The 117,951-nt window shown below is 33.9% G+C and overlaps 13 protein-coding genes and 2 long non-coding RNA genes across 25 annotated transcripts; 6 read left to right on the forward strand and 9 right to left on the reverse strand.

The window, feature by feature from the left end:
* Positions 1-284: 284 nt before the first annotated feature.
* On the reverse strand, positions 285-4,913 carry LOC119073184. The gene is made up of 3 exons (XM_037178491.1): positions 4,809-4,913; positions 600-971; positions 285-431 (listed from the first exon to the last, which is right to left on the reverse strand). The coding sequence occupies exons 1-3, from the start codon at positions 4,869-4,871 to the stop codon at positions 285-287; spliced, it is 582 nt and encodes a 193-aa protein (XP_037034386.1). The 5' UTR covers positions 4,872-4,913.
* A 1,127-nt stretch (positions 4,914-6,040) lies between these two features.
* Positions 6,041-7,324, reverse strand: LOC119073595 (zinc finger protein 573-like). The gene is made up of 5 exons (XM_037179169.1): positions 6,746-7,324; positions 6,474-6,675; positions 6,297-6,415; positions 6,116-6,232; positions 6,041-6,056 (listed from the first exon to the last, which is right to left on the reverse strand). Exons 1-4 carry the CDS (start codon positions 7,205-7,207, stop codon positions 6,116-6,118), a joined length of 900 nt encoding a protein of 299 aa, XP_037035064.1. The 5' UTR covers positions 7,208-7,324; the 3' UTR covers positions 6,041-6,056.
* Positions 7,325-8,700: 1,376 nt separating this feature from the next.
* On the reverse strand, positions 8,701-10,095 carry LOC119073579 (carbohydrate sulfotransferase 1-like). The gene has a single exon (XM_037179148.1). The coding sequence runs from the start codon at positions 9,999-10,001 to the stop codon at positions 8,994-8,996; it is 1,008 nt and encodes a 335-aa protein (XP_037035043.1). The 5' UTR covers positions 10,002-10,095; the 3' UTR covers positions 8,701-8,993.
* Positions 10,096-11,160: 1,065 nt separating this feature from the next.
* Positions 11,161-17,841, reverse strand: LOC119073545 (CCA tRNA nucleotidyltransferase 1, mitochondrial-like). Of its 3 annotated transcripts, none has more exons than XM_037179099.1 (5): positions 17,605-17,841; positions 12,399-12,803; positions 12,141-12,334; positions 11,648-11,870; positions 11,161-11,578 (listed from the first exon to the last, which is right to left on the reverse strand). In XM_037179099.1, the coding sequence occupies exons 1-5, from the start codon at positions 17,739-17,741 to the stop codon at positions 11,311-11,313; spliced, it is 1,227 nt and encodes a 408-aa protein (XP_037034994.1). In that variant the 5' UTR covers positions 17,742-17,841; the 3' UTR covers positions 11,161-11,310. The 3 variants fall into 3 exon arrangements, with proteins under 3 accessions (XP_037034994.1, XP_037034993.1, XP_037034992.1); XM_037179098.1 differs by lacking the exon at positions 17,605-17,841 and adding an exon at positions 12,860-13,117; XM_037179097.1 differs by lacking the exons at positions 11,161-11,578; positions 11,648-11,870; positions 12,141-12,334; positions 12,399-12,803 and adding exons at positions 15,922-16,368; positions 16,438-16,660; positions 16,889-17,082; positions 17,147-17,548 and having other exon boundaries at positions 17,605-17,823.
* Positions 17,842-18,468: 627 nt separating this feature from the next.
* On the reverse strand, positions 18,469-20,298 carry LOC119073687. The gene is made up of 3 exons (XR_005087067.1): positions 20,211-20,298; positions 18,671-19,046; positions 18,469-18,607 (listed from the first exon to the last, which is right to left on the reverse strand). It is a non-coding gene; the product is annotated as an uncharacterized LOC119073687 (long non-coding RNA).
* A 1,179-nt stretch (positions 20,299-21,477) lies between these two features.
* On the forward strand, positions 21,478-23,984 carry LOC119073493 (uncharacterized aarF domain-containing protein kinase 5). The gene is made up of 8 exons (XM_037179000.1): positions 21,478-21,619; positions 21,834-22,130; positions 22,191-22,340; positions 22,401-22,709; positions 22,843-22,950; positions 23,011-23,347; positions 23,417-23,594; positions 23,672-23,984. The coding sequence occupies exons 1-8, from the start codon at positions 21,608-21,610 to the stop codon at positions 23,943-23,945; spliced, it is 1,665 nt and encodes a 554-aa protein (XP_037034895.1). The 5' UTR covers positions 21,478-21,607; the 3' UTR covers positions 23,946-23,984.
* Positions 23,967-26,012, reverse strand: LOC119073533 (translation initiation factor eIF-2B subunit gamma). The gene is made up of 8 exons (XM_037179074.1): positions 25,745-26,012; positions 25,487-25,634; positions 25,255-25,424; positions 25,005-25,195; positions 24,799-24,939; positions 24,531-24,707; positions 24,234-24,460; positions 23,967-24,174 (listed from the first exon to the last, which is right to left on the reverse strand). The coding sequence occupies exons 1-8, from the start codon at positions 25,899-25,901 to the stop codon at positions 24,015-24,017; spliced, it is 1,371 nt and encodes a 456-aa protein (XP_037034969.1). The 5' UTR covers positions 25,902-26,012; the 3' UTR covers positions 23,967-24,014.
* A 481-nt stretch (positions 26,013-26,493) lies between these two features.
* LOC119073669 (probable small nuclear ribonucleoprotein Sm D1) lies at positions 26,494-27,313 on the forward strand. The gene is made up of 2 exons (XM_037179274.1): positions 26,494-26,668; positions 26,755-27,313. Exons 1-2 carry the CDS (start codon positions 26,655-26,657, stop codon positions 27,155-27,157), a joined length of 417 nt encoding a protein of 138 aa, XP_037035169.1. The 5' UTR covers positions 26,494-26,654; the 3' UTR covers positions 27,158-27,313.
* A 601-nt stretch (positions 27,314-27,914) lies between these two features.
* Positions 27,915-28,525, reverse strand: LOC119073681. The gene is made up of 2 exons (XR_005087062.1): positions 28,306-28,525; positions 27,915-28,248 (listed from the first exon to the last, which is right to left on the reverse strand). It is a non-coding gene; the product is annotated as an uncharacterized LOC119073681 (long non-coding RNA).
* A 1,213-nt stretch (positions 28,526-29,738) lies between these two features.
* Positions 29,739-37,194, reverse strand: LOC119073608 (cleavage and polyadenylation specificity factor subunit 5). Of its 2 annotated transcripts, XM_037179183.1 has the most exons (8): positions 37,035-37,194; positions 36,805-36,960; positions 36,640-36,741; positions 36,349-36,511; positions 34,509-34,674; positions 31,481-31,595; positions 30,170-30,271; positions 29,739-29,986 (listed from the first exon to the last, which is right to left on the reverse strand). In XM_037179183.1, exons 2-7 carry the CDS (start codon positions 36,951-36,953, stop codon positions 30,172-30,174), a joined length of 795 nt encoding a protein of 264 aa, XP_037035078.1. In that variant the 5' UTR covers positions 36,954-36,960; positions 37,035-37,194; the 3' UTR covers positions 29,739-29,986; positions 30,170-30,171. The 2 variants fall into 2 exon arrangements, with proteins under 2 accessions (XP_037035078.1, XP_037035079.1); XM_037179184.1 differs by lacking the exon at positions 30,170-30,271 and having other exon boundaries at positions 29,741-29,986; positions 37,035-37,192.
* Positions 37,195-38,319: 1,125 nt separating this feature from the next.
* LOC119073453 lies at positions 38,320-41,289 on the forward strand. Its single transcript, XM_037178949.1, has 3 exons — positions 38,320-38,762; positions 38,818-38,967; positions 39,067-41,289. Exons 1-3 carry the CDS (start codon positions 38,439-38,441, stop codon positions 41,200-41,202), a joined length of 2,610 nt encoding a protein of 869 aa, XP_037034844.1. The 5' UTR covers positions 38,320-38,438; the 3' UTR covers positions 41,203-41,289.
* A 685-nt stretch (positions 41,290-41,974) lies between these two features.
* On the reverse strand, positions 41,975-46,029 carry LOC119073459 (carnitine O-palmitoyltransferase 1, liver isoform-like). Of its 7 annotated transcripts, none has more exons than XM_037178957.1 (7): positions 45,812-46,029; positions 44,793-45,072; positions 44,562-44,740; positions 43,530-44,458; positions 43,383-43,468; positions 43,094-43,229; positions 41,975-43,028 (listed from the first exon to the last, which is right to left on the reverse strand). In XM_037178957.1, exons 2-7 carry the CDS (start codon positions 45,068-45,070, stop codon positions 42,318-42,320), a joined length of 2,319 nt encoding a protein of 772 aa, XP_037034852.1. In that variant the 5' UTR covers positions 45,071-45,072; positions 45,812-46,029; the 3' UTR covers positions 41,975-42,317. The 7 variants fall into 7 exon arrangements, with proteins under 7 accessions (XP_037034852.1, XP_037034855.1, XP_037034856.1 ...); XM_037178960.1 differs by having other exon boundaries at positions 45,915-46,027; XM_037178961.1 differs by lacking the exon at positions 45,812-46,029 and adding an exon at positions 45,463-45,786.
* Positions 46,030-47,003: 974 nt separating this feature from the next.
* On the forward strand, positions 47,004-111,479 carry LOC119073651 (neurocalcin homolog). The gene is made up of 5 exons (XM_037179250.1): positions 47,004-47,123; positions 107,384-107,722; positions 108,133-108,251; positions 108,312-108,500; positions 108,657-111,479. The coding sequence occupies exons 2-5, from the start codon at positions 107,653-107,655 to the stop codon at positions 108,849-108,851; spliced, it is 573 nt and encodes a 190-aa protein (XP_037035145.1). The 5' UTR covers positions 47,004-47,123; positions 107,384-107,652; the 3' UTR covers positions 108,852-111,479.
* On the forward strand, positions 47,153-106,454 carry LOC119073654 (neuronal calcium sensor 2). 2 transcript variants are annotated; one of them, XM_037179255.1, is made up of 5 exons: positions 47,153-47,815; positions 78,555-78,669; positions 90,828-90,971; positions 98,201-98,329; positions 100,408-106,454. In XM_037179255.1, the coding sequence occupies exons 2-5, from the start codon at positions 78,559-78,561 to the stop codon at positions 100,582-100,584; spliced, it is 561 nt and encodes a 186-aa protein (XP_037035150.1). In that variant the 5' UTR covers positions 47,153-47,815; positions 78,555-78,558; the 3' UTR covers positions 100,585-106,454. The 2 variants fall into 2 exon arrangements, with proteins under 2 accessions (XP_037035150.1, XP_037035149.1); XM_037179254.1 differs by lacking the exon at positions 47,153-47,815 and adding an exon at positions 55,884-56,525.
* On the forward strand, positions 68,739-70,656 carry LOC119073185 (piggyBac transposable element-derived protein 3-like). The gene is made up of 2 exons (XM_037178492.1): positions 68,739-68,758; positions 68,820-70,656. The coding sequence occupies exons 1-2, from the start codon at positions 68,739-68,741 to the stop codon at positions 70,654-70,656; spliced, it is 1,857 nt and encodes a 618-aa protein (XP_037034387.1).
* Positions 111,480-117,951: the final 6,472 nt, after the last annotated feature.

Here is a 117,951-nt window from a genome sequence, read left to right on the forward strand (position 1 = left end):
TCGTCGAAACGATTTAGAACAATATGAAGTAACAGATTTGATAATTGCTCTTGTGGTATATTTTCCGCTTTTGAATAGTTATTTGCTTTGCTACCGCTAAAAATCACCTATTAACAACAGACCAATAAAGTACTATGAGAAAATGTAGTGGTCTGTACTGAACTGAAAAGTTAAACAAAAATCTACCTCTATGACAAAAATCCAGAATTTCAATTTTATTAACATTTGTTAACCATTGGAAAAAGCTTAGACAATGGAAGCAACGTATGACTATAACTAATGATTTAATCACAACAAATTGTCTCAGAAATGAATGCGACATCGTCATCATCACTTTCAGATGATATATCTATTACATTGATGACATTACTATGAATGTCTGCCTTATTGACCATATCATTATTATGAGGTTGTGTTTCAACTTTTACTGGCTTAGAATAGACGTCTTGTATAAATTGTGAGTAATTAACTAGTCTATTCCCCACTGTTCTGAGGAAATCAACAATTTCATTTCCTTCAACGACTTCAGTACAATCGTTTTTCGTCTCACACTCGCTCAAATTTTTTTCCAGCTTCACATTTTCCCAACCAAATTTTACATAACACTCAGCATGATCTGTTGAAGTTGATTCCATTTCGTATTCCTGTTTACCGTCAATGGTATGCTCCAATAATTTTGAAGGATTTGAACGAGAATTTCCATCAATAAAACCGCCCAACGATGCCAAATTAATTTGATGAATTTTCAAATTTTCAACCAGCACCAGTGGTTGGTTTTGTAGTATCTCCTGAGAGTCTTCCGGTCTCCAATTTGATAATATGATGTTCGATGGATCAATCCATTGTTGGTAAACACTGTGCTTGTCTATGTGATTGCTCAGGTCGTGAAAAGTTGGTAAAGTGCCTTTGCAAACATAGCATTCGTAGCTACGAAAGGGAGCTCGATCACCATCTAAGTGGCACTTATAGATCTGTAAATTGGAAAGCCGACTGTAGGTCACTCAACATTACTTTAAAAAAATGAAATTTATGAGTGTCGTATCATATCATAACTAAAATAGATCGAAATCTTCCGTTTTTTGTTTCATCAACAGTCACTCTTAATTCCGATACTCCGTTAATCTTTTAAATTTACTTAAAACAGATGAACTACGCGATTTTGTTCGAATAAAATATCGATTCACAATAACCTGCACGGAAGAGTACTGTGATAAATAAAATTGCGTTGCATAGAAAGATGTGCGAGCAGCAAGGTATGTCATTGAACTTAGCTCTCAATGATTTAGAATTTATGAATATTTTCAATAAAAAATACCTTGTGCAACGATCTGACTAAATGTAAAGTTGTATCAGTTCTCTGATACAATTCCCAACTATGAGACAAATTAAACTTTACCTTACCTTGCACGGAAAATCCAAATATACGTGTGAGAGCTATAAGTGGACTTAGCACCCCCATTTTTTGGCATATAGCTGTGAAATGCATATTGCGAAGACTGTAGTTAAAATAGCTGTGTTATTTATATTATAGCTGTGAGACGCATTTCAAATCTATCACGAGAAATAAAATTTTTTTTTCATAATCTTTCATGAATTTTGCGGTCACCCATCCAAGTACTAACCGCGCCGAATGATGCTTAACCTGAGAATCCGACCGTCACCTATGCTGCTGATGTGCTAACTTTGCTTGTGCTTCAACACGTTTTTATTTCGAAGCGTTGGTACGGCAATATAAATTCTACAGCTATATAATGTGGCACACAGCCTTATTCAAGTCTGTATTTTTTATATTTTACTTTTGTGAGTTGTCACTACAAGGATTGTTTTAGGTTCTGAAAGAAAGTGAATTGTAACCACGCGAATCGCTAATTCGTTTTATTTTCTGTGAAATGAAGAGTTTGATTTTTACGACTTTGCTAATTAATTAATTCGTTTCTAACGCAGTAAAATTTCTGATATTTTCATTCGTCTGTGTTTGTACGGATTACTATAACCTGATGATCAAGCTTCATTACAATCAGCCAAGATATTTTAGAACAGTTTTTGTTTATATATTAACAATGAGTCTGACCAAGAGTCAGTACGAATCATAACTTGAATTCATGGTCCCATACATTTTCTGATATGCAGCACACAGCTATATTTTTCATACGTCAAATATGCGTTACACAGCTATGATATAGAGTACACAGCCACAATATGTAGATCCTAGCTATAAAATGTATCCACGGTGCATAATGTAGCTCTGTAATCCATAATATAGTTGTGTAACTTATATTGCACGTAAATAACCAACATTACCAGAATATGCGTTTAGTAACTATAATTTTATAAATCATGCAGCTATATTATAAAAACTACAGCTATATTATAAGTTACACAGCCTTTATCGAAATTCCCGGATTTTCCGTGGAGACTAAAAGGTTAAAGTACACAGTGTAACAGATGTAACAGACACTGCTTCGACACTTTCATCGACCAACGAAATCAGAGTTACGATGATTATTCGTTTTGTAAATTAAATGGTTTTTAGATTGTTATTAAAAATAGATTAAGGTTCGTCATAGTTATGTGAAAAATGAGCATGTTGCGTTGCCATTTGTACAATAAAGTTCTAACTCAACGGTTTAATATAGTTAGTAGCCCATCTAATGGACACAAATAAGTTTTTCCTCATTTTTATCACTGGATTATTCAGTTCCGTCACATTTATTAGTTCAAATGTTCGTTGAATTTGTTCACTTGATTTTTTTAAAGAATCACTGTTCCCAAAATTTCTGAAGTTAAACAGAATGAAAATCAGTAAAATATTTCAGAGATTCTACGACATCCTCCCTAAACCATTTATCTGCAAGGTACTCGATTCACACATTGTGCTCAGCTATACCTGCACAACCAAGGAAATAAATCGAACGTATCACTATAATTCAAGGGAAATTGTTTTCCACAAAGGCGTTGAAATTACCAATTATTATGTAATTAATATTAACCCGCACCGCATACGATCAGAATTATAGTAACTTTAAATTTGAATCTCTTCCAAGTAGATCGAGATTCGAATCTCACGGAAGGTTGGATCGGCTTTTCAAAAATTGATGGAACTCGAACAAGATATGTGTGATTTTTGCAGAGGAAATTCATCAAGGGATTCATCAATTTTAGCAAAAGTTTTGAACAGAGATGGTCGACGAAAATTTGGAAATATGTTTGACCCCTGCCCGCTATCGGTATAAGTTTTTCTTTGTTTTTCAATCTAAAATATTTTCGAAATTCGATGTTTTGTTCAAAGTATATAAACATACTGAAGGTAATGCAAATGCTCAGCGGATCACAAATTTTACGGAACCCAAGTTTCCAGGTTCCGGCGTTTTCATGTTGGCAGAAATGTGTTGGTCTCCATACAATATTTTGTGTTGAGTACGTTGAGTATAAAGATACAACCTAACAAAGTGAATTTAACTAGTGGCCAACATTGTAAAAATTATATTCACCCGAAAGTAGGGTTCCGTGAGTTTTTGTAGATTTGCATTACCTTCAGTATGTTTATATACTTTGGTTTTGTGCGGTAACAGTACATTACATATCGATGGGATAAATGATGGAATAGTGTGAAATTTACATGACTAGGGAAAAAAAAGATGAAAAGTAGAGTTTTCGTGTAAATTTTGATCCGAGGCGAAGCCGAGGTCAATAAACACACGAAAGCAAGACTTTTCATTTTTATCCCGAGTTATGTAATGGATTTTACATGCTGAGGGCATCGAAAGAAGTGCTTGAAACATGAAAAGCACGATTTTCGACGCATGTAGCATGTAAATGATATTTCTTGTATACAGATTCGAGTCTTTGGTCCCATGAACCTTTGAAAGACGACAAGAATGCTTACTTTTCGATTGTATTATTTCATTTTATCTAGAAGTATTTTAACTTCATTTCTTTGAGGATGCTTATTGATTTCCAAGACCGCATTAGTCAGAAGCTATTATTTTTGAAGTCATTACCGATAACAGAGATGACAGCCGTTGGTAACCTGCTATTAGATTTCGCTGCTTTTACGGAAAAGCTTGTTTACAGTCTGTTAGCAAATGAAGCTAACATATCAACGCTAGGTAAAATAACAAAAATGATGATCCTCCAGGCAGTGACGATGACCACTGAATATTAATCATTCAAAAAGCTATTTCCGTCATTTGTTCCATTGAACAGGAGTATTTTACTCATAGCGGGAGGCAACATTTCGGAGCCATCAACACACCTTATTTTGTTAAGTACAATAAAGGCTTATATGATAAAATACTACAAATTACTCCAATAGGAACGCAGATACGAGAAGGACGCCGTCATTGACTATAGCAAAATGCCTGAAGTTGTTCCGGCTGGTGAGTATCTTGTTGATATTATCGGCTTTACCATGGTACATGGAAAGAAAAACAATTTCATTTTGACACAATGTGGCTCTAATGTGATCTCTAAGTCGAAACGCAAAGGGTAAAACAAAGATAACTTTTCAGTGTTTTGTTGTATAAAGAAACGTTTCCAAACAATTGAAAAAATCTGTGTAATTATTTAGAGGAAAGAACAGCCCCTATACAATGATCACTTCACGTGGTACCGACAATTTTAGATAGGGGTTGATTCATATTAGGTGCGAGATACAAGCTAAACGTCTTCACATGGAAATTATTTTAGATTAAGTTTGATCCTTTTTGTCTGTTATTTTTCTTCGTAACAAACGTTTGAAAGCCTCAATTTCGATAATATTTTAGCTATTGATCATAGAAAGGTACGAAACAAGAACATTTGCTCACCTTTTGGATGTTGTTAGAATTGCACACCTGCTGATGCCTCATCAATGCTTTTCGGGTAAACATAACATAACAAATATCACAAGCTATCGTTCCTATTCTATGTACCGTCATTAGGGAAGGGATTTCGGTATAAACGGTTTCGGTAATCCCGGTAATACCGGGATACCGAATACCGGTTTTAGAATTTTGAATACCGGTTTTTACTAAAGTTTAAAATTATTTGAAAATTGTAGTATTTTACATCAAAAACTTTGGGAATAAATAAAGGAAATAGTAAAATTTCAAGAAATTTTAGAATGTTTGGAATAAATCGGCATCAAATTGGAACTTAAACCTTATTTAGTCTTTGCAGTTACATAAAAGGCTCGGGTTAAAACTTAAAACTGACTGACCTTCTAAATCCCAACGACTGAGGAGTGAGATAAATCTCCTAATGACTTATGAATTTTTTCTTTAAACCCTTGATTTCCACGTTAGAGTTAGAGTAGCACAAATTAAATTATTTTAAACAATACAAACACTTGTAGAAACACAATGCAGAAAATTCAGCGTCATTTTCGAAATATCTCTTCTGAATTACTACTCCAATTCCAAAGAATTCCAGTCCATATGATATGAGTGAAAATCGAGAAAAATCCTTGGTTTAAAATCGACTGAATTTTGGCGATCCACTAAAAGTACATTGTCAAAATTTTCAGGTGACAACAATTTCGAAATTTCCAATTTTTTAGATGAGCCCGATAGATGCAGGAGATACCAGTATGAAGTAACTTCAGTGAATTTGTACAAGATAAACATAAATAAATGAAAAAGAATAGTCGTCACCTAGGGAAGTTATGAATTTTTGTGGACTCATTCTGTTCTGATCTATGAACCATTGCACGACCCTAAACTTGGCATATTTTCGGTAGCGGTACTTCAAAACAGCAATGCAAATTCAGCCAAGAAAAAGTTTTTGACAAATTAATGTGGTGAATGAAAAAGCTAAGATCCTGCTTCGAGAGGTCCTCTGGGTCTTCAAAATGCGCCTCCTCGTGTGCCTAGTATGGTTGTGATCACAACATTTATGTGATCTTATGTCTTTTTGAATCACATAATTAAGTCTTAGTGGGTATATAGTGAAATTTTATGAAGAAAGTAAGATTATATGAAATACCGAAATTACCGGTATTACATGGTCCGGTATTACCGAAAGCCGGTTTCGTCAAAACGTTCCGGTTTTCCTTTCCCTAACCGTCATGTGCTGTTCTGTAAGAAGAAACCAGTGAAAATGACTGTGAAAATATTTGTCGAATTGATTGTTCTACTTAGTTTAGAAGGAAGCGAACAGTAACTTTGCAGAGTCCGCATTGATAGCCACGAGCTTCAATATTTTTCCTTTTTAAAGATAAGTTTGATGGGCTGGTTTGGTTTCTTTTTACGATCTGTAAGCGAAGGTCAATATCTTCTGGTTGTTCAGCAATGCTTTATATTACGATAATAATTTACCTTTTTGATGTTGTTAGAATGGAACACTTTCTGATGCCAAATCAAAGAATTTCGTGTAAACATAACTTTACAAATATCACAAGATATCGTGCCGAATGTATGTACTGTCATGTGCCGTTCTGGAAGATGAAACCCATGAAAAAGACTGCGGAATAAATATTGTATTGTTTCTTCTACTTAAGTTACAATACAGCGCAAATTTAGCTTTGCAGAGTCGACATTGATTAACGCGACCTTCAATTATTTTTCCTAGAAGTGAAAAGTCAGTTTGCTCATCTACCACATTTCCATGAATTTTCCTGTGGTTCTCTTGACATTGATGAAATGAACGATCAAGTGGTACCTTTAGCTTTGTCAATGTGCGAGCATGGGAAGTTTGCTAAGAATAAATTTGAAATAGGAATATCTAAAAAGATTGTTCGAATTAGTATTTCTTCCACTTTACTAACGGATTTATTCTTATTAACAACGGCAACAGTGCCAGTAAAGTGTGTAGCCGAATGTTGGATTAGATCGATCTTTGTTGTAAATCCTTTTCCACAAACGCCGCAGTAAAAACTTTTCAATTTCAATTCTTCGGATACATGTGTCTGTCGGGCTACATCACTTCCAGCAGTTCCTCCATAATTCACATCGCAAACTTCTAATGAGCTGTTCTCATTAATAAAGTTGAAATTGTTTTTTTCTTTTGCCTCGTAGACGACAAGACATTCTTGCTGTTGGTGTTGTAGATGATATTTTAGCGCAGCTAAATGTTTGAATTCTCTTTTGCATGCATAGCCCTGCATGTAAGAACCGATATTTTCGCGACATTGTCTGGAAAATGTGAGATGTCCCTCGAAAATAATGAACCTCGTGAATACTCCGGAACACACCGGACAATGGTAATGGAGTTTTGACACACAATCCATTATCGGATCGAGATTCTTTTACTGCATTTCGGATTAAAATATAAGAAAAAATTATTTATCGTTCGTTTTCCTAAACTTCGCAATCAGCCGTCGCAGACTACAGAGACTTTTTATTTAAGCAATCATAAACTACTCGTTGAAATTTGAGTCGCAGACGAAAACGAATGTGTCTTTTCTAAGAGAATCAAAATGTGTTAGATTCTTTGCAACTCATTTTTTTATTACTCTTTGCACAGGAAATGGGAATCAAATTTCAGCCAAAGCTTGCTTAAGCTGATTTTCGGCTGGTTCACGGATGCAAACAAAACTGGTTATGATTATATTTACGGATTTAACGGTTTTGTTTGTATGAGTGAATCAACTGGAGGAAATTTCCGCTGAAATTTGATTGCCCTTTCATGTAGCCTTACTTTTGTCACGTTATATCTTTTTCCAAGAGAGGAATCCCAGTTTCATTCCAATTTCATCGGGATTCTTTTAGGACTCAGGGGAGAATTTTGCAATTGATCTATTAAAAGAGAGGATTAACTCAGTTCCGCTACATATTTTATTTTTGTTGCTGTACGGCACTGTTTAAATTTCCATTTATCACAATGTATAGGTAGTCACGCATACATCTCTACGAAAATAGCTCGGGCTGAAGCCCTCGGATACTTTTACTCATCTGGATACGAGATATCAAATTATTTCACTGGTATAGTAATGTACTATTACATGACTAGGGATAAAACGATGAAAAGTTGAGTTTTCGTGTGAATTTTGTTGATGCAAAGCGAAGCCGAGGTCAATAAACACACGAAAACGAGACTTTTCATTTTTATCCCGAGTTATGTGGATTTTACATGCTGAGAGCGTCGAAAGTAGTGCTTGAAACATGAAAAGTACGGTTTTCGACTCATATAGCATGTAATATATATTACTCACTTGTCACGAAGAAGTCGAGGCTTGCCGAGACTGTTAGTGACAAGTGTGTACTCTATTTTATCACATAAGCGAAAACGAGGCAACAACATAGACCTGAAGTGTAATTTTTGAATTATTCTTCTAGTTGAGTAATTTTGACATTACGTAATTGCTTGGAAATTGTTATTTTGCCACGAGGGATTGCGTTTGGCTCGGGCAAACCTCCTTCTCGGCAAAATAAAAATCTGTAAACAATTACGTAATGTGCTATTACTAAGTCTTTACTATTACTAAGTGCTCCAACCTGATAGGCGTAGACTAGGCCTATCAGGTTGGAGCACTTAAAAATACGATAAGCGATATCTGTTGGAAAATGTTTTCTACAGTTGCAATTTTACACTTACGACAACGCACATCAAGTATGAGTTGTTATTATAAATAGAATACTGGAGCTGGACAGTGTATTATACAAATTTTAACACTGCAAACTAATTTGGAAAAAGGCAGCTATTTTGTTTGGAAACATTTTTCATACAAAATAACATATCTTGGCAGCTCTCACTACGATCACTCATGCTTGCAATGCGTTCCTTAAGACCATTTCTTACACACAAAATTATTTATTACAGAAAAGTAAAATACGACCCAATTAACCATTTACAAAGCCAAGCAAGTAATTAATCACTTTTTGGCAGTTTGCCTGTGAATTCACTCTAATCTCCATTGTAATAGTGGATTAAAATCAGTTACATTGTTCAAATCCTTCTCTTCCATTTTCTTATAGCCATACAATTCCATTGTTTTGGTACAACCTGTTTGAATGTCGTCAATTTCCCTATACGTAAGATTGTGCATCCAACGAAATGGTGTTGACGATGAATTCCTAAATGTTAATAATATTACCAATATCCTGTTTTGTATGCGATTCCAAAAACGTTTTGACCATCTCATCAAATGGTAGTCCATAAAATTTCAATATTTCTTCCGTTACTTTAAATGGATCCAATGACAATTCTTCGTAACGAACAACCTTGAATCGTAGCGGATATTTTATTTGAAAACTTTTGGCTGAGTAGTAATCCAACATCATGTCGTTACAGACAGTAGATGGATTTTCACAATCCGTTTCACCGTGACACCATTTACACCTTTTTCGCGATAGCATCAAACCTCTTGGGTCACGAACTAGAAAAACGATACGGACATTTAGACTCGGATCCTCCAACAGCTGTTCAGTCAAAGCCAGTCTTAGTCGCAGTACTTTCATACTTTGGAGCGGAAATAATTTGCAAAATGACGACAGAAAACTGGCATTCGAGCAATAACGTGGATCGTCTGGATGAGTGTGGATTTGCGTTTTGTTCGGATGGCCCGGATGCAAATAACAATATTTCCATAGCCGAGCATTGTAATTATAAACGAATTTGTGCTTTGCGCCAAAATTCACATATTCGCTTAAGTTCGAATAGTTACAATGCAGCAGCTGTTGTAGTTGATATATAGCTCGTTCATCATCTGGTGGGCCACGAACTACCCTAATACCATAATTAACCAGTGGTTCAAAATGGTGATAATTCCCCGGCATTGAATTAAGAATCTCGCCCAGGAATGTGGAACCCGATCTCCATGTAGTGACTATAACACTCCGAAATGGACTCCCATCCTTTTCTGGTGTGAGACTGTTTAAATTTTCGAATTCATTTTCACCTTCTAGTGATTGCATTTCTTTAGCAATTAGTTCTCGTTGATCTTGTAAAATGTTTGCAGTTATCACGGAACTGTTGTTAATGGTAGATATCTCTTTATCAGCTGTGATTTGTGCACCAGCACCTAGGTACCCATTTACTACGGTTAGCGTGATAATTTGAATGAATGCAAAATTTATCGTCATTTTATTTATTATATTCTCAATTCACACTCGTAACCTCTTAACACACTTTTCGGTTGTTTATTTAACGCTTGTTAAAACAAAACTATTTCGTCTGATTAAGTTTTGTAGGCAGTGTGGGGAAAGATCTCAGAATCTCACATATATATGATGGTTGTTTGTGTTAGCTATGTTGAAAAAGTCTGTAGATAAAGTGCATATAATCATTAAACAGAATTGATGATAGACAAAAAAAAAAATCAACAACTATAAGCTTTCAAAATTAAACTATAGTTGTATACAACGGCAGTAACTCCACTGACGCATTCATTATACTTTGCATTTTGTTACATACATTTATTTGTAGAAGTTTTCATTCTAATAGCGAGTATTGATTATAATAGTTGTTTATGCAATCGAGTGATAAATGTTCTTAAGCATTAAACGGCATGTGTGGTTTATTTCAATGAATATTAGTTATGCACATGACAAGCGTTCAAAAGTTTGGAAGGCCAGTTTTCGTGCGAAGTTTGTTAATCCGAGGCGAAGCCGAGCCTACAGAACTCAAAAGCGTATAATGTGAACTAACTCCTAAGATTGTTTGAAAATGAAGCATAGAACTTAATGCGATTTCTTCAGCCTCCAAGGATGTTTCATGCTGGGAAACATGCTTTGTCGTGTATGAATGCAACAATTGTAGTATATAACGTATTTCACAATAATATCAACGAAACGATTAGATCAGAATTGATGTTTAAACTGATGGAGTAAAGAACTTTTCTGAAACTTTCTGTCCGGTGATATGTTTGTAGCCTGAAAAAGATTTGCTTAACAACTACATTGCACTCGTACCCAATATGAAATTTTAAATCTTTTTAACTAGATGAATAAAATACTATTTCTTCTTCCATGAAATCAAAGAGTCAAAAGGTCATGAGTCATAAAGTCGTTATCTCTATGATTTCTTTCTTTACAATTTCTATACGTGAATCAGTCGACAGTTTAACTTTCAACATATACGCGTTGGGCATGTAAATGCCGTATTAAATGCGCACATTTGAAAAATTTACACTAGCGAAAGTATCACCATCATAAGTATTATAAGTCTTGCAAGACCGAAAAAAACCAGTGTCACGGCAACGTATTGTGTGATGTCCAGAATGATAGATGAAAAGTTTGTTTCTAGTGTTGATTGTAATTTTTTATTCTAAATTACAATGTCGGTAAATTTGCTTGGTGTTACGAGAAACTTTGTTATAATATTCGATTCACCACGTCTGTGACACGTTCTGAAGTCTTTGTTTTATTTGCGAAGATGCATATTTCATTTGTTTCAATTAAAAGATGGCTCCTTCATCCCATCTACATTGTCACTGTGTTCGGAGCTAGAATCGTGCATTCCATCTGTGGTTTCAATGTCTATTCTCCTAATTGGACGCTTTCGCCATTGCAAAACGACTGGATCGAGAGTACAAGATGGCATCATAAGCATATCTTCGAATAATGACTTTTTGTTGTGATATTTGAGCAGTTCAAGAACATATTCTCGACATATTTGCTTGTTCTTTCCAGATGGTAGTAGACACATTTGTCTGTAGTACCTGGAAAATTGTGAAGACGAACAGCGAATTAATAAGAAATCAGCAAAATCTATGCAGTACAGTACTCACATTAAATGGTCGATGTGTCGAGTAGTTGCTTTATGCTTAACTAGAAATATGGCTAGATCCCGTTCATATACTGATAGTCGCAGTAGTTCATGTACTCGCGCAACATCGTCTTGGGTCTCCAGAAATGCACACAGATATGAAATAGGGAGCAGTGGATGCTTTGCAAAGTTGGAATGCTTGGCAATTCGTCTAAACTCAGTAAGATTAGGATTTTCTGGTAAACCTAATAGAAACAATACTTCGGCTAAGCATTCCTGTTTCAAAATTTTCCAACAAGCAAAATTGATAAATTCGATGTTCAATGGCGAGTTGTCATAATATCGAGTAAAGATAATAAGTTTTCGAAGAAAATTAAAGAAAGAAAATGACTTAAATCCTCCTCGGAAGATCGATTTTAGCTTTGTGAAAATAGGACATCTTACCACTTCGACACACATTTCGTTACTCTATCACGACATTTCGTTTGAATCGAACATTTGGAGTATTATCTTACCCAGAAAAGTGCCACCTCCACATGCAAGAAATGGTTCGGCACATTCGTATCTCTTTGGATGCAATAAAATGGTTTTTAACTCATTCCAAATGACTTCTACCTTCATGCTTGCTAATCCACTCATGTTGGCCATTATTGATGTGAATGTTCTGTCGTCATGACTTCTTCCAGATCCCGTGATTGATCCAAATAGTCTGTAGCAACATCATCTGATTAGTACGTTTCAATGTTCGATCGATTCAAATTTCAATGTTTTACTTAAAGTATTTGAAAATCATAAAGTAATCGTTTTTGATTACCGCATCCGGATCTGGGGTCATCATTCGAACCCGACAATTTATAATATCCTCGCAGGCATTAAAGTAGTTGTAAATCCTACCAGTGATGAAATCGATGGAAATGAAATCAACTGTGAAAATACGTTTGTACGAATTGATCACCCAAAACGCTTTAATGGTTTCAAGGCCTTTCGGTTGAGGAGACTCATCAGCAACAGGCCAGATCGTAGTAATTTTGTATGAATAAAAATCCGGTGTAACGGTTGCTACCTTTTCGTCAATCGAATATGGGATATTGTTCTCACTATACAGCCTTCTCATTTCAAATATTGAAGCTGACGTAACTAATTCCATTTTCGTTGGCATTTTATTCATGAATATGTCACTGAAATATTATTCTCTGATAATTGGAAAAAATTATTAGGCAAACTATGCTGTTACCGCGCTGTTTCTCCAGCCAGTCGAATTTCGTGGCGATCAGAGAAAATTTCAAGCAATTTTCTGAGACTTTCGCCATAATGTTTCGTCAAGTCTTTGAGTATTTCTTTAACGTGTTCAGGTGTATGTGGAGGATCAATATTCATAATAATCGATGGAGAAACAAAAAACTTTGAGAAATAAAATCCAAATTAGAGATCTGGCTCACAACTAACCCAACTAACTCAACGACATTAATTTCACTTATTGTCTTTACAAATTGAACAAAGAATTGTAGGAATTATTTTTGTTTTACTGAGGACAGCAGATTATTTAATACCCGCAAGGTAAGTTATGTTGGAGGAAAGAGATAGAAAATTGTCTCTGATTTTTTAAAGTACGCCAACTGGTTATTGCCAAATAAAACGACAAAAATAAGCACTCAAGCCTCCAGCTGTGGTGAACGTTAGCAAAGCACTGAACCAAGCACTAGAACAGATTTTTTTAACGGAAATTTAGCTTCTCTAATATGATCTGCCACAAAATAAACAAAATTTTTTGAATCGCCTCAAGCATAAATTTAATGAGAGTCTCTAAAGTGGCACAAATTTAAAATTTTTAGGTCACTTTAAAACGTAGACAAGTAGGTCATTTCAAACAGATTTATAGAAATCCGCACAAATAACACTAGGCAGAGGTCATGTACATGGATGGTGACATAGTGCGTTGGATAGGTCTAGGAGCACTGAATATGGAACACACCTCCGTTCGTCCCAGTGACGTCTGTATGGAGAGGTAACCAACTCAGATATATGACAATGAAAGTGCGCCGATCCGGTCGGCCGTTGGTGTGGTAAGGTAATAAACAATTAGATGAAACATTTATTTGTCGAAACAAAATACTGTGAACAACTAGAGCATGTGTGTCCAAAATATAGTACACTGGCAACTCTGATCTTTTTTTATGACAACATAATAGGGTTGCATACGCAGGCCCCTCTTGGAAAATCGGTTCTACTGCTTGGTTGCAGATGCTATGACGTTAGAAATGATAATCTCATTACATTACATTGCCATGTAAACAGCCTTCACCGGGCGTTCATTCGAAGCTCATGGACAACGCTTGCTAGACTATGGTTTTTAATGCCTTGGGCATAGACTTCGGAACTTTGCTCGTAATTTAGGCCTTCAGCATGAAAAGTTGTATACGCATCTATTGTGGACGGTTTATTTTAGGCACTTTCGCTTGTCGTTCTCACTTCAATCGGGCTACAACTCGCGAAATTGCCTAAAATATACCGTCCACCAGAGATATGTAAATAACAATTGATCACCTTTCTATTCTATTCTGATTTCTATTCTATTTATCATTCAAGATAATGATGTCGTGGAAATTGTATCTAAGAAATCCGTTTACTCGTGAACGTTGGAAATGCGATAATCTTCAAATAAACCCATTTTCGTTCAGCGAATGTTAGGGATTTTTTATGAAAAGGAAGCAAGACGAGAAAGAATGAAAAGAATAATCACTCCCTGCGATATGAGCAAACCCAATTGGTTCAAATGGTTCACGATATCTAAATAGTAAATTGAATTTTTACCGGTTACTTTTTCAACCGTTTGTGAAACGAATTATCTCACCCATAGGACTACGAATAACACCCATCGTACACGCGCGCTTACTTGACATGAAAATATAGAATCAGCTGATTCATCCTTTCATCAATTTTTCTTTGTTTTGTAAACAATTTATTCTTTTCTATACACCGTATACAGACCCAACTTTGTTACTTAAATAGAGCACCAACCATGAGTATCTTGGTAAGCTTAGAAGAGGCTTTTTGGTCACTGTGTTTTTCCTATAGGTTTAATGAGCAAATGATATTCATCTTTTCTGTAGTTGAAAAATGTTTGCAATGCAGCTCTCTGCGAACTGCTTCGATATTTGTGTAATCTAACAAAATTATCGCATCCATACTACATGCCGCACTCGAATCAAATTATTTATTAACTCCTTGTTTAATTTGTCAGTTCAGGACAGCTCTCTAGCAACCTCGAGAGCTGTCTTGGTCAATTGCGATTTCACGCCTTACGCTGATCAAAGTGGGTGATAGAAAGGACTGGATTCTTCAATTTCCAATGAGCAGCATAAAGGAACTTTCTACTTTCGTGGATATGCGTCCCGTTCAGCTAATACATAACGTGGGGTCAGCGTCATATTCGATGCATTTAACGAATTCCAAACAGTTAGTAGTATCAATAGTTTCGTGAGGTCTCTAAGTATCGCAGTACGAAAATCGTTTGACTATTCGTACAGTTTGTACAGGCTGTCAGAAGAGTCTCCGGGTTATGATGAGGTTCGAATCTATGTACTCTGTTGTTTGAAAGTGAAATTCAATAGTGAATGCAAAAAATATTCATTAGTGAATTTGAAAATGCACATAAGTGTCCTTAAAAACGTATTCATCACCGTGCACACTGCTATTAGCATTAATACTGAATTAACAAGCGTAACAAGCTTTTAGATATAAGAGTTATACTCCTTAGATTGGCTGTATTGTATGTTTTAACACATTCAGCAAGTCTTTTATCTTTAAAAAATAAAGCATTGAACCTACTGCGATTTCTTCAGCCTTCAAGGATTATCTATGGTCATGCTAGGAACGGTGCTATTTCAAGAATTTTCTATGGTAACCGTGCTTTGCCGTGTATGAATGTAGCATTTGCATGTATAACGTATTTCACAATAATAATAAGAAAACGATTATGTTTAGTCACTTAGTTTTGAAAAATCTTTATACCAGGCAGCTATATATGTCTTGACAAGGATTGAGCCTCTGACTAATACGTCTTAATAACAAAGTAGATATTTAAACTAAAGGAGTAAAGGCAACGCACTGTCAGTGCTTTAAGGACTTTTCTACAATTATCTTTGGCGGCCTGATCACGGTATGCCGTATCAAATGCACACATTTGAAAAATTTATTAGCGAAAGTATCACCATCATAAGGACCATAGGTCTTGCAACAAAAGATATTGTCAAGGGAACGTACTGTAATGGCCAGAATGATAAATGAGTACGTTTGTTCGTTGTTGATTGTAATTTTTAATTCTAAATTACGATGTCGGTAAAATTTGCTTTGTGGTGCTTTGTGGTACGAGAAACTTTGTTACAATATTCGATTCACCACTTCTATGATATGTTCTGTTCTTTTCACGTAAGTCTTTGTTTCTTTTTCGACGATTTCATAGCAGTCCATTTGTGTCGAATAAAAGGTGGTTCCTTCATCCCATCTGCATTGTTACTGTGTTCGGAGCTAGAATCGTGCATTCCATCTGTGGCTTCAATGTCTATTCTCTTAAGTTGTTTCTTTTGCCATTGCAAAACGGCTGGATCGAGAGTACAAGATGGCATCATTAGCATATCTTCGAATAATGATTTTTTGTTGTGATATTTGAGCAGTTCAAGAACATATTCTCGACATATTTGCTTGTTCTTTCCAGATGGTAGTAGACACATTTGTCTGTAGTACCTGGAAAATTGTGAAGACGAACAGCGAATTAATTAGAAATCAGCAAAATCTATGCAGTACAGTACTCACATTAAATTGTCGATAGGTCGAGTAGCTGCTTTGTGCTTAACTAGAAATATGGCTAAATCCCGTTCATATACTGAGAGTCGCAGTCGTTCATGTACTCGCATAACATCGTCTCGGGTCTCCAGAAATGCACACAGATATGACATAGGGAGCAGGGGATGCTTTGCAAAGTTGGAATTCTTTGCAATTTGTCCAAACTCAGTAAGATTAAGATTTTCTGGTAAGCCTAAAAGAAACAATACTTCGGCTAAGCATTCCTATTTTACAAAAATTCCAACAAAGCAAAATTGATAAATTCGATGGTCAATGGTGAGTTGTCATAATTTCGAGTGAGGATAGTAAGTTTTCGAAGAAAATTAAAGAAGGAAAATGACTTGAATCCACCTCGGAAGATCCATTTTAGCTTTGTGATAATCGGACATTTCGTTTGAATCAATTTGGAGCATTCTCTTACCCAGAAACGCGCCACCTCCACATTCGAGAAATGGTTCGACACATTCGTATCTCGTTGGATGCAATAAAATGGTTTTTAACTCATTCCAAATCACTTCTCCCTTTATGCTTGCTAATGCACTCATGTTGGCCATTATTGATGTCAATGTTTTGTCGTCATGACTTCTTCCAGATCCCGTGATTGATCCAAATAGTCTGCAGCAACATCATCTGATTAGTACGTTTCAATGTTCGATTGATTCAAATTTCAATTTTTTACTTAAAGTATTTGAAAATGCTAAAATAATCGTTTTTGATTAACGCATCCGGATCTACGGTCATCATTCGAACCCGACAATTTATAATATCCTCACAGGCGTTGAAGTTGTCGTAAATCCTACCAGTGAAATCGATGGAGATGGAATCAACTGTGAAAATACGTTGGTATGAATTGATCACCCAAAATGCTCTTTTGGTTCTAAGGTCTTTCAGTTTGGACGACTTTTCAGCAACAGGCCAGATCGTAGTAATTTTGTATGAATGATACAGCATTGCAACGGTTGCTACCTTTTCGTCAACCGAAATTGGAATTTTTCTCTTAAGAAACAGTCGTCTCATTTGATGTATTGAAGCTGACGTAATTAATTCCATTTTCGTTGGCATTTTATTCATGAATATGTCACTGAAATATTATCCTCTGATAATTGTAAAAAATTACTAGGTAAACTATGCTTTTACCGCGCTGTTTCCCCAGCCAGTCGAATTTCGTAGTTATGACAAGAGAAAATTTCAATCAATTCGTTAAGGCCTCTGCCATAATTTGTCTTCAACGATTTGATTATTACATTAACATGTTCAGTCGCATCAATATTCATGATTATCGATGAGGAAAAAAAAACTTTAACAAATAAAATCCAAAAATATCTGGCTCACAACCACTTTGACGACAGTGATTTCACTTAGTGGCAGATTGAACAAAGAATTTTTGGAATTAAAAACTTTGACTGTGTGAACTGTGAATTATTTAATACCCGCAAGGTTTGCAAGGTTTGAAATCAAATCAAATTTATGAGCCGTTAAGAGTGTTCGCGTTTGAGAAAGTCCATTATTTCTGATCAGCATGTTAACTCTGGAAAATCGTTTTATTAGATCGCTAAGCTCGTTAAAGGCTGTAATTTCTATATTGTAAAACACTTTGCAACATCTATTTCTAGATAATTTCCAATAGTGCAATTGATCTCTTGATGCAAATACTCTCAAAGATGTTACGTTACACAAGTTGAAACAACGAAGTAAAGTATTCAAATGTTTACATAGTTTAATATCAATTAAGTGCTCAAACAAATTTATTTAAAAGAGAAAAAGCAATTTCATTAAAATTTCATATTTGTCTCTTCTGCCGTTTTCTTTCTTTTCATCACCGGCCTCATCCTCCTTCTTTGCGTCTTCCATCTCCTCGACAGCTTCATCAGCATCATTTACATTTAATCCTGGGCACGATTGCATGTGTGCTGAGAAACTTCTTTGGTTGTTTAAGAAATTTAAGAAAATTTATAGAAACTTCGAGAAATTCAAGAAAATAATTTATTGAAAATAGGCCCTGGCCCATATAGTGATATTTCTCGCATTTATGCGGCGGAAATTTACCACTTCTGGATACACCTCACTTTTCGGTTCGTCAACGTCCTCCAAAGTCAAATCACTGGGCATCTACCATCCGTGGAATTTCGTGTTTCGGGCTCTTTAAATAAAACAACAATTTTAATTTATATAACAAAAAACTAGAATTAAGATACACTCTTACTTTGGCTCTAGTTCTTTTAGCAACAGCGAGAGACTCAACAGATGGTGTCCCATCTGATTTTAAAATTTACAAGATTAGTCTTAGAATCGTTTGGTTGGTCCTGCTCTCGAGCTGATTCGGTGCTGTTGCTGAGTTTGAAAATAGCTTGCAGCAAATTATTTCTTTCTTCTGCGTGGGCCTTTTCCATTGCCACTTTTTCTTTTTTTTGTGGTTTCGAGATCCGATTGCTTATTTTTTTTACAATGGATACAAGTTTTCCGACGACGGCAACCGTGTTATGGCCAGTCCTTGATGCCTGGCCAATAATTGCCGATGCAATCGAATTAAAGATGCCGTTGGATTCTATTTCCCGCATAAGCCAATCCCATTGTTTATCCTTAAACAAAAAACAACAACAAAATCAGGCACTGCAAATTACTTCGTCGTTTGTGGGCAGGAAAAAGCTACTTTCCTACGGATTATAAAATACAAAGCACTCTGACAAGATGTTAAGTTGAAACACTGAAGTAAAAGTTACAAGGTAGGTCGATAGAAATGGATGAATTTTTAGCTGTAGAAACAATCTGAAAATCTGTTTTTTCTCATCTAAGTTGAGAATTTTAGGCTGTTCTTTGAGTGAGTCGGTATCACATAAAAAAATAGAATTCTGGTAAACTCTAGGATGAACTTGACATAAGTCAATCTATTTAGCGTATGTCTAGTTTCTTTCTATATTTTTAAATGTAAAAGTTTCTAATTGACTGTCGGCTACAATGTATGAAGGCGAAAACATTATTCCTAATTTAATTACCCGTGAAATTTAGTACTTCTGTAATATTTCATTGATGTTCAAATTGATAATAAAAATGTTCAAAACATGTATGTTATATCGTATCGTATGCATGATATAAATTGAGTTAAGCAAACTCAAAGCTCCACAGGTTCTCAATTGACCATCGTTCCTACAGCATTTGGGACAAAGTTTCAAGTAGCTGTCAGTACTGATTCGAAAATGGTCTGGCAATACTGTCAAACAGCTGTGAAACTTTAGAGCAGAGGCAAAAAGGTGGAAAAAGGTCAAGAGAACCACTCAAATATAATTAAATTACCGCGAATTATCGACGATAATTTTGGTGAATTATGGTGAATACACAAGTAGATACAAGTTTCGAATTATCGCGTCTGGTTTTTTTGTTGACGACCTTGTAGGATGGGTCGATTTGGGCCCATACTAATAAATTGCATGTAAAACACTTGTTTCACTTCGAAGTAGTTGAATCACTGGCAAGCCTTTTTTTCTTCATCAAAAATAGCAGAGCACCTTTTATTAGTTGAAACGGTAAACTCATTTTTTGCGGAATGCAGAATGTGCATTAACTATTGTCGAAATCCTCTAAAAATTATTATCAATTATCGAAAATAGGTAATACAAAACGAGCAACACAACGACGTTGCAAGAAATAAGAAATTCATCAAACGAAGAACAGAAAAAATTGACCGCCATAGATAGTATTTCTTCTTCTGTTGTGTGTGTTTTTTTTAAAGATTATTTCTAACTCACCATGTTAATGCGACGAACTAGCAGTTGAAACTAAAATTAAATTATAAGTCTTAATCAACGATTGATATCTCTAAATGAGTAAAGTGCGACTGTTACGCTTCAAATGATGAAGACAGTGATAAAATTATTAGCTAAGAGTATCTCGGTACAGTGTAAAACTTATCGTGATAGGGTTAAAGTCGTTAAAGTTTCTAGTACCTGTTTTTTTATCAAATATGTTCGCACACATTGCAGTGTAGTGTAGAGCAGTGTAAAATCAATTTCTTAGCTAGAAACATTGGTTCTTCAGTATCTTTAATTCGAATGAGAACATTGCAGTCGGACTTCCAAGTGGGAGGGTGTATTGTATTATACTTAACAGGCACACGATATTGGCTTAATGAGAAAATAATAACAAATTATGCTTGCATAAAACGTTCAGTTTATCCCACTTGAAGCTCGTTCGAACTGGTGGGTTCTTAGAGAGACTTTCAGAAAGTTTTTAGAATTCTTAACATGTTTTGGACAGATTTCCATTCTTTGTTAGGGTCACCATTTTGTAATAACCAAGTTTCTACCATTTAAAAAATGTCTTTGAACATGGTTATCCACGCCATTAGTCGTATAAATTTATCCGTCAGAGAGAGCTTTTTTCTCCTTTGCTGCGATCTGTCAGTTTTTCTATTTTGCGATTTAGTATGGAAATGAAAACTAAAATTGAGATATCTTTGCTGTTTTAAGTGGTTTTTCATATTTTTTTGGACCAAAATGTTTTAAAGTGTGTTTGGAATCGATTGACATTAACAAAATAATAAAATAGAAAAAAATATTTTAACACAATCTGTTAATGTCAATCGATTCCAAACACACTTTAAAACATTTTGGTCCAAAAAAATATGAAAAACCACTTAAAACAGCAAAGATACCTCAATTTTAGTTTTCATTTATTGTCAAAATAAGAATTCAGAAAGATATAAGATATGTTAAGTTCATAGTGAGAAAAAATTGGGAGAACGAGAATTGGCACACGCAAAGGTTCGGCTGAATCAAGAATTTGAATACTTTGGGCTACTTATAGGTTTTTATCAATAATGTCAAATACAACATTGCTTGATTCATCATCGATAATCATTATGTCTGCTTTAAAGGGCAAATATAGTTGGTTCACGATATCGTTCTCCAAATTGAATTTTTGGCGGTTAGTTTTTCAACATGTTGTAAAACGAATTATCTCACACAGAGGACTACGAATATCACTCATCGTACACGCGCGCATTTTTGACATAAAAATATAGAATCAGCTGATTCCTCATTTAATCATTTTTTTTCTTTGTTTTGTAAACAATTTATTCTCGGTATACACCGTATATACCCAATTTTATTAAGCACTTTTTACCCACTAAAATAGAGCACCAACCATGAATATTATGGTAAGCTTAGAAGATGCTTTCGGATCACGGTGTTTTTGCTATAGGTTTAATAAGCCAATGATATTAATCTTTTCTGTAGTTGAAAAATGTTTGCAATGCAGCTCTCTGCGAACTGCCTCTGTATTTGAGTAATCTTAAAATAATCCATAATCGCTTCCACACTACATGCTGCTTCAATCTAATTAAATTATTAATTTCTTGTTTTATTTGCCAGTTGCGATTTCACGTCTTACGCCAATCAAAGAGTGTGATAGAAAGGACTAGAAGTAATGCGCTGTATTCTTCAATTTCCAATGAACAGCATAAAGGAGCTTACTACTTTCGTAAATATGCGATCCGTTTAGCTTATACATCACTTGGCGTCGGCGTCACATACGATGCGTTTAACGCATTTCAAACAATTAGTAGTATCAATCGCTTCGTGAGGTCTCTAAATATCGCAGTAAGAAATTCGTTTGACTATTCGTACAATCTGTACGGGCTGTCAGAAGAGTCTCCGGGCTACGATGAGGTTCGAGTCTATATACTCTGTTGTTTGAAAGTGAAACTATAACAATGTCTCGTTTTCAAGATTATCAAAGTCATCCACTTAAGATGCGCAAATCGAATATTGGAAGGTTGTATGAAAAATGGTGGACTTTATATCAAAATTGGACAAGGTGTATCGGCAATCAATCACATATTACCAAAGGAATACACCAATACATTGAAGAAGTTAGAGGTTCGATAATTTTCGTCTTGAACACAAATCATAAATTACAATAATCCAATTCAATAACAGAATCAGTGCCTTGAACGCAAGCCAGATGAAGTGAAACAACTGTTTATGGCTGACTTTGGTCAACTACCCGAGGAAGTGTTCTCCGAGTTTGATTACAAACCTATAGCTGCTGCTAGTCTTGCCCAAGTTTTCAAAGCAAAAACAAAAGACGGACAAGATGTTGCAGTGAAAGTTCAGTACATCGATTTAAAGAAACGTTTTTCTGGTGACTGCGGTACAATTATGTTTCTACTCACTTTGGCGAAGAAAGTGCACAAAAATTTTGATTTTACTTGGACACTGAAGGAGCTTCGGACTGATCTAGAGCAAGTACGTAGATGAACTCTTCCACTTGTAGCGATTGACTCATGAGTTCCTACGAATTCCTCACTCAATGAAATATGTTCTCTTCTCAATGAACGATAGTCAAAAGGCTTTGAATAACATTTCTTTCAATCCATAGGAGCTCGATTTTATAAATGAAGGAAAAAATGCCGAACGATGTTCTAGAGACCTGCAACACTTGGATTACCTTTATGTACCGAAAGTTTTATGGGAATACACCAATTCGGTAATTCTGTTTGATCTACATTACTATGCGCAATTGGTAACCATTGAAACTATTTTACAGCGAATTCTGACAGCCGAATGGATTGACGGCTACAAAATAACGGACATTGAGTCCATACGTAGTGACAGATTTCCGATTAAAGAAGTCGACAAAAAACTGTTCAACATTTTCGCGGAACAAATTTTTAACTCTGGCTTTGTGCACGCGGACCCCCACCCAGGAAATGTATTTTTGCGCAAAAATAAAAAGGGAAAACTGCAAATTGTACTGCTGGATCATGGATTGTATGAACATATGCCACAGAAACTTCGTCGGTCCTTGTGTCAATTTTGGGAAGCAATCGTATTGAAGGATAGAGTTAAGATGCAAAAGTATGCCAATGAACTTAATGTGCAAGGTAAACCGAGATTATTTGCTTTTCTGGGATCGTCTGAACGAAATGCCTTTTCTGTTTTCGAATGTAAAGATTATGAAAAATTGGCTGAAATTCTATTGCAACGTCCAGTAGAATTCAATACCAGACAAGTTTCAACTGCATTGACTGACAAAGAACTTGCTTATCTACAAGAAATGGCTAAGAAGCAATTCGACATAGTTCTGAAAACGTTGAGACAAATGCCGAAAAATATGCTATTCGTGGTGAGGTAAGTCGAAAGTGTTTTTTTTTTCTTCAATCCTTACGTGTCAGATGGGATCGATTCACGATGTTTGCTAATTCCAGGAACCTAAACACCGTACGTGCAATAGCTCGAAATCATGGTGATCCGCTGGACCGGCCGAAACATATGGCTCGATACGCTCAATATTGCTTGTACAAACACGACAGAGGATTATTTTCATACTTCAAATGGATCTTACGGCGATTTCAATTCGAATTTCATTTGTTTCGAAGCAGCATGCAATTTTGGTTCATCGAATGTTACTTGAAGCTGTTCAATCGCGATAAGTCGAACGAAATTCTTAATATGATGAATGCTGGACTGGATGATGCGTAAAATAAAGGAACAGCACGGGTGTTTTTTTGTCAACGAAACCATTTTTCATTCAATGAAACTACAATATTCTTATTCAATTTCCATGAATCCATCGGCATTGGTCAAATGAACTCTTTCGCTTTTCGTATCCGTTGCTACGATATAGTTGGGCCCGATAAGGCACGACTTCAAAATCGATCCGGACTTAATGACAACATTGTCACACACAATACAACTTTCGAGGACGACCCTGAAATCACGAAAATGGAAGTAAGCTCGAGGAATGAAAGTGAGTCAATCTGAACTGACCTCTCCTCAATGACGACTCCGTTCATCAAAACACTGTCCGATATTCGAACTTTTTCAATTATTTGACAATTGCGTCCTAGAACCGAATTCTTCAATGAAGTCTTCTCCGCAATTACCGTACCATCACCGACAGCACATTCGACAATTTGTGTTGATTTAATGGTAGCGTTCGGTGAAATTAACGATAGACCTTTACCATCGAACAGTTGAGTCCATATTTTGATAATCTTTAAAGAAATGAAAATTTCAGCTCAAGTGGTTCGTCGTTTAGCGTTATGCGGCGTTGTCATTACAGACCTTTTGGTTGATTGCATAGTAATTCTGTGTAGTGTTCACCCGTGTACCGAACATATCGGATGGTAGTTTAGATGCAAAACATCTAATCGTATCACCATTGTATGCACGTTTGCTTGGTGTATCGGTATACAGAGTAGTGTTGTCGACTTTTTCTTCTAGTTCAGATCGTGTAAAACACTGTAAGGTGAAATGAACACAAAATGAGTAAAAATGCAAAGTTAACCAGGGGCGAATCGGGGAGGATTTGTTGCCATCCATCTCCACTTACATTAAAAATTTCATCCACCTTCATGTTGGCGTTAATAACCGATGTCAGTTTGTCATGTTCTCCGAGAACACTTGCACGTGAACTTTGCTTTTTCACAATGTACGGTAAGAGTTCACCTTTGAGCGTTGAAAATCCGTCAGTCTGTAAAGCAATTAGTGTTTTGTAATCTGGTACATCATACAGCTCATACCATTTTCGTTCTATACCTGAATCAGAAAGTCAACAACCCACTTCTTCAATATGTAAACATGAGCGTCACACAGCCGAGTATGGATACAAACTTGTTCCTTATTACGTAACAAATGTCCAGACAAAGACAGAGTCTCCTCGTAGTCACTAGTCGATGACAAGAGTAACAGTCTTCCGGACGGTTCATGTATTCCGATGAGGTCGCGTTCTGGCAAATTCAAATTGATCGTACGTGACGAAGTGATTGTAAATAGAGAACTTAAGTACCTGGAATCAGTTTCGTTTTCGGACCAGGCACGACAACGTCTCCTTCTAATCCACCCTTTACCATCAATGCAGTCACTGATGCATTATGATTTCGAAACAAATCAAATAGGTTGAATAGATTGCAATTGGTTATGGTGTCGCACGATACAACCAACAGATCGTGTTTTAGCCTGAAATCGTTGAGATATCATCTTGATTATCTTCTCGCATTCTGCTGAGTATGATCACTTACTTGTCCCGAATGTGTTTCAACGAATCGGCCGTTCCAAAATCTTGATCCGATGGAATCGTTTGAAAATCTAATTTGATGTTAAGTGGAATCTTATCCAAAGCCTGTTGGATTTCGTGCTTTTGACCTTCTTGCACAATTACGATTGCATCTGAAATTTTTTGGATTTTTTTTATAAGAAGAATTTAGCTAAAGAATTGCTTCGTTCGTAGTTTTTCACTTAGTTTGCAGTGGAAGTGGATTAAATTTGAGATCTAGTACCTCCAAATCCGTGTCTTGATAACATTTGCAGAGGATAAAATATCATTGGATATGGTCCTACGGGAAGCAAACACTTCGGCCGTCCGCCAGCAATTTCGGTCATTCTACTCCCGCGGCCACCAGCCAAAACGATAGCTTGTAATTCGACGTAGACCATTTTAAAAATTTAACAAAATTTCTAATTTTAAAATCAATTTGCATCAGCACACACAACTGTTTTGGTAAATGTCAACACACCGTACACTCTACTCCACGGTGGTCAAGTGTCAAAATTGTCAAAAAGAAATGTTAGGAGCAATCGGTAAAGTAAGGTTTGTGCGGTGTGAGTTTTTTGAAAACAACTAGGGTTTTACTGCTGACAGATTTGACCGTAATTCTTGAATTTCAACAGTCGTTGAAAATGATGAATTGGGAATGGTAACTGTTTCGAATAGGAATAAATTTCCGAAATATTACCGATTTCAATAGAAATGTCTTTAGTTAACTTCATGCATGCGAAAACTATAGAGTGTTATGATGAAAGAGAAGAAGATATTTTGACAAGTACCCCAAGGCAAGTTAAAATAAACTGGTCTTCTGTCCTCTCGCTCTTAACGTACCACGTTGATAGAGAAGCAAATACTTTGACAAGTACCCCAAGGCAAGTTATAATAACTAGTCTTCGGTTTTCTCGCTCTGATCATAACAGTCTATTGTGCGGTTGCTCCGGTTGCTCTACTTTGCCGTTTGTGGCGGTTCATATCGTTCGTTTTGTGACATCTTGTATAATGCGCGTTCTTTCATTATTATTTGCCAATGAATGTTTTGCCGGATTATAAACAAAATTATTGAATCAATTGTGTATTAAGTGAGGATCCAAAGAGTGAACTATTATTTTTAAAATTGCGTTCATCTTCGTTCGGTTGCAAATATGAAACTTGTAAGGTACAGTGCATCCAATAGTCTGCATTAAACAAACAAAACTCGCAATCGTTTAGACGTTACCTAACCTAAAAACGTTTAACTTCCAGATTTCTTATGAAATTGAGCCATGAAACGGTCACAATTGAATTGAAAAATGGTACACAAGTACACGGTACAATAACCGGTGTCGATGTTGCCATGAATACGCATCTGAAAGCCGTTAAAATGACCATCAAGAATCGGGATCCAGTGCAGCTGGAAAGTTTGAGCATTCGTGGTAACAATATTCGGTACTACATTCTGCCCGACAGTTTACCATTGGAAACACTGCTGATCGATGACACACCAAAGTCAAAAGCTAAAAAGAAAGATGCAGCTCGTGCCGGTGCACAGAGAGGTGGACGAGGTCGCGGAACGAGGGGCGGACGTGGTGGTCCACGCGGAAGAGGAGGAAGAGGCGGAATGGGTGGTATGGGCAGCGGACGAGGACATGGTGGACCGAGACGTTAAGAAATTCTTATTCCAACACTTGAAAGTTCTTTACAGACTTTAATGGATATGTGAAAGTGAAGTTGAATTATATTTTGAATCAAAATGCTAATTTTTCATGATTCAGAAGTGTATTCGTATAAAAATACAGCAAACAAGAAAAAAAATTGGTAAAAAATATTGAAAGTCTTTGATTTCATTGCAATCGTCTGCTAAGTCGAAGATATTTTAGTTATTGGATTGAACAGAAATCGCCTTAAATGTTAACAAAATGCTAGAATAGTAGAAATAGTAGAAATTGGTTCGGTAATGTGACTCTCATTTGGATGTATTTGATCGAACGTCTGATTTGAAAAGCTTGTGCCGAACGGAATATTACATTTTCTATACCTTCCATCAATGTTTCCAAATACAAATTTTGTTAGAATCTTCAAAGTTTGTTCTGTTTATCGAAACAGATAAGACGTTTTTCAAATTTCGAGAAGAAGTTACTTCAAGTTTAAATTGGAGAAGAAAATCCCAACCTTTGGTTTTATGAACGACTCTTTACAATAAACAAAATATCTTTAATCCAAAATCAAATTGAATTCCTTGAGAAATAAATTTAGAGGCCAGCAAAGCTGCTCACAGAACCTTAAAAATTTTTACAACTAATGGTGGCTTAAGACAAGACAGAATCAGTGTGCCATCATTTAACACAAAGTCCACAAACGACCAAATCAAACTTTCTTCTATTTCTTTCTCTTTCGACGACGACAACTCAACAAACACCACATTCTCTGACTCATATGTATTTCATCTAATGACATCCTTCCACACAATTTTCGACATTCATAATACGTTGTAATCTACGCTCCATAGATCATCACATACACACCATATATTAAGAAGCATGCAAACACAAGGCTGGCAGTCAAGGCGAATGACTTGGAGTTTTCCTTGTGTAAATCGGCTAGCAGATCCTTGTTGGTGCTCAAAAGTTTTTTGATTTCGTTGATTTCGGTTTCCATTATTTTACGCTTATCGTCCATAAGATTTGGAGACTTCAAACTGGTCTCCAGTAGTTCGATTCTCAGCATGAGTTGTTCAATGGTATCATTCGCATTTGAAATCTGAGTTGAAGTTCGGTGGTAAATTCGGTTTTATTGAGAAAAATGGTGAAACTTTACTTGTTCTTGAATGGGACAATTCTTCTTGGAAAACATTTTCTTTTCTAATTGAACTGAATTGGTGCTTGGAATGTTTTATTGTCGAAATGTTGCCAGAAGTAATTGGTTTTCATACAATACACATTACAGTCACTTTTTGTTTTGTTGAAAGTAAGATGTTTACGTTGCGAGTTGAGAGAGCAGGTAGTGTACGTCAAGATTTTTGTTTTGTCTTCTTCTTCTTCTTCTTCTAACATTTTAAGAAATTATGAGCGCACATACAGTTAACCTGTTACGGACGGCTATAGTCTGTACCTATCAATTACATGCTCTGCCTAATACGGTCGGTCGTCTTGTATAATAAGAAAATAGATCAAAAATGAAGTAATAGAGTTAATGCTGGTATGCTCGCTGTCTGTTTTGCTTTGAAACAAAATCCAAAAAACATCACTCATTATGCACTTCAACGAAACTCTCAAAACTCGTTTGTTCGATCATCAGTGGTGGATACATGGTGGATGACTTTTGCAGAGAAAAGCTAATCAGTTTTACCATTTCTCTGTACGAAATTAAAAACACAGAACACTGTTGACTTGCCATTGTCTTTATCAGTGCCGCTTTTAGCTTCAGTTTTGTAAAGGTACTGAATGAACCAGTTCATTTGGATAGTGGATTTGCTGAACATAGAATTCTTAGTATTATGCAAAACATTCTCTTTTAAGTCAATAAAAAATCCACTAGGAGAGCCCAAGACTAGTAACTTCAATAACTATCAAAGTTTTAATGATTTAAATGTAGTGCTCGGAATCAGAGCACTGCCCTACGGCTTGTTTGATTTTAGCAATAAACACGATTGAAGCGAGCAGTTCGCTGGTCATCTTGAAATTTTGAGTTGTTGACGGGCTCTACGCGGCCTCTACCGGTGGTTTGACCATATTATATACATCCGTATACGTACCTTTTTTCGCTCTTCACTTTTCTTATTACTTTTTCGTCTTCTTCTTCATCTATCACAGATTTTTCAAAACTATGAACATTCCATACAGTTTGGTGTAATGTTTCGAAATGATGGGAACAGACACATAGAATAAGTAATCTGTGGTAAATTGCCACTAGTACTGCATGAGAAATTGTACGAATTAGGGAATAGTGATAAGGTACACAGACTGAAAATCAGGAAATCAGTTCGAAGTTCTTTTGTCAGTTGATGCAAATTATCACTCGCTCCGCTCACGTCTTTATTTTTTCTTCGTTTTGTTTAGCACGTTTTCACGTTTCAACTTTAGTTTATATCTTCAGAAACTAAGAAACTCATTGAACTAAATCGGACCTAACTTTTCATTCGTGTAAGAGCATTTAGTTTTTTTTTTTAAATCTCCGACCATAGACCGCTGAAAGAGCTACTCCGGCGCTGCCATAACGACAGTTTGTGTATTCGAATAAAAAATCTCACAACCTCTACAGTATTCTCATTTTATTTTTATTGATACTGAGGCTCACATTTAACTTAAACCTTAACTGTATTGAGAAGAAACTACCTTAATTAATGTACAATTTTCTTCTGTATTTTAAGATGATTTTAGCAATCGAAAAATCGTTCATCTCATTTCGTTTCTCATTTTTACGAACCATATTTTTTGTTGTCGTGAGAATTAAGTCCATTTTACGTCTGTGTCAATTTTACATGTACGTAAAATTAAATCTGGAAGAGAAAAGTAAACGAAAAACGTTTAGTGAGTTGCATTACAATTTATCCACTATCACTACACAAACAGTCACCACTACTACGATCTTCTACTCCAATTATAATTACAAATTACAGAAACGGACATCACTTTTCAATTCCACTTAAAAGACCCGACAGAAATGTTGGAGCGAAACATACCTTTAAAAATGCATCCAACAAAATCGTTTTTCTAATGAAACTGCGATATATTCACTCATCCGTGAATTACAGCTTCCATCGTCGTGATTATTGTTTAATGTTCTTATTGCAATGTGTTGCAGTATTTTGTAAAAACAATAGAGTGAAGAAGAGGATTTACCAACATTTATTTAGTTTTTACCATTAATCTTCAAATGGCTCCGCTTTTTTTAAATTACTTTTTATAAACGGTTAATCAAGTGAATAAAGATCTCTAGCTAGAGTTCGCTTATACATCAAACAGTTATAGTAAAACGAAGGGAGTGTACACAAATTACGAAGTTTCGCGTAAAGAAAAGAAGTGACATTTGTTGCGATTCACTTGCCGTTTACAGAAGGTTAAGAACAATTTAACAATTTGATTTTACCAAAATAAATTTTTGACTAGCAATCACAGACAACAATTTTTTTTACAAAATATTGTTATCTACGCAGAAGATAAAACGAAGTGGCAGATAAATTACAAATTTTCGAGACAATAAACGTAGAATATTCTGTTGCTTGTCAGTATATCAATCCGTTTCTCCAAGCTTCCTCAGAAAAACTCTCATTTTAAGCTTTCAAAATTAAATAATTTACTCGCAATAGATCATTTTCATGACCTTGTAAACGTCAGACACGATCCCAACTGTCAGACATGTCGAAAAATATCGAATGAATTGAACGAACGATTGTCATATAAAAATCAGTAAATTGAACGCAGTTAACGTCAACTGATTGAGGTTAAGGACTACTTGACGAAAAATTAAGTGGGGTTACGTTGACAAGTACCGTATAATGAAAATAATCTATTCTTCGGTTAGTTCTATCGGTTGAAATGTAAAGCGAATAACTATGAAGCGAACATACTCTACATACTAGTCTACGTAAGCAAATTTAGTAGGTCAAAAAATTATAGAACAAATGAAGAGTAAAGTTTGACAGACTGAAATAGAAGTTCAGACTGAAATAGAAGTTTTCCTAACCCGGATGAAAGACATTTTTTTAGCGAATATGAAATTTCCAGCAGTACACATTGGCTAAAACGTCCTTTCGCACACGTTAGGAAAAACATTTTCCGTAACTGGTAATGCAAACACGCGACAAAGTCGTGATATTACAGCACTAGTTAGGAAAAAACAATTTTGTTTAACTGAATGTCGTTTTTTTTTTTATTGAACTGTTGCATATTTACACTTCGAAAAGTAAAATGAAAAATGTTTTGTGCACAATTATATCATGAAAACTATTTTTTTCTACAAAATAATCATTCAATAACACTTGTAATCGTACCTGCACAAGGCTTGCGGTAATGAGGATATTATCGGTCCATATCCTTGGGAATTGTCAAACAGTTCAAATAGTGGCGCTGCTACGAGTTTGTAATTTTTTGGCACGGCAAACAGAGCTGCGAAAAAGAACGATGAAAGTTAGCAAATATAAGCGAAATGAATGCATTTTCCTCATGGTTTTTGCAGATATGACAAAAGTTTTATGAAAAAACAAATCTTGGTTTTTCAGACACTCACAAATCTCTCTGTTTGGACAATTTTTCATAAATTTTGTATTTTCAATAATTTTTTTAATTGTTTAAATTTCTTATTCAATAATTATTTGCTGACATTTATGAGTAAAGGTTTGGTTTTTTTACAGAAATTTTAAATTATTATTTAGCGAAGGGAATTAAATGTACAAGTAAAACTCATTAAATTTTGAGCCGAATTATTATCGATTGTTCTATTCATTTTATCGGAGTAATTTCGCGGCAAGAATTTTAGTTGAATTGATTTGAAGAACTGCTATCAGCTGAGCAATTCTTCTCTCAAATATTGTCAAACTTTTATATTAAAAATAGGTTTCACTAAAAAAACGTCTCGTCTGGCAGGAATGCAAACTGTATTAAAGAAATTCCATTCCATCCTATGGATGTTTCCAATAAATTTGTTTTTACTTTTGACACATTAACGCGTTTACTGTCTTTATGTGAACAAAAATTGTATGCAGCTGGTAACTCGGTAATATAAAATCTTTGAAGTACATGCGATGTGTATTGTCACACTTGATCTGTGGTCTCGTGTGACAGCTAAACATCTAGTGCCTCATAAAACAGTTATCACCCTGTTGTCTAAATAATTATTTCATTAAGGTTTAAGGCTTGAGGTTCAATTACAACAATCGATTAATTCTAACTCAAAAAAATGGTTTTTCCATCCTTAATTCCAATTACTAATTAACACGATTCGGTTTAAATTAAGAAGAGAAACTTATCATATCAAGTATAAAATGTTATACAACGGATTGTTCAAAAAAAAACATCAACAAAATTTGTAATAAAATTTGAAAAGAATAAAGATCGATTAAGTTAACAGAATCAAGATTCAATTAGGTAACATTTTTGCTTTAATTTTTTTTTTATTTAATTACACGAGAGTTTCTACGATCGCTCAATACACCCGAACAAGATTAGGTGAGAAACTAAATATTTTATATATTCCATTCAAACTAATCATAATTGTCCATTCATAATTTGAATGATGTGTTTAAGCATAAACTCTCTCTCTTTCAAATGCTGCAAAACCTTTATAAGTTGAACAGACCACCGGATTGTAAGTCGACTACACGACCAAATTTTGGACCTTTTTACATGAAATCGGACTAACTGAGAGTCAAGTAGATATTTCATGTGCGAAAAGCCCAACCTCGGCTATATAGCCGACTTACAATTCGATCCTTTCTGTGGTCAACTTGTAAAGGTGCTACTGATTAAGCTCAAACGGAATAATTTCTTCACATTGACAAAATGACAACAAAGTTTAAGATGGATCGCTAAGTGTCAAAACGCACTTCGCAAATATCTTTTGGCAGAAATGATCGCATGAGAAATCAGAATCGATTCACAATCCAGATTTGCGTGGCAGATAATATCTGAACAAATTATGAATAAGGGATTCATATGCATTTCAAATTGCTCAGATTGGACCATTCAATTATAGATCACTTCGCGAGCTATCAACATCTGGGCCACTTGGTACTTCTATGATAAAAATCCAACTTGACAAGAACACAAAGTTTTCGTCAAGCTAGAGAGAGAAAAAACAAGTGTCCGAGAATGTGACAGTTCCCCGAAGTGACCAATAGATCACAAGTACATTAGAGTGAGGAAATAGCATCAGCCTTCATGGAATTCAAAAGAAAATATTTAGATTCTCACTTAATTTAACATTCTCACCATGTAAACCATTTATATTTATGAGTTTGGTTTTAAAAATTCATTTGTTTGTAATTTTTAGTTTTTTCTTTCTTTTAATTGTTAAAATAATATTAAGATTCTGCATACAAATTCAATTGATTTTTTGACCTACACTCATATACTTTTTGGATGGCACTGAAAATGAAACTGGAAGACGATGGAATTCACTCGAATTAAGATTTTAATTTTTTACTTCAGCCAAGGAAATTGTTAGAGGGATTTCCGTCAAAGTAAGTCGAACAATGGAAAATATAAAAAATGAGAACAATCTGGGAAAATTTGTTTCATTTTCGTATTTGATTTCATTCAATTCATTGTCATAACAGCGATGGGCGATGGATTGGATTAATTGGTTCCAGTTTCTTTATCGTTAGACTTATAATTGCAAGTCAAAATAGTAATTTCTCTAATAGTTATAACGAATTTGTTCAAAACGAAATTGAATTTGTATAGATCAGAATCGGGGCTATTATAATCAATTAACTCCCATTACATATGTATTTACAGAAAGTGATGTCAATTGTATAGCATGTATAACGATCAAAATCACGCTCAATAGCAGCATTTATTTGGCGATTGCAATTTTTCTATCGAAACATTTTTTTCAATTTGTACCAATTTGTTTTGTACGAGTTTAAAGTTTTTCCTTAAAAAAAACTTTCGCTTCATCACTTAACATCACTTTGAGCATAATTGAGATTTCATCTTCACCAAATCTGTCAAATCAATATTAAAATTGGAAAAACCTTTAAAAAGACTATCAACAAAACACTACGATCTTGTGTGGACTTATGAGGACCGGATTTGGAGATTATGCACATGAAAATGAAGTGGATAGAGAAAAGTAGATCGATTTCATGTACATAACTTGAAATTGTGTCCTTATCGACCACTTGCAATCCGAGTATTCTAAGATGATCACATATAAAAGGTTCAACCATTTATCGATAAACAAATGTGAAAATTATCTCATCCATCTTACTAAACTTATTTGAAACAAAAAATTAATTTAAAAAGAAAAATTAAAAGTAAACGAAAAAAATTTACAATTTTCGGTTTGTTCATTCATACCCTTTTCGTGTAGCTGAACCAAAAACATTCGCTTGTGCTCCTTCGGTTTGGTGATGTGTGGTGGAATATACGGATACTGTGGTGGTTCGAAATTCGGACGCCACCAATTGCCAATTGTGTCCTCGACGATCCAATCTTGCTTGACTCCGTCTTGTCTACCTAAAGTCTGTAAGCCTCACTTAATATTAAGCAACTCGGGTTTTGGTTTAATTTTTTTTTTTTTGCGTGTCGTCTTTACTTTAGTTTTTTTGATTATTTTGTCTTTTCCTTGTTAATTCTAATTTTACTAAAATGGACAAAAAAAAATTTAGTTCGTTTACATTCAGATATTAGGTGTAAAACCCGCTGTTTCATATGAATCGATTGAACATGAAGAATTTTTATTTTTACAGATTGTCTTGCGGAAATCAAACAAAATTACAATTTTCTTTTAGCGTCAATTCAAAATCTTGTGTTATAATGTGGTTTTTACAAGCGACTTTGTGCTTACAGCATTTTCTTTAAAAATAATCTGAAGCTTACACACAGTGCAAATTATGCCAACACTACAATGGCGCAAATCATGTGGCCAGATGTAGTGGCTTATAAATTTACATAAAAATTTTCAAAATTCGAAATAAAATTCTCATTTTTTACAGTTCAAAAATATAAATGAAATTTCAACCTAGTCAGTCTCAAAATAACACTGAGTTTCAGTTTCACTGTCAATATCGATGTTTTCTTATAATACAATGAAGAGGTGAACCGCTTGATACAAGCATGTCGTCGATATTAGCATACATTTCAAAATGATTCAACTGCTGCTGTAGCGGAAAAAAGATTTCTTATTCGAAAGAACAGGTCTCTTAAATCATTATAATTTATATGTTAAATAGGAACCGCGATCAGCGTTACAAAGACACTTAGTGTAAAGTTAAGCTCCCTGATTGAATTCCGAGCAAATAGAGATTTAACAAGAATGGTTCTCCTTTCAAACAATATTTAGACCACTTATCAAATCCACATGGCTGAAACGGCTCCAGAGAAGCATAAAATGCATACTTGGTAGACCGAACTTGCGTTCATATAAGTTCTCATAAGTCTTTGGTTTGAAACCTATGCGATATTATCACACCACCCGATAGGGAAAGCATTTTTTTACAACTTTTATTATTAAGTTATCAAAAGACCATAACAAAGACCTGATGTCTATGCCTCCATGACGGAAAATCTAAATTGGTACCAATAAGGAATGAAATTTTTTTTTATTGAATGTTTCGTGCCAGACAATTCAATAATTTGACTTATCATGCATGACAGAACCTTTCAACAATTAAATTATATTTTCAATTGTTCTCTTAGTGTCGTACTAATGCATTCAGTTTGACACCGATTCGAATCGCTTATGAGTCATAAGTTATGACTGAAAGAATAAATGTAGACTAGGTCTAACCGCGTTCACTCTCTTTTAGTGCCACAAAGTCGTCTAACGAAAGCCTTCCATATTGGGTAGAGTGTAATAATGTCACATAGGTTTCAAAGGGTTTTCAGTGTATAGGATTACGAACCATCTTAAGAATGCAACTGAAACCACAAAATGTTGGACTCATAAGCGGTCTAAATGAATTTAGATTAATCTGAGCGGGAAAGAAACTTAATTACATCCGTTTTCTTCATCGTTTCACAGAGAATTATAAAATCGTAAACGTGTGGTCGCGAAATTCTCTAATCGATTGTTACAGACGACTGTGCCGTCGAATACGGAACATTAAAAATATCTCAAATCGACAAGGCAGATTTGTCGTGTAGGTTATACACACACGATAAATAGAGATCGACAAACCGGATAATTTGAACTCACCTCTGTCAATAGGCGTTTTAATCCTTCAACTTCGTCCTCTCCAGCGTTCAATTCTCCACCGGGTAGTTTAAAAAATGTTGTTCCAAGTTGCAGCAACAATACATGTGGCAATCCATGTTCATGTACCAAGAGTACACCTTCAACCGATCGTCTCATTCCAATTCTACAAGTGAATCAAATGTTAATTTTTGTGAAGATTGGAAGCCCACACTTGGACTTTGGGAACAACAACTTCGTTTCAACATGCGGACGATTGTGCTCTAAAAAAAAGACAAAGAGCGTCGTACTCACCGATCAAATTCATCTCTCATGCGTTGGAACCTGGCTGGCACAGACGGGTCTTTCTCGAATAATGGTTCCTTGGTACCGAAGGTGTAATTTGTCAATGGATACCTGATTAAGTTGAAGCAAACATTTAGTTCAGAGTATCACAACAGAGCGGAAAAATGCACTCACAAATTGATCGTCCGATTAATTGTAATTGACTGAGAGCTGCCTTTATTTAGCATGACGGATTTTTCGTGTTGTTTCATCATTTCATCATTATTTGATCGTGGCCAACCGGTACCGGTGGAAGCTTTGTTTTGTATTTGAGAGGTCGCCATTTTCTTACTACAGGGAAAAAAAATGTAAATTGCTTTAACAAAACATCGTTCACCAATGCATATTCACTGCATCTTACTTACTTCGGATATCGTTCTGACGATTAAGTAGCGTCGGTTGTTTACAGTTATGAAATAATTGAAATAATTGGTTTTTGTATTTTTACCGATAAAACTAACGCAATTCGAGACCTCCACAAAACAAACTATTTAGCGCAGAACTCGCAGAAAACTAATTAGAGTATGACGTTTGCGAAACGAATGAAAACGGATTTTAAACGTGTTCACTCCATTTATTGCGTTCACTTTGTTCTGTCAAAGACCGTTAATATGTCATAATGTAATTCACGTTAAGCGCTGAAATTCAAAATGTTACTGAGAACTGAGATAAACAAAATCAAAGTTCTGAAAGAATTAACGCAGTAAGTCCGCTGAAAGTTCAAAATTAAACGTGTCAAACACAAATCAAATGCAGCGTTGTATGTGTAATTCAGATATTCTCGGAGTGAACTGAAATTTATTTTTTAATTCATTTGTTCCTCTACCGTTCACGCAAAATTCGAATTTTGAAACGCACTTACGGCGTGAATGAAAGCAAGGTTCTGAAGGAACAGGTTAAGGCGAGTGGCATTAAAGTTGTTAAAAACACTCATTACATATTGTGTAAAAATTCAACTTGAAGAAAACAATTTCTATATTAAGTTGAGATCGTCATATATACAAGGCTGTATACCTTGGTAAACTTGGGGAGGACTTGGGAAAAGAATTCCTCTACTATGAAGTTGTCAAATTTAAGAATCCACCTAATACGAAAATGTATGAAACTGTCAAATTTTGTGTGTCACCCGCGTATCTGCACCTGCGTGACCTCTTCAGAATACAGCCTTGGTCCTTACGAAGGTGAAACACAAATCTTCACAATTTAGACATGCATATTGAAGAGTCAACTTGAAAACAATTTTTTTTTGTTAGGTTTTAATAATCATATAAAATTGTCCAAACCTAGTTGGCGCTACAGGTAAATTTTGATTCCACCGCCTTCGTGATCAACACGAATGTGTCATAACCGAGATCGTAACTTGTTCCTTCTGAACCTTGGAGGGGATCACGAAGTTAACCAAATTTCTCTGTGGCGCCGGCGCAAATTTTGGTATGATGAAAGCTAAAAAAAATGTTATCCAATGTAACTAACGTAAGAAAACGTTAGGATACCCACGATGTAAGTGCCATCACCCATCAGCCTCGTTATCAACTGAGAGGTATCTTAAAACTTGTTCTCTCCGAACCTTGATTGCAGTAGCGTTTTGATAATTACATTATAGCGCTACCTCGTCACATCTCTAGGCGATAATCGTTCGCTTTTTTGTGTGCTACTGTCAAAAAATTGTTTCCCTCTTTTCCGTTTTCTCGTTAGAACAAGATAACAAGGAATATTAATTGATTTTAGCTAAAATTTACCAATCAATTCGTAAAACTACTAAATAAATCATGTCATCAGATGTGTCATACAACGAAATACCTAGTGGCGACGAAAATTCTGAGAATAATCCCGGAAACTCTTCTCGAGAATCGCCAGATGACTCATCCCAAGAATATTCAGAGTCGTCAATATTAACATCCGACAAAGAATTCGGTCCTGAAACAACACGGCCGAATGAAGTTGATGATTTGGTTGAATTGCCGGTGGCATGGGTCCCTACGTTTAAGGAAAGAATTGGAAAACTGATAGGTCGCTTACTGAATGACTCCCAAAAGTTTTGTGTCAGCGGTAAAATGACTGCACCGCCGATAGTTAGCATTTCACTTCCAAAGGTTAGATATGAACATTAAGTTCGTGAAGATTGATGAAGGATAAAGTCATTTTTAGGTCAAGAAATTCATCTCGTTTCCACTGTACGAAGATATGTTAGCCTTCATAATTCCTGCTTTTGAGCAGTCAGCATTCGGCCGAGGTACAGAAACGATTGTGGACACAACTTTTCGAAATTCTTGGGAATTGAGTAGCACGGATTTCGAGGTAAATGCAAAAAATGGTCTTTTTGCGGAAAGCATAATGTACGCTGTGAATTCTGCACTTGTCACTAGGATTACAATTTTGTTCTAATTACAATTTCAGATAATGAACACGGGATGGAATTCATATTTAATCGATGTACTAATGCCGCTACTTCAACAAGATCTACGTCTCGAAGTTGGGTTTCGGTTGTCCTTGTACAAATTGTTGCTGTATAAAACTGGGTCATTCTTCAAGCCACATCGTGATAGTGAAAAAGATGCTGGGATGTTCGGCACGGTGGTGATTCAATTACCGTCAATTTACGAAGGCGGAAAGCTGATAGTTCGGCACAACCATAAAATGGAAGAAGTCGACAATAGTTCGGCCACGACTTCACAAAATGGATTCTGCATTTTCTACACGGCATTCTACTGCGACTGTGAGCATGAAGTTCGGCCGGTTACAGGAGGCGTTCGGGTTTGTCTGGTGTACAATCTTGTGCTAACTGGTGAAACACAGACGAAATCTTTTCCATCAGCTGCACGATTGGAGCGTGAAAGTCGGGAGGCTGATCTAGTGGATCTCCTTAGGAGTTCGTGGTCGACCGACAGGAAATTAGTTTATTGTTTAGCACACAAGTACAGTCAGAAGAGCTTGTCGCTACACAACTTAAAAAGTACCGACCGTTTACTTGGCCAATTTTTCTTAAAATACGCTGATTCATGTGGATTGAAAGTCATGATTGGTTTTTTAAAACGAAAAAAGTATCGATATGCCGAAGCTGTGCCTCGGAAGGTATCACCACGCCCTCGTCGTGAGCCTAATTACATGTACCAATATAACTTGGAAAATGGATACGAATACCTTAATTGGAATTATAACAGCTACGATGATGACCAGGATGACATTGCCACAATTTCAGATGTCGATTCAAATGATCCGACGGTAAATTTTTACGATGATTATAAACTCAAACATCTAAAATCGCTCGACCAAGAGCAGCACAGTAATCTCCCATCACTATACGTTGATTTTGAGGGGGAGGTCCTACCCGAAAACAGTTTTCAGGACATTAAAGCATTCCATGAGGATCAGAACGAGACCGGAAACGAGGGTGTTCAATGTTCGAAATTTTATCAATGTGCAGCAATTGTGGTTTTTCATCGCGATGATTTGGTGCCGGTCTTGGTGCAGGGCCACGCTAAGCTAGCTAAGATTGAAGAAACATTTCTAAAGGAATTCAATAAGCAGAAGGACAACCTCACTAACGAGAATATTAAAGAGAAGTGTTTAAAATGGAGTCACGCCACGATGGACACGTTTATTAATTCGTCTTATGGTGATAATGTGATGCAAAAATGGTCGGAAATGTTTGAAAATTTTCTGATGTTGGATAACATTGAACTGTTGCAGAAGTTCTTGAAGATTCAAAAGTTTGAAGAGGGTAATTTCTCGTATTTGTACAGAATTTGCCAGAAGCATGGTTGGAATGCGTTTTCTGCAGATATCAAAACAAGATTCGAGAAACTAAGAGCGGAACAGAGAATCATTACTTTGCAAAAAATTATCGATTACGAGGATACTGCAACGTCTGATGATACTGAACGGCAAACTATTATTCACAGCTTGATGAACGAAACATTAAAAAAATTCGAACACGAACTAAAACATCCACCTCGCGAACCATGGCATCGATATTCACCGAGACCCCTGAAAAAAGACCAAATAACGGAAAAAACACGAAAATTTTTAATTTCATTGTGGCCACTTGCAAACAGAATTAGTTTCCAGCCTCTTGTCGACTATGCAAAATCGAAATCGATGAATATCGCTGTGCCCGCGCTGATTTCCGTCGCAAAAAATGATGAAAATATTCGCAACGATCTCTGGTTAGACGTTGCGGACCATTTCAAATTGAAAATGGAGATTATTCTAAATGAACCGGTCGAGCCGACGTTTACGTGGAAACAAAATGTTAACCTACAATGTCGTTGCAAGGATTGTCAGTTTGTTGAAGAGTTTCTGCAACGGCCTTTCCAGCAGACTTTGGATTTTTTCGGAAAGAAGCCGATAAGGAATCATGTGCAACAAACGATTGTTGGGCTTGCAGACTTAAATATTTTTACCACTAATTCTGGTGTGTTACGCATAAAGAAACTAAGAAAAACTGGCGAGGTTCAGTCAGAGGAGCGAAACTTTGTGTCGTCCAATCTATCAAAAATTACTTCGCTGATGGCAGCTAAAGCAGCTAAATAAATCGAGACTTGTGCGTCTTTATCTGTTAAATTTTTATGTCTTTTTCCTAAAAAATTGTTAAATAAATTTAATTTTTCATTTTATTAATTATCTGAGTTTCGTTTATGAAATTTTTTGGAACAGGGAAGAAGTTCAAATGACCAAACTTTAGAGTTAATTGTATTCTTTAGAGCCCACATCCTCCCTCCTTCTCCAGGAGAAGGTCTCTTTAAATGTAAAAATGTGAAGTAATGTTTACAGCTAAAACCTAACACTAATTTGCAAAAAAAAGCATAAAACCATCGCACTTCAAGCAAAAGTGACAGCTGCCAAATAGAGGACTATTTTGTATAAAAAATGTTTCCAGCTTTTTTTACAGTGCCAAAATTTGTTTGATCCACTGTCCCGATTCAGTATTCTATTTAGAGTATTACTCACGCTTGAAGTGCGTTGATAAAACACATCGATCATGTGAAAGTCTTTACATGCTTGCTAAGCGGGGCGAAAAAGAAATGTAAACCCACGGGGCGAAAGCTATCGCTTTCGCCCCTTGAATTTGACATTTCTTACTTTCGCCCCGCTTAGCAAGCATGTAATAGTTATTTACGTGCCTGTTTTGGACGTTGATTTTAGGCAATTTCGCGAGTTGTAGCCCGAACGAAGTGAGGGCGACAAGCGAAAGTGCCTAAGATCAACCGTCCAAAACAGGTACGTATACAACTTTTCATGCCGAGAGCCTAAATTACGAGAAAATTTCTGTAATTTATGCCCAAGGCATGAAAAACTATATACGTCACTCGAAAAGTAACTTTCTGACTTCTCCCTTGTAACGTAATGTACTATTGTTGCTCTTTCCTTCGAATTGTTTGATGCTGTAACGGAACGTTGATTTAATGAAATTAATTCGTTGTAAAACCGAAAGGTTGAATCTTGATGATTGACTCGCATTGCTATGTTAAGTTTACTGAATTATTTTGATTATAATAAATTTCTTTGACTTTGACTTTGATAAAACACATTTATGCCACTCAGCATGAATATGCAGACTTTGGAAACTTTAGATGCCTCTGTGGCATAAAACTATTATAACGTAAGAAATGTTTGGATTTGATACCCTTGTTTTGGTCTTCGCTAGCTTATTTCCTCTTCTCTTTCGCTACATTTACATTATACTCCTCAAACAGCAATTTGATGTCACTCATAGCTTTCTCAACGCCATAGGTAAAACGTGCTGTATCTGTCACTTCGCTGCTTTTCACGCTCGAAATGTGAAAGCTAATATTGTTATCGCCAGAGATGAAGTATGCAACTCCATAGCCGTCTCTTGCAACGGGTCCGAAACCACCACCAGGACCAACCAGCTGAGGATATTTCTTGAGATCGATTCTAGCAGTTTGTCCGTGAGGCGTTTGGCTAGTCGACAATATCCACGGTTCCCCGATGACCTCATTTAGAAATGGTGACTCAATTTTCAAATATTTCGAAACCATGTACAGACAAAATAGATGTCGATCCACACCTCTGCCACACATCGCATCTGAATATGCAACACGATGTCGTTCGCAAGCAATTTTCAATAATCTCATGCGCTCGGCAGTGTTTGAATTTTTGTCTTCCATCGCCTTAACCCAAGCAACTGATTCCACCGAACAAGATCGAACGGTTTCTGTTCGGCCCTCGCGATAGAATCGAGTCATTGACGCTTCGTAGGTGAGTGAAAATTTTCCAGAATCACGGTAGTAAGCTAATTGGATAGCCATTTGGATGTAACCGTCCGGAGAAATACGACAAGTTTTGATGAAACCCTTTCCAAAGGCGTTATGAACTAAGTGTCGGTAGTCGACATCCTGCAGAAACAGTTCAGTTCAACATGAAACGTTACAGTTCATAATGTTTTACTAGATTCACTTACTGCTGCAAGCTTAAGTGCATCATTATAAGCACTGTCAATAGTTTTAACAAGTTCGTCAGTAAAATTCCACTGCAGTCTTGTAGGGGTAGGTGGGTTGATTCGCATTTCCCCAAGTAAATTTCCATTTGCATCGTAACTGTTATATCAAATTCTCTTTACATGCAATATTAGCAAAGCATCTTAGAGTAAAGAGCCCAAGAACAGAATGAATAAGTGGAGTGGAAGTGAATGTGCCGAAAAAACAAAATTCTGTTCGAGTGCTTGGTATTTTAAGATGAATTGCAATTACTCTTTAAGTTCGTCGAGATGCATTTCCTCCACCATATGTGCCACGACTGGCGCATCGGCCCACGTATGTTCTGCATTGAACGCATACTTTGAATGGAATTGGATTTAGTCATTAATTACGAAACATTTAACTACTAAATCAACTCACCATCCCATTGGTTCCAACTATCACTTGAAAGCTTTTGTCGAACCATCGATCATAAATATTTCCGTAAATGCTTTGATTGCCGTAGTACTGCATCTTTTCCGATCCGTGATCTTTTTCGTATTCATAAGGTTGATCGTGAAGCACAAGGAATACCGCTGCACTTTCAATCAGCTTAAGAGATACTTTGTTCGAACCTGATGCAAAATGTTTGTCTCGAGCTTTTGCCCAATTAGTTCGGTCCCATGCAGTTAATGACCCCAGATACTTTTCACCGTGTGACGCAACTTCCTTCCGGTTAAGAATGTAGTCGAGTTGATGTTGAATTTCGCGTGGATTGAACAAACGGTCGCCTTGCTGAATTATTACTTTATAATAGCAACCACTGTGTAAGACGACAATGTGTTTGATGTCTTCGTAATGTTCGATTTTGTCACATTCTATTCCAGGAACTCTAGCAGTGTTGTACATTCTTTTATATTGATTCGAACATAACGGAACAACGCCCTGTACCATAATTGGTTTCAACGTTTCCTTTTCAATTCGATCGCGAAATTGCAACATTTCGTGAACTAAACCTGCAGCTCTTGCTGCTTGCTTATGCGATGGAATTTGGAAAATGTCATAAGTGTGGTAATTACTGTTGATCATCAATGGTGATCGACCGCGAAGGTAGACATATTCTTCCCACCAATCAGATACGTAATTTGTTGTCCACCAACTTTTAAGTGTCAGGTACCGTTGCAGTTTTTTCCCAATACCATTCTGAAATTCCTTAGCTTCGTTCGTTATTCGCTGGTAATTCGCATCGTCACATAGAGGACGCATCGACTGTATGTAACGCTGGATTGTGCCTTTGAGATTTGGAACCGGTAAGGTTGGTAGTGTTGCTTGAAAACTGTATAGCGAAGGCCGGTTGAGCTTTATTAAAACTGAAAGGAAAAATTGTGCAAATGAAACTTGGACCTAGCCAGACAGTCGCAAGTTTTAACTGATCCTAGACAACAAGAAATTTGGAGAATTTCCTTCACCTACTTTTTAGCATTATTCCCCATATTTTTGTCGTTAAACTGACTCCTTTTCCTCTCGTTTCGAACATAAATCCATGGTAGCTTAAGAGAACTTTAAGGATGAATCTTAGGATGATGCACATACAGAGCCAAAAGATGAATCCAACAATGAAGCAGGCAGTAACATTCCAGCCAAACGAAGACCTTGAAAAATTTAATTTTCAAGAAGAATTTCCACTTTTAAATCAGCATTTACCCTGGAAGATATGAAACTACAAGTTTCACTAAGTCCAACGAAGTTTTCTCCGATGAGAAGTGAATTGCCATCACCAGTATGGAGATACCCCAAAACGTTTCGAGATGCGCTGGATAGACAGTGTTTCGCAGTTTACGCATTATTTTTGTCCTACGTTGTGTCCATGACCTTTTTCCGCATTCAAAATTAAGCTGCGAATTCTCGTAGTTATGATTTATCTCCGCATTGTGTTCCCTTATCAGCCTTGAATCCAAAGTGTCGTTGTGGGCTTTGGCCATGTCTGCACGTGATACAATAGTCTTAATACGCATTCATTGACAAAATTTTTGTTATCTTATCATAAGCACTATAGCAGTAGTAGAAGTTTATGAGATTTCTTCAGATTCGAAATAACAGTTGTTTGACATTGTTTGACGAAAAACCTGGCGAAAATAGTCTTTATCTATCTTTATGCGATGAAGATGGAAATAGTCGAATTTAATGTAGGTTGATATTACGAATTTTGAATTTGACTTTTTTCGATTTAGTATCAAATTCCACTCTACTTCATTAAAAAAAAATTAAAAAAAGGAAACCCCGAAACACTGCTGTGTAGAAAGACCATCAAGACAACGTAATCAATCCATTTCACCTTTTCTAATTTTTTAGTTTACTCACTTAATCAACTCACCTCGAAAGGTATAAAGTCTAAAGGTTTTATTGGAATATTTTATGTCTCTATGTCTTTATGAATAATTGGAAAATCTTTCTTCTGTGTTGCGTCGGTCACGGTTATGAGGAAACTGTAGACTGAATTCAGTAGAGATTTGTCTTTGATTTATCATAACTCGTTTCTATTAATTGCAAATTCTTATCATTTTTTTGTTCGTTGCGATATATGAGCTTTATCGGGATGGATTGATTGATTATACCAAAATATTTTGGTATTGCTACGTTTACACCATTCCTTTTCAATATTCGTTCTTATATTACATATGCACAATTCCAAGTGCAATATAAGGCTTGTATGACATTGTTACCGAATATTAGTAAGTTTCCGACACTACACAACGAACACTTTATATCTTTATGTGTGTACGAAATAAGACGTAGCTATTTATATTTCAATAACAATAAAATGACCTCATGGAGAATAAACGGATAAATGTGTACAATACACCCTTCTCTATGAACTTATCAATTGATTTCAGTTGTTTATATGACCGACGCGAAACTCCCAATGTGAATGAACGAATATCAATGACGCTGATCTAAATATGAAAACATTTAACCCCTCCACGTTTTAATTATTTTTTTGTGTTATTACATCGCTTTTATTGTTGCATTTAATAAAGCCTAAAAGGTCTTTCAACCTGATAAACACAAAGTACGATATTATTCATTTTGTGATTTCAATTTCAGCGAAAGACAGAGGAACTGAATCGATTTTACATACAAGAAATGAAAAATAATGTTACGTTAAGAAACATCCTTAAAATAATACTCATTTAAGAATCATCTTTCTTTTCGGCTTTCATATACCTAGAGTAAACAGGTTAAAAGCACCCAGCCAGTTATGAGCACAGAAAGAATGAGCATAAATGTACGCTTGAAATAACTGCACTTCAATCATGAGTGATCATAGTGGTAACCTGCAGAAAGTACTGGCTTTACAGTGTTTTACGTTTGTATGAAACAATGTCCAATTTCAGTACTCTATTTAGAGTACCTCTCATGCTTGAAGTGCGTTGTTGAATGAAATAAAACCAAGGGTAACTAAAATAAAAGGGGGCTTGTAACTGACCCTTTTACCCTATATTCTCAACATTTTCTCAATTTCACTTAAAACATTATTTATAATTCAAAGGGCCACAGCCTTAAAAGCGTTTTTAAAGAGACTTTTTAAAAATATTAGGAAAATGTAAAAACATATAATTTTCCATAAATTCCATAATAATAGTAAGCACACTCTGTTATAAGCTTCGATATCTTCGAGGTCATATTCCCATAGAACTGTTCTATTCTTCACATCCACAGATGTAATGCTAATAAGCATTTACTTTCCTTTACATTCACAAATTAATTATTTTGTTTCACAAAAAATTTGGCCTGGATCGATGAACTAAACATTTGAATTAAAGCTTTGGGAAACCGCTCAAACACAAATGCGGAACAATTGCTGAAGATGTCGCTATCGTCGCATACAATTGTCAGACGTCAAATTGCAAAAAATATGGAGTTCTAAAGTGTTTTTCTGTCCTAGTAATTGTGCGGCTTGATAAATTGCAAATATTAGCAAAAAACGGGATAAACAGTCAAAGCTTATACGAATAATTGGTGGAATAATAAAATGTATGTGCAGTAATCGCAAATTCGTTACACATTACATAAGTGTTCAATGTTTTATTCAAATTTTTCCTCAACCATAAATCATTCGATCAAATTTTTTTATTTTGATTTTTTTTTTATTCATCAAAAGTGCTTTAATTAAAATTATATTTAACTCGACTCGAGGAAACTGTTGTTACATTCAGTACCGAAAATAATTTGCTAGTTTTAATGTTAGTCAAACAATGGGCAAATGTTTGAATCGATTTGATGCCAAAATTTTCCTCTGTTTTAATTTTATTTTGCTAAACATTTCTGGCTAGGCTCAATATAATATATTGTGTATGAAGAGCTGTGCAAAAAGAAATGTAACAGGGCAAATTTCAATTTAAATTTTATTATCGATAAAAGAAATATAACTTTGTTATTATGTTTTACGATTAGCGTACTATATTAGAAAATTAGTTCGTAGGTTTAAATTTAGGTTCTAGTTTCAATATTATTAAACCATAGTTCGTAAGGTGTATCTACTGTATACCCTTAGTTTTAAGAAAGTAAACAAACGACATTGTTCAACTATGCGTGCAAATTGTGTATTGACGCGTAGTTTTTGTGCCATTAATTTTCTAAAAATGTTAAAACCTGCGTGTAAAAGGATTTCAGCATTACAAACAACGACCTATTTGGTTTTAATTCGCCTCATAATGGAAATTGGGGTAAGTTTATTAGCATCCGTTTTTTATTAAACTTTTTTTTTTGCTCTCTCATTTAATTATTTTAACTGTTTCCTATTTGTATGAAAATATGCTAATGCAGAAAAAAAGACTCTGTCAACATCTTCATTTGAATGCGAAAGGCTTATGTTTGTTTTTATCGTATACAATTCATCGGATTGGATTGTCGTTGAGTAATAAAATAATATCCGAATGTCGTCAATGGATTTTTGTGATTGGACCATGTTACTCATATTATGCTGATAGAATTGCGAAGATATAAACGAGACTTTTTCTTTGGTAGTGTGGATGAGTCCACAGGATCTTTTCTTATAAATGATTTTGATCTCTAAACGTTTCCGAATTGGTTTAACAATACTGTATTCACTGCTATTTTCGTCAAACAATTTATTTATCATCAAAATCTGTTTCTGTGAGTTATCAAATAATTTCTTGTCCCCACTACACGTTACCTACATTTTCGTATTGTTTTTCCGTTTACGTATCGTTTCCATTGAATGGCAATTTGTATTACGTTGTACCGTTTTTACCGTCATTACACAATTTTGTTTAGTGGTAAGGCTGGTTTGCATTTTTGTTGTTGTCAAGCTTTCGTTTATTAAGAGATAATGAGAATAAGAACTCAATATGAGATTCTGACTTTAACTAATTTTCGCTGACACATTTCACAGAAAGATATATTGATTCTTTGACATAGTTTTTGTTTGGATCATGCCCCAATCAGTTTGCTCACTTTCAAACTATATTTCAAGTCCTTGAAAAATTTATTACAAAATTGTCACCTTTCCGCTTTCGAATTTGGCCATAATGTTCCTAAAATACGTGCCGAATTGCCTCTTTGAATTGTTATTTAAATCTACTGTAACAAGACCATTCTAGCCCACCTGTAGCTACGGGCCTGGGTAATCTGTGGAGCGAGATTCCCCTGAAGCTACTCTCATTAATAATCCCAATTTGTCGATAAATTTCTTAGTTTCTAGGCCCATGCAGAGATTCAAATGCAATAGGAGTGAAAAAATAATTGTCTTTTTAGACGTATTATAATGATTGTGCTTTAACCTTTCTCGTTAATTGGCAACTGAACGTGATCTTTTGGGTTATTCTTTTATATAAGATGGAGCCAAGGTCAGATCCCATAAAACAGATCTCCACAGAATGATCAGACCTTTTACCGTCATCTCTATAGTTACCTGGTGGTTGCTACATACTTGGAAATCCTGCAGAAGAAAAGGCATGAGAAATCACTTTATTAACTTCATCAGAAAATTTGCAACTTTGGAAGCCGAAATTTGAATTATGACGGACGGCTCATTCCGTTTGTCCTCTTACTATACTATACTATACCCATATTTGATAGGTACCTCAATTCATAGACTTTACAGCCTTTTTATGAGGTTGGCAAATTGTTTCACAACATTCAACCCGTTGTGTGGGCCGATGACAGGGAAAATTTAAATCTGGCTCTCATTTAAATCAGCCAAATTAATTTGGTTAATTAGTTGCGTGCCTTCACCTATTTATCGCTCATGTCAACGAACCACTATGGTTTAAAAATTACAATTTAGACGAACAATTTTTTGTTTTCAAAACAGAGTGGCAATTTATTACAATGGATAAATTAAAGCCGCAGCAGTAATTAAGGGTGTTAGAGACCACACTATATGGAACAGAATTTTCTATTTAACCTATTTCTGTAGTGTAATAGCTACAACAATATTCTATTAAATTGTTCCCGAAATTTAGTTGTATGTCGTACTATTTACATCATACATCAAATTACTTAGGAAAATTTATGATTGATTACTCATGATCGAAATTAATTTATAAAATTGCTCTGTTAAACACAGAGCCCAATTATATGTGAATTTAATTTTCGCCGAATTCATTTAACTTTAACTAAATTTCCCAAATATTTTCCAACGGATGTAAACTTCACATTGCAGAATTCATATTTTAGTAATTTGATCGATTTTCTTTTACATGTTATAGCTCTCACAGCAAGCAATGAGCCTCGTGTATATTGTGTTAGGTATACGCGTATGCTCGAGTCATACACCCCATACAAGAAATGTTTGCTTTGGATGTGTACCATATCACGTACGACTTTCAAAACTTTCGAAACTCTTTACAAAACTTATCCATTCAATAACCGAAAAAAAAGAATTCGGCCGATTAGCGTCAAATTGTCGTACTTAGTTTAGCAATAAAATATTGTTACTTCTATAACCCCATCTTCACAATTGGTTCTTTAGCGGACAGGATACAGTAGTGAAAGCAAAACAAAATTTTAATCTAAATCTTATGAAATGGAAACATGTGCGATGTTAATCGATATGTTTCAATAACTTTTATACCTATTCATAGTTTGAGTTCTTAATTTTAATTACATGAAAACATCATAATGCCATGATCCTAGTTGAATATAGACAAATTACGTTAAATAAAGCTCAAAGGTCGGTAATTTAAAATGAAAATCATTAGAGATAAGAGTGAGAAAGTTAGGAAGTTGTGGTGTAATTATGATGAAGTCATTAGTTATTATTCATAAATTGATAAGTTATGTATTTCTGAGTTATATGTGATAAGTTAGAGCTTCCGTTCATGAGTCATACGGTAACAAGTTTTATTAGTTTCAATGTACAAATTCAAATGTAAAATTTAATAAGGAATTGTAACAGCAAAATGCTAAATTTGGTAGAAATTTCGACATCTTCTCTGTTTTGAACATTGAACTTAATTAAACTGAAACTGAGTTAATTTCTTGTGACTAACTGTAACTTCTTTTAAATAATTTTTTATTAGGTACATTTGGTTATATGATGATCAATAATCAAAGATACTCACAATCGATAATCAATTCCGATTCTTACAATCAATTCGAGTGTTTTTCTAATACCCAGAGGACTTATTGTATTGTGTTTAAATCAGTCAAATTAGAAGTAATTAACTTAAACCTCAACTAAACTTTATTTCAGTATTTGAACATATCTTTGCCGGTTAATGTTGTCTCTTGACGACTCCGTGTCCTAATTTTGCTCCAATAATATTGTACGATATTCAATATTGAACGATGCGTGATCACGCAAGGGAAAGACAATTTAACAATAAAGTTAAAAGCTTAGCCAAACGACCTACCCGAATTGGATTTTAATCCTTGTGAGACGTTGATTCATTTGCCGATGATGTGTCTATACAGAAGTTTCATTGTTATCAAAGTACAAATTTATTGGTTTTTCTTACATACCAATATGTCGAGAACGATGAAACTTTTGTATGGACGTATGAACACACCATAAGGAAAATTATGCTACAGTCGGGGAAATAAAGATTTCGGGATTTTAAGAGACATCAGCATTTCAAATGGCAATTGAGAGAATTAGAGAAATAATGATATCTCAAAAAAAAAACCGAAATCTTATTTCTCCGACATAAGGATTAATGCAGATTATCTTATGCTGTCGAATGGTGTCCTGTCAATGAACTTAATTTATCAAATGCGATTTATCAAATGATGTCTTTCAATATCTAAGTCTTACACTGAAAGTAGTAAGCTAAATTTTGATTTTAAACAAAACATTGGTCTTAAAACTCTTTCCGCGTTGTTGTGAATGGTTTTAGTTGTTCGATTTGACGGTATACAGTTCAGTGTGATAACATGTTTTAATCAACAAGGGAAAACATCATAAGTCCTTCAATCGAAGATATTCACAACAAGTTATCCAAATTTGTGCCCAAATCTGTGGGGCCTCTGAAAAATATAAATTGTTTAAACTCCTTATGAACTCTCACCCGATGTCAAAGTAGTTACACAACTGCGCAATTTTCTAATTCTAAGAGAAAACTTCGAAATTTATTATTTCTACATATCGTTCAGGGCTTACTATTGAGAATTTTATTTACTGAAATTACTGAAACGGTTTTCCTAAATTACCTGAATTTACCGAAGAAGATTCTAGGTGTTTCGATAAATTAACTCAAAGGGAATTTAAGACAATCAGCAAATTTTCTGTAATTTCAGTATAAACAGTTCTCAATAACAGGCCCTGGTATCGTTTCATAATACAGGATATACGTCGCGTTGCAAATATCAAGCAACAAATTCGTGTGTGAAACTAATAAATTGTAGCGAACGCCCAACTTTAACTAATCATAATCATGTTTCATTTTCAATTCATAAATCATTTCTTTATCTTTGAAAAGCTCTACCACTATAATGTTGTACAAATAACCAAATATTATATTCAATCTGCAGCATGAGACAAGTAAAAAAGGCTGCTCTCTGAAGAACGGTCAACTGAAACTCAAATTTCGATGTATTTACTTCTAGCTGCTATTTGTCGTATTATTGTACTCCATAAAAGAAAAACTATTAAATTATGAAAAATATTGCATTAGCGAGTCTGAGCGTATAACGTACAAAGAACTTTTTCCTTAAACATACTTTCTTACATAAACGTATGTTCATAAGTTATGCGAGAACAATTCAGTAATGTTATAAGGCTAAACTTTCTGTTATCTGAACTATATACCGCCTGATAAAACCGCATCCGAAACTCTCGTCTCTTGTTAAAAGAAACGTACCTAGTCATCGCTTTGGCAAATCGCAAAAGTTTTGGTGCTAGTTCTCGTTGTAATAACTGGAGTAAGAGGATATTTTAATTAAACTTACCACTTTTTGAGCAGAGCAGAAGAACATCGTACTCTTCAACTAATTTACAATCAAATTATGTTAGAGTTGTTTTTCATAGCGAGACTGCAAACGTACGAATCGATAAAGCAAAAACCTACCGTCGTCGTTTTGTGTACCGCTTTAATGTATCATGCATAACATTTTCATTCGGCCGAATATTAAGCTTTGCGGTTATTATTTTCGTTTTGATCAAAAGTGTCAGGTGCTGGCTCTCTATTATAATTATTATACATTACCTAAGTTTTTGCCAAAACTCACTGACGGAAAAGAATCAATTAAAAAAAAAAGTAGAAAGAAAGCAAATATTTTCAAAGGACACACATTAATCAAATTAGAACAATATTTTTTTTTATCGCGGAGCCCTAAATCTGTGCATGGTTTCATTTTTTTATGATTAAAATCGGAACTTTAATGTTGATTCATAACAGTATGGCGTGCGGAAAATTCGATTTTTATGTGTTTCGCTATAATTTGTTAGCCGTAAAAAAGCAGAAAATATTCACTTTTTGTGTGTAATACCTTGGTGTGTAGAGGTAATATCATTTAACGTTGTAAATTTTGCTATTGATTTTCACATTTCTGTTTTTTTTTCTCTTCATCTATACCTACATAACTTTTGTAAAACGAACTCGTGTACCCGGGTGGTAGGTAAAATTGAAAAAAAAAACTATAAAAAGTCTTACTCCACATTTCCATAATACCATTTTCATTGGTACGATACGTTCATAATGAACATATTTATTTGTGACACAAAAGCAATACAATAACATAAACAAGAGCCAACTGTGTAGGCAACTGTTGAGTCGAGTATGGCACGCACAACCAATTTTTCCCCTTTTCGATAGTGGTGGTTTAAATTTTAAATTTAACTCCTTCGTAATTTGTTCACGGCACGTTTAAGCACTTTGTCTACGGTCGATTTTTCTCTTCAGTACCATGTGATTCTTTGAATATGGAACAATTTCATTGTATTTGCATAAATAATGAAGGAAGTCAAATTCATTTGAGCACATCTTGAAATATGAAATAATAACGATCAGCACGTGCCTGTTGTACTTGCCCTTTGAGTGTGATTGCTGAACGGTAATAAAACAGTTGATCCAAGTGAAAACTCGGGCTCAATTATCTGAGCAAAAAATGGATATCGTTTGACATATTCTTTATGTACAAACAAAAGTTTCTGGAATCATTGTTGAAACATTATAAAACCAAATCGTTAACATAAGTAGTTCCTGCTTCCCATGCCATTCAATAATAGCAAACTTTATGTCTTGTCTTTCTACAACAAGTCGCTTTATGCCATTTCCGTGCTTAAGTCAATCAATCCTGACTAAATTACTTATTCAACCAGCAGCATATTTTATCCAAACCCTTTTCAGTACCTTCTTTTGCCATTACATCCACGTAATGTGACCTACACACTGATTAACTTGTTTTGATACTGCAGGTACATGATGAGCATACATAGTCGAAATAGTCTACATTTGAGTTGAGACATATAATGTGTTTTTGCTGTTCATTATGTCGGTTACAAACATTTTACGAAATAGATTGACTTTTCAATTCGGAACGTGAGTGTTTTTCGCTTAAACATTTCAGTTCCCATAAAAGCTTTCAACATTAACAATTATCGTATAGGACGTACGCATATTACTTCATAACCATGTTCATAACTCAATTAACAGTTTATAAACTGCAAGCGTACCATGAATCTGAACTTCTTTCTTCTTTTTTTAAGGTAAACCCTAGTATTCGTTTGAATACTATGTTATCATGTTACCACTATGGATCCATGGACCTATTATATGAGCTTAAGCTCAAATTTATGATTTTCTTTCACTTTCTATAACAGTAGCATCATATGTGAATCCGCTCAACGGTAGGCCGCATATAGTCTAAAATCGCGAACACAATGCATTGAATAGCGTGTGTATAAACATCATTAATTTTACATAAATATCGATTCTTTCATTCCTTTTAATTGTATTTCATTAAAAAAGCACACCTGGACAAACAGCTCTACGTTAAAAGTTTACAAGAATTTTTTTGGCATTCATTTGTGTGTATTGAATATAGATCTGTTTAACCAGTTGAATGGCAAGATTAAAATTATTTGAAATGATACAGCGATACAGCGGTTGGAAAAGTTTGATATGCAATGTTTACAATAGTTAACGTCTTAAGTCATCAAATCATCAAAGCTTTCAACTGACCTGTGCTACATTAGGTACTTGTATAAATAATGTGTGAAGTGAAGAATACAACCATGAGATCTTTTCCATATGTATCAAAGGATACATAACAAGATTTCTTCTATGACTATAATCCTCGTAAATATAAATTTCTTTGCATCATACTTGGTTTTTCTGTGTTAACCTCAAGCTAAAAAACGACAAAAGATGATTCAAGCGGTAGAAACAAAGCAAATGTAAGAATAAAAGTATCCTCATCGCGATGTGATTTATCCCTTTTTGTCGGCTGTTTCCTCGGGTCTTGTCTTAATTTGTTCCCGTTGGAATTGTCTAAAAAAAAATTGCGCTAATTCATTTGGCAATTTAATAATCTGATTCAGGCGGAGAAAAATAAAAAGTCACAATTACAATCCAATTCTCTTTATCCGTTCCACAAGCTTTACCAACGTTACGATATTTACGTATGAACATGAATCATACTCATACTATTGGATTGTAATTGTTGAAAGTGTGACTTGTTTACTTTTTCGAACTTTTGAAACGTTTTCTCGTCTCTGTTCTCTTTAATTTTATGTTCTCAAAATTTTCCAGTTTTCAGTCGAACTATTTGTTTTTACAATAATCATAGCTATCAAAACTGCCTACTGTCAAAATTTAAAAACTTTCCGCGATAGAAACACGATTCAATTAAAATCATCATCATCATCACCCACTACCCGAACAGACCCGACTACCATAATTTCTTGAAATGATTGAACCCCCACGGTGGAGCCAAACGTTTTCATAAATGTGGATTTTTTCGTCATGGACAAAGCTTTACAAGCAACACATTTAAATGTATATTTTCCATTCAAATGTGGCATTCATCATTTATTATAAAAACTGATGCTATACACGTATTCAATTGTTTTCATTAACCCTTTAATGCGTCCACATTTGTAATATGGGAAAGCTTTTTCTCCCCTCCACAAACTTTATTATGAAATTCAATTGTCTCCAGCTTGCCATTACTGTCCCGGACGCCAGCTTTCTTATATGTTTTTATGAATTGATCGCGCATAGCCAGTGCGCAACTACCCAAACCTACTTGAAAACATTGGATATGTATACGGTTTGTAATGTCTTCAACCGTGTGTATGATGCTTTAGCTACATGAGCGAAAAAAATATTCCTTCAGTCTTCGAGTAGATTTCTGAATGTATTGATCGCTGGTATATAATCAATGTCTTTTCGTTATTGAAATTGTTCACATTTTATGGGAAAAAAAAGTTAATTAAATTCAGTGTGCATTCAATTTCAATTTATAGTGGAATTCCGTCGAGAATTTATTTTCATTTTATTATAACAAATCAATTCAACAGCGGATTCATCTTCCAGTAATATCGGATTTAACGTTGAATTGGATATTCCTATATAGCTCCTCTCTCTGTGGATAAGTTAAAATATCAAACAAGCGCACGGTGGGAAAGTTTGAGGTGATCTGAATGATACTGTTATCATAGTATTGGTTCAAGTGTTTTGCAAATTGTGTATCTAAACGAAGGAAGAAAAAAAGAAAGAAAAGTGAAAAACCATTTCCGACATTTTGTTTGAGTGTGGTCCATCAATATAGGAGGAAAATCAATTTTTAATACAGAATTAAATTAGTGGCATCTAAATTACCGTCTGTTGTACACCGATATCGCAATATAGATTCTATATCAATTGGAAAAGTTTATCTTCGACTTTTTTGCCGATTTCTCCACCACATTTGTGTTCAGCTTTGGATAAAGAAAATAATAATTTCAAATTAACGGAAATATAAACAAAGGTAAATTCATTATATTTTCACTGCATCCATTCAAATTCATTTTTATTTTTACGTAAAAACTGAATTTCAAGTGCAATTAAAAGAAATTAATTACAGAACATAAAAATGGATGAATACTTTTGAACAACCTGTTGTGATAGAAATGAAAACCATAAACTCTACTATGTGTATTGTATATACAATATAAGATAGTAGGGGGAAAATACGTCATTAACGTTTACATTTCAAGTGTGAAATCACGAAAGTTTTGTTATAAGAGAATTCATAAAAAAAAATTGAAAAACCTTTTCCGTGTTCTACGTTCTACCCTTTTGATGTTGGTGAATTAAATGTTTTAAATTATTTCAAGGTAGAAAAAAATTCCAAAGCTCACAAATTGAATCAAAAGATGTCCATGTAGCGTACATTGGAGCAAGCACGTCTTGCATTTTCCATAAAATTGGATGGTTTTCTTTCTTTCTTTTTTTAATAGACAACGAATGCTATGGATTTCTCACATTTTCTTTGGAAATATTTTTTATCTCTCCACATATCCTATAAATTGGAGGGAGGGTGAAATCAAACAATGGTTTAAGGGTTGACAATAAGTTTTACCTTTCACAAACTTTGGAATCAAAATAAAAAATATTTTTTAAATTCACGGTCTACTAATTATAATCCTTGACATACATTAGTGTTGTTGTGCTGAAACCCGTCTTTAGGTCTCTTTACTCCTTTACGTTTTCGTTTAATAAATTAATTAGATGTATAGACTTAACAGCAGCTTTGAAATCAATTATGATTCATTCATTGAGTCCATATAAAAACCATTTCGAACTCAATAACAAATAGATCAAGTCCCTATATTACAGCTAATGTTTATTCATGCATTTCATATTGCCACAGCATACTACAAAATACTCTTGCATTCGAATACAAAACTATATATATCACAGCTTATAACCAAATCCAGGGTAGATAACAGACATCATATATGTTTCCGTTTTATCTATTAATCACTTCAAACTTCTATTGTTTTGACGAACATGGAGTCATGGCAAAATAGCAATAAGTTATTTATTGAACAACATTTGGAAGCTAAGCCAAATTGTGATTGTATTGTCAAATGCTCATCAAACACTAAGTCAAACCCTTTTCAATACACGCATTAGGGTATTAACTTTTACTACTGTTTTGGTGAGACATTAATTAAAGATTACGGAAAAGTACCCTCTTGATCCTCTACTTCAACATCCTGGGTTTTGCCTAAACGTTTTCTATGAATAACCTGAGTATATCCCATATTTTGTATGTACAAGTGTTCAATTATTATTGAAAATTTTAATTTTTTTTTACCAACAAAAAGTTAGCAAAATTTGGTTTAGCAACAAGTACTAAGATTTTATTACAACAGACGGAACGACCTGCCCTGGAATTAAGAGAAGGTTGAGGCTCAATCTAATTTTATTTTATTTTTTAACCAGCCACGGAGAATGTTGTGTTAGCTGATATCTGACTGCTTTTTTGTAGTACTTTCGACATTTTCTTTTTCTGAAATTCCATGCATCGAATCATTCCAATTGAAAGTTTAACCTCAAGAAACAATAAAAATTTTTGAGAACTACAACAATAAAATTTGTCGAGTTGGGCAAGTCAATTGTTGTTACCTATATTCATTTCGTTTTATCGACGAACATTAAAATGTTGCAAATTTACTGCCCATTTTAATGGTTGCAATAAGGTTTTATTAAGCTCCCAACTAATACGTTGATCAGGAAATACAGTTCGAATTTTAATAATGCATAAACTTGAGCATTTCAGATAACTTGACTGTATTCAATGTCTATGTGCAATTGAAGAAAAGTTTTGCAGTTATGTTGCACACATGACTAATACATTTAGAATTCAGTCATTCAATAACCAGTGGTATTATGTAATCTCTATCTACTGTCGCAGAAAAATAGCAAAAATAATAACAAATTGATCAAAGACAGACTGGAATTATATTATCTTTTGGAATGTATTCATATAGTTAGTAAGTAGCTTTCTGAGGTAATAATATGTGTCTGTGACCTTTATTATCATTAAACAGAATATGTTTTGATGCTATATGCTATATAAACGACTTGGATTTTTTAGAAATTGTTGGTATTTGTTGTAGAAGAAGCAATAATAGTACGGTAAATTGCATCACGTTTTCGATTTAAAAAAAATCCCAGCCAAGGGTAGAAGAAATTATTATTCTATACGGTTGCAGTTAACACACAACACTGCAGCCAAACAAGAATTTAAGTTTTTGGTTTTGTAGCTATAGTTAAACAGATCGAAATTTATCGCTAAACATGCAACAAATATGCATGCAGTATGGGAAGTAACCAGCTGTTGCTAAGCAAATACGGGACAGGTTTTATTTGCAGCTACCTATTGTCTAGTTTCTCGTCATCATTACAGGTTTGCATGTTCTTCCCTGGTGCCCTGGTGACATTTTCTGTTTTAATTTATTTTTTTGTTTTGTACATTTCACCGAAAAGGTAGTCATACCTTTTACAGACGGCACACATTTCAGGAGTATAATAATTGGGTCTAGTAAAACTAATGATCTAAGGATTTTCAGGAAATTGCTATATTTTACTTCATTTATGGTAACATGTAGGTAAAGGTATCTACATAAGATAAAAGTAGTGATAGGTGAGAGGTCGCCGCTTATTTTTGTGGTCATTGTCGATAAGATAATAAAAAGCAAAGATAATACACCAATAAACTACTTATACTTTGACTGAATCGATTCCACCTTTTCATTGTGAAAACACCCTAATCTAAGTAACATTTCACGACTTCATTTACAAAATATTCCAAACTTTTTCCTCAAATGAGACCTCAATCAAAAAAGTAAACAGAAAAAAGACTTCATCTCCGTGAATGAATAAACATCCCAATCAAATCAATAAAGGCGTCAAAAAAAAGTTTATCGTTAATTCTGCGAGACTCAATAGAATACATTAAACGAGTCAAGGAACAATGGCGTTGGCTAAATTATATTCAGATTTTTCCACAAAGAATATTGTTCTGAGAAAACATGCTGCGACTTATATTCTTATTTATATCCTTGGTAATGTTATGAAAAATCTTTACTTCTTGTTAAATAAAGTTTATTCACGTCTGACTCCTATTCAGCTCTGACGATTTTTTTTGTTATAAAAATTTCTATATTTTTTGAAGCATTAAAAGTGTGATTTATTCGATCAGATAAAATTTTACTTAAAAAAAAGAAATTGAAAATTATGTTGAGTTGTTTGTATTTTTCGCAAGTGTATGTGCTGGGGTTATTGCTGTTATCTTTCAACAAAATTCAATTACTATCCTTATAAAAGCTGCAAGCGTATAGCGTGTAAATGGAAAATCTATTACTTCTTCTGTTTAAACAATTATACCTGGTGTTTGTTAAGCCTGATGTCAGACTTCACTGTTAACTCTAATAGTCGTTGTCGACCACAGACGATAAACTGTTCATTATAAGACAATTTTGCATTTTCTACTATCCGGGACGGCTGACAAAAAACAGTCTAACAGATATTTTCCAACTTGGAAAATCTAACAGCATTATACCAACCATCCGAAAACCGATAAAGAATGATAAACCCAGTTGGCTCTGGGTCTGTGAAGCTATTTATCAATCATCGAACGCAACTTTCAATGGCGAGGTCTTACTTACGCCTTTGCGTCAAACACAAGACGTTTACGTCAAACAAATGAAGTAACAGGTTTATTTTGGTAAATCGTCATACGTTTCTCACACATTCAAACAAGTGTAACAATTGATATGAAAATATATAAAATGAACGTTCTGCACATCCTTACACAAGATAAATTGTAACGCCACTGTCGGAATAACAAACACGTACCCCATTAACAATGAATTCTGTTGAAATGTAAAATTATCATTACATTAACGTTTTATCGATCATTTTTTTGTGTATAATAATGGAGACTTTGGCATTCATTTCATCTATGACATATTACAAATATTTGAAGTCATCATAAAACAAATGAAATTTTTACTGCTACGCACATAAATATCGATTATAAAATATTCTTTTTTTTTACCCGACAATTCAGAAGCAATTTCCTTTTCTTCTATACATTGAAAAAGAAAAGCTTTACAAAATTGAATTGATGTTATATGGTATATGTGTATTGCATGAATGAAAATATTATTTTAGTTTATTTAGAGAATAAGAAGACGAACAAGACGATTGTGATATGCCTTCTGATATTTATTTATAGAAAATCGATTTATCAATAAAACCTGTTTTCATTTTAGGAAAATTAAAGAACATTTTCAAGCAAAACTTTTATTTCATCGATATTTGTACATGTATTTTTATAGCATTGTGTGTATAAATTCGACTTAGTATTATAGAGCACCCGTGCTCTCGGGCTTTCTTCTGTTTGTTTACATAAGTTTTATTTGATTTTTTTTCCTAGAGGCATTTTTTTAAACATAATGTTAGGTAAACATCTTATTAAGCAGTGAATAATTACATACTTAGCAAATTGAATCTCATTTTTGTTTGTGTTCATTAGTTTGGTGGTTTCTTTTTGTGTTTTTCACAGAAGTAAACACAAATACTCGTGACGCAATGGTAAGAAATTTTCTGGATGTTTTCTTCAGTTTTTTCATTTAATTTATTCGATTTTCGAGTTTTTTTTTTGCGATGAAAAGTTGTACAAGAAACTTTTGATATTATCAAAGTATAAGCGTAATTAACATTGGGACGTTAATTAATTTAATAAATTCATTAAAAAATTGTTTACCTTTCTTAATAATAGCATCTTTGTTTAGAAACCTAGCCGTCAACATAGTGTAGGCAACATTATAGGCTTTGATTGAATTGAGGAATTTGTCCTTTATAAATTACAAACGTATTTTCGTGCAACTATTACATCTGTTGCTTCACTTGTTCAAAGTATTACCTAGTGTTTGACACCAAATCTTCTACTTCATTCGCTTAAACATCCATTTCACTAAATAAGCCCACGTTAACTTGAAATCAAATCGCTTATTATTGTCATTACTGTCAATAACAGATGATTAGACTTTTTTAAAGGGTTAAGGACTGGCGACAAAAAATACCCATACGTAGAGTTTTGACGCCTTTCTACTATTCATCGCAAACCTATATTTTTCAGCTATTGATTTTTGGGGTATAACAAAACCAGTTTTACAGTGTTTAACATTAAACGGTATACATAAACTCTTGTTAATGTTTAAACGTTTATAATGAAAGTGATACGATTGATCGAACAACAATTTGAACGCAGAATTATTAAGGAAAGTAAAAAGTTTGAAATATCCAATTCGTTTCTATTTCTATCTTTGTTGAGTAAGAGAGCGTCTAGTCGTCACATAAGCTTTTCAAGTAATTCTTAGTGATTATTACATACAGTACGAGTACAGCACAGTAGCGTGTATCGACACGATTCTACTGTAGAAGTGTAGAATCAGAGTGCCAACCAAAATATCGATACCAAAGAAAGGTTTCCACTGTTTTGATGTAAGATTAGTAAAAAACTTAAAACAAAAAAAGAATTCAGTGACACTATACTCTTGAGGCGACAGTGGATGAATGATGACTAGTCTAACACTCCTAGTTTATTATGAATGTTGACACTTTTCATTTTAATCAAAAAGAAAAAAAGTTTATTTCATTCAAAAACCTAATCAATTCGAAATCTCACACAAACAATTTTCGTTACGCTTAGGGGCGTAGTTATGAATCTTCGAAGATTATGAAATAAATCAAATATTATTTTAACAAATCGATCGACAATTAATCATGAAACCCCTGTCTTTCCTATAAATGTTTTCGAGTAAGTACATCAAGCTGCTAGCGACGTTATGAAAGCACATTGATAATGTTACGAAAGAATGGGCAATTTTAAAAGCTCATTATTCACTTCAATGTTAACTAACAAATGGCACGAGTAGACTGAAAGCTGGAAATCAAATGCCGTGCTTTAGAATTCAATTGTTTTCATAAATAAATGTACCAACATTTCAAAAATGTATTATACAGAGAACATCTGCAAACGAGTGATGTTGAAAGCTGATGGAAAAGTGAAGAATGATAACGGACAGAATAATATGAACAATGAGAATAGATTTTTTTTTTGTTTCTCGCTATCGTATTTGTGCTGGTAAATTCCCTCAAGTGAAAACAACTCGGCACCAAAATAGTCACCGATGAATTTGTTTATTTTCAGCTTAAGCTTAGCCATGTCCTTGTGAGAAAAGTTGTATATTTCACACAGGAAATGATTTTAAAAACCGTGTCTAGCGTCATGATATTTTGAAACTAAATTTTAATTTTCACGTACCGCTGAGGTGAGACAAGGTATCGTGAATGTAAGAAATTTCATTACCTTGCTCATTTCCCTAGTTTTTATGTCTGTGTAAAAGTTGATATTTTCGGTTCACCCCGCGTCCTCAAGCGATATGTTATTTATAACTTATTGTTACATTTAAACTAGCTTACTTCGTATAGACTACAGCAGATATCCCCAAATTCTGTTTTGTTCAAAAGCTTACACTCCTGTACCTGTTTCACATTGTAATCCGGCTTCATCAAATGTTCATACGTTAAAAGTTCATGCATTATACACTCACATTTTGATTTGATTACGGTCACACAAAATGTCAGTCCACTAAATTATAAAAACGATATCGGATTCAGTTTTAACCTTCGTCCTACTCAAGTCTCTCCGACACATATATTGAATAAATAACGAAATTATCACTTCGTAAAAACTGTATGCAATCGATCGAACTGTTTGTGGTGGATTAAAGGTACATTAATATTCAGAAAATGTACAGTCAAAAATAATTATGAAGAATGTCAATGAAACCGATTTCGCAATGTAATTGAATATAAATGCGAGATACGCATTAATACATAATATGACTGTTACAGTGCGGTGGCACAATTTATTTTCACAAAAATACATTTAATTATTCAGCTCAGATTGAATTGAATGCAAACGCAAACACGAAAATATTTAAATTATCCAAATCGATGCAGACACAGGCGAGCCAATTTCTCTAAACCAATAAATTTTGAAAAAATGAATTTTCCACACGTTTCACATTATCGTTGAGCTAGTTGTGACGGTTGTGACTTTGCTTTCTATATCTTTTCTTTTTTGTTGACCAATGAACAATTTTCGGAGAAAAACGTCTCGTTTGCCCGTGGAGAAAATGTCAATTTGTTTGAAAGCACTTTGCTGGTTGTTTCTAAACACAGTCATTCCATACAAACTTTGTATTACAAAGGTTTACAATTGCAACTTTACGGAGACTGGAAAGTACTATTGACATCATTTTTCTTGGTTTGTTAAATTCAATTATTCAATTGTAATCAAATAGTTGTGTTGTTTCCACAAGCTCTTGTTCTTAAATTCAAAAACTTGCCAAAACAAAGTTCTGAGAATTTATCTTTTAGTACAAGACGTCATTGAAATTTATTAACTTTAAAACTTACTCGTTAATTTGACACCATGCAACGTGTTTGATCAAAGCAGATATAACATTAACTCACCCGATGGAGGCACAATCTCCTTGGCTGTTTATATATCAACATTAATCTCGCTTCGTTGAAGATTTTAATCTAAAAGCAAGTGACAGAATCACATTTAACATAAAATATCGGTAGTGGCCAAGTAGCACTCACATGCTTTCCTAATTAGGTGTAATTGATTTGACAGCGGGTACATCGATTCACTTTTACATGTTAATTGTTCAATATAAATTAATTCATTTATAATAAGAGTGCTAATTGATTGTTCGTTATGCACAGACTAAATTGCGACGTACAAACTTATTCCAATATTTGTGCATATTTTAAAGAATTACTGACGTAGTCTGGGTGTCTGGCAATAAAAAAAATTTAGATGTAAAAGTGCGTTAATATTTAAATTGTACAGACATGAAAGTAAACGTTAAAGGTGAACCATCAATACCAGCGACAAATAGTTATTTTTGGAACCGAATAACAACTGCTTTTTTGGGCACTGGAGGCCGTAAGAGAATACATATCGGATGCTTAAAAAAGTATTCTCACCGACTTACATACAGCGTTCGTCACAGCAACGCGAATAAAAGTTTCACGTTTCGCTAACTGAGTTAGGAAGGAAATATTTTTGAGCTTTTAGACTTTTAGATGATTATATTAGACATTAGACGTGTTTCTGTTCCGAATGTGTTGCTTATAACACTTTTTTTTCCGTCCATACTACGTAAGAAGAACGTCATTGCAATTACTATGAATCCACGGGGATTTCCAGTACCAGCGTCAGACCACGTAGAAATGAAATCTCTATACGGAGTTTCAGCACTTTGCTTGTATTACCATCGTCACCACAAAACAAACATCAAATTTCATCTTTCTTCGTAGCGCAATAATTAGCTGCTGTATGTATACGGAAACAGCACACAGAATATTCTCATTTTCAGTTATAATTCCCCATGCAACAACAGTTACATAAAAGCGTCTTACTGTTTGCTCTCTGAAGCTTAGGTAATTTATCTTATTCCTCATTTAAATCAGTTTAAACAAGCGAAAGACACGGATTCTTGTCGCGCGCATAAATGAGAAGAATGAATAATGGCAACCTCCTTCATTTACTGATTGCATCCACAAATATTGAAAGGTTGAACTGATAAAGTTGGGCTAATAATACTTTGGTATACCATTAACCTTTCTAAAAAAAGAAAACCACAAAATTAGGTATGCGTTGATGTCCTCATTTTCGATAAACGTTACCTCAATATATTTAGTAACAAAGCTCTATATCAGAATATTTCCTCGCTAAAGGTAAATACAAACGTACTTTCCGTGTCATTCATCGTTTTTTTAGATTTATATGCACCAAAAATTGATACTTCTAATCGCAATTATCCAGAAATAGATACTACTTCAATTTCTTTAATGCTCTTTTGGCATAACAGCTTAAGTATCGGAATGATGACCATTAGTTTACCAGCTGTAACAACTTTTCTACAATAAAAATAGAGAATCAATATTGGTTCAGCTTTTTTTTTACATAGGTTTTTGGCGTAATTTTTTTTCATATTCGACAACACACACGAACAAACTTTTATGTAATTTTGATTCGTCGAACAATAAATTTTTTTCTTGTATAAAATTGGACTGAATATATTCGGTTATTTAATTACGTATACTTGAGTGGATCGATGGATGACGATTTTTTTTTTGAACTGGCTTGGAATTATTTTGTTAGCATTGATGAGTCGTATGGAATGTATAAAATGTGAGTGAATCATATTTATGCGTAATATTTTCAACATAAAAGGAAATCAATGAAATATCTTGTTTGATCTTCCAACAATGTGGATCAAATGAGATTTTCATCTTAGATATATCAAAGAATATTGAATATTTCATCGAATATGCTCTCGCATCAGACATATTGTAACCATACGAGAAAACATTTTTGTGTATTACTCAGACTAGTTGAAAAGCTTCCACTTACTTTCATGTCCCAATCCATTTGCAACAGAAATGTTGGTCGACGAGCTGAAGTTTTGTATAACCGAAAACACATAGGACGAAAAAAATGTTGGAAGCCTGTGCACGACATGAATACGCCACAACCCCACATCTACTTAATCACTAGGGACACGATTCTTCTTCATGCCTGTATCCTTATATATATACAATGTCAGGGAAACAAGGATATTTTGAAGGTAAAGGAATACCGTATTGGGACTTCATGTCGTATTGATCTTCAATTTACACGAGATACAGCCGACAATAGTTGCTACCATATAAGACGAAATTAGGAATTATGTAAAGTAGATTAGATGCTAACTACATCTTCTTCCACAGCTGTATATACAACAGTCCAGATATTATTTTTGTTTTTGTTTTAGCAATGGTTGGAATCGGATTTCCCGATTTCGTTGTTGGTATTTTTGTCGAAAAGTTTTTCAACACTAATGTTAACTAACTGAGCGTAAATATTGTTAAAATGAATTAATTTACGAAGGTTGTGTAATCTCAGGGGTAATTCCCGCAGGATGCCACACAAAAATGTGAAATCGTTTTTCATTGTTTGTTCATAAAAGCTTTAAATAACATTAAAATATTTTTTCGCTTATGGTTGTGTGTGTAAATAGTGGTAAAAGTCCCTGTTCGTAGAGGTTATTAACATTGATATTTAAAAATACTAGGAGTTCTTTATCAGGAGATAAGACACGTCTCAGAAAGAATCTGATTTGTTTTCCGATAAGTGGAACACATCGCCTATTTCGAGTTTATTTTGTTCATTTAAGTACTTTTAACTCACTGAAGAGAAACGGGTCATGGGTGACCCATTTTGAAAATCGTATTATTTATTCAGTTTTTTTTATTAATTTATGACATAATATTCCTCGAATCATATAAATAATATTAAAATCTCAATTCTAGTGCAATCTGTGAATCCGTTTATAGTGTTTATAGTGTTGGGCTACTCAAGAGAGTAAGCTTGAGGGTCTATTCCAGTGAACTTACATCGCAGGTCGATCTGAACGTTTTACAGATACACTTTCCGATGGCACAACGTGTACAAATGATGCATATGACAAGCATTGAGCGGATCCATCGCTATATTTATGAAAATCTATCCACGCTGATCATGAGCTAGACCACTCGAATTGGGTGTAAAATGAAGTACTCGGTGGTAGAAAGATAGGTGACGATTTTTTTTTAAGTAGTTGAAGAAACAACATTTTATGTTGTTTTTATTTGTTTTATTATTGAGGGGGTTTATCGGTTCCTAGGATTAAAGCTTCTATCACTCCTCATCTTCCCAGTTCTAGAACTTCATGTTTTTGAAAGAATTGTGATGTTTTTTTGGGATCTCATCTGGACTTTTGAGATTACTAAGGTTTTTGTATATTGGTTCCTAATGTTTCATCATAAATTACTCCCTTCACTTTCCTATACATTCTTATTCATTCAATCATTCACGCGATTTCTTGGAACTTGCGTCACTCTAAAACTTACGCCAGTTATTTATATTTACAGTCTCTCTCTCATCATGTAAATCAATAGAAAACATATTGGAAGTTGCAACAAAACAAAATATTGTTTTGTTGGACATCTGCTGTCTGATTCCTCTCGACCGAAATAAAATATGTGTGAGCAACTCAGTCGTTTCAAGCAATTGTCGTGTTCTCAACATAGGAACGTTCAGGTGTATCTTTCTAAATTTTACCATGTCGGCACAGGGCGAAAGGTTGTTTTCTACCCCATTTCTTTTGGTATAACTACTACACGTTTATTTTAAATTCTAATAGTCATAATCCACGTGAAACCCGAACAGATGACCAAATCCGATATGACGGCCTAAACCATCTTCCGAAACACTCACAACGGCGTCTTCGTTGTAAATTTGGTTCGTGTGTTTATAAGACACAAGCGTATTGTGTAAAGTGTAATGTCCACTTGTGTGTCAATAAAAACCATGATTGCTTCTTCCTTTATCATCAGAAGAATTAAAAACAAACTTTGAGTTTCATTTTGTGTGTGCCTGATTGGCGCTGTGTTATAATAGTTATTTATGCAACCGAAAGTTTCGTCGTCACTGAGTTCAGATTTTTTTTTTTAGTAAAATGAACAGTGATAATTGTTGCCAGTGCGTTACAATACACCATGAGTACAACCCTAGTAAAAAATGCTTCTGTTCCTATAATAATATACCCACCCCTACAGCTTTATTTGCTCTCAGGTTTCTCTACAGAAAATATTTCATTTTCGATACTGTAAGCAGAGAGATAATTGATGTTCTACTAAAATATTGTTCTGATTTTGATGATTGCTTTCTATAATGGTTTGTCATAAATATAAATGAGTACCACTTATCGAATTTACTTTCAATCTCTCTTACAAGTTATGAGCGATCTGAAATCTGTATAGATCTATACGTGTTGCAACGAATGAAAGATGTCGGCTGAGATTGACTAAAATCTAGATAGTCTCTATCTCTATACATACATCTATGGCTACACTACCATTCTTCAAATTTAACCGTTACAATTTGAACATTGCTACTGTATTTGACTAGTCGATGTTATTCAATGTGTCTAGCAATAGCGTCATTATCTGGAAACAAGTGTACGTACGTATTCGATTGATTTTTTGTGTGAATTTTGTAAGATTCTACGAAGCTGCGATGCCAAGACGAGTGAAAAGGTTAAAATTTAGATATTATTGAATATAATTCGGGTCACCTCACCAACTTTGAAAATAACAGGGCCAACAAACCTCGAGTATCAACCGATGGAGTCTATGATGATTTCGTAAATTCGGACATCGAATTTAGCGACAATGATGCTGAGAGTGAATCCGAAGAAAGCAACGTGCAGTACAAACGTATACGAATTGGAAGTGAATTTCTTAGTGTCGACGATGAACAATTCATCGAAGGCAATTCTGACGATGATGAATTTCACGGATTCAGTTGTGATGACTTGATTGCAACGGACAATAATCTACCGCAAACTGGCGTTGAGCACGAATGGATATTCACTGAGAAAAAAAGTATAAAGTGGCGTGCTGGTAATGTAAATAAGAAGGACTTCAAATTTGAACATTCAGCTGACACTGAAGATGCGGAAGACGAAAACCTGTCACCTCTCGACTATTTTATGAGGTACATCCCTGAAGAAATGTTTGATGCATTTGTCACCTTCACAAACATTTATGCCGAACAACAGAAAACAAAGAAGTGGTACCCGACTAACAAACCAGAAATCAAGCAGTTCATTGGCCTCCAAATCTACATGGGTAACTTAAAGTTACCGCGCATCGAATTGTTCTACTCAAAAGATTTGGATTTGAAGATGTTTCGGGACACTATTCCCCTTTACCGATTTTATCTTCTAAGGACCAATCTCCATTTGATCGACGTCGAGAAAATTCCGAAAGACTGCACCGATAAATTTGTGAGAGTGCGGCCTCTGATGGATGCCGTTAGAAAACGATGCCTTGAACTGCCGGTGGAAGAATTCTTATCGGTGGACGAGCAGATGATACCGATGCGAGGCAGAGTCACTAAAGGGGTAAAGCAGTACGTGAAGAACAAGCCGAAAATAAAATGGGGCATAAAAAACTTGGTTCTTTGCGGGAAAAGTGGCTTAGCCTATGATTTCATCTGTTATCAAGGCTCAACGACCGAATTTGATCCAAAGATGCTGTCAACATTTGGATCTGGAGCAACTATGGTATTACACTTAGCCAATCGAATCGACAAGAGTGGCCACAAATTGTTTTTCGACAATTTTTTCTCAACATTCCAATTGTTCCAAGTGCTGGCACAAAAGGAAATATATGCTGCAGGTACAGTGAGACTTGATCGATTCGCCAAACCACCGTTCACTTCCGACGCTGAAATGAAGAAAAAAGGACGTGGATCATCCGAACAAAAAGTGAGCGCAGATGGATCGGTTGTATGTGTCAAATGGTTTGACAACAAATGTGTGGCTTTGGCTTCAAATTATGTTGGCATTGGGGTCACTGATAAGGCTCATCGTTTTGATAAAGGCTCGCAACAAAAGTTAGCAATCGAAAGACCACAGATAGTCCGCGAATACAATATCAACATGGGCGGAGTTGACTTGATGAACCAGATGATAAGCTATTATCGCATTTCTATTCGATCCAAAAAGTGGACGTTGCGTATGGTTACACATTTCATTGATTTTTCGATCGTTCAATGTTGGATCGAATATAAGATGGACTGCCAAAAGTTACAGATTCCGGCTCGGGAAATAATGGATTTGCTTGCGTTTCGGATGAAACTGGCAAACCAGCTATTAGACCCACATACGAACGCCAAGAGAACTACTCGCCTTACGCTTGACGAAATTCGTTCGAAACAGAATAACAATGGGAAGAGTCGGGAGAGTAAAACCGATCATTGCATTCGATATGATGGATTGAACCACTTGCCGAAACATTCTCAAACACGGCTGAGATGCAAATTGGAGTCATGCAACCTAAAGTCATTGGTGGTTTGCTCCAAATGTAATGTTCATCTTTGCTGCAACACAAACAACGACTGTTTCTTTGATTATCATACGAGCCCGTAGCTCATTTGTTAGTTGTGGTAAACTCAATGCGGACCGCTAAACTGTCAACTTATGAACTGAATCTGATTCCTAATTTTATCATTTATTTAGTTGTTGTTGCATGACTGAGTATCCGGTAGAATATTTTTAATTATTTCAGTAGACTAACAGAGTCTAGTCATGACGAAAACATTCTGTGATTTTGTACTTTTACGACCTAAGTTTTTCTGGAATAAAACAGATAAGCTTTTTGAATTACATTTAGTTTGTATTTTTTTTCACTTTGCAAGTCACCAGCTAAATCATACTGACCAGGTCCCAGGAATCAACATAAAACTAACTCAATAACCCCATTCTGAACGTTTCTCAAAAAATTTATTGAAAGTTCCTTGAAACGTCTGATTTCTGACGCTAGGAACAGTTTATCGCTGGTGTGTACCCAGGAACTAACCTAGAATTATTTCAATCATTCCGTCTCCTCAACATATAACCAAAAAACAGTGTGACATTTATCGAATTGTCTGAGTTCTGGAGATGGGAACAGTTTAGACTTGTCTGTTCCTAGGAACCAACCTAGAATAAGCTCAATCAACCCATTTCCTCAACATATAACCAAAAAATCCTTCGAAATTCCTCAAACTGCCTGAGTTCTAGAACTGGGAACTGTCTAGACTGGTATGTTCCTAGGAACCAACCTAGAATTACCTCAATCATCCCATTTCCTCAACATATAACCAAAAAATACTTCGAAATTCCTCAAACTGCCTGAGTTCTAGAACTGGGAACTGTCTAGACTGTTATGTTCCTAGGAACCAACCTAGAATTACTTCAATCATCCCATTTCCTCAACATATAACCAAAAAATACTTCGAAATTCCTCAAACTGCCTGAGTTCTAGAACTGGGAACTGTCTAGACTGGTATGTTCCTAGGAACCAACCTAGAATTACTTCAATCATCCCATTTCCTCAACATATAACCAAAAAATACTTCGAAATTCCTCGAACTGCCTGAGTTCTAGAACTAGGAATTGTCTAGACTGGTCTGTTCATAGGAACCAACCTAGAATTACCTCAATCATCCCATTTCCTCAACATATAACCAAAAAATACTTCGAAATTCCTCACACTGCCTGAGTTCTAGAACTGGGAACTGTTTAGACTGATCTATTCCTAGGAACCAACCTAGAATTACCTCAATCATCCCATTTCCTCAACATATAACCAAAAAAATCTTCAAAATTCCTCAGAATGCCTGAGTTCTAGAGCTGGGAACAAGATAGATTGAGACGTCAGGAACATGTGAACCATATTTCAGTAGAGTCTGAATCTTATAAATCAAGCGAAAAAAAACTGAAAAAAGAAGGCTCCAGAAAAACTTCAAGTTAATGGGTTAATCCAATGACATGTTCCTATTCCTGTTTTCACTTTTCGAATACTTACACTTAACTTAAGTATCTGTCTGCCTCTGCATAGAAAATCAAGGCAGATCATAAAATTAAATACATTTTCTCAGATCTCAAGGTATTAAATTGATTGATTTCTTCCGAGTCTGGAATGTATCACTAATTCAGTTAATTAGCCAAACGAAAGTAATTCAAGCGCCATAAATTGATCCACTTTATTCAAATCTTTGAAATATGAAAATATGCCTCACTTTCAGTAAATTTGCTTAAGCGAAATGCAAATATAGTTTTACCGAAAGTAAATAACACAACACAGTATTGCCAAAACGGTTTGAAAGTTTTCCTATTCAGAAAGAGACTCGACTATTTAAATCAAGTTGTAAAAAAAATTGTATATTTCTGTCTCACATCTTTTTGAGTATTTGAATATAAAACAAATTGGATTGTTAAAATGTGATGGAAATTTATTCATTCTAATTATACGTAAAACCTCGCATAAAACACACATATCCGTAAAATCCAGACGCTACAAAAATATTCTCAATTTCCATGAAACACGTTAGCTCATATACGTACATTATAGGCTGTGTTGTGCTTATATATATGTGCACGTGAATCGTTATATGTAGGTAAATATTGAAATGTTATATGTATATATATACCATGATTAATTTGATCTTGTACAAATTCAAAAATTATATTCGGTAAACTCCTTCTATTAATAATTCATAATACAGTGTTTGTATACCATCGCCAACAACAAATTACCTCCTTGTATTATCCGAAAATTAACATAAAGGTTATTCGATCCTATCAACTTTGTCTTCGGTTTGACGTATACACCAGTTTTTTCTCTTTGCTGAATCCATTAAAATTCACCAGAGAGCAATTTACTTTTACCACATATTACGGAAAAAAGGTCATCGCACTGGAGATTAGAAGAAGCAACATAATTTCGGAAAAATGTTGATTTCTGCACTGTGCATTTACCGAGTTAATGCTGACCTTTTATAAACACGGCTAGTCATTTGTAACTAACAACAAGATTTACTCGTTATTTGTAGCTCCTCAGAATTGCTTCAGATTCTACTGCGGTTCACTTGTTAAAAAAAGTAATAAAATGAATGAAATGAAGATATGGCGATACATTTGCTGTTTATAAGGGGCTAAAACGTGCCAGCATTGTAAAAATCAAGAAAAGGATGTAGATAAAATCCATTCATTAGCTGAGTCATTAAACTGCTCTAAGTTTTATTTGAACCATGGTGGTCACATAATAGAGTGGCTACCAATATAGTTTTAACACACACAAAATGGTCCCTGTACAGGGAGTAACTAAAATTGATATTATTAGAATTCGAGGCGAATTTACGACTTCAAAAAAATGTTTTTAAAGTTAATTCGTCTCAGAACGAATTCTTTTCCCAAAACAATGTGTGAAGCACCAGAATCATAATTAACCTAACTAGACATCTGACAAATTTCAAGATTCACATGGGACGACGAAAGAGTAAGGAACATAAACATTGTACATTATGTATCATGTATACTTTGACTATACAGCACGTTGTACCACATTTCGTACAGTTTTGTGTATACTTTTTTTTACGAAAATACATAAAAAAAACGTCTAATTATATGTAAACAGCTTTTAGTGGAAGCGCCTAGCTCAAACACAATAGTCCTGGCTAGTTGCTATTGCATAACATACATGAAAAAAGTAGGGCAAAAGGTTACTGAGAAGAGTTGATAAATGAAAATTCAATGAATGTTTTGAAGCAACATTTACTCTACGACATGTGTAGTGTATTATAGATATACATAATACCAATGGCTACGTTAGCATGCCGCCTAATTCATTCCGACTAAATCAAGGTAGCACCATATCGCACACCAGATAAAAGTTTGGCGTCATTTGACGGACAAATAAAAATGTTTTTTTTTTTTGGTCGAGGCTTAATGAAAGGGAAAATTTCTCCCAAGAAAATTAATTTAAACGAGAAAAGATGTAGTGAAGGCATTTTAATTAACGTAACGGAATGGGTTTGAAAGAAGTATGTAATATTGTTGTTAAAGATTAGTAAATTAGATACTTTTTTCCCCTTAATGGATTAAACATTATGGGTTCAGGATTATCATTTTATATTTTTGTATACCAGTCAGAGCCTGTTGTATGCTGTCAAATAAAATCCAAATCTATAATTTGGATGATATAAAAAAAATACGAATATTAAGGTGGTTCTATATGTTTGAATTATTGTGACTTTATACACAGAGTTATAATATCACAAAAGGTAGGCTAGCGCTGAATATTGATCCAATTTTTTTTTTAATAATGTATTTTTGAATGAGTCTCATGGGACAGATGTGTATTATGTGGAAAGGTCGGTATCTGTGTGTATTATATGTACATAAACAGGGTAGAACTCGATAGAAAATGTTATACGAGCAAACAAATCAAGCAATTTGGGAGAGTAGTACATGTGTATTAAACGTAATACAGTGGGAGAAAATATAGAAATCACATTTTCGACGATTATAATCCAATCGATGTTATTCGATCCACCACATCCATTTCCGATATCAATTTTAATATCCATACACATACGAAAATGTCTAACCTTTAGCAATGCATGTGAAATGAATAACGAGAACTGGATTGTAATTGTGATTTCTTGTGTTTCTCCGTCTGTATCAACCAAAGTTTGTTTTGTGCGAAAATTCATGAATCTTTTAAGCTATTCTCAGAATTCAGTTAATCGATTTTCAATTTCATCGAGACCATGGAAAAACCGTATTATATTCCACATAAGAAAGAATAATTCACAGCGGTTTGAAACAAATGTACTGGTAACTTTCATTTCGCAATGAGATTGCTAAATTACTATGGTAGAGAAATGAAACATTTCTCATCGCAAAACGTTTCTGTGCAGCACAAATCTCAAAACTAATTTAGAATTTTAATTGAATTAAATAAGGAGTAATATATCTTGCATGCAACGCAAAATTGAGGGGTTCCATTGTGTGAAATAAGCAAACAGCTACACAAATCTACACAATACAACATCTACTGCAGCAAAGCACCGTGTATTTCATTTCTTCTTCTTTTTTTTTGCTTTATTAATAAAAAGCAGGATATTTCAGTTCACTTTGCCATTTCGAATCGTTGTTGTAAAGTATCACAAAGGGTGGAATCATTTCGTTCAAAGAAATCAACAAAAATTAATGTTTTTAATGGATGTTAACAATGAAGTGAAACTTCTAACTTTTTGGCTTCGCAGAAACATCGAAGTTGTTTACAGGGTTTTGTCGAAATTTTACTGTTAAATGTTAAAAGCCATAGTAACCAACAAACAATAAAATATAAGAGTTTTTGAAGTGCACAGTTGGATACACAGGAAAATGATTTTCTGTGGTTGTTTATCTTAAACAACCTTTACACTCAACATTCACCACATTCAACTATTATCATTTGAAACTTTTGACACGTGGTCGATGTTTTAACTCGTATTTACAATACAATCATAAATGGTAGAAATCTCGTTCAAGTATGTCCATGGAATATTCGGTTCAATGGCGAAGAAAGAATTATCAAATTGTATTCCACCCCCTAGATGTATAAGTGTATTCAATAATTTTATTGTAACTTTGCGGTCAGCGTTGGCAGCAGCATTAATCTCAACTGTAATTAATTTTGTTGGTGAAAAACATCCAGTGCAATGCGTTAATGCAAAACAATACATTATCGCCTCAATAACTTTTCCTCTAATTCAGTAAAATAATGGTATTTTCAGAAGTATAATTTGTCTATTTTCACGTTATTATGAATGGTTTCATGTTGATAAATCAAATTATCACAGCCGCACAGGAACGGGAGTAGCCATTACTCAGACCATGTATGTATAAGCGTTTTCAATTATAAATTTGTTGTGTGAAAACCAATTCACACACACACGGTTCAGGGAAGCACTCCATTAAATTTAACACACACACACTCTGCTATAATGCAGTTCGAGGAAATGGTCAGTGTGCCGTGGATGTAGTGTTAGTTGTTGCATATAATGCTCTCCTGTAAATAGCAACACACACCATTTTCACCTTTTAATGACGAATTCAATTAATAGCCAAACCCTTTATTTTTACACAAAATTGTAAATACTCCAAGCAGAAAATGTGCATCGGTCATTCCATGAATATATACGATTATGCATCATCACTTAACAAACTGTAAGCACGAAGTGATGAAATTCTAATTTGTATACAAGTTTAACATAGCATACACGATCGCTTCATACAATTTTCAAGTGTGTTTTTGAATCAAGTATCTCTATCCTTAATAGTTTGTTGTCGACTCTTAATTTGAAAGTGTTATCTGGTGTTGATGGTATTTAGCCTTTTCAGTTACTGTCCATATGGCAACGCTTTTCAATAAATTATGTGTAAATCGTGCTCATAGAAATTAATACGATTGAAGATAAAGTATAGAAGCTACTATCACCAACGAAACGCTATAGCAGTACAAACTTCAACGTAACAACGTGTATATATAATCGGCAATACTCTTTCCAGAATTAATATTCCTTTTGCTTCAGATTTAAATGTAACTAATGCTACCGATCCGGTCCTGGGTGTATATATAGATTCAGAAGGAGGATTATATATTATTATTAATATTATTATAGCTACACAGCTATAGGTACGTATAGATCTGTGTGTTTATAAACATATTTAGGAATCCCTTCAATTCCCACTGATGCAATGCCATGGTAGAGTAACATTTTCACTAGGGATTTGCTACAAATATACCCTTTTTGTGGTGTATCCGTTTTAGATGTTATATTATTTGTTATGTATCTGTATAATCCGCTTGGTATGGGGCCGCACAAATTTTAGAATCTCAAATTTATATACAAGACAAAAGAGACAAAATTTATTAATTTCGTATTCGTTATGCTTAATCACACTTTTAAATAAATTTAATTTTATACGCAACTTGTTAAATACTTTTATTCGACTAAACTATTTCGCTAACAATATTCTAAAAGCTTTTTTAGATAGACACATTTCATTTAACACGAAACGAATGAGATTCTTGTAACTTTTATGGTTTTTCCCTCCAATATTGTATTTCGAATATTTTGTGCACAGCACGTTGATGTGTTATATATATTCTATATTTATAGACACAGATAACGTGTAGTTAGCACATAAAGAAATATTCTTCCTTTATTTTATCATTTCATTTTAATTAGCTGAAGTTTAATCAAATGGATCAAAAACATTTCGTTTTATGGTTGTCGCTTCCACAGCGTTTAAGTTACGTTTAACAGAAAAGAACACACTAATGAGTATTTTAATTATTCGCTTCTATTCAGACATAGTTTTCAAGCTACACAAACGAACTAACAAACCGTCTGAAAATCGTGTTAATAAACGTCTCAGAACACAGCTAGCTTGTTACTGTAAAACTTTGTCGTAGTAATGCGAATTCCAATTATGCAAAATACAGTTGATTGCCGTTTGATGCGATGCTTCATGCTCATTTGTTCAATTTCACTGAGTTTGCAATATATACGGATCGAAAAATGTATATATTTTGTGAAGTCAGAATCGATTTTATAATAAAGGGATTAGTGACACAAAAGTAGTGAAAATATTGATGAGATGAGATGGCTACGATAGCAAGGACTGTTGTGTAATGATTATGTAGGTCAAATGGTTTTGAGTGTAAGAGTATATCAAATTTAGAGGGAGGACTTAGAGTGCAACAGTACGGTAGATCACATAATAATTTGATGCATTCAATCAATGAAAATTTATTAGCTCTACACACAGTGTAGACATCAATGCCAATGAGATCGCAATTTATTTGAACATATAGAAAAGTTAATCGAGAATATGTGTAGTAAAGAAGACCTTTCTTTCCGTTGAGTAATCATCCTACAAAATGTAAACCTTTTCGACCCAATATTTTAAACGGTGCACACACCTTTGACCGTGGCTCAACCAATTTTCAAGACTTGTTGAAGATTTCCAAAGAAGAGTGGATTTGTGAATATTTCCCGATTTTTTATTTTATTTTTATAAATACCCAAAGTAGGGTGTCTTGAAAAACTTTTGTGTTGTCAGCCTTAAATTTGTTACTTCGAGATGCGATCAATGGGGCTCAAAGAATAAAAGGGTTGCAACTTGTACTTTCTGTTCATAAATCAAACCTTGTACTTATAGTATATCCTCTGCGGACCGTTTTCTCCATTCTTTTACTTTTCTCGTTAAGTTTTACAGTTTTTCAGTCCAGACAATAGATTTTCATGTTTACAAGATGCGATTCTGGTTGTGTCGGAAAGTTTTATACCGTGACAATTATCGTGATATATGGATACCCATAACTGATTTATGACGAATATCGTTGCTTCTTACAGTATACAATGAATAAATTTTAGTTTAGAAAATGAAAAATTTAATTTATTGATAAGCTCGTCATTCTTAATTTCGATTTTTTTTTACATTTACAGAAAAATGGGCTGCCTAGGAAGCAAAGATCGATTGACGAAAGAAGATATGGAATTTTTAAAAACACATACGCGATATGATGAGGCGACCATAAAGGAATGGTACAAAGGATTTAAGGTAAATTTATTTGCTATGTTGGTGGAGTAGATTTGAATTCCGGTCAATGTTACCTTGTATAGCAAGTCGTACACACAAACATAAAGATGAAACTTTGAACTGAAGAAGTATTCGATTTAATGATTATGGCGTGATACTCTCGGCGTTTATAATAGTTATTTATACTACAATAACTGTAAAATACCCATACAGTTCTTGTTGAATATTTTTTTTATGTATTGAGCGCTTAGACCCCTTTATTTGACCAAAAACAAAACACACATTCTGTCATCTACGTACTTTTACAGTTCAACTATAAAGCTTATGTATTGGATTATGTATTTGATGTTTAAACGCGAATCGCAAAGCCTTCGTTATATCGAAGTTTGCGGTCAGATAAAGTGCGTTTTTTAAGCGAGAAATATATAAAAGATTAAAGTAAAAGGTATACACTAAGCAGAAGAGTACAAGGAGCAAAAGGTGACATATGAAACATTCATTACTACCTATGACACAAGTACATCAGTTTTCTTTTTAATCAATGATCAAAAACTCTACTTCGTATAGCTTTATGAAAGGATCAATAATATTTACATTGTATTAACTATTATAATTCGCTAATGTCACGCGTCCTCTTTGTGCATTTAGGGATTCATATAGCTACTCGACATTGTTTGTCGAACACGGAAATAAGTATGAAACAGATAAATATTAAACTACGTACTGGTTTGGAGATTTTTATTTTAACCACTGTGGCTCACCTTCGACTCGAGCTGCAAGTAAACAGGTCAAACAATAAACTTCAAACCAATGCGTAAAGTATATCTTACGCGCGAGTTTGCGAGGTAAAATTTATATTTAAAGGGTTGTGTTTTGTACATAGAGAACCAGCGTTACAATAGTTTCACTCTTTTAGTTCCACTTTTTTTGTGGAACTAGAAAAAGTGAAACTATTGTAACGCTGCATATATGCGGCGTTACAATAGTACCACATTTTTAGTTTCACAAGCTAGCGAAATTTGAAAACGGCTAGCTTGTGAAACTAAAAAAGTGGTACTATTGTAACGCCGCATATATGCAGCGTTACAATAGTTTCACTTTTTTAGTTTCATTTTTTTTTGTGGAACTGAAAAAAGTGGTACTATTGTAACGTTGCATATATACGGCGTTACAATAGTACCACTTTTTTAGTTTCAATTTTTTTTTCAATTTCCTAAAAAGTGGTACTATTGTAACGCTGCATATATGCGACGTTACAATAGTATCACTTTTTTAGTTTTACTCTACTAAACCATAATTTTCATTGAAAGTTAACACATTTGCAATGGAAATAATGGTTCCATATTTTTGAAAGATCTTTATAAGGAGATATCATCGAAAATCAAATACAAAACGACCAAATGCAGACTATAATTTTAGCAAAGGCTCGAGGGTTCTTAAAATGTCTTGCTTGAAAACGTGTGGATTTTTAGCCCCGTACGAAGTACAAAGGGGCTCATAGGAAATTGAAGGAATCCGCCTAAGTGGTTTAAGTCTTTTGTGGATATTTACGCCAAAACAAACTGTGAAAAAATGGAAAGGAAACGGCAAAAGATAGGTTGTCGAAAAAAAAGTTTTTTTTTTAAATCGGGTGAGTAAGGGCACTGGAAGTGAAAGGCTACTCGGCCTTAAGTGTATTTTGCATATAAATCTAGTAAATCTCATCCAATTTTGCTAGTTTCTGTCTTATATGGAAGGTAACTGAATACCGAATAGAATGTGAAACGTTTTAAATTTGGGTCCTAGGACTAAGGCCGCTTCTCGGCCCTAATTGTATTTTGCATATAATTCGAGTAAATTTCATCCGTTTTTCCTAATTATTCGCAAAAAAAAAACTTTTAGCATGCGTAGAGGTGTGCGCCGCCGAGTTCAGCCGGCGCGCCGCCGGCTGGAGGTACTCAGCCGAGCGCCGCCGCCGGTACATAAAAATGACATCAGCCGCCGCCAGCCGCCGACAGTTTTCATCGGCTGAACAACAAAATAAGTTTAGGGCCACATTCAACTAAATATCACGATTTTTCAAATTACTCCGATGGAGTTTAGCTTTTCTTTGAACGGTAGCAATCGCAAATCTTCGTTCTTAGTATTTTTTGTAGTTCCGCGAGTGATAATGTTTCCTAAATTACGTTTTTCCGTCATTATAATATCGATGAACCTTTCATCTGTTAAGTTTTTCACAAGCGGTCATGTAAATGTATGTATTCTTAAAGCTGATTATGAAAGACTGTTGTTCTGTTGTTTGAGACAAAAGATTCTACTTGTTGCCTTGCGAGACTGGTAGCTCTTGTCAAATTCAATGTCTTTAAAAATTTTGAAAACAAATTTCAGTCGACTTCAACCTCACCTTGCATTTCAAGCATTTTAAGAGCTTTTTTTACTCTCTAGTGACTTACAGGTAGAAATGGCTTTCAGAAAAATACATATCCGAGCTTTTTAAAGTTCTGGTATGATCCACAAAGTCTGTATTTTCCAGACTTCATTATATCTCGTATCTAAGTTTCCATTTAGTTCTGAATATTTTGCACTATCTGTAACAAAATGTCCAGACCTACGTATGACTCTCTCGCGTTACGTATTTTATACCATCGATCTGCATATTTTGAAAAAGTAACTCGAGGCATACCACTAATTAGAAAATACTATTAGCTTTTGACAATAAACATTAAAAGTTTTGTTGTTCTTTCCAAATAACTGTAAACCCGAACTTTGACAACACGAACGACAACGATTTCATCCACGATTTCTAAACGTCAACAAATTTGTAAAAATTTTCGTCAACCTGAAAGTGGAGGTTAAGTTGCCTTCTGTGGATGAAATTTGGCATTTCGAAATGATCTTGGAACAAACCAATTAGCACACCCAGTTTATTGTTCTCTTCGAATTAAATTTTCAAATATAAAAAATTTGAAAGAAATGAAGTAAGCATTCTTATGTCGAACTATCTGTAAAAAAAACACTGACTTTTGTATGTTTTTATATTATTTTTTAAATTATTTGAAATTTATCGGCGCGCCGCGGCTGAGCCGAGCCGCCGAGAAATATCGTTTTCGGCGCGCCGCCGCCGACACATCTACACTCGGCTAGCCGCCGCCGAGAATTTTTGACCGGCGCACACCTCTAAGCATGCGTTAGGAAATAGTATATTTTAATACTAGTGGCGTTGCGCAAATAACGTATTAATTAGAATTAGAATCTATTTGTCAATATTCATACGTATAGCTGTGTCGGCATCAACCAGAAACAATAAAAAATAATTCATTCGTTTCGATTAGGACTTTGTTGGTTTGTTTGTATTGTACAATCATGTAGACAAGGACTATTTTAGGGAATTTTTTTTTTAGAAAAATTAGGAAAATATGGAACATTTTAAAAATTAGGTACAGTCAAAGGCAGTCAATTTTCAGCATAAATTTGCTTTAGCTGTTTTTCAGCTGATCCTCACATACAATCAAAACTGGTTTTCCTTGTTCATACGGTTGAAGCTGCTACACGTACGCGCATGATAGTGGTAAAACCGTATAAAGACGTATAAACGGTTGTGATTGTTTGTATGGATCAGCTGAAAAACAGCTGAAGCTAATTTATGCTGAAAATTGACTGCCTTTGACTGTAATATCAAAAAAAAAATGTAAAACGTACAATCAGAATGTATCAGTTTGAAGTTCTGTTATACCACATCAGTTGAACACTCAACGTACAATTAACGGACATTCCGTGCAGTGGATTTGCCAATGAGATGGGGTTTCGGTCCTGTTTTTATGCTAAAGATGAGTACACAGTTCCTGAAAAATGGTTGAAAAATGACTGAAAAATAGCATACTGGCTGAAAAATGTTTGAAAAATGTGTGGAACTACAGTCCAAAGTTACCGACTTACAATCTAATGATATACAAATACTGCGCTCTTGGTAATTATTTTTCGCCAAAGTTACCAATAGCGCAGGATTTGTATTCCATTAAAACATAATTTGGTAACTTTGGACTGTGATTCCACACATTTTTCAAACATTTTTCAGCCAGTGGACCGTATGCTATTTTTCAGTCATTTTTCAACCATTTTTCAGGAACTGTGTACTTGCCTTAACTATAAAGGCCATTAAATGTTCTAAAGTCAATGCACATTTAGTACATTTCGTTGAGTAAATTCGGTTTTCTTCCGTTTAAATTCTTTCAGTACATTTTTTAACCATTTTTCTAATACAACATCTGCCACTTGTGACGCAAATTTATTTTTGTAAAATTTTCTTTCACAAATTTTTTGGGTCAATTTTGTTGATAAAACTTTTGCGTACGGCGCACAATGCGTCACCCTCAGCGATATCAGTTATTTTATAAGTAAGATAAAGAACTTGCGTCACATTTACCCTTTAAGGTTTTTTTTTACTGATTTGATGAATATAACGGTTGAAAAAATTAAAATATTTGTAAAAAGAAAAAAAATTACAGTCCCACGGTCGAATATAATTTCCCAATCCACGCGTTTAGTGGTATGGTAATTAGCCCTGCATAAAAAAGCGGTCGAATCCGATATTTTAAATTTTGTCTGGTAATTTATAAGTTATTTTTAAAGAATAAGAACCAGATTTTGCTAGGTTTGCGTCTTTTATGGAGTTTTATCGATTGAGATAGAGGGATTGCATTCTGTTGATAGATATCAAAATCGGACCCATTTCGTCTGGGATAGATATATACATCATTATACATCATCACAGGCCTCCGGTAGTCTCGAGCTGGTTGCTGATGGAAGATCTCCGAAGGTGGAAAAAGTGTGGAAAAAATGTACAGGTTTCACTTATTTTACTAGTACATCTCGTTTGAAAACAAAATAACCAAAAAAAATGGACAAATTCTATTTGCCACTTTTGAAATACCCTATGAAAAAGTGCACTCTAGGCAGGATATCTTTTAAAGCGGTATGGCATTTTGATTTGGCTATAATCTTTCCTAAGAAAGTTTTCTGGATTTTTTAGTATTTCGATCGAATTTTAAGGTTTTAAACAGAAAAAATGAATCTTACGCCATTTTTTCAACAATTTTAGATTTTTTTGTCAACAACAAAATTATTCTAATTTTTTTTTTGGACTTTTAAGAATATCCTACGGCTTATTCCTAATCGATATCTGTTTTGAGACTGGCATGAAAATTTAGTGAAGCTAAAGCGACATAACGACCAATCCCAGCGGAACGAGTAAGCTGCTGGAGTTGGCCCCGATGATTTTGGAATCAGCATTCCATCCAGATCATGCCCGCACGTTAGTAAGCGGGCGTGACGCAAGTCCACTACCAAAAATGTTTTAACAAAATTTTTTTGAGGACGGCGGAGCATATTTACAGCAACTTTTTGACTTCTCCCCCTCAACTCCAACGACACCCAAACTAAGATATCTGAAATCTAGGAATTTATACGAGTTCAACGAGCTATCACACGTTACTGCAGCTTCAAAATTGGCCGAGATATTGAACTTCGAAATATTGATGTTTGTATGAAAATAAGCAAAATTTCGTTTTTTCAGATAACTGAAATCGCCTACGTTAGTTAGTTAGTTAGTTACTTAGTTACTTAGTTACTTAGTTACTTAGTTCCTATGGAAAAGTGGATCCAGCAACTCCTAAACGTTTCTATAGATTTTCCTGAAATTTTGGTCATAGGTTAATAATGGCCCAAAAATAAGAATGGAATTTTCAAAAGTTGGAAAAAACCCATATCTTGGGAGCTGGAGCTCCTCAAAGTCTCCATACAAATGCCATATAAAAACCAATTTGTATGTGTGTGTGTGTGTGTGTTTTGTATATTTTATTGCATGATATGGATGGTAATGTGGTGAAAGGTGTGTGTTGTTTTTGGATGTGTTTCTTGTTGGAAATTGTGTGGATTATTAAATATTAACATCCACCAGGTCGGTTCCCAAATTTAAGGATGACAGATGATTCCTCTGGCACTTCCTAACTTCCATCGGATTTTTTGATGGATTTGGGTTATTTTCGATATAAATGAGGTGTTCCAAGGTTGGTTCCTAAATTTTGGGATGACAGATGATTCCTCTGGCACTTCCTAACTTCCATCGGACTTTTTGATGGATTTGGGTTATTTTCGATATAAGTGAGGTGTTCCAAGGTTGGTTCCTAAATTTTGGGATGACAGATGATTCCTCTGGCACTTCCTAACTTCCATCGGACTTTTTGATGGATTTGGGTTATTTTCGATATAAGTGAGGTGTTCCAGGGTTGGTTCCTAAATTTTGGGATGACAGATGATTCCTCTGGCACTTCCTAACTTCCATCGGACTTTTTGATGGATTTGGGTTATTTTCGACATGAGTGAGATGTTCTAAGGTTGGTTCCTAAATTTTGGGATGACAGATGATTCCTCTGGCACTTCCTAACTTCCATCAGACTTTTTGATGGATTTGGGTTATTTTCGACATGAGTGAGATGTTCTAAGGTTGGTTCCTAAATTTTAGGATGACAGATTGTTCCTCTGGCACTTCCTAACTTCCATCGGACTTTTTGATGGATTTGGGTTATTTTCGATATAAATGAGGTGTTCCAAGGTTGGTTCCTAAATTTTGGGATGACAGATGATTCCTCTGGCACTTCCTAACTTCCATCGGACTTTTTGATGGATTTGGGTTATTTTCGACATGAGTCAGATGTTCTAAGGTTGGTTCCTAAATTTTGGGATGACAGATGATTCCTCTGGCACTTCCTAACTTCCATCGGTTTTTTTGATGGATTTGGGGTATTTCCGATATAAGTGAGTTGTTCCAATGTTGGTTCCTAAATTTTGGGATGACATATGATTTCTCTGGCACTTCCTAACTTCCACCGTATTTTTCGATGGATTTGAGCTGTAGTCGACGTGAGAAGCTTACAAAACTAGTGACCCCTACCCCTAAACTTCCAAAAGAACTGATATCCCCCAAAAAACCCAGAAGGGTAAAAGTGTGACGCAAGTCCTTGTTTCTGCTTACAAAATAACTGATATCGCTGAGGGTGACGCATTCTGAGCCTCAACGCAAAAATTTTATCAACAAAAAATTGACTCAAAAAACTTAGTAAAGAAAATCTTACAAAAAAATTGCGTCACAAGTGGCAGATGTTGAGGAAACTACTGTTCCGAAAATAGTTAAAATAGGGAAAAATATACCCTGAATCATCTGCCACTTGTGACGCAATTTTTTTGTAAGATTTTCTTTACTAAGTTTTTTGAGTCAATTTTTTGTTGATAAAATTTTTGCGTTGAGGCTCAGAATGCGTCACCCTCAGCGATATCAGTTATTTTGTAAGCAGAAACAAGGACTTGCGTCACACTTTTACCCTTCTGGGTTTTTTGGGGGATCATATTAAAATCAATTTTACCTCAATTTACACAAGCTTTTGCTTTAGCGGACGCACTATGGGTTACTGTTCACGTAACAGCTTTTATACGAAAATCTTCCAGATAGGCTTCCAATTGGATCAAAAGCAGGTCAAGTATGAACATTCTATAAATACGACTACAAATGGCATTTCGATTTCATCAGGCTCTGTAAACAACATGTAGTATCATTTATTTAATCTAAAATAGCAGAAGCTGAACTCAGGATATACGACTTGCCTTATTCTTTCGCTTCCACATAAAAAGTCTATAAACCTTGGAGACCTACGAAAACGTGGAGCGTTATCTTTCAGCCTAAAGTACTTTCTTTCGGACTTTTCATAAAAAATTATTAATAAATTTATTTAAAAAAGTCAATACCGACATGTCAGTATCAGAAATTTCACAAAACTTGATATCCTACAGGAATAAAAATAATTAAGATATACGCAGGACTTCTTAATTAGTATTAGTTACAGTTGTTTAGCTATACTGTGTGCTTCCACCTTCATACACCATTAGACAAATTTGGAAAGTTGAACTAAAAAAAGTGGTACAATTGTAACTCCGCATATATGCAGCGTTACAATAGTACCACTTTTCAGGAAATTGAAAAATAAATTGAAACTAAAAAAGTGGTACTATTGTAACGCCGTATATATGCAACGTTACAATAGTACCACTTTTTTCAGTTCCACAAAAAAAATGAAACTAAAAAAGTGAAACTATTGTAACGCTGCATATATGCGGCGTTACAATAGTACCACTTTTTTAGTTTCACAAGCTAGCCGTTTTCAAATTTCGCTAGCTTGTGAAACTAAAAATGTGGTACTATTGTAACGCCGCATATATGCAACGTTACAATAGTTTCACTTTTTCTAGTTCCACAAAAAAAGTGGAACTAAAAGAGTGAAACTATTGTAACGCTGGTACATAGAGAAACCAATCACTCAATCAACTCACAAATTATATGTAAAACAGTTAGTCTTGGTTTGTGACTAAAATGAAATTAAACTATTCGCCCCTGGCTGAAAAAGCAAAAGGTAAAAAAGAAAATGAGTGTTACATTAAGTCATCTTGATATTTCCTTGTGAGGGATTCTTTTGAAAAACAGCCTACCGAAATCGGGCGTGTTTTCTAGTGGAACTTTTTATAGGTACCTAGAAAGGACTTCGACCCTAGAACCCAAAACCACTTTCAAAAAAATTCTTCGAAGCTTTTGTGACTGCTGAAAGGTGATCGAAAGCCGAAAATTTGCACTTTTCTTACCAAAATTTCTCCAGGTACACGAGCCGTACATGGTGGTGTGGGGTATCATTTGAAAGGTAATTTTATGTGCTTTTGGGCCAAATAGGGTCTTATGGGGTTTGGATGCATATGCGATGAAATATGGACACTTAAACATTTCAACTTCTCATATTTCATCGTAGATGCTTTCAAACCCCCATAAGACCCTATTTGGCCCAAAAGCACATAAAATTACCTTTCAAATGATACCCCACACCACCATGTACGGCTCGTGTAACTGGAGAAATATTGGTAAGAAAAGTGCAAGTTTTCTGTTGAAAACTTCAACTGCACATATTTCAGTGTGGATTAATTTTAAAACCAGTGAGTCTCTATTCGGCTCAATAGTACATGTGATTACCCTTCTAATGACACCCCACAAGACCATGTACGGCTCGTGTACCTGGAGAAATTTTGGTAAGAAAAGTGCAAATTTTCGGCTTTCGATCACCTTTCAGCAGTCACAAAAGCTTCGAAGAATTTTTTTGAAAGTGGTTTTGGGTTCTAGGGTCGAAGTCCTTTCTAGGCACATAGAAAAAAGTCCACTGGAAAATACGTCCGATTTCGGTAGGCTGTTTTTCAAAAGAATCCCTCTGTATTATAAATTAGAACAACACACAGAGTACGTCAAAGTAGCCCAAATCTTTCTTTAATTATAAATTCGTAAAACACCAAAGCAATTCAAAGTGGATTAAAAGCTTCCACAGCGGTGCCTAATTGCATAAAATACGTTGTAGGAAAGTTATAATTTCGTTATTTAGCTATTTTACCTAAAAAGATTTTTTTTTTATTTTTCAAATAATACAGAACGGCGTACGTCAATTTGGAATATTTTGTGTATAGGATCTGTTAAGTGCGTTATATTATTATGTACTACCATCAGTGATAATGCCTAATCAATACTTCAAAATAACCTCATTACAATCCTCGACCACTGCTTTATTGTCGTACATTATCTATGATGTGATTATCAGGGGGCTAATGAAACATAATATTGTCAATAAATGCGTTAGATGATACTTAAAATTTAATCTTTATTCAAGCTGTCAAAAATGATTTATTAAAGCTCAGAAAGAACCGAAAATACTTTATGGAAATTATGTCCTTGCTCGGTATATTTTCCATTTTCTTATTATGAAAGTGAATTTGTTTGTTTGTTTTTTTATTTAATATTTTTTTTGGTACGTAGATGTGAATTAATAATGACTGTTGTTTTGAAAGCTGTACTAAATCGAGTACATACTTTCCTACTAGTTCCGAAGAATAAACTTGGAAACCTATTTACGCAACTTACATAAAAACAATTTCAGAGAGACCCATGGGCCATGGCATTGAAAAGCGAAAAAGTGATTCGCAAAGAAATAAGTTCGGGCGTTTATTTAACATGATGTCCGGAGGGAGCATTCTTATCGTAGTCGTTCGAAATTCAGTACAATATCAAATAAAAACAAAATTTTAACAAAATTGAATTATTCAACTTAGTATGGTCCCCAATCCCCATTATTTTTGAAAACTTAAAAACAAACAAAAGTATAATACATCAAACATAAGACAGCATATGTACTACACAATCATGTTACTATTCAAGTGTCGGAACACAATTCGACAAAAAGGCATAGACCGTTCTTTTGGGTTCATTAAACCCTTTTCGAACCCAAATCGTATTTATGTCGGACCACCAAAAGTCGTATATTGTATCCCAATTGTGTGTGCAGCTAAAACCTAATTGTCTCAAAATTCCGGTATAACAATTCAAATATTTGAAAAAATAAATAAATTTTACGCTAACAATCAATCTTACTGTTGTTCCATTGTTCTAAGCTGTTTGGCAGAGCTTAAAACAATTGAACACAAAAGAAAGATCCCATCATGGGGTTGTGAATCACCTCAACTATAAAGATTTATAACAAAGAGAAAAAAAAAACATTTGTCTTATGTCGTTATACCGACAATGGAAATGAACGCAAACCTAGAGTAAAACTAATTTCAGGATATTTTTAATGTTTGCGTGGCATGTTACGTGTTTAATGTGAAAGTTTTGTTATAATTACCGAAGGGGACTTCATATTCTCCAAAGCAATACATTTTGTTTATATTAACGAACCACTTGACCGAATGGTTTCGAAAGAAATTGTCTTAAGTGATATGATAACAGAGAAACTTATGAATTTTCTACACAGACCAGAAACATTAATTTTAGTTATCGCATGTTTCACACCTGCTTAATGAAAATTAGAAAATTGGCTAATACGACAGAGGTTAGCAAAACTCTATTCCAATATAGTGTACTCGTTTCGATGAAATCCATCATATAGAAAATGTAGGTCTACTTTTCGCTGTGTATCTACTGTCACAGACAGAAATAATATTTGATATGCGATATTGTACCATCACACACTGGAATATGCTTAAAAGTAGGCCGTAGCAAGACGAACGAATTTCGATATGAGGGAAATGTATGTCTTCCCGCGGGGTATCTAAAGAAACACGTTGAAGGTGCATATTTGTATGTTATACCACATGGTATATACTTCCTGTCATTGGAACTTTCTAAAGCAGAAAACATAATTCCCTACGATACACACTCACACACACACATGTACTGAAACTGTTCAGGGTGGTTTTTCAAGGCTTTTCCGTGTGGTTCAGCTTTTCTGATAACATTATAAAGTTTCAGTTTGTTGTCAGAATCGTTGATTCGTTATACAGTATTTTTCTTTGATTCATTAATGGAAGTTGTTTAACTTACCATGATAACACTGGTATGGATTCTCTAAATAATTGGCAGTAAAGAGCGGAATAAATATGAATAGTAGACCACAGTCACAGATGGTACCAATGCTTTCATCGAGGAATGTATATCATTATAATGCAGATTATAATCAAATATTTTTTAAAACTCTTCTCATCCTTAATTTTATCTGCTGAGAAATTGCTTTAGGTCCCATCTGGCTGTCCTGGTAATATTATACGACATCCGTTATGTACTAGCAAAAAAAAAGAAACTTAGAAAAACATGTTCGAGCAGAAAGAAATTAGGTGTCACTTATAAGGGACACGAAGTATATTAACATTAAAGCAACAAGCATATTGTATGATAACAAATTGCTGACTTATGTTTCCTCTTCTTCGAAAAAAATGTATTTGCAGTGAAAAAGAAGAAATTATTGTTGAAGACGAGGTTGAAGATGTGTTTTATGTATTTTGTAGAAATTGAAGTTGATCTCAAACTCTCGAGTAGAACAAAACCTAAACTGATATCGATGTACCAGTTCGTAGAATGTTTCAACATTAAAAATATTTTCGTCACTTTATTGTCCATGTACAAAGAAAGTTTCACGGATACGTACGAGTGTATACCATCAAACAACCTCAGGTGCTTCAATAAAACTTTGTTTATCAAGGGAAATTGACTTTTTTCGCATTACTGAGCATGCAATTTATTTCGATAAAAACACCGGATCAAATAAATTTCTTTCTTTTTCGACATTTTTCAGCAAGACTGTCCAAACGGTCGACTGACACCTGCTAAATTTGTGGACATGTACAAAATGTTTTTTCCATCGGGCAATGCTGAAGAATTCTGTGATCACGTTTTTAGAACGTTTGACATGGACAAAAATGGATATATCGATTTTAAGGTAGGTTTGGAATAATTTTAATATTTTTAAAACGCCGGCAACCTTCCAGAAACGGCTAAATCGAGAGAAAAAACGACAAAAAAAATAAGCGATGACCTCCGGTTGATTTAGTGAAATGAATATTTATTAAGAACCAATGAAGTTTTTTACCTCAAACATTTAGCGAATACTTTATACACAAAAGAAGTAACAGACTTAGTGATTATACGGCAATACGCTTACCGTTTCTGAAAGGTTGAAAATAAATTCAAAACGATTTCAGCACGTAACGCTGTACCGGATAAGTAAATGTAAGAAAAGCTTAAATATGTAATGTCGTCGCTGTGTGTTCTTTCAACTAAAATTTCCACATTGCTAAGTATATATACTTTATACAGCGTTACATTGTGAAAATGTTTATTTTTCCGCTATTGTTTTAGAATATCTAGGGTAGGCATACATACTTTAAATTCCATGATTCAATCTATCCGGTATATTTAGAAATGTGAAATTGTGAATCACGTCATACACACTCATGTATTGTGTAATATTATGGAGATGTGTGACATGAATTATACATTACACGATTACACCTCAAAGCGGACGAAATAATAAAGTTTTAATATGCTTTTAAACTCGACTGAAATTAACTAATTAATCTAAATCTTCAGCAAAAATTCCGTACGGGGTGGTGTGCTAAATTAATTGGAAAGTTTTTCAAGGTGTTTAAGTGGAATTAAAAAAAAAACATTTCTCACATGACCTTTATTTTACAACATACGAGTCGCAACCTTTGTAACATTGTTTCATTTCGCTAATGTGAAGCATAGCATGAATGATATAGGTAAAAATGAAATCATAATTCAAAAACTTTTTGCAAAATGTTTTTATTTGCTGAATAATATGCTACAGGCCATTCGGCTTCAAATTTTCAATTTCGACTTTATAAGGTTTTTGTTGTATTGCGGCCGGTTGTACGAAATTCTTCTCTTTCTTCTAAAATGAAATTACCTTTGACTCAAAAATATTGTACTTTTGAGTTTATACTAAGTTCATTACATTCAATTTTATCATCTGGTGGAGAGCCAGCGGTTTCAAGCAAGAAAGTTTGTAGGTGAACACATTCCATTCATGAAATCTTTCACACTTCAGGCGAAAAATATGAATTGTTGGTAATTTGAATTCGAAAAATCAGTAAATAAAAGTCGATTTTAACACATTGCAGAATAATGCGCACGCTGGAACTTTAGGCTCCCTGGACTTTACTTAAATAGTCTAGGAATACCTCCAAATAAATTTCTAAAAATCAAAAATTAAATTTTAGATTTTTAGAAATTTATTTGAAGGTATTCCTCGACTCCTTTACTACTTCCCAGGGTGCCTAAAGTCGACAAGTCACAGTAACCGGCAGAGTGTTAAAGAAAAGAAATGCAAAAGGTTGTAAAAGAGTAGCGACAATTTTCACAGTCCTCACCATGTTCTTATATTCAAAGTAGTGTCACTCCGAAACTCGAATATATCAACTTCCAAGTGTGCATACAGCTCAGATTTCCACAAAAGCAATTACTGTAACAACTGATAAAGAGTGGAATTTAATTTAATTTAAAACAGTGCAAACGTTTAAACTTACCGCAGACGTTTTTTGTTCTTTCCTGCGATGTTACTAATTAACGGTAAATTCTACAAAACGTGGAATTCACACTAAATGTTCAGTTCAAGTTTAAAAAGTGTTCTTGAAACAAATAAATTGTTACACATGCAGCACTTAACCTCCTTGACACGTATACTGAAGTGATCAACATATGTGTACACATACACAAATACAATTTCCGTATCAACCAGAAAAAAAAACATTTATGTTCCACCACATCTTTTTCATCAACCGATAAGGGATGTTATTATCCGTCCAACGTTCTACATTAAGGAAAATTGAACTTCCTTTTTCATTGGTACATAAAAGTCGGCTATAAAATATCAACCTTACACAATGTAAATATAGTACAACATTCAGTACACTATTCTTCATCATAATCGACTACGTAGCTCACATAAATATAGCAGTCCTTTAGAGCGTATAAGCTATTATTTCATTTTCATGTTATATTTTTTCTATAATATTTTGTGATTGACCCTCAATGTGTGGATATATTAAACAAAACGAGTTGATAACCAACGGAATTGTTGTTAGAAATGAAAATATTATACGTTGAATGGAATGAATGAGGGTTTTTTATCATTTGATTACATTTTAGTTGAATAAATCCAGGTAGAAGGTTTATTACACAGCGTATACCCATATTTTTCCATTTAAGCGTATTTATATATACCATTTAGACTCTCCGTCTCTCTATCTGTCTGTCTCTTTCGATGGACTTTAAATTAATTGTACCTAGATGTAATTGTAATGCATCACTCGATGGTATAGTTGGAAATTAATTGAATGGGGTTTAGGTCAGCCGTCAATTGTAAGTAATGTAATGTAATCGTTTCCATATATCTTTGTTTCCTCTTGAATTATTGGATTTTAGATTCAGTTCACATCGTGTCGTCACCATTTACTTCAACAATATTTGATGGCAATTGAATGTGGAATTAAGTTAGTAATAATAGATGAAAACCAAATTTTATGGTTGATCGTTTCCGACACGACGACGTGGTGTCACAGGATATGTTAATGTTTTGAAATTCATACTTGATGTCCTCCAAACAAAATTTTCGTTTTGAAAAACGGAAATAGATTCTTAATCGCTTGTACGGTTGTACCAGACAAGTGTGTGAGCGTATTTTAGTAGTTTACTGTCTCGTGTCACAGTGATGTGACGCTCCACGGCTCCATAAAAATGAACATTACTGTATGCTGTCTCTGAATGTCAATATACGAACTTCTCTTTCATTACCACATTAGTTCATGAGTCACAAGTTTGCTATTAATACAGACTGTGTTCATCATTTATTGCATAAACCGTACCTTCATTGTTGCTATAAAAATAACATTTCGCTTATTACATTGTACAGCATGGTTGACGTTGAAATTTCTATTCGGAGAAAAGCTAATTGAAAAACGCTCAACTGTGCAAGATACTTGGAATCAACAAAACGCTACCGGGAAAAGTAGAAAAAGCTACATTCTTCTTGAAAATCGATTGTAATAACTTTGTTACATCGTTTTGCGGGTTCACTCATCCATTCATAAGCTTTTATGCGAAACGTTTCGACATTGATAAAAATTCACCTTTCCAATGCCACTAATGTTTTTCTCAATTCCAAAATCAGTTACATTTAGCCGTAAAAAGCTGTACATTGATTTGTTGCTCACTTGCCTTTCAAATAAAATATTTCTGGAGATACGCCGCATCCATTAAAAATAATGACACTAAAAAAAGTACATTCACTTCTGTTTTCCCAATCTAACCGAATATATCAGTCGATTTTGTGATTCAAAGCTTATTGTATTGAATGGGATTTTCCGCGAATATAAAAAAGTGTTAAGCTTATATATTGACAATAATATCCCCCTTCTCGCGTGTATATACATATACATGGATGGCAAAAAAAAAAGCCGATACGATATATAACTCATACATATTGTTCGAAATGAAATGAGATCAATAATATCATAAAATGTTATGTTCCCATTATGAGAGATAAAAATGGCACAAAGAAGGGAAGATGAATCATGTTAATGGAAACTATGGAGGTGTGTTACTTGTACTTGTTGTATATTTATGGATGATAATGTGAATGAAGTTTCAGTGTCCTCTAGCGATATAATCTAATATTGAAAATTACATTTTGAAGCTATGTGTAAACACTAAGCACAATAGATGCCTTTACACATTCAACGAACACATTGATAATGCATTATCTCAAAAGGGTTACAAATGCAATTACTGTTAGAAATCAAAGGCTGGAAGTGATGTTGGCTTTACTACTACGAAAAAAATAACGATTTTACGGTAAATCTAATATTAAACTGCCATCGTATGGTGATTAGATTAGTTATTAGTAATTTATGCTAAAAGATAAAAACTTTTTGCGAGGAATTTACTTTAACAAAATCTTTACTCCAACTTTTTGCATGGATTGGAGTTTCCTGCTGAACATCACTTGAAGTAAATTTGTTCGTCGTAAAGTTACTTTAATAAAATTAATTTTCGGTTGGACAGCAAGTGTTCAAATTTAACAAATCCCAGCAGAACTCTCACCAGAATAATCTCTTATATCAATATGGTGAAATAATTTGATACTTTCCGAAGACAAAGGTATAATGGAATGGAAGAAACATAAACGCTTCATCATAAATATGCAAAACCATTTGTTCATTCAGTAAAGAATAGTTTCTGCATATATTCAATTGAAGTCGGAATAAAAAGTAAAGATAATAAATGTCCCCCGCTTTGTCGAAATTATTCAAGATTACATGCGGCGTAAATCTATTATTCGGAATCTTGATTTATTATCCCACAATGTATGGACTGCATTCACCGAAACGAAGTGTATTCGATGTAGTAATGAGTCGTAAATCATGATAAATCAATTTGGATTAATAGAACAGTGGCTTTGTAGAATGAAAACGTTCTCTGTTGACCATAATATCACAAAAACATTTTTATAAACGGAGACTGATTCCATGTTTATCTTATTTGGGTTTTGAATGAAGATTTCATCTGTCACGGTTAATCCTGCAAATAAAATGAAATAAATTTTCGTACGAAGATTGAAGATCTAGCCAACTGTTTCAGCAATCGAAAATTAGGATCAAATTCTGTTACTGATGAAATACAGGCCATATATCTAAGAGTCGAAGAACTTCGAAACGGGATGCATGAATTGTTTAATTCTAAATATATACTTTCACTCAGCAGTTTCTGTGCTTAAACCATAAAAAGAAAAGGTTGAAATTGGAGTACCCAAGGGATTTTTTTCGTAATTCGATTTCCATACACAAAAGGGATACGTCAATGGGAAAACTTTAAATGTTTTAATCAGAAATGTGTTCTGTAGAACGTAGCGAATGTTACTGCTATAACTGAAACGTATTTGTACGAATCACTGGGACTGCCATAGAGCACACCGACTTAATACGTGATGTAGCTTAAAGCTTGAATGGGAAACAATTTAGAATTATGTGTATGAAACACGCTACTAATAGGTTATTTGAGATTTGATTACCACATTGTTATCTTCAACAGATAAAATACAAACGACAGCCAAATGAATTTTAGATAAAGTTTCTAATTTCAGCATCATCAGCGACGTGACAATAAATTATTCAAATTTAATTAATTTGATGAGATCAAACAAAATACAAAGTACAAATCACATCCACTAAACCGTACACAGCAATAGGAACTCTAAAATGTAACACCTGCAAATTTCCTTCAATCATTTTTTCCTTGCTAGTGAAAACTTTCTCGGAAAGTTTGTGTGCTAATTTGTTTGTTATGAAATCGATTTTACTTCCACCAGGCTGATAAGCGCTAACATAAACCCATAGCCACATTTCCCTATTTTTTCTATGTAATCACACATCTTCCGCACAGGACAGTGTTTAAATGACGCAAATGTAACATAACGTGTTGGCATGTGACCAAAGTTTGTGAAAACTTTGAACGCCATGTTCATTGGTTAAAATGGTTATACTACACATTAACTGTGTAACTTTGTACAGCTTATACGTACGTATATGTACATTAGCACAGATCTGCGCTGTTTTCAGATTGTATTTTTACAAATACGTTTTGTTGTCATACATAGTCTTTGTCTTCTACGTCATCATTTCTTGTTTAAAGTGGTTACAGCGGAATAACGTCTGTACATTTGAGAGTAACACATACTTTAACAAAAACGTTGAAGAAGAAAAAATGATTAGAAAAAAGCTCTGTTGGTGTAGCCCTAGAGGAGCACTTCAAAAAGCAACCCTTCTTTGTAAACACCTCATTTGTGTACTGCATGAAAAACCACCCATTTTCCGTAAATACTTGTGGATGCTACATATTCACATATAAAACGACGAAGTACTTTTTTTATCCTTGTTTGTTATGCTACTTTGAAATGAATGTTAAATTTGGAACGAGAAATTTTTCGTATATAATAGCAGCTTATGATGAATAATATTTAAATTTTAGCAAATAAAATGTAATCGAGGAGTAGACAATTTTCGGTCTAACATTTCAGTTTTGATATTTTAATCGATAAACGTTTATGCCAACAAACGTTTCGTTCGATTGGATGCTATATATACATTACTATACTACGGCAATTAAAGCGCGCCGATGAAGCTATAGATTAATTAAACAAATTCCTATAAACGTATTTGAAAAATGCGCATGCAATTCTTTCATCAGAAAACACCAGTCCAGCATAGCACAGTAATATAAAGCCAATAAATTCGGTAATCGCACCTGTTAACATTTTTTCGTTGGGGGTCGTTCGATGGGTGTTGATGTTGACCCAATAGTATGTTCAATAAAAGTATGTTTTTTATTTTTTCTGTTAAAATATGAACCAGATGAAATACCAATCTACATCCACTAGAGAATCATGGAATATTTGAGCATGCAAAATATTTAAAAAAAAAAGGAATGAAACGGCAAAATATGTACAAATGAAGGTATTCATACACTCATCACGTAGATCCATGCTTTCATTCGATCATGAATGTTACTTTCCTCTTGGGTAAAAAACAAACAGACTTGAAAATTAAATTCTTTAATGTGAGTAAATAGGCAGCCTGGTAACATGTCATTTATCAATTATTTGAAAAGTGCCGCAATCGAATATTTACTTAGTATATGTCTAATGGACTCGTACGTATGGTGTACGCTATAATCATGCACGACTTCATGGCCCCCTTAAAGTAATGAAAAAGAATTGGCTCATATTAGCTTGTTCGAAATTTGTTACGTTCAGGAATTAGATTCTCTCAAACACACCTTACGGAATAATTGGATAGAGGGGCAGGGGAAGTTTAACAATTGATAAAAGCAACCTTACACGAACCTGTGATATTAAACGAAATTTGCATTATGGAATCGTTACATTTCTTTTACAAATTAGGCATCTACGAAAAGGAATCCATACAATATTACGGCTCAAATATTTCAACGAAATTTCATTTGCGTATCTCTTAAATGATAACATCCTATATATATTCGAGCTGTACGAAGTGAATTTTCTCCATTATAAATACCCAACGTATAAGTATAAGAGTCTGCATTTTAATTAATGAGTTATGTTTCCGCTTTCAGGAATTCTTGTTGGCAATTGATGTAACATCAAGCGGTACACCGGAAGAAAAATTAAAATGGGCTTTTAGAATGTATGACGTAGACGGAAATGGTGTCATAGATATACAAGAAATGACGAAAATAGTTCAGGTAAGGCAAAAGAAAATTGTTACCAATTCAATAACACGACGCAGGCAACGTTTCTCTTATTTCTTGTAAATTGTAAATGTAAGAGAAAATGGCGTCTAAAATGAAGATGTCGCAACGAATACGAAGGGTGTACCGTCTGTACAATTTGAACACTGAATACATTGATTCTTTCGATGATGATAATTTAAAAATCGCGATGGAATTATAATAGGACCAAACGTATACATAGTTCCTTTTCTTTGTTAAATAAAAGGAAAACCTGTTGTGATTGTTGTTGGAAGTGATTTCTAATAATTGTTTTTCAATGTATTTTTTGAGGAGATATATTGATTTTGTACTGAAAAGCTATACGTTTTCACGTAACAAATATGCGTAGCCGTAGCGATAGCAATGGTATTGTTTCGTTCAAGACTTTTCTTTCAATGAATTCCACGAAAAAATTAATAAAATTCAAATAGGGCTTCATTGTCGAGTGAATATATTTATTGTGTTGCCGAATTACCTATTGAAATTCGATTGTTATGCTACAATTGTAAATTCGTTTATTTACAAAATTTGTCTGAACCTTGTTGAATTAAGTTGTGTAGTCATATTCGTCGTAAATTGACCAGGTGCGCAAAAATCTATCATGAATGAACGGGCTAATTTCAGTTCGCAGTCAACGTAGAACGTATATTAGTCTAAAATGATGCGAATCGAAAAATTGTAGAGCGAATTTGTAATCGATCGTAAAAAATTATTTATATCAGTGGGCCCTTTCGTACATGTGAATAAAAATGAAGACGTTTTTCCAGCGAGAGTTTCGTTCAACGAATCAGCAAACTATTAAAAATGTACCCCAACCAGTTTGCAATCAATTCAACGAGCAGCTGAAATCCTTTTACATATTTAAACAATTTTTTGCTTAAAAAATACTATTAAGTTATCGTGACTTTTCCGTTACGTCGCAAAATACAAGACTCAAACTCGACACTCAAGATTCGAGAAATATTCTTCATCGTATAGAGTAGTTTCAGGTTCTAGTCTAATCTTTCTTGTATAGCATCAAACTGTTCTACATTTAGTCTGAGTTAACTGGTTTCGGAAAATATTTCAGGATATTTTGGTAGTCTTAAATCGCCCAAAACAACTTACAGTCCACTTACAAAAGAACTGCTATCGGTGTAGGTGACACTTACAGAGTCGACACGAAAAAAGATATGCGTCACAAATGGCAGCTGATGAGGAAAGTACGCGAAAGTTTTATCAAGAAAAATTTTACCCGAAAAATCTTAGGAAGAAAATTATAACAAAAAAAAATTGTGTCAAAAAGTGGCAGTGAGCCTATAGCTCAAAACGCTCACACCTCCGAAATTATAAGCTTTTATAAAAGTTTCTTCAAACTAGTTTCTTAGAATTACATCCTTGACATACCCTGAAAATTTCAGCCAAGTCCGCCGTTAAATTCAAAAGTTTCGTTCTAACAAAAGTTGGTAAAATTCATCTATTTCAAAATGTATGGAAATCAATTTTTTCATGCAAATTTTCTAGTTTTGAAATTTAATATCTCGGCCAAATCTTGACCTTATGAGGCGTGTTGAACTCGTATGGACGCTCAGATTATGAATAAAATAAGTGAGGGTGGAGAGGTGTGGAGGAAGAAAAGTCAAAAAAGTTATGTTCCTCAGTCCTACGGAAAAATTTGACACATTTCCGTTTAACGCCATGATCTGAATATTCCGAAAAATTCTGATGGAGTTCAGAAAGAAAATTCAGAATTTTTTCAGAACTTTTCTGGAATATTTCTGATGTAAAATTTCTAATGACTCCTGAAATATTTTGAGATGCGTACATCAATTTCAAATGCATGTTCTAAAGGATCCATTCAACAAGCAAAAGACTTTCCCACTGAACTGTTTACGGCAAATACTGTTGTTCGCTACTGAAACCAATTGACATGAACGCTTTGCAGCTAGGCGTATTTTTCCCTTTTGCAAACATTTTTTTTTTCAATCGGTGTATCAGTAATCAGTCGAAGAATGCAGATTTATGCTGAAATTAATGCCAAAGACTTACTGAAATAAGTGACACAATTTCAGGCAATATACGATATGTTAGGCGCATGTTCATCGAATCGTCCAGCTGATTCAGCAGAAGAGCGTGCTAAAAATATTTTCGCCAAAATGGATGAAAACAACGATGGTCAATTAACTCAAGACGAGTTTCTCAAAGGATGCTTACAAGATGAAGAATTATCAAAAATGCTAGCACCATAAACAAATAATTTAATTTAGCGAAAACACCAATTAAAATTTCCCCGAACGTAAAAAAAAGTGAATAAAAAAGAGAAAAATAAAATAAAAAAGAAATGAAATAAGGAAAACTGATTAATTTGTGTATCAAAAATTAACAAAAAAAAAGAGAAGGAAAAAGGAAAATAATTTTTGCTACATACATCGAGATATTGTAAATAGATTTTGTATATTTTGAATTTACCATAATTTATATGAACAAAGAAAAACGATGAAATTTATCAATGAGAGATACAAACAGTGCAGCTATGATGTAAATGAATTTACATCATTTTCGGCAACGTCATACAACATAACTAAAAACACAAAATCTGGAAACGCTGAATTTCGATTATTTACAAATTGTGATTCGCAAACACAGTGGATTGATGAAAATGTATTTTTGTTAAGCGAGAAAATTCAGCGATTCCGAACAATCAGATTTTCTGCACATTCATCTAATATCCAGCTACAAATTATGTGTACACCGTATACACATACATTGTGTGTATACGTATACAAATGCAAATCAGGAATGTTTGCCCCAAATTCAAATAATTTACCTTTTTCTTCTTGGAATCATTCGCATATCATTTACGTTTTTCTAATTTTTTTTTCTTTTTGAATAAAAATTCACTTGTTTATGTCGGATGCCACTCCTACAATCTTCGAAGAAGAAAAATATTTTTTCAATTACCATAAAAGATTATAATGTGAAACCGGAAAATATTTTCATTTGACATCACATATCGTACAGGAAATTGATGAACTGATCTTATTACTTTGTCAACTTGATGACATCATTTCCATAATAGTATCATTTCACGTTTTAAGAAAAAAATTGACTATACTTCATATCCCTTGCATCGTCAGATAACTGAAAAGAGATGCCTGTTATAAGTTTAAAAAAAGAAAGATAATCAATTACGGCCTTGCAACTATAAGCATAAGACATTTACCTGTGACACTTAACTCAATTGTTTTTTAGTGGTAAACTTTACAAATTTGAAGATGGCCTATTTTCAAAAGCATTTCAACTGCATTTAAGTTCAGTCTGCTATCGTTACCTCTTTCCTATTACATTTATTTTCATTTTATTCAACCAATTATACATTGGGAGGCAATGATGCAGCTTGGTTTTGGCTAAAGAGTATTATATCGTAGCTCGGTAACTAATGATTTTTTGCCCGACGGACCATAATTTCGTTTCTTTGTTATCTTCTGTTTTCATTTTTCTTATTCGTATACCAACCTTTGCAGCGTCATAATCATTTGTGCTAATCACAACATCACATCCTATTAATAAAGCGATTCTCGTGAAGAGGGTTTTCGATTCGAGAAACTTTTGCTTGACAATATATCTTAATTTGATGATGTTATTATCTCTAGGATAAATCAAGAAATTGATTATACGGATCCGACCTCAGTCGGATGGAAAAACAGTAACACCGGAAAAACAATCCATGATTAGTCAAGTGTTTAGGATTAGTTTGTATGACTTAAATTACTCCGGATTATTGTTTATTATTGTGATGAATCGTTACCATTAATCACGTATCGACAGACTTATTCGTAAACCAATGTCGTTACCAATAAATTTCGTTTGCCTCAAATCCATTACTATCAACGATGTTTCTTTCGGTGATGTGATAGTGACGCCCTTTCTTATTCTACTTCCTTCGTACCTTGATTTTGCATCGTTTATATTGAATTTTTCAATTTTTCACTGGTTTTATCGACACGCTTAGTTAGTTTCTAAAAAAGAACAGCTTTTAACTCAGTGAAGCATACAGTTTGTCACAGAGGGAGATTTTTTTTTCTTTCTCACGTCATAACTTTGAATAGAAAAGAGTCGCTCATATGTGAGAAATTTGCATTTAACTTAAAAGTCAATAAGCTTAATGCGATTACTTTTAACGTTATCCGACGAGTCCCTGATTGACGATATTTATCGCACGCATTGCTGAATGCCTTAAATAGAAAAAAATAAGAAGGAAAAAATATTCTGCCACTTCATCGTCATCGTTACAAAGTTTTCGTCAATTTATTATACGTAACCGAAATGTAATGACATTCCCTTATCAATCACTTTGTATTTAAATAACGTCAAATCCCTCTTTTGCGTATAGAACGACTATATTATTATTATGGTCCATCCATTTCATCCATCCATGTCCAATCCAAATGGTTCAAATATTTTTATAGTCAATTCGGGGTTTCACAATATAATAATATGAACAATTGTTGACGGTGATATTCAATAACAGAAAAGAAAACTCAACCAAAAAGAAGAAGAACAAAATGAACACACAGATGAGAGAAAGATAAATTAAAAAATATCATCAAACGTGGTACAAAGATATCGTTATCTGAATTATGATAAAAAAATGAAATTTAAGAATTTATTCCGAAATACAAAAACAAACAAACCAACCAAATTCTTGTATTTAATTATTTTAAATGCAAAAATTTGTAGAGAAATCTTATAAAATATGGGCACAATTAATTTTATTTAGAAAATAATTTAATTAAAAAAGTAAAAAACACAAAAAAAAAATTATATTTAGAGGAACTGTATTTTTAGCATTTAAATTGAAAGTAAAACTTATTGTCGAAAACGTTTTGGTCAAGCTTTTGTGTGTGTCCTTTCCAATTCGTATTTAATTAAATAAAATCCCGCAAAGAAAGGAAAACTCACATGTTTCGAGTCATCATCATTGTTGATAAGATAAAAATTATTATTAATATAGCAAATCTCTTATTTTCCTTTTTATTATAGCAGCAAATAATCCAATATTGTGCTATACTATCACATTTCTAATATTAGCAAAAAAAAGAAGACGGAAAAATACAGAACTGTAATATTATTAAGAAAATCTTAAAAATACTCGTTATTAACATCCATGAATCTCATATTCCCGACTGCTAATATATATTATTACAACATTGGCTACATATATAAACGAAAAAAAGCCCCTAAAATGAAAGCACTTTGTCATTTTGACGTCGAGTTTGTCTTATTATGCCTCATTTTGTGCATTTTTTTTCTCGTTTCATTTTCATGTTAACTCAAATTTAGTAAGGGTTTTTTTTATAAAAACTGTTCATGCTGTGATTATGACGTCAGTTGTCTTTACTAGTGCTAGTACGGATGTGCTCATTATAATTTGTTTCGTTCTTTCAGTTTTTTTTTTTAATTTTCAGTTTTGTGTTCGCATTTTGTCCTTTCTGATAAAAAAAAATCTCTTTTGACAAAAAAAAAGAGTCGTGCAACTTTTACACAATATTCATCCTTCTAAATTAAATCCGATTTGTGTTTTAATTAAATTAAATCAACGTAACTGGAGAGGGAAGTATGTCCAAAGATGTAACGAATCCGTTTGACAATTTAGCTTTCGGTTTTGATGTTAATGTAGATTGTTGTCAGATATGGGAACTTCTATTTATTGCAAAATGGTAAATTATTATCAACCTTGGACTGGTTTTGAAAGATTATTGCGATTTGTCCGTGAACAAATGACACAAATGAAACATTCCAAACTCTAACAATAACAATGGGAAAAATTTTCGGGTTTCTGTTTTAACCTACTAACAGCTGTTGTATCGTAACAAAATTATCAAATCTGTTACTTCATTTGTTTAAAGTATCTGCTAGAGTTTTCAATAGTTCAATAGTTTTATCAATCATTTATTAATATAAGAGAACACGAGCCAGACCTATTCGTTCATTCTTATCGTAATTATCGATAGCAGATGACAATTGTATTTCTGATTTAAGGAAAAGTCGACGAATTGTATGTGAATAAATCCGTTCTTCATTCACATTCCTTGGTTGTCTTTAACATCTACTTCAAATATTTCCAATAATTTTAACTCGAAATTTCAAACAATTTGTAAGAGTGGATACACGCATCAATAACAGTAAAAAACTGATTCTACAGGAAAACCATTTCAACAATTGCGTGTGTGACAGGTCATGTGCTTCTATTTCATTCGCAATCCGTTTAGCTTTGTTTATTTTTTGCAATTTTAATTTTTCGATCCTCTTAAGCACAAATTTTTACTCAAAATAAAAATGAAATGAAAAAAAATCTGGTTTGTCGGAGCTTTTATTTGAAAAGTCAAAAAATATTCAAGTGTTTCAACAATTAAAATCTAATGAAAATACTTCCGATATTTCGACATAAAATAAATAAATAAAATGAAAAAAATGTTCCATTTTTTAAGGCAAAAAAAATACTTACTCTTTAATAAATGCACTATACTCTGCACAACAAAAAAAGAAATGATATCAACAAAGAAAATAATGATAGAAATTATGTACAATCAACATTACTAAGATAAATACATCTCTTACATGTCTATTTTTGTATATTTTGAAGAGAAAAACAAAGTTTTTTAACAAAACAAAAAGAAAATTAAAACTTTAAACTCTAGCTAACTATACTATAAATACTTCTTATACTTAACAAAACTGCTATACATATTTTATTGAAACTTACCGAAACAGATACCTATCGTTTTATAGTTTATACAAATTATAGAAAGCTTTCACATATCTTTATGAACTATATCAACTAACTTATTTCTAGTTTTTAGAAAAACACAAAAGCCTTTAAACCACAAGAATCAAACTGTTCCTTAGCCGCTTAAATATCCTTCATTAACCAAAAAAGAAGAACTAATATCGTAGGTCGATAAAATTGAATCAATCCAACACCCAATACTACTTCCAAAAACACTTCCGGATTCAGAGAATGTGAGAACCGGTGAATGTACGTAAGCTAATGATCTTCGAATCGTCTCTTCTAGTCCAGGGTTCATTCCATTTTTATTTACTCTCTCTAACCGCTTCAAAGCAAAATTATTATTGCGATGGTTTGTCGGTCAGACGATTTCTTCGAAAATAAAATGCTTTACGTTTGGAAAATGATGGTATTGAATCAAGGTTGGACTGGTTTAAAATTATTTCGCCGTACTTAAACCGAACATAATTTATTTATTTTTAACGAAACAAATATTTATCTTTGCTAACATTGAAGCAGCAGTGAAGTAATTCCAAATTTTTGTTTACGCTTTACCTTTATACTTCACATCATACTCCAGCTACTAAACATACAAATTTATTTAATTCCAATATAATTCATATTATAACTAAAACTGAAAGCAACAGGGAAATCATTTGGGTGTGTCGATTTAAAGTGATTCATTCAAATATTATAAATGAAAATGGTTTAAAAACAATCACACAAGGGTAACACGATACACACACCGAACCAAAAATTTATATAGAGTCTTATGTGTACATCCTATGGACCCAATTTTTTTTAGATAATCAAATACCTTTGTCGTAGGTATAAATATACATTTATATGACCATGTTTGAGAAATTTTAAAAGAATTAAAATAAACCCAAAGGTCAAACCTTTTGGATTTTAAACATAATTTTGAGCCTTGATTTTTGTTGTCCTACTCGCTTTTCTAATGATATAAAAACTATAGTTGCGTAGGCATGTAGCATGTAGCAAATTGAGGATTATGGTCTATTGGGGACTGGTAATCTGTGAAATGTCTGACAGCCAGGCTAATTTTTAAAATGTGTTTCCAGGCCGATTTTACTGTTTGTGTCATCCGTGTGTTACTGACATTGTCCGAGACATTTCCTCCAAACTTAATCTAATCGACAGTAAAGTTTAGAAATTCATATCCCGTTTACCGTAAAAACTGTATCCTCTACTCATTATCGACTATTCTAGAGAAATAAATAAGAAAATTATTAAATTTTACAGCACACACTCACTGCACAAAGCATTATGAAATCTTAAACTCTGCTAAACGTTTAACAAAATGGACTTTAAAATATTAAAAATATCTTTAATTTAAAACTAAAATATTGAAAATTTAAACTTTGAATGTCGAAACCAAATAGAATTTAAATAAACGAAAGAAAATGTTGGAAAGCAAAAAGATGTGAAAGCTAAAACGTTAACAAAATAAATAAAAAAAGAAGAAAGAAAAACTAATTAAAACAATAAGCTGAAAATAACATTAGCATTTGTAATAAGACAAAAATTCATATAACCCGATATTTCGCTAAAGCAATTAAACGCATACATGAATGGCAAAATAGAAATATTATTACTGGAAATGTAACTGGCATCAAATCGAATACTCTATTTCAAATCAAAGAAATCAATTATGGAAAACAAAAAGAAGAAGAAAAAACTAGTGAAATTATTTATCAAACTTAATGTGTTACACTAAAAGTAAAATTTAAATTTAAAATTACATTAAAAAATATAATTAGGAGTATTGTATAAAAACAAATTATAATTATAATTACAATTATATAAAAATTCATTTAATGCTGATAAACCATGCATTTGCTTTCTACCTGATTTTTATTTATTTACGAAAAATAAAACAAGGCTCATAACCGTTTAATTGTGAATCTTTATTCAACCGGCAACAGTTTCACGATTTAATAAGTAAATCTGTTACTTTATATGTTTACAGCATCGCCCTATATTTGGTACAAATTATTGTACCTCATTTGTTTTCGCATATATTTTGCATTATTGTCGCTGCTGTCGATAACAGGTGGACAGCGTTTCCTAAACATTATTACTTTATAATCCTTTACCATCTTCTTTGATGAAATCGGGATGATTTTACCGTTATAGGTACATTGAGCCTTGTCTATAATTTCGGTTATATTTTTATCATTTCACCCAAAACGATCTACATTTTAACTAAATTAATCACAATTTCCTCCCAACACCAGGTTTATCAACAGAATCGCAAGAATACATCGAATATGGATATCAACATAGCAATGCTAGCTCACGAATGTTAAATCAACCGTATTGAAATATAGCAGCCGCTAAGTAAGATATCGATTGGTTTATTTCTTTAGATTTAACGAGAAGCCAGTAGGTGGAACAACGGTGATTCTTGCCATTCATCGTTGCAAGCGACCGTATATTGTGATTACGCGTACATAGTTACGAAAGAAACATATCCAGTTGGCCGACAGATTAACACAAAACAAACATGGGAAAACAAAATAGCAAACTGAAACCGGAAGTTCTCGAAGATCTGAAGCAAAATACAGAATTTACAGGTAAGAATGTGCGAAGATGTTGAACGTTTATTAGTATTATGACCAATTGGTCAATTCGCCACGATCGATAAACTAATGATTAAGGTTGTGTCCTTCTTTAAAAATCACCAAAACTTAATGGCAAGTATGTGATCTCGGTTTTGGTATTTCGACTAAAATTTCATTTATGTCGTTTGTCGTAGCGTATTTTACCATTCCAAGACAAAGTATGGAAACAATGCTTTTGTGTTTTGTTTATTTAGTTTTTTTTTTCTTTCTTTTCATTTAAAGCTAATTTTAGCAACGGAATTTTTATTACATAAACTGACCTCTGAATTTCGCACGAAATTTGATTTATTTTTTTGTTACTTGCCTGATGAATGATGTCATTTTCCAATTTACAAAACTAATTTGTGACAATGGTTTTTCAGACGCTGAAATTCAAGAATGGTATAAAGGTTTCTTAAAAGACTGTCCGAGTGGTCATCTATCTGTAGAAGAATTCAAAAAAATTTACGGAAATTTCTTTCCATACGGAGACGCTAGTAAAGTAAGTTTGCCTTTGTCAGTTAGAATGTAATGCGTGGTAAAATTATTGACTATTTCCTAGTTTGCCGAGCATGTTTTTCGAACGTTTGATGCTAACGGTGATGGAACAATTGATTTTCGAGAATTTTTGTGCGCGCTCAGCGTAACGTCTCGAGGAAAATTGGAACAGAAATTGAAATGGGCGTTTTCAATGTACGACTTAGACGGAAATGGATACATATCGCGACAGGAAATGCTAGAAATTGTAACTGTAAGTGTATTCCGACTTATCCACTGTTAATTTGGTGTCAGATTTCTATTGAGATTTCTGTACGGCCGTAGTCAAATGATACAGTCGGGCTGCAATTTAAAATTCAATACGAACAGACTAACATTCTCTTTATTTCCATTTTTCTGTTTCACATAGGCCATTTACAAGATGGTTGGATCAGTAATGAAAATGCCAGAAGATGAGAGTACGCCGGAAAAACGAACCGATAAAATATTTCGTCAAATGGACCGAAATAAGGATGGTAAACTTAGTCTTGAAGAATTCATCGAAGGTGCTAAAAGTGATCCGTCAATTGTTCGCCTTTTGCAATGTGATCCACAGGCGCAGTGAACAATTATCGTTTTTTGTCTTATTTTATCGTGTGTGCATAGAGAGTGGTGTGGAAAAAAGCAACATAGCGTTGGCTATTTTTTCCACACCAAGATCTTTACAATTTCATTTCGAATGGTGTAGCCTTAAAACATGAGAAACATTGCAAGCATAGATGAAGGTTTGTGGTTTAGGTAGTATCTCAGGTAAAAATGTTCTCTTTTGTTTGTTTTTTTTATTTGATTTAAAAATACAATTTTTTGTTCGTTAACAAATTAAGTTTTATTTTAAGAGAAGAAATTTTTAATTTATTTATTTAGGGGAATGAGGGGTAATACCGCTCACCGGGTAATACCGATCATTTAAAAATTTTGTTCGACTTTGTTCTAAGTGGTCGGCATTACCCTAAATTTTTAAGTGGTCGCCATTCCCCCACTTCTCCCTATGCTTTGATAAAGTGCAACAATCAAGCGGTTCCACTTATCGCTTGTTTCGGCACTTAAAGGCCATTGACACAGTTATCATTTTATTTTATTTGAAAATACAATTTTGGATCGCTCCAGCTCTAGATGCTCTAGTCTTAAAAACACAATACACTTTCGAAGTATCCTCAATTCGCAGTCGAAATAGATAGCGGTAATAACGGTCATGATAAGTCTTCACACGCTTTTCATAATAACATTGCTGTAAAGATAGTAAAATTTTGCATTTAAAAATTGTGCAGTCTAACATTTGACAAATGAAAAGACATAGAGAAATGGCAGACTGTTCATCCTTAAAAGCGCAAATCAGTTTTTGGAAATTTCTAAATCGTTTCGCCATTTTAAAGAACGAAAAACAATTTTTGGTCAACATTCAGTTCCAAAATTGAAGATTGAAACGTCATTCTTACGAAACCTGAGCCGAATAACATCTAATTGCCAGCAAACATCTTTCATTCACGCAAACATTACAAACCATTGTGTATGCGTTAACATTATCACTAACACACAGTTTTCCTTTTTTTATGTTTTTCTTGTTTCTGAGAAATTATCTAAAGCCAACATCTTATTTATTGAATGAATATTGATCTCTCATTTGATGTGTCACGTCATTTATTTCAAGTTCTTTTTTTATTATTTTTATTCAGTTTTTATATACGTCCGTCCGTAAGTTAATCGATTTCAGCATTATATCATAATGTAACTAAGGGTAGTTTTCGGAAATTTATTAGTTAGCGAAGCTGGCCACAATAACAAATGATGGTTCGACAATAGTAAATAGGTCATGGATTAACTTCAACATAATGGAAAATGTTTTTTTTTTTCGTTTCTTTTCCTTTTTCGAAACCGATTGTCAGACGCGAATTAATGTCTTTGGCCTTTAACTTTATCGTTCGAATTTCAGTTGGATTTAATCAATCAAATTGGTTGCCTTTTAACGTCAATAAACTGTATTCCGACCATAATGTCATATCGTTAACGTTTCTTACCGCAAAACGAAAAATCGAATGCAGCCGGATTCTTATCAACACTAAGTCGTTAAATGATTAACAAATAACTTTTCAACAAATAATAACATTCTTCGTCGTCGTTCCACGTCCGACAGTGACTTGACTGATAATTGGAAAAATCTTCGGTTTAACTAGTAGCAATGGTAGTAGTAGTAGGAAGGGAGTGGGTTTTATTGAACAGGTTTGTTATGGAACATTATATGGGACAAATGATGGAAATGCAGATTTATGTGTGGTTGATCCAAACCGAAAGCATAGAGAAGTATTCATTTCCATCATTCGTCTTAACCAAGAAAAACAACATAAAAATCATTCGTCTTATGAGGGATTTTATTCAAAAAGTCGAGGTAAAGTTTCTCAACCATACAGTAAAGGTAGATTATGCACCTCTGTCCAAAATGTTCATTTTGACGATTTGACGCTATTTCATATGCCGAGAGCAGATAAATCGAGATAAACAAATTTTCCCTAGAGAGATAAATGCGACATTATCGTTCTAGGCAGATAAATTAAACATTACCTCGAGTTGTTGGTTAAATTGAATTAACGAGCTTGTAGAAATCAATTGTCTGCCCGTTTCGACCGTATTGGGAGAACTAGAATGTTATTACTCATATCAGATTTCAATATTGTACTTCACGAAAAGTTAAATTTTCGATCGAAAGTAGTGCAACCACGCAACAATGTCTTGCTCAAAGTAAAAATATTGTTCTGCATTGTGATCGGAAGTATGGGACCTTTTAATTTGAATGGTTAACGAAATCGTCCAGAACACACACACATGTATCTACTCAATGAATTTCATGTTAGGCGGAACCTTTCTTTCTCGGTATGAAATTATTTAGCAACAATATAGATAGGTCTTTACAACAATCTTAGATTGGAGAAATGATAAAAAAAATAATAAATTGCAAAAACCAATTTTAAAATCAAATAATTGATCAATATTCTACATAAACCGCAATCAATATTTATATATATCGTTAAAATAATAAAAAAAAAAAATTGAAAATCCAAAAAAAAAAAATTACACAAAAACTATCTATGAGTCAAAATAAAAACATAATTATTTGCTGCCTCCGCGAATATACAATTGCGCTTGCCTAGCGGACAATTGACATGAGTCTCTATCAAAAAAAAAAGTAAATAAGTATAATTTTATAATTAATCTCAAGATGAAATTTCTTCAAGTTTCTAAAATTCCGAAAATGAATTTCCTGTTAAAATCTTTAATTTTTTCTTTTCTCAATTTTTTTTTAAATAAAATATCTCATTCATACGAATTTTTACTAGTTTGCCCATATGGTCTGTCTTGTATATTCTCATCATTTAAATTATTTTTTAAAAATCTCATTTAGTTTATAATTTTCATAAAAATATTTTATTTTTTTGTGTTTTGTCGAGCGAGAGATTCGTTGTAAGTTTCTGTATTATACACTTTTTAAAAGTCACTACATATTTAGTTAGCTTATAAATTTTTAAATTCTTATTTTTAATTTAAAATTATTTAATTGTAATATTAATGCCCACACTTTTTTTAATAAAATGAAAGGAATAATATTAATATACTCGTTCTACTATATACCTTACCTCCTATACAATTTACTAAACTATAATCTTAAAAACAACATAAAATGAACTATCCCATAAAACTGTTAAAGAATAAAAACGCTGAAAAAAGTGAGGAGAAAAATATTAAAAATTATTAACTTTAATAATGAGTAAAAATGAACTCGAAAACAAAAAGTTCAGAGATAAATAATTAAAAATACAAAAACAAAGAAAAACAAAAAAATGTTTTCACAAACATATTATTATAGTGAATTATTATAAAATATTCTATAAAAAATTTTAATACATTTTACATTATTCTTAACTAATAGTTAAAAAATTTAACAAAAAAAAAAACAAAGAAAAATATAAAGTTCAACAATACAAAAATCGAAATCGAGAGATTAAACGGACAAGTATATAAAATCAAATTTCCAAATGAAAAATAAAATTGTAAAATTAGTCAATTAAATTAACAAAAACAAGAAAACTAAAATTTATTCTGTTCACAACAAATTTAAAAAAAATGAAAAAATATTCTACCACTACTTAACTTAAAACAAGAAAAAAAAACTAAAATGACAACCAATAACATTACCAAAAAAAAAAACAACTAAAAACCACAACTCTTTGTTCTGTTTAAAACAATTTGAAAATGTTTCTTCAAATCTTAATCCTATAAAACTAGACTTAGCAAAATTCAAAATTTTAACAAATAAAGACTCTTTGGAAATTTTAACCTTTAACCACTTTCAGATAAATAACCTAAAATTTAGCATCAGTTAGCACCAGTTCATTAATTATTTTGTGCAAATGCTTTTTGCGACCTTACTAGGATAATCAGATGGTCAGAAGCTAGATTTCCAGCGCGTGTCGCCATCATTAAACATTTTACTCATATTGTTTTAAATACTACGCAGGTTCCATAGACAATCTCTGTGCCAGACTGGCTACCAAAAGGCCCATCGAGGAAAAATTCCGTGAAATATATGAAAAGCCCACAAATTAAAATTTTTCATGCAAAAGGCCTTTCGGGAAACGCTCAATTTCCCAGTATGACCAATTCGGCACAGGCACAATCTTTTATTTTATCGATTTTCACATACATTATTATGTAAGCGAAAAGGGTAAATCAACGATTCCCAGCTGTAATACGAACAAAAGACAATATAAGGCTCGGAATATAGTAAGGTCTCGTAGTTTTGCCCTGTATACGCTCTCGGTGTTGTTGATCATAGTTGAGTACAAGCCACAAGAACCCAAAAATGCAGCAAACTTTCATCAAACGGCGAAGAAGACATTTAATAAATTGATCATAGGAGAAAAGCGATTGTAAAAGGTTAATATGGATCGTTGAAGGATAGATCGACACGACCGACCGCTATGATGTTTAACAATTTTTTTTCAAAAATTCAGTTTTGATTTGATAAACAACCAATAACTAAAATGTGTCATTTCGGAATCCCAGCCCCTGAAACAGTTTATTGTCTTTGTCGGTTTTTGGTCTAAATATTTGTTGTTTATGATTCTTTACCGCCACGTGATCATCACGCAGAAGAAACCCTTTTATTCCAAACATAAAATAGAACAATAAATTTCACCACAATACAAATACACATTCACAATCAGCCAGCAACTTTTACAATTTTTAAAGAAATTTTCATTTCAGTTGCACTTCTTTCGTTCAATTTGACGCCATGCAATTAACAATAATTTACGAAAATATGCTATGAGCACACACACCTTATTAAACAAAAGCAATCGTCACACTAAAATGGACGCAAAACATAAATTATAGGACGTTAAAGAAAAAAAAACTCTAAATTATATTTCCATTCCAAATTTATTACAAAAAATTATAAATAAAATGTAAAAAAAAGAAAATTTTATCGAGAAACTCTTCTAGTTGTTAATTGTTGTGGTTGTAAAAAAAAATGATAAGACATCCCGCCTTTGTTTATTGACTGGCATGGAAATTATCCTCTTTGTTTCTTGCGAAGAATTTTTTTGATTTGTTCCAATATATTCGAAATAAAGTGCTTGGAGTCTTGTTCCAGAACGTTCTCTTCTTATTGAAGCCCCGGAGGATATAATAGATTTTGATAAATTTACCATTGTACTTGATTGACAAAGTGTTAATAATTGTACTTGATTTTTATTTAGTCATGAATTGCGACTGCAGGTACTTTCGTGAAACGTTTTACGCTATATCGAAGCTACGGATTCAAACTAGCTTTAATGTTTCCAAATATTTATTTTAAATATGCAAACGAGAGAACATAGAAACGAAGACCTCCCTTCAAATAAATTTGCCTTTATTGAATTGGTTTACAAAGGTTTTATCATTTTCTCAACATCTTTAAAACAGTATTTTGAGTCATTGCGAGAAAGGAGCTGCTAAACCTAGCTATGACTGGTAAAATTCATTTCTTGTCATCCCACTGTTATCGCTTTTCAGACACACATTTAGGAGCACCAGTGAGTACAAGCTATTTTTGTGACATATTTTAAGAACTAAACCAAGCCAAACTTTGGTACAAAAATATGTTAAGACTCATCCAATTTAAAACGGAGTGCATAGCATAGCTGATGTCAGTTCATTTTAAATGGTTAGATAAAAGCTAAATGAAACTATAACAATTGCGTATGTCTTCCTCCGTAGTTCATCGATGATTTTTGTTTTAATTCAAAAAAAAATGTGAAAATGTTAAATATTTATGAAAAAAGAGGGTGGGATACGTTTCAGAGTCTCTTCGTAACTATTGAATCAAAGCCAAAATTAACAATTATCTGAAATTTTTCAAAATTATTTGTGCTGGCCGAAATTATCGAATATCGATTTAATTTGAAATTACTGCTAACAGCAGTCTTGAAAATATTTCTTACAAAAGGTTCTTGACACCCAGTTTTTCTTTTCTTTTGTTGATATAACTAACTGCGGAAAATGTCATCAAATTGATTGAAATAGCTTTCAATCTTTAATTCTACTAAAATCTCTGCAATACATATACAAATGCTAATCTTATAAATACCAGTTCACTGTAGCATAAGACAATTGTGTATATACCGAAATGAATGATTAAATTCCAATTAAAACACTCTCACCTCCAAGTGTTGAATGGCTTCAATGGAACGATTAATTATGCATAATGTTCATGAGAACAAAAAGAGTGTTGCACTTTCCTAGAGAAAATTATCAAGTGTCTATTTCCATTTCGTTTCGTAAGTCTTTTGTATTAACCAGTGTTCTTTGTATTTTGTAAGTCCTTTTTTGTGGATTTTTAAAGAAATTAGTTAATAAAAATAAATTCGTGTATTGTAAATCGCTTTAGGTAAGTATGCATGTTATTGAAGAAAAACATAAAAACGGAAGTCTTACAAAATTCGTGTGCTTTATGGGATATATTCCCAAACGTGTACTGTACATTTGCACATTAAAGGAAATTATGCAAAAGAAAATCTAACATTCATTTACATAAAACGGGATTATAATTTGAAACGTCCAATTTTCGTGTTAATTTAATTGATCGAAGCCGAGGTAAATTATCACACGAAAATGTGAAATATCAATTTTGTCCTGATTTATGTAACTGATTTTACATACTGAAGGCGTCAAAAGAAGTGCTTCAATCATGAAAAGTACGGTATTCGACGCATGTTGCATGTGAAATATCTTTTCTCACACATTTCGTGTTAAATCTGAACGTCTTCTGCAATTTTGACTTTCTATTTATTTTTGTATTTTGAATAAATCAACTATTAATATGTGTGTACGGCCTATTTTGTAAATAAATCTCTAAGACAAAGAAATCAGATGGATAACATTCTATATGCACAATCATCGTGATGATTGATGTCGATTGGAAAATTTCAGTTGATATGTGTGATTAATAAACTGATTCAGTTATTAATTAAAAAGAAAAAGTGTTTTAACAGAAAAATTTTTGAATTATATTACATAGAAAGTCTCACATTTATTTAACAAGAAAATTTAATTGTACTCTCATCATTATTGTAAAACTTAAATAATTTCTTAAATAAGAATAATGAAAAAAATGAATTGAAAATAATTTGAAAATTCTCTCACTTTTTATTGTTGATAAAGTTTTATTAATTAAATCACAATTTTAAAACAAGAAAATGTGTTTTGTGAAAATATATAAAAAAAATAATTTAAAAAGAAAAATTAATTTTAAAGAGAAAACTTATAATACGTTTGTATAACCTCTATTTACTCTGCTTAATAAAATGAACTTCGAAACAGTTGAATCGTAACGAACTTTTGCTATAACAAACTAAAATCGAAAAATGAAATTATTTAAAATAAAAAAAATACAAAAAAATGAGTTCTTTAAAGTCCCATTATTAAATTTTATTCTTATATGTATCGAGTTCTACTTTTTGACAGAAATATACTTTTCATTTGTTGTATTATTGTATGAGTAAGAAGTAAAAAAAAGAAATAAAAGTGTTACTCTGAATGGTGTCTTGTTTATTTTTGTGTCACAGAATGAAGCAGTACGTGTGTCATAATACATATCGTGAGTCTAATCAAGTACTTCGCACCGAGATTCATACAGCGTTTTATGCAACAGTTTATCTACAGTGCGCAGTTTTCGGAAATCGTGATCTCGAGTTGCATAAATAAGCTTTACTGATAATTCTGTTACGACAAGGCGAATGGTAGAAAAACACAAATTTCGATCGAACCTAGTTTTCTTTTTGATGTTTTTCCGTGTTTGTTTGTGTGATCTATTTGTCCACCCCTCGCCATCTGCAATCATGCCCGAAATGAGATATCAATGGAAAGCTTAGATGATACACGTTACAACTAGCATGTTAGGTTCAAAATAACTGTCATCAGCACCAGCCCAGACCTGTATGAAGCTCACACGAATTTCGAAATTTTTTGTTGTACACTGTTTTTAACATATATCAATGGATATTCTCAAACCTGCCATGACCTGAAAGTATTTGACCTCACCTTTCCAACAAGCCAACTCTCATCTGTATCGCTCATATTTAGCTGCCGAAATATGACGTTGATAACCACCTTTTTTCTAGGACCTTTACTCTTTATCATTTTCATGATTGATTTGCCGACGCATATGAACACTACCCTGACCGTCTTTGCAGATGATACAAGTACTTTTTCTACGAGATTATCCCTGAGCAGAGCTAAGTCAAATGTACAAAGCCACCTTCACAAGTTGCACAGATACTATCAGATTTGGAAAATTAGAGTAAATGTGGAAAAATCTGAAGCTCTTTTCATTCAGAGGTCCAACCGCGGGCGTCCCAAAAATGAAAAAGCTTGTGGCATTGAAATGAATGGCACAAAAATCCCTTTCAAGGATAGCGTTCGTTTCTTGGGTTACTACGTTCAACCAAACCTTAAACACAACGAACATGTGAACAGGATGCTTCTGAAAGCTAACACCGGTTTACATAAACTGTATCCCATCATGAAAGTCAATAATGGCATTTCGCAAGAAGTTAAAGTTAAAACCTATGTGACCATATTGAGGCCGGTTCTAACTTATGCCGTCGCGGTTTGGCATAGTTTGCCAAAGTACTTGATTAGGAGGTTAAAAGTCTTTGAAAATAGATGCTTACGTATGGCAATCAATTTCAGAAGATCGAGAACGAACTTTAAGTATTTATCTACTGAAGAACTGCACAAAGTTACGAAAGTGCCGAGGCTTAACGTACACCTGTACGATTTGGCTATGAATATGCTTAGCAAGACGTATTCACATGATAACAACGTTATTAGTGAATTTGGCAGCTTTTCAGCAGAAAGAATTGCTAACTGTACCTATAAACCTCCCCACTCGCTGTTAGGAGGCCATAATTCCAAGCTATTGTCATTATAGACACAACCGCATCCCTATTTGTAATTTCGTATCACCAAAATGACCACTGTATACGAACTGATTATGAGAATTACGATTTCTTTCAAATTTGATTTGATCACAACAAACTTTGTTGTAACCCTAGGTTAAGTATTTACTCAAAAAATTTAGAATATTGATTGTTTTTCGTGCTTTTTTCAATCTACAAGGTGATGAACCTATT

This window comes from Bradysia coprophila, unplaced genomic scaffold (assembly GCF_014529535.1).
Source record: "Bradysia coprophila strain Holo2 unplaced genomic scaffold, BU_Bcop_v1 contig_138, whole genome shotgun sequence".
NCBI classification, from domain to species: domain Eukaryota; kingdom Metazoa; phylum Arthropoda; class Insecta; order Diptera; family Sciaridae; genus Bradysia; species Bradysia coprophila.

Bases quoted from the DNA above. Each gene is read 5' to 3' on its own strand.
- LOC119073184 (XM_037178491.1), bottom strand. From the start codon at position 4,871: ATGTTTACCCGAAAAGCATTGATGAGGCATCAGCAGGTGTGCAATTCT. The intron at 972-4,808 runs GTGAGCAAATGT...TCCAATTTACAG, and splicing joins ATTCTAACAACATCCAAAAG to ATCTATAAGTGCCACTTAGA. The intron at 432-599 runs GTAAAATTTGGT...GTCTATTCTAAG, and splicing joins CAGATCATGCTGAGTGTTAT to CCAGTAAAAGTTGAAACACA.
- LOC119073595 (XM_037179169.1), bottom strand. From the start codon at position 7,207: ATGGATTGTGTGTCAAAACTCCATTACCATTGTCCGGTGTGTTCCGGA. The intron at 6,676-6,745 runs GTTAGTAAAGTG...ATTTATTCTTAG, and splicing joins TTGTTAATAAGAATAAATCC to CAAACTTCCCATGCTCGCAC. The intron at 6,233-6,296 runs GTAAATTATTAT...CTTCGCTTACAG, and splicing joins ATTCTAACAACATCAAAAAG to ATCGTAAAAAGAAACCAAAC.
- LOC119073579 (XM_037179148.1), bottom strand. From the start codon at position 10,001: ATGACGATAAATTTTGCATTCATTCAAATTATCACGCTAACCGTAGTA.
- LOC119073545 (XM_037179097.1), bottom strand. From the start codon at position 17,741: ATGAATATTGATGCGACTGAACATGTTAATGTAATAATCAAATCGTTG. The intron at 16,661-16,888 runs GTAAGAGAATGC...TGTTTCTTTTAG, and splicing joins TGGAGGTGGCGCGTTTCTGG to GCTTACCAGAAAATCTTAAT. The intron at 16,369-16,437 runs GTGAGTACTGTA...ACAATTTTCCAG, and splicing joins CGACCTATCGACAATTTAAT to GTACTACAGACAAATGTGTC.
- LOC119073493 (XM_037179000.1), top strand. The intron at 22,131-22,190 runs GTTCGAGTCTAT...CTCGTTTTCAAG, and splicing joins AGTCTCCGGGCTACGATGAG to ATTATCAAAGTCATCCACTT. The intron at 22,951-23,010 runs GTAATTCTGTTT...ACTATTTTACAG, and splicing joins TATGGGAATACACCAATTCG to CGAATTCTGACAGCCGAATG.
- LOC119073533 (XM_037179074.1), bottom strand. From the start codon at position 25,901: ATGGTCTACGTCGAATTACAAGCTATCGTTTTGGCTGGTGGCCGCGGG. The intron at 25,635-25,744 runs GTACTAGATCTC...AAAAAATTTCAG, and splicing joins ATCAAGACACGGATTTGGAG to ATGCAATCGTAATTGTGCAA. The intron at 25,196-25,254 runs GTACTTAAGTTC...TGAATTTGCCAG, and splicing joins GAAAACGAAACTGATTCCAG to AACGCGACCTCATCGGAATA.
- LOC119073608 (XM_037179183.1), bottom strand. From the start codon at position 36,953: ATGGCGACCTCTCAAATACAAAACAAAGCTTCCACCGGTACCGGTTGG. The intron at 36,742-36,804 runs GTGAGTGCATTT...CAACTTAATCAG, and splicing joins ATTAATCGGACGATCAATTT to GTATCCATTGACAAATTACA. The intron at 30,272-31,480 runs GTACGATTACAA...CATTGCAATAAG, and splicing joins TTACCGCAAGCCTTGTGCAG to AACATTAAACAATAATCACG.
- LOC119073453 (XM_037178949.1), top strand. From the start codon at position 38,439: ATGTCATCAGATGTGTCATACAACGAAATACCTAGTGGCGACGAAAAT. The intron at 38,763-38,817 runs GTTAGATATGAA...AGTCATTTTTAG, and splicing joins TTAGCATTTCACTTCCAAAG to GTCAAGAAATTCATCTCGTT. The intron at 38,968-39,066 runs GTAAATGCAAAA...TTACAATTTCAG, and splicing joins TGAGTAGCACGGATTTCGAG to ATAATGAACACGGGATGGAA.
- LOC119073459 (XM_037178958.1), bottom strand. From the start codon at position 45,103: ATGCGTATTAAGACTATTGTATCACGTGCAGACATGGCCAAAGCCCAC. The intron at 44,741-44,792 runs GTAAATGCTGAT...AAATTTTTCAAG, and splicing joins GTAGTTTCATATCTTCCAGG to GTCTTCGTTTGGCTGGAATG. The intron at 44,459-44,561 runs GTAGGTGAAGGA...TTTTCCTTTCAG, and splicing joins ATGGGGAATAATGCTAAAAA to TTTTAATAAAGCTCAACCGG.
- LOC119073185 (XM_037178492.1), top strand. From the start codon at position 68,739: ATGCCAAGACGAGTGAAAAG. The intron at 68,759-68,819 runs GTTAAAATTTAG...TGAAAATAACAG, and splicing joins ATGCCAAGACGAGTGAAAAG to GGCCAACAAACCTCGAGTAT.
- LOC119073654 (XM_037179255.1), top strand. From the start codon at position 78,559: ATGGGCTGCCTAGGAAGCAAAGATCGATTGACGAAAGAAGATATGGAA. The intron at 78,670-90,827 runs GTAAATTTATTT...GACATTTTTCAG, and splicing joins AATGGTACAAAGGATTTAAG to CAAGACTGTCCAAACGGTCG. The intron at 90,972-98,200 runs GTAGGTTTGGAA...TTCCGCTTTCAG, and splicing joins ATGGATATATCGATTTTAAG to GAATTCTTGTTGGCAATTGA.
- LOC119073651 (XM_037179250.1), top strand. From the start codon at position 107,653: ATGGGAAAACAAAATAGCAAACTGAAACCGGAAGTTCTCGAAGATCTG. The intron at 107,723-108,132 runs GTAAGAATGTGC...ATGGTTTTTCAG, and splicing joins GCAAAATACAGAATTTACAG to ACGCTGAAATTCAAGAATGG. The intron at 108,501-108,656 runs GTAAGTGTATTC...TGTTTCACATAG, and splicing joins AAATGCTAGAAATTGTAACT to GCCATTTACAAGATGGTTGG.